General features: G+C 42.4%; 1 protein-coding gene across 1 annotated transcript; it reads left to right on the forward strand.

The window, feature by feature from the left end:
• The first annotated feature begins 84,475 nt into the window (after positions 1-84,475).
• Positions 84,476-84,956, forward strand: LOC123638884 (60S ribosomal protein L23a-like). Its single transcript, XM_045552686.1, has one exon. It carries the CDS (start codon positions 84,481-84,483, stop codon positions 84,949-84,951), a length of 471 nt encoding a protein of 156 aa, XP_045408642.1. The 5' UTR covers positions 84,476-84,480; the 3' UTR covers positions 84,952-84,956.
• Positions 84,957-144,179: the final 59,223 nt, after the last annotated feature.

The following is a 144,179-nucleotide window of genomic DNA, read 5'->3' on the forward strand; positions in this document are numbered from 1 at the left end:
TAGTATTATGCCTTGTATGCACCTAGAATCCTGTGGGGATTTAAATTTCAAATTGAGGCACATCATTTTTGAGGGCTGGCCTAGTCCTGCGAATAGGCAAAGTCAGTGGATCATTTTAAGAGGTTATATGAGAGCCCTGAAAAATATATCTCCTGTTCCCAAAATACTTTCTCCCACTCTATTGCCATAGTCTATGAAATTTCCACTTTTATGTAGTTCTTTGGTTTAGGTTATTAAACCTTCATTTATTCCGGAAATATCTACTGAGCTGTGATGTATTAGGTACTGTTCTAGGTGTTGAAAATGCAGCAATAAGCAAAACAGTCACAGACCCGCCCTCATGGAGTCAGCCTGCATTCCCTTGAGGAGCGGAAAGGCAGATGGCAGGGCTAGGGGACAAGGAGCAAACAAATAAATACAATATTGATGAAATGCCTTCATTCGACAAATATCAGTTAAGCATCTACTGTGTGCAAATTCAGCATAGGTCCTAAGATAGTTTACTCAGGGGGTCATTTAGAATAATTTCATTTATCAGATTAGTCTGTCCATCACTTCATAAACTCAAGAAAATTTGGATAGTGTCCAACCCTGCCTAATTTTCAGTCTTTCTGTGTCTCCCCTCCTGGTCCTGAACCCATTTGGTTTGGCTCCATCTGTATGATAACCTGTCCTCATCATATACAGACAGGAAAAACTTAAACAATGCCAGAACCCAACTCTTTGCAACCACCCCCCAAATTATCCTGAAAACTAGGCTTCCTTCACTTGCAAACATTCCTGAGTATCTCCTACATATTAAATGTTAGCTATACAAAGATGCATGAGGTCATCCCTGCTCAGAGAACATCACAGCCTCTAGCAAGATGAGAGACAAGTGAAGATAAATAAATTGTAGCCCAGATGTTGACTCCCTATGACTACTTAAAGACTTTCCTGCTACCCCTCCTAAACAAATTCAACCCCTAGATTCCAACTAGTCTAGAGCATCACTGTCCAATAGAACTTTCTGCAATGATAGAAATTTTCTACATTTGTGTGCTGTCAAATACAGTAGCCATATACTTGACACATATGGCTATTGAGCAGTTGAGCATGGCTACTGCAACTGAGGAACTGAATTTTTTATTATATTCATTTTGATTAATTTGTATTTAAATCTAAGTAACCACAGGTGGCTAACGGCTACCATCTGGGACAGCACGGGTCTAGAAGAAACAATGTTTCCAGGATGCACAAATCTTGATAAGAGATTGTAGGATCCGGGAGGCAATAAAGGGTTATGTTCCAGTGCTCAACCCCCCAAAATGTTTCCTATGTCCTGCCAGTTTGCATCATGACTAGTTTTACAGAAGAGGAATAAAAGCAGATCAGACAACAGGTTTTGAAAAGTGTTGCTAGTAATTTAAATAATTAATCAAAAAACAATGGCTAAAAAAAGAAAAAAGAAACTATATCATAGAGAGATAACAAAGGCAAGCCCTGTGGGATACCAGCAAAGCACAGTTCCTCGGACGTGTCTGGGAAGAACTAGTTGACCTATCAGGGGTGGGAAAGGCATGATAAAATGGGCCTATACTCATATCATTCTCCTAATATGTATGTTATGTTATAACAATGTTAGAATGTTTTTAGTATATAGTCTTTTTTTTAATATGGTGGCCTGGGGACTTCTTCTTCCCAGTGCTCACTTAGTATTTTCTCTGGCCTATGGGAGGTGATCAGTAAATGTCTACTGAAGAAAAAGATGGGAAAAAAACAGTAGCTGGCATATTATGTGTGGCTAAAAATTGTTGAGTGAATTAGAAGGGAATCAAAGATAGTGATTTGCACATAGTAGGTACTCCATAAATATTTAATAGATTGTTCTATTAATAGAGTGTCCCAAAAGTCTCCATACAAAGGAAAAATTTTATAATGAATATTTTGTAAATAAAGGTACATTTAGCTACAATTTCCCATTTTCCCTATGTATGGTGACACCTTGTATATTGAACAATCAAATTCAGCATAGCAAAATAATTACAATTGTTTTTGGAATTTACTGTTAACAGGATTTTAATTATCAAGTGTCAAGACTTATGGTTAATGTCCAGATATTTTATCAACCAACATAATTGTAAACAGAGCCTCCAGAATTGTGCTCTGGGCTATAGCTGTCTTCGTTAGTGGCTAGTGTCTGTCATATCAAAAGAATATTAAATTATGCTTAACGGTTTCTATTTATTCTGTAACAGTCTCAGGACTGTTTCTCTGTAGCACTGAACTTTGAAGAAATCACGATTGGACAGTATTAGTTAAATATCTTCTTTTGCTTATATAAAAAAGATAATCGTAAGGATTACCTACTAGTTTGTTGATTAGCTGGTGTATTCACTAGGGTAACTTAGCTGCTATAACCAACAAATCATAACACTTCAGTGGCTTTACAAAATACAAGTAACAATCCAAGATGGCTTTTCCTACTTGGAGGGCATTTTTTCATGTGGTGACTCAGGACTCAGGCAACTTCCATCTTATAACCCCACAGCATCCCCTAAGGCCTTGAAGACCTTTGGGGAGTAGATGAGAAGAGAAAAAGCAGAAAAGACACACTGACTTCTTGGAAAACTCAGCTGGAAAAGGATCCTCTCACATTACATTGGAGAACGAGTCACGTGGCCACACGTGGATGCAAGGGGTGCTGGGAAATGTAGTCCCTGGCGAAGCAACTGCCTCTCAGTTCTGGCTAGCTGCACAGGATGGAAAGAGGACAGCAAATACTGGTGGGCAGCTCTGCATCTGTGCCACAGCCAGCATGAGCCCTCTGCTGCAATTTTCAAGTCAAGGTGGGGAGAGCACATAATACATGGCCCCCATTAAAAGCTACTTCTCTTTCAGTGTAAATAGGAATAGCATTAATCAAAGTGTCACTAAACTCTTCTCCAAACAGGAAATCAGAGGGTAAATTTGTGGCAAACATCTAAGGACAGAGTGCCCTTCATCACCAAGGATAGAATGTCTCCTTGCCTACGGATGAGAGAAAGCTACCCTATTTGCACTGTTTCTTCTCGTGTATTTGTGAAGTCGCCTTCCAGCTGTTGCCATCTCTCAGCAAGTTTGCTGACTGGGCCCGCTGTGACCCCTTTCCACATCCCCTCTCTGCCCACCACAACCAGCTTCAAAGTGTGCCAGACCGTTTGGCAGCCTAAGTCCAATCAGAGGGGAGAATTTAGGAGGTGTTAAACAGAAGGTTCCTTTCACCTCCTCAACCCTGAAACGTTCAGGTTGTATGTGTCAGAACAGGAGAGGGAATTTGAATATTGGTGATTTATGGCTTTTATTTTCGTTTTGGAAACTCCGGCTTCAAATTCAGGTTTCCTCGATGGTGCGACAACACAGAATGCATTGCTCTGTTGTCAGGATCATGAATTACTGTTGTATTGATGACGCTAGAACCGTGTTATATGAATATCTTTCCACAAATAAATACGGTGTAAACCCCATATTTCTTGCCGTTCATTAGAATGGCCTGAATCACTAAAGCAAGAACATTCCTATGCCAGGCAATTCTTCCCCTTGGAATTCCATTATTCCTTCAAAGAAATTAGATTATCAATGGGTACAGCTGTGCCTGCAATCATATTTATACTAACACATATATATATTAATACACACCAAATTCACTTTATGGAAAGTGACCAATGATCCCATTGCTATCACCTCACAGATAACAGAATCTATTTCCTAGGGTTGTTGGGAGGCATAAACGACATTACTATGTCAAAAGTGATCACTTTCTCTAACACATAGTATGTACTTACTAAATGTTACTATCATGATGAATTTGAGGTATCAACATGACAGGATTAAGGGATACCAAGATATCAGGTGACAGATTATTTCCAGGTATGTCTGTGAGGGTGTTTCTGGAAGAGACTGGCATTTGAATCAGTGGACTAAGTAAAACCCACCCTCACTCAGTGGATGCAGGCACCGTCCAATCGGCTGAAGGCAAGAAAGAACAAAAAGGTAGAGTACAAGTGAATCTGCTCTGTCTTGTGGAGCTGGGACACCCTTCTTCTCCTGCCCTTCGACATCAGAACTCCAGGTTCTTCAGCCTTTGGACTCTGGGACTTACACCAGCAGCCACCCAGGTTCTCAGGCCTTTGGTCTCAGCCTGAGAGTTCTACCATTGGCTTCCCTGGTCCTGAGGCCTTCAGATTGAACTAAGCCACAGCACCAGCACCCATCGGTCTCCCATTGCACATAGCCTGTCATGGGACTTGGCTTCTCAGCCTCCATAATCACGTGAGCCAATTCCTGTACTGAATCCTTTCTCATCTATCTAGCCAGCCCATTGTTCCCGTCTCTCTGGAGAGCCCTGACTGATACAATTACCTTTCATTATTATGATTTGACTCCACTTCTCCTCAGAACTGTCCCCTCTGGCTCCACTTGAAAGGGCACGTGAGCCTTCACGATCTCCAAGTTCTGGGGGGTTGGGTACATTACTCCTGTGTCCTCATAGCCCTGATGATCCCCTCTCTTAGCATTTGTCACAGCGTGTTGGAATGACTCGCTCGCCTGTCTGTACGACTACGAATTCAATGAGGGCAGAGACTGTGTCTTTCTGAAACTCACTGATATGCCCGAGACCTAGCACAGGGCCTGGCACACAGTAGGGGCTCAATAAACATTTATTAAATGAATGAATGGATGGATGATCAAATAGCACTTCTCATGTTGTACTAGGAAGCCCAGCTGTACTGAAGTTATTCAATTCTCCCCCTAGATTTTTTTTTTCCCACGAGGGTAGGCACTTTATCTGCCAGAACCTCCGAGTATCAGCCTCACTGCCCAGTCTCTGGCACATGGTCGACGCACAACATATGTATTCATGGAAGACATAACTGAGAGAGAAATCAGTATAGCTGTACTATTATTGTACCAATTCTATTGCTAAATTCCATAGCTAGAGTAAGTCTTCGAAAGTCAGGCCTATTCATTTCACCTTACTTCTTTAAACTCTTTAATAACTCCTCCTTGGTTTTGGTGTTCAGACAAAGCCCCTTAAACTCGGCCGCAGAGCCCTGCCTCTAGCACTGACTAAAAAGGGGCAGAACAGGATAGACCAACCACTATCAGGGGTTTACAAACTCTTGAGGGTCTGATGAAAGCTATGGTCCCTCTCTTCAGAAAAAAAAAAAAATCCTACATTTATGAGCATATACTTTTGCATGTAGTTTTATGAGGTTGATGGATCCTCTTATGTCTAATCCTGGACCCTCCTGGGACCAGTAACCCCAGTTCGGAGGCATGGCAATGGCCCACCTCACCTGCCCTCTGAGTGGAGAGGGAAGTCAGCTCTCCTAAGGGTCCCTCTGAAGCCCCTTAATACAAGGAAGCCACCCCCTCCCAGCTCGGGCTCTTCGTTAGCAATTCAGAATGACTTCTCGGAGCAATCCCTCAGTCTCCCATGATACTTGTCTGACAACCCCTTAATCTTGGCAAGAGCTGCATTAAACCAACCTGTCATCATCGTCACCGCGCACAGTGGCAGCTCACAGAGAGACACACACACGGTCACTGAGAACCAGACTCTTAAACCTGCTAGAAGACATTACAATTTGGGGGGCCTGTTGCTCCACAGCCAGTGCTCAGGAGCAGACAGACACGGCACGCTAAGAGGTTCTCGGCCAAACTCAGGCTTGGGGTGAGGTGCTTCTGTCCTAGAGGCTGGCAGGAGTTGTCAAAGGGAATGCTTAAACAATCGCTATTCTCAAAACCCAGGGCCCTTTCCTGTTGGATTAAAACAAAGGAGCGGAGACATAATATGAAAAAGCGTCAGGGGAAATCTGCTGAAAATGGGATTCATTTTGACAAATTCAAAGAGCCCTGTTGCTACTTCAGTTCTGAAGAAGCTGTTTTATCAGTTACTTGTATGACCTATGAAATTCTGTACCTTTTTAAAAGCAAAAGCACACCTATATCCAGCTGATACCCCAAAACATTTTGTAAGCTTAAAGAAAAAATAACAACAGCAACAATAAAAATAGACACGATTGATCAAAAGGTTATGTGTGGTCAAATCCTTCTTTGGGGTTAACCCTTTTACAAGCTCTACAGTTTATCAGATTATTATTATTATTACTATGGTTGTAAACTGATTTTTTTTATTCTTTACCATGTGCTAAACACTTTCAAATCTTTTCTTCAAATATCTATTGAGAATCATCTGTGTTAGATAGATTCCAAAATTGGCCCTGATTCTTCACTCTTCCACTTTGGACAAGGTGACATGTTCTGCCCCTTGACTCTGGGTTTGGTCAGGTGATTTGCTTTGGCCAGTGGGATGTTAGCATATGCGAAACAAGCAGAGATTTGAAAAAGCATTTGTGCATTTCCATTTCCATTTGGGCTCCCCTGCCATTACCACAAGACTCTGCCCAGGCTAGCCCTCTGCAGGGTGACATCCCAGGCACCCCGGACAGTATCAGCAGACACTTAGACCCATGAGCAAGCCCAGACAAGAGCAGCAGACCTACCTGGCCAACATCCAAATGACTCTTCACATCCGAGCAACAAACTCACATGTTATTGCTAATTACTGTATACCATTAAAGTTTTGTGGGTGACTGTTATACACCATCATGGCAATCGATAACTGATACAGCAACTAGGTGCGAAGCACCGTCCCAAAACATAGTAGAGATATCAGTAAACAAAATGGACAAGGCTCTTCCTCTTACATCCCAGATTCCATTACCTAATTCAGAATTTATTACAACTTTAGAAAGTAAGCTGTATTCCCATGTACACACAAGGAAAGCGAGGCATAGAATAGTTGCATACTTGCCCAAGGCATTACACCAGCAGTTGGAGCTGGGATTCCACATCAGGCTATATGAGAAGGCGGGTAAGTCACCTGACTCCAGTCAGCCATGGCTTCTGCATCTGAAAGACAGGAACAGCAATAATGCAAACCACACAAATCGTTGTGAGGAATAAATGAGATCATGCATGTGAGCACTTGCAATACTGCTTTGCACATGGAGAAATCAAGGAAGGTTTGCTATGGACAGTATATTTCTGTTATCACTCTATCCTGGTTGTTGTGGTGCTGTTTGAACCCACAGCCTGACTACTGAACCAGTCTTGGTTATTTAGCTCTGGCCTAGTTTCCTGTCCTTTCTACCTGATCGATGTGTGGACAGAACTGATTGATATGTCTAGTAAATCACTGCTTCTTTTCATAGGGAAAACAAGAAGCTTAGGAAATGTTCAGATCAATTTTAAGAATCTTTCTACCTCCTAACCCAGTGGGGGGACAGGCCATGTCTGGTGGATTCACTACTGAGGGGTTATTATTATTATACATTCCTGGGCTAGAAGCAGACATGTCTAAAGGAAGAATAAACTATACACTTTTCAGGGCCCAATATAAAATGAAAATACTGGATCCTTATCAAGAATTTCAAAAGGTTTAACATCAGAGCCTTGAACAGAACATGGAACCCTTCTAATTCATTACTCTCTTCACGGGATTGTTTTGGAGACTAAATGGGAGGAGCATTTCCCGTCCTCAAAGTGGTGTCTGGCAAAGAGTAACTGCTCAACAATAGCGGTGTGAGCTGTCACTGTCATTATTACAGGTGTGTTGAAGAATGCTGGGAATCTCAGACGATGTGACTCTTTAATGTTTTTGAAATGCTTGGATGGCCATTTTCTCACATGGTTTTCATTAACAGCTCTGAGAAGCAGATAGCACAGAGGCTTCCGGGTCCCAGAGCTAAAGAAATGGTGGCTCAGAAAGTGTCGTGGCTTTCCAGAGGCTGCCCACCAGGAATTGTTGGAGTCAGACTGGAATCTGGGATGCCCCCGCCTTGTGGTCTTTCCACCAAGTCCTCCTGGTTCCAGCTACTTCTGGCCCTACTAGAACTGCCATGTGGACAAATTTACTTATTTGATATAGTCGGGACCCAACTATCAAGAAGATGTTAAGGGCTTACTTTGCATAAAGAGCCACATCAGAGACGCTGTAGTCACCCCATCATGTCACTTACTGCCCCATGACTCACATTATAACATAACTGTGTCTTCTGAGCAAATGAGAGGCCACTCAAGGAGGGAGGACTAGGAGGACAGTCCAGTGGGTGAATAGCACACAGGCCTTGGGGCTGCCCAAGGAAGTCTGAATCTGGCTCTGCCACCTTATAGCTTGGGCAAGCACTTACCCCAGATTATCTCAACTTGGGCAATATTAATATTTTGGGCTGGATCATTCTTTGTTGTGGGAAGGTATCCTGTGAATTACAGGACGTTTAGCAGTAACCCTAGACTGTACCCACTAGATGCCATGGCACCACCCCCTCCAGCTGTGACAACAAAAAATGTCTCCAGGCTTTGCCAATTGTCCCTTGGGAAAGGGGAGAGAGGGTGGTTTGGCAAAATTGCTCCCAGTTGAGAACCACTGACTTAACAACTGTGAGCATCAATGACCCCACCTACAATCTGGAGATAATGATAAAAACCCCTGCTTCATCACATCCTAAGGATTGAATCAGATTTATGCCACTGGTGTGGCATAAAAACCAGCACACAGGTAGATGGGCGATCAATATTACACGCTGTTATTGTTGCAGTGCCTGCCAAAGAATGAACATCTTTGCAAGAGCTCCAGAAGCTCCTTGAATTTGGAGTTGAAAATTCAATTCAGCAAATACTTACTGAAGACCCATTCCTACTGGAATTTGCCAGGTCCTGGGAATTAAAGGGTGAATAAGATTTAGACCCCCCCCCACCCTCAAGGGCCTCCCTACTCCCTACCCAGTGAGAAGCTCACATCCCAGACTCAGTTTACCCCCTAGCTCTGCCACTTACAAGCGTGACTTAGGGCAAGCTGGCTTCACTCTGCTGAGCCTCTGTTACCTCCTCTCGAAAACGAAGATCATCATAAAAATCCCTAAGAGATGTGGCTCTTAACCGTCAGCTACACTGTCTCCCGATCGTCCGTCCTCTTCTCCCCACGCTGCCTGCAGCACAGAGAATGAGTCTGTCTCACTCCTCCATGGGAGTGAACATTTACAGTCACCCAGGAGGTATCAGGGGTCTGAGCCCTGGGATCTTGCGGATTTGGGCTCGTGGCCTTGGCAAAGTCACTTCACTTCTCTGTTCCGTAAGTTGATTCGCCTATTCGATGGGGATAACAAAGTGCCTACTTGATAAGGCTCTTGTGAGGATAAAATGAGATCATTCATGTAAAACACCGCAGAAAGCCCAGCGCAGAGGAAGCACTCAAGGCCCTGTCGCCATGGCAATGAAGCTGTTGCACAGGGAGAGAAAGATGCTTACAGAGAAGGGAGGAGGAGGCTGTGGCTCTCTATGGCCTGGTCCAACAGCCTTTGGAGAGCTGGCGTGGGAGACGGTGGGGCACAACCTGCGAAGCTTCCAGCACCAAAACCTCCTCCCCGCTCCAGCCCCTCCCGGGCCAAAGGTAGCAGCTTTTTTCCCAGGCTCTCACCAAACGATTCAAGCGGATTAAAATATGTATGTGTGTATATACGTGGACAAGAAAGAGGAAAAGTGTAACTTCTAGTCAGAGTCTAAATTTCCTGCCTCCAAAGCCCAGCTGGATAGCAGGAGTTCTAACAGAAAACAGCCACGCAATTAGCTGGAGTTCTGTAGCTGTCTGCAGCAGGCTGCTTACGCTGATGTCTCGATAGGTGGTCTCCCAGTTCATCAGTTCATAAATAAGTAATTTGAAATGTGTTCCTGAGGGAAATTTTCCTCCTGCTCTCCCCAACAGACTGTACTCATCAGTTTTCCCATTCTCCAGGTAGCTGCCGTCCTCATTTATAATGGCCAGAGGAACTACGCTGTTCTAATTCCTGCTTCATTACATTGTCTAATGCGAGTTTTCACCAGCCTCACAACTCCACATTTCTTTACGTTGATAAGAAAAAAAAAAAAAAACTTTGCATATATTATTTATTAGCACTTTGGAGGTAGCTTTGCTACAGGTTTAAATGGAATATTTTTACATACAAAGCAAGAAGGGCAAGTGAGGCTCTGGCCAGAGATTTGGAAATGTTGATCCGCTCTCCAATGACACGCTTGTGTATGCTGGGTGGGTGCACACGTGCAGCACACACTCCACACACACACACACACAAACACACACACGGCCCAACCCTCACCACCTATTTTGCTTGTTTTACCTTGCTTCCTACCTTTGCCTTACATTTAGACTGGAATATATTTTCTAAACATTTTGATGCATTGTTCCAACCCTATATTTTTCCACTCGAGAAAATACACAACCAGATCAAAAGCACCTGGTGACTTAGGAATCCCAGGGTCCCCCACTGGCGAAGCTAATGGAGTCACTAATTTGCCTGGCCAATAAAACCAATGATTTCTATACTAAAAGCCTTTGAGTGAAGCCTCGGGGGCTTGCTCCGGGGTAATGGAGGGGGGCTAGTTTCCTCTTAGCCAATAACCTAATTATTTTTTTAAAGCACTAACTGTACCTTTCATTATAATAATGCATATAATTGATTTTGCTGATTATGTCTTTCATGGCATCTATTAGTCACTGAGAACTATATTTACTTCTTTTTGTTGTTTTTATGATTGTTTAGCTTTGGGATCTCATAATAGGTAATTAATAAAATATGTTAATCTGAGAGTAATTTACCTAATGAGATCTCTAGGAATGCTTTTCTCTCCTGATAAAGAAATTCCTCCGAAGGCTTTTGTGGAAGGAAAATCTTTCCTGTGAAATCTTGACACAATCTGAAACCTAAATTCAGGTTTATTTGTTTGTTTTCCTAGCCTCTGAACAGCCCGAGAATTTCAGCAAAAGAATTTAAAAGTGAATGTCAGGGATTGGCCAGTTTCAGAGGAAATTATCCTGTTCTCTTATCTGGTGGCAACCATCAGCCCAAGGACAGCCATCAGGTAGGCCGTGAATGAAGCTGACCTGCCGACCAGTAGAGGTCCTTTAAGGAAAAGGCTATAGTTAGGAGAGCCAGATTACAGTGGTGTAAGGAAAGCAAACCAAAAGGATGCGATGAAGGAAAGAAAGAAGAGAAAGGGCTAAACAAGCGTGAGTTTTACACTAGAGGCAACTTCCGGCACATAGCCCACTATCCCATGGGAGAGGATGAAAACTGTAGGCATGGTCCCTCCAATATGAGAACAGTTCACCTCTACCTGTGAGGGGTGCCAGTGCATGGAGTGGAAATCCCGGCTCCGTTGCTGGCTGCTGGCCAGACAGGCCTGATGTCTGCAGCACAGAGTGTGCTCGAGGCTGAGGATCCAGAAGCCGACAGACCTGGCTCACATGTAGGTCTGCACTGGGGACTCGGTGGCCTTGGTCTCGTCATTTCTTCTCTTCTCTCCACATCATGCTGCCTTTCACTTTAAGGTGGGGAGTGGACAATAGTACTACTCTGATCAGTGAGAGGATTGAGGGTGACATGCCTATAATGCAGGAACACAGAGCTTGGCACGTACCAAGTTTTCTCAACCTCAGCACTCATGACATTTGGGGACAGATAATTCTTTGTTGGGGGTCAGGGAGTTATGCTGTGCACTGTGCTCTGCTTAGCAGCATCCCTGCCTCCGGCCACCAGGTGCCAATAGCAATCTTCCCCTTCCAGTTTATAACAACCAACATTGTCTCCAGATATTACCAGGTGTCCTTTGGGGGATGGAGTAGACGCCGCAGGCATAATCGCCACCTCTGAGAATGTGGCCCACGATAAAGACTCGATAAATGCTATCTAAGTATTACAATAATCTTACCTGAGAAGCAACCAGCAGCATAGATGGGAAACCACTTGGGGGAAGAAGTGTAGGCTGCTCTATAGTGAATTCCTCCAACTCTTGTTATCATCACAGGGAATGATTCCAGACTTCAGTTTGAGTAAGTGTCTCCCACCGACATTTAGGAACTTCTCTGCAGACAAGGCCAAAGTCCCACTGGCAGGCAGGGAGCACTTGCCCGGGGCTAACCTGATTCCAGGTTGTGGATTATACACCGAGCTATGCAGGACCCATCTCACATCCAGCCCACGCTCAGAATTCTGGAGAGATGGGCCAAGCCAAAGCCAAAGGAACACCCACATGAAATAATATATGGATGTGTATAGGGATACATATATTTTATATATATTACATATATATAAAACACACACAAGCTTCAGATATATAAGCAAGGAAAAACTACAGTTAAGTCCTTGCTGATTGAGGAAAAGTAGAAACTTACTGAAACCTAACCCCTAAAAATCAAAGTACAAAAATCAGTAAGACTCAAGCAAACTTGCCCATTCTTTGACTTCTTTGACACACACTATTATCTGGAAATTCAAGTTCCAGATTCTTTTCTAACCCAGACTATTTTAAGGTTAGATTGAGATTCATTTGGAGTGGTTCTATCTTTTACTCCTTGAGAAACAGTAACCTTTATGCATTGAATACAGGCCATGTGGAATGCCCTTTTTACACACAGCATCTCATTTAGCAAACCAGAGCCTGGCAATTTTAGTAATCATTTGATTGCCTCACTCTTTTAAAAAAAGGAAACAGAAACCTGCATTTGTATGCATACACATTTGAAAAAAACCCAAATCACATGTACTTAATACCATAGAAAACCACACAAACACAAAAATAACCAAAGACAACTGCCCAAATATGCGTTCATACAACCCTCTCATGCACGCATTCAAAAAAAAGTACATGATGACACTTAAGGTCATGAAATGGATTTCCCAGTCGGCAGAAAAAGCATATGCCTGAGCCACCAGTAAAACAGGGGCACCCAAACTAAAAATTTTAAATAAAATTCCTCATTTGAAAATCATCATAGTAGTTGTCGTGGGAAAAATAATTCTTTATCGCAATTCCTCACACCTGTGTTACAATTTTGCATTGTCTTTATTTTCAATTATAGATGACCTTCGAACAATGAGGGGTTACAGGCACCAACCTCCCTCCTCTGCACAGTTGAAAATCCACATATAACTTCTGACTCCCCAAAAACTTAACTACCAATAGCCTACTGTTGATCAGAAGCCTTACTGATAAACAATCAATTAACACGTATTTTGTGTATGTATCATGTACTATTTTCTTAAAATAAAATAAGCTAGAGAAAAAAAATGCTATTAAGAAAATCATAAGGAAGAGACAATATAATTACTACTTATTAAGTGGAAGTGGGTCATCATAAAGGTCTTCATCCTCGTGGTCTTCATGTTGAGTAGGATGAGGAGGAGGAAGAGGAGGGGTTGGTCTTGCTGTCTCAGGGATAGCAGAGGCAGAAGAAAATCGACACATAAGTGGACCCGTGCAGGTTAAATCTGTGTTGTTCAAGGGTCAACTGTATCTACACCGGGGGCTGGGGAGGTCACCATAATTTTTTGAGACATTCAGGTCTTTAAAATCTTACTTGAGCCATGAGGCACAACCAGACATTTGTCTCCAAATTATGAAATATGGAAACCCATGCGTGCTGATACTAATCCCCCTCAGCATGACACATGGCATGGCAGGCGGGGCTCCATTTTGGAAACTGGGGGACTGGATTCTAATCCTAGCCTTTCACTTATTCCCCATTAATGTCTAGTTCAGATCTCAGTTTCCCAACTGTTAAAAGTTAAAAAAAAAAACAAAACAAAACATGCTAGACAGTGGAATTGACATGACTTCCACCATTATTCACTTTAGCTTTGAGTCCCTATAAACCCCACCCCCTGCCCAAGGTCACCCACAGCTGGTGGCCAACAGAGACAGAACTGGAGGTAATTCCACCTCCTAGTTCAAGGCCTTTTCCACAAAGTTGTGCCTGCACACAAAAGCCTGAGCCCCCTTCCTTCCCTCTCCTCCTCCAACTCCTCATTGCTATGCAACTCCTCTCTCCTCCCCCTGCAGCCCATCCACAACCCCCTCCCCACCCCCGACAGCTCACACTGCAGGTAGTGCAGGAAAAGATAGCAATGGGGAGAGACAGCCGGGCACATTGAAGGGGTTACTTTGCCCGGGGACCCCTTTATCTGAAGTTGTCCTCAAAAGCGGAAATGAGTTGATTTGCATTTTCCCACTGAAGCATGCAGAGTAGCCGAGGAATGTTTCTCGTTACCAAGTACCGTCTTCTCTGGTTTGCCCCGAGGCCTTCTCTGGGGCTGGAGCAGCTCTGAAAACACCTGTACGCTGCCCATTTAAATACATGCTTCAGACAAATCTTTTTGGGGTTTCAAAAGGGAAAGACTAATGCTCTCCCTCCCCGGCATACATTATCCTTCACGCGAATGCTGAAGGCAGAAATTAACTCTCTCCAGGCTGGTTCATGTCTAGTCTGTTTACCCACGAAATGCCTGCATTCCATGTTAATGGGCGAGCAGTTAACAGATTGATCATTCATTCATTCATTCTCTCACTCATTCATTCAGCAAGTATTTACTGAGCATCTGCTCTATGCGAAAGCTCTGTGTTGGCCCCATATACCCTACAGAGACAACTTTGACATGTACCCAAATGTACCCAGATGTAACCTGGGGACCTCACTGCACCTCAGGAATCGGCCTGGACAATTTCCAGGCTTGTTTGAATCCACAGTCCTCCCCATGACATCTGCACAGGCCTCCTGACCTTCTTTCTCTCTGCCACGCCAGGGGCTGCTGCCCCGAGTGGGCACCAGCACCTCAGGACTTTGTTGACTTTGCTAACCTTGATGAAGAACTGAGGACAGCAGAGGGGGTCACAGCCCACGCCACAGAGTCCTCTGCCATCTCCGTGGCTCTCCGCCTCACTCTCCACTGGCTCCCAGAGTCTGGGCTCTGCAAGAGGTCCCAGTCCTCACCATGCACATTCTTCTGCACAGTGTAAGCCTGCCCTCACCCTCCTTTCTCACAGCGAGCACTTCCAACAGACCAGTGTCCTTCCCTGGTATCCCAGAAACTGGGGGAATAAAATATGCTCCATCCATTTACTCAAATAACTATAATAAGAGTGGAAAAGTGATACAAGTCATAAGAGTTTGCATGGCCCCAGGCAGGCAATTAATAAAAATATTGAAGGAGCATATTTGTTGAAGAGGGTTGGAGAAGGACTATGACAGATCAGGGGAGGCAGAGTTGGTCCTCCAAAGGCACGTCCTGGCACACGAGTAGGTTGTACCTCCCGTCACCTAGACCCTGCTCACCCTCCTCTACATATGGTGCCGTATCCTCTTTTCTCCTTCTGGGCATGTGCCCAGCTCTTTGAGGAAAACCAAGAAATGAAGCGATTTTGAAAGTCTCAACACAGAACTCTGGAATCATAAAATTCTGAAGGGTCCAAACAGGAAGAAATTTTGGGACTCATCTACCTCAATTCTTTTGTTTCCTAAAGGAGCCAACAGACCTTTCCAAGGTTGTGCAGCACATGAGTGGACCATACGCACTCAACACTCTTTCCTCTATGGCAGGGGAATCCAGACCACTGATGTGTTTTATTTGGCCTGTACAGTGGGGTTTTTTTTTTCTTAATTTGAATGAGTGATCAACATTTTAAAATCAAGAAACTTCATATCATAATCCAGAAAAAGCAAAGATGTGCCAACACTGGGCTCACATCCCTGCCGGCAGCAGTGGGCTGGAGCTGGGTAGCTGTGGCCCCTGTTTGCACAGCCCCCTTCAGTCCCTGCCATCACGCCCAGCCCACTTCATCCCATCCATCACAGTCATGACCCCTACAGCCTTTACACTGTAATGCCTGCTCTACAGCCTGCTTCCTGCTTCCTGCTTCCTGCTCTCGGTCTAGAAAAAAAAACTATTTATTAATAGCAAGACTAGCCTCACCCAGCTCTGGATGGGGTAGGATTCTAGAAGGCCCAAGAACTTCAGATATTCCTCTTCCCTTCCCACCAAAAACTGAGAATAATAGTAATAAATAGCAGGCAAACAAACAAAAACAAAAGCCTTTCCTATTGTCTAGGACTGCGTGAAATTCCACCGTATCTTGGGGGAGTATTGTGGTCCTCTAACATCTTATATTTGGAAGGGAAATGATGAAGAAAGAAGAAATGGCCCCCGGCACATACCTTCATCTACTCTGACAGTTTAACCGAGGGTCATTCCTGATGGTGAGAATGCTCAGATCCTCTGCACACATGCACATGTGTGCACAAACACACACAACAAAACACAACACACATTCCCCTTTCTTGCTCCCTCTCTCTCTCACTCTCAAAATCAGCCACATACCCAACTTTGTCAAAATCTAATTTAATAAACAAAAAAAATTTCTCATTAAAAAAGAATTTTTATACAATGAAAATATAGAGCAAATATACCTCTTTGAAGACAAAAAGATGACTCCTCTAGCGAGTCAGAGAGAGCATGAACCAAAGGAATAGACTCCAAGGGTACAAGATACTGAATTCTGCTTATGTGACTGTGTAGACATCGAGAGGCAGAGGTGTATGAACGTAAGGCAGAGGAAAAGGGAGGAAAAACTGTCATGTTAGCAAGGATTGCTTTATTGTGCTCTCAAGGTCACAGTTGGGTAAATACCAAAATACTGCATCAAAATTTTAACAAATATTCTTCCTTTCTCTTGTTCCCATCATGAGTTCCAGGAAATGGAGAGAAAAATGGAATAAAGCATATTTCTTTTTAAATGGCATGTAGTTGGCTTCTGTGTGGATACTGTTTTCTGGCATCATTTTAATTAGGTAAGGCGAGAAAGTTTCCAATGCTCCCTCCCCTTCCCTGTGTCCTAAATGAGGGTTTCACAGAGAACTGGCAACCAACACAATTTTGACAGAGTGAACTTCTTTCTCTCATGAGCATTCCTCCAATCCCCAGATAATACCCCTCATTCCTCCCACATTAACTAACACATACAACTTTCTTCCTCCCACCCTCCCCAGCCCACACTTCTCTCCAAAACGTATAACATAATTGTGAAGGCTAATTATCAAATAATGCTTAAGCCTTTGGGAACAAGATAGGGGGTTCTAGAAATGTTTTAAAAAGTCCCCAGGCTGCAATAGAAACGTGATTAACTGAAACAAAAATGCTTGCTGAAAAGTTTCAAAACCAAAGTTAGTTTTGAAAATGTTTAAAAACCTATCTATGTATATTACATGCATACATATATAATAATTTTTATATATACACATATATCAAATGTATCCTTTTTTTAATAGGTCACAGAAATCCTCTGACATTATAGGGCAAGATCTGTAAAGAGAGAAACAATTTGAAGTTGATTCATCCTTTTGCTGATACTGGGAGAACCACCATGAATTTCTCCCCTGAGAGAGGACCCTTCAGCTGGCGCTAGAAAGAGGGAGGAGGAGACTGCCTCAAATAAGAGGAAAGGACAGAGCAAATCTGGGCGATATAATTCTCCTCCTGGCCTGAACATGAGCAGATAGGGCCTGACAGATGTAGTCTTTATCATGGAATAAAACAGGCTCACAGCGGTGTGCCGCACACATGAATGTCACATTTTATGAATTGCCATATTGCCGCGCTACACGCTGCAGTGAGCAGAGCTGGGCAGACCGAGGGGTTGAGAGACAACTCGGTCTCCCTCCCCCTACACCCCCTCCATTCCAGGCACCGGCATTGGTTTTCTGCCTGCATCCTCAGAGAGGAAGAAACAGAGGCCGTGGAATGCACCTGTGTGTATGGGCCAAGTGCTCAGCTGTGATGCGTGGAGAAGTTAAAAATAGCACTGTAGCTAGTCAGATTTCAACTGTCCTGGGACCCAGTGTGGTTACAGAGCAGAAGGGGCTGCAGGGGGAGGGAGGAGGAAGAGGGATTCAGAGAAAGCATGCATAATCGCAATGCTTGGCCTATCATGCAGACAGCCGCAGGCAGAAATAAGGGTTCCTCACTCCTTCTTCAGTAGAAACCAAGTCCAGGATGTGGATTCTGTGCCCAGCAAGCCCTGTAATGGGAACGTGAGCTCATCCAAGAACCCTGGGTGAGGAAAGCCAGGAAGGTCCATTCTGAGACTCAGTCCATAGATGAGTATTACATGAGGATTAGGTCTTGACTCAACACTGTGAAGGAAATGGTACCCACGATCTCCAAAGACTTACCTTCTAAATGAAGAGAAAATCTCACTGGTTGTCTTTACTTCATACCCCATTGAGACCTTTCGCCTCACTCATGGGATTCAAGCATGAACGGAGAATTCTGAGCAAGAGGCAATCAGAGTTAGGAAAAGATCAGCTGGGGCTCCTCCTCTTCCCTAAGTTAATGGGCTGGGCCTGAGTCAGCTATAGCTGGGACCAATGACACCTGTTAATTTGCACTCTTTTCTATGATGTGATGCCACATTATCCACGTTAGACACAGCTGTCTAAGGTGTGCCACTATCCTCATAGTTGTGGAAAAATCATGATACATCTTCCCAAACCAATTTTTCTTCTGGTGCCTGAAAGTGGGGTAGGGAGATTTATTCTTCCTCTCAGGAAGAAAGCACAATGCAGATTAGAAAATTCAAACAGATTCTTATGATAAAAAGTTAGTATTCAACCAAATCGCAGGCTTCCGTGGACTATTTTGAGCTTTGGCCCTATGGCCTCCCTGGAAATGAATTCACTCCCCTCTGTTATTAGGGATGCTTTGGTGAAAAGAGTTTATGCATGTGGTAGGCTAAACAGTGACCCCCAAAGGTATTCATGTCCTAATCCCCAGAACCTGTGAATCTTATGGTAAAAGGCACTTTGCAGGTGTGATTAAAAATTTTGAGATGGGGAGATTACCCTGGATTATCTAGGTAGGCTCCACGTGTAATCACAAGTATCCTTATAAGGGGAATACACATGGGATTGGACTACAGAGAGGAGAAGGTGACACAAAGATAGGGGTGGAGATGGAAGTGACACAATTTGAGGATGGAAGAATGAACCACAAGCAAAGAAATCCAGATGGCCACTAGAAGCTGAAAAGGGCAAGGAAACCAGTTTTATCCCTAGGACCTAAAAAGGAACCCTGCTAATGCCTAGATTTTAGCAAGCCCAGAGAAACCCACTTTGGATCTCTGACCTCCAGAACCATAAGAGAATAAATCTGCATTGTTTTAAGCCACTAAATTTGTGGAAATTCATTACAGCAGCAATAGGAAACTAATATACTCCAGAAATAAGAATCCAAGTCACTGGGACCAATAACTTCACACTATTATCATGAATGATTTTACTTTGAACCACAAAGAACATAGGATGTTTAAGGATAATTGTTTTACGTCCTTTCCATTAAACATTATTCCATTAAGCCACAAAACATGTTTTGCTTGGAGTGACTTCCATGGATTTGCTCATATCACTCCCCCTGCCTAGAAAGCTATCCTCGTCCTCACTATCTTAGGTTCCATGGCAAAACAAATAGACGAAATCCCCCTAAATTGAGATACTTGATGAAAGTTTTCTGTTTCTAATAAGTTTAAGTAATTAGAAAATGCAAAGAAAGGATGTCTAATCCCATAAAAGTAGGAAGGTCTTACTTCCAGTGCCCATCTTAGATTCTCAGACTGTTTGATCTGAAAGGCACCAAAATGTCTTTTTGACTGGCCTGCTATTGTACTGTAAATGCATACTTCTCATTGAGGATTTTAGTTAGCTTCTGCAAAGCCCATTAATAAAATAAAAATAATATTTTTAATAAAAACCATTGTCAGTCACTACCTCAAATTATAAATCAGTTTTAAAATAGCCACACGTTTGTCCAGACCTTTGATGAATTATCAAAGAAGCCAAACAATTGGGACTTACATTAAAAATAGTTAACTGGAAGGCAGGCAAAGAGGATCCAATACACCACTAATAGGAGACCCTGAAAAATAAAACAAGAGAGTAGAGAACCCTCAGGGTAATAGAGAAAATACCAAAAATTATCATGTAAAACAGTGTTTCTGATACCAAAAAATGATTTGAACTATATACTAAAAGGACATGCCATGTACCTGAGAATATTGACCCAGAATGACCAAAACCAAGACATAGTATAGAAAAATTATTGTATTTAAAAGAAAAAGAAAAAAATCTTTGAACATTTATACAAAAGGAGCATATATCTTATAAGGGAAATTAAATTAAATTATCCTCAGATTTTTTTTTTGACAGCAAGGCTTTATGCCAGAAGAAATTAGAGTAATATATTTAAGATAATCAAAGAGAGAAAATGCGAACTAAGGATTTTATATCCAGAAAATCACACACTATTAATAACACGCAAAGTCTCAAAGAATATTGTTCCCATGATCCCTTCCTAAGGAATCTATTAAAGAACAAATTTTAGATAGGTGTTGCTGGTGAATATTAAATATGTAGTTACTTTTAGATAGAAAACTGGGGGTTAAAAGGAAACGATTCTGGTATGTAATGGCTATATATAATTTAAAATGCAAATATAGTACAACTATGAAAAATGGAGAGATTTTTGGTATATGCAAAAAATGTTTTACCAGCTTTCAGTAATAATAATGCCTGTTATAGTACTAGTATATTATTCTCAGAATGTTGTATATATAAAGTAGGAAAAAAGCAAATGTTAATTATGGAATATTCTATTAATAATTCTATCATTCTCTATGTCTTTAAGAACTGTACTTTCAAGGATTTTGAGGTGAAATAAAAGAACTACTGAGGTAATATAAAGAAGATGTTGAGTAAACACCCCGCATATCTAAATCTAAATTGGAAATTTCAGTATGAACTCATGAGGTATTTGCGTATTTCAGCTCTTTCCATTAAAGGGACTTAGAAACAAAGACCAATCAATTGCAATGAGCTTCTCTATGTCAGATTTTGTCTTCAAATGACATTTCCCCTTGAACTAAACTGGTATTCCTTGGACAAATCACTGATTCCAGGTCTGAGACAGGAAGTGTCCATGAAGAACTTAGAACATGTTGACATGAATTTAGGAGGAAGCTGTCAAACACTACCAGGGTCAAGTCAGAAGGACTTGGGAAGTACTTTGAAGAGTTTTCCATTGCCCAAAGATTTGAGTTTTGAAAACCATATATATATTAAATAGATCCAAGAGTTCATAATGACATATTTAAAAAAAAAAAAAAGATTGGTCACCTTCAGAAGAAACAATGATCTAATTTGGTATCTTGAAACCAGGTAAATAAAAGAAAATAATCAAACATATATCCTTTCTGTCCTGTATGAACTGTAGTGCTGGGTAACAAAATAGTAGATGAAAGGAAGAGTCTCTTTATAAAAGTATCTGAGGTAATAAATAAAAATAAAATATAGTATTAAAATTTTACCATTTTTCAACCCTCCAATGAATTAATGAATGTAGATGTTGAGTATCTACCTCAGCTTAATAACAGAAAAGAACACAAACCAAACATTTTATGCTCCTGATGAAAGACACAGGGCCTAATACCACTTATAACCTCATTAAGGGATCGTGATTCAGCTCTCAATTTGCAGGAAATATAAAAGTCAGAGGAATGTGTTGAATTGCACCATGAATGAGCAGTTGAAAATCCAGACTAGGTGGAACCTGACAAGTCAAATGACCCAGGATTGTCAACAGATAGATTATAAGAAAAAAGAGGTGGAGGGGGAAACCATAGACTAAAAGAGACCTAAAAGTCATATCAAGTTAAATATATATAGGCAAGACTAAACTCTAGGGTTCAGGGATGCACACATGAGTGATAAAACCATAAATAAAGGCAAGCAAGTGATTACTATAAAAGTCAGGATAGTGATTACTTTTAGAGAGAGGGTTGGGCTGGGTCATGTGGAAGGGTTACACAGTTAGCCAGCAATTCTATTTCTTGATTTGGGTGGTAGTTATAATGATATTCACTGTATAACAATTCACTAAGCTAAATATTTGTTTTTGTTTGGTTTTCTATATCTGTGTTCAATTTTACAATAAAAAAAATTTCTTAATTAAATGCAATGGCTACTCACTTGTTCTTAATCTTCAGGTTAACTATTTGGTCTTGATGAATAAGAAGCTCTCCCCAAAATAAAAGCTAAGCCTCCTTTGATTTCTGAAAGAACTAGAACATAATAACTAGTGCTCCATCATGACCACGGAACTAAGCACATCTCATTAAACTCCTATTGAATGAATCTATGAATTAGTTGATAGCGAATTCAAATACTCTATATTCTAAGTGATTCTGCATACTTCTACTAGATGCCTTTTCCTGGCTAGAAAAATCTTCCTTAAACCAGCATCAACCAAGCTTTCCAATCTTACTAAGGCTACTTTCTCAAACACTGCACTCCAGCCAAACAGGTCTACTTTTAGATTTCTATTTCCTGTCATTTCTCCATTCCCTCATCCCCTGTGCCTTCTGTGTAGGCTTCCCCTTTCTTTCTACTCATCCTTTATGGCCTGGCTCTGTTCTCATTTCTGCTCCAAAGTCAGTCTCTATTATTCTGCCCCATTATGCTTTCTCTTTCCTTTGAACTTCAACAACATTATCACTATTGAAAATTTACTTCTTACATGCACTTGTATTGCAAGACAACTTTTTATCTTTATTTGTTTTGGATCTGCAAATATACTCTATATTTTTTAAGTCTAAAGCTGTGACTGAAAGTTTTTCTGAAATCATTATAGAAAACCTACCATGACATTTTGTGCATAGGAGGATGGATGGATGGATAGAAGAATGGGCCAAATTATCATATATTTGGGAGTATTCAGTGGGTGCTGATAGAGAAAAAACATACAAATTTATATTCAATAGGGGCAGAATTATTGGTTCCCACTTTGACCCTGGCAAAGTCTTTGCAAAGGGGTCTCTGGTCAACTATGGGCAGTTCCAGATGCTGAGCATCTGGAGGTTGAGATGTTAAAATGAAAAAAGATACTAAGAGCGAATGGAAGAATATTACTAATAAACTTCCTTTCACTCATGGCTTTGTCCATATCTGGACCTATCAGCAGATCACACATTTAAATTTTGAAACTTCAAGCAAAAATTTCAAGAGTTCTGCTCTATATACTTTCAAAAAAAAAAACCTCTTTGCACAAAATAACTTATGGCAAGTTTGAGGCTGGGAAGGACTAGCTGGGAAGGACTAGCTGGGTGAAAGTTCTTTCTGGCCTAATATCTAGGTACAAGTAATTACTATGAAAAATCTGAGGCACTATCTCTCAATTACAAAGGAGACATCTGCATAAAGCCAAAGAAATGTGTCAACCGTCCCAGAGGGCTCTGGGCTGAAAGAAACCCCAGTGCTGATCAGAGCACCGGGCTAGCCGATTGGCACGATGTTCTGGTTCCCTCCTCCAGCTAACTGCAGGCCTGCCCTTCTTTTGAAGGAATGGCTCCAGGGAGAAGTCTGCAAGGACCAGACAGATTGGAAAGAATAAATGAAAGGGAGTTGGTGAGCTGAACTGTCAACAAAATAAATAAGCAGTATTAGAGATGGAAAGAATGGGAACCTCCAGAGCCAGCAAACTTCTTGTCCCTCATGCTCAGGCCTCTCTCCTCCAGGAAGGCTGAGAAAGAAGAGAAAGGATATACCATGGACTGGATACCTCCTGTGTCATGGGAACTGCTCTAACTGCTTTCACACGTGTCACTTCATTTAATCCTCCCCCTCAACTTGAAGAAAGGGTATCATCCCTGTTTTACTGATAACACAAAGCAAGATTCAGAGAGATTAAGTGATGCAGTGAAGTCCACATACCTAGTCAATGTCAGAGCCAGGATTCAAACCCATGGTTATTTTCCACCAAAACTCTGCCCACTATACCACTAGTGGAAACAGAATAATCGCATGTATTAGCTGAAAGTTCCCCTTATCATCATCATCCCCATTTCACAGGTACAGAAACTGAGTCCAGAAAGGAGAAGCAACTTTCCCAAGGTCACACAGTCATTTTGGGACAAGCTATAGCAATAGCTGTGGGAGAGCTCTGAACTTGGATACAGAAAGCTGCTGCCAGCCTACATCCTGGCAGGGAGGAGGGAACTGAGTGAATAAATGCCCTGTCCTCTCTCTGTCCGTGTGCCCACTGGTCTCCTACTGATACCTCCCATCAGCTGAACCCTACAGAAAGCCAGAAGGCGAGGGATTCCCAAGACGCAGTTTCTAGAAGCCTAGAGGAAGATGGAGAAAGAAGGAGAGGATGGCTAGAGAGGTCAGGGAAGACGTTGGGCACGCTGCTACACGGGGATGCTCCTCTGAACCTCAGTCCTCAGACAGAGTTCTGCCTCAGCAGGTCCAAGACAACAAAAACAACAAAAGTCTCACATCCCAGTCAATGTGGGGCCAAGTAGGCTTTGCTTTAGGAAATAAAGTCTTCTTACAGGATAGAGGTAGATTTCTCACTGCCCACTGCTAGAGCATTATCCTAAACCGGTCAACCTATCTGTGATGAAAGCGGACAGAAGCCCAGCTCCAATCACCTCGGCTTCAAAGGCATCGCTTAGGGACTCTTCTGCTTTGGAGCCCAGGTCAATGCTGGTGCTGGAGGTGAGAGTCATGGATGTTTCAGGTGAATGTTTGTGTGTATTTGAGAATTATACATAGGAGTAGGGAGAGAGAGTGTGTGTGTACAACAGCGTATTTGCTATTTACCAGTTCTTAAAAATAAAGGCCACTTTTTAAAGACAATCCCTACACAAAGGCAGTTCAGGCATCCTGGTAAGCACATCCCTCTTATCTATGCCCTTGGCACAGGCATCCTGGCTTTGGTCCCACACCTCTCCCTACACAGGCGCGCACACACGTGCACACACATGCGCACGTGTACACATATGCACACACGCACACACGTCTGCGCAAGCACAGGAGCACACACGCATGCGCACAGCTGACCCCTCCGCTCTCAGGCCCACCCCGCCTTCCATGCCCGCCGGAAGTTTCCACCTCAACTTCCACTCTGCCCCACTCCCCTCGCTGATTTGGTCGTATTTCCTCTTTAGTTTAAATCAACAGTCTGATTTTATCAACAATAATGCTTTATGGAGGTTTATTTCTTCAAACAGACTGTGCTCCTCTTTGCTATAAAGTTAATTTTATGTGCTTTGTTCCCTTTCCTAATCTGCAAATTACATCCTTCTGTTCCCTGATTACTTACTATTGGAAAAACAGCCCTTTTTTGCTTCCAGTTTGAATATGCTCGGCCTTATCTTGATGACCCTAATCTCTCTGCCCCCACCGGCCTCCGCGGGGCCAGCACCAGCGCAGACAGGCCCGGCTGCAGCCCGCGCCTCCTGCGCCCGCCTTTCGTTTTTGCCCTTTTCCTTTTTTTTTTTTTTTAACAGTGTGGGAAGCGGTTCAGTTGCAGCTGGGAGGATTAGAAACTCTGGGACCCACTCCATGGTCTCGGAAAGTCCTGGTGGGAAGACGGAGAACTTCCGACACTCGGAGAAACAAGGACAAACGCTTGGGAAGGTGGCGCTGGCCTGACACTGCAGGAAGAATGACGCGACTCCTTTGTTGGGAAGCGCCGCGGGCGGGGACTCGCAGGGCACGGGGAGGGGGAATGGAATCAGTCCTCACAGGATGGGGTTTTAAACGGGCTGGGGGAGAGATGACCTGGCTGTCAGAAATGTCGAAGAGAATGTCAAATGTCAAAGCAGGGAGGTTGTAACCTCAGAGAGGGAAGGGAAGAAGGGACATGAGGAAGAAGAAGGAAATTGACAAAAAATTGTGAAAAGAATCTAAGCAAGCCTCAGCATGCTTTACAGATGAGGGCAGTGGGGTTCCAAGACCACACCCCAAAGTTCTAATAACAGCAACAGAGAATATTGGTGATGAAAATAATGGCAACTGGTATTTGCTTATGGTTATTTCCTGCACCCATCCACCCTTTATTGTTGTTTAGCATGTGCTATGTTTATTTCCAGCTCTGGGCTTCTAGGTCCTCAATAACAATAAAAGCTCATGTTTATTGTTTGTTGTGTGCCAGACACTGTTTAAATGTTTTATATGTGTCATCACATTTAGTCCTTAACAAAACAATTACAGGAGGTAAGTATGCATGTTATTTCTGAGACCTACAGAGGTTGATACCTTGACCGGTATCACAGGTGGCCAGGATTCAAACCAGGTCTGTCTCCTGACCCCACACTCAAAAAATATTTGTGGAATGGACACATGACTCTTAAGTAGGTAAATTATTCATGCAACCCTTGCAGCATTAGTTCCATCACTCTGATTTTCTGGGGGACACTGCACTCTGTCCAAAACCCCTCCAGGCTTCTCTGTTTCTGGGGCAGAGTCTTTTCCTGAGGCCCCAGGCTGGAGCAGGGGTGGGGTAACTCTCTGTAAAGGGCCAGATAATACATATTTTAGGCTTTGCAGACCACATACCATCTCTGTCACATATTCTTCTTTGTTCCTGTTTTTGGCTTATTTCAACTCTTTCAAAATATAAAAGTCATTCTTAGCTTGAGAGCTCCTTCTGACTCCTCCTGTTCTTGGCCCCAAAACCTTGAAGTCATGTTTGAAATTTCCCTCTCCCACAACATATCTACCCATCCAATCATAAAGCTCTTTGTGTTGTGGATGTCTCTCGAAATATCTTTTAAATTTCTTTTGGCACCGCACATGCTTATTCTGGGACCCCACTCTCTCATGCATGCTCTGGTCACCAAAATGGTCTCCCTTCTTCCCCAGAGCAGCCCACTTGTCACTGCTGGATTTATTCTCCCAAATGATATCTTGCACAGATGATTTCCTTGCTAAAATATCTTCAGGTCTAAGCTCCTTACTCTGCACTGAAGGATTGATTCCCCAGAACACACATATAAACACACACACACAGAGTTATCTGATTGTGAATAATCAGAGGTAGAAGGACAGCTAACATTTAGTGAGCATTAATATGAGCTGGCCACTCTGATAACACATGGGACATCTCATTTAAGCCTCACCTGGACCCTATGAGATAGGTAGGGATGATTATGACCCCAGCTTTACAGATGTGTGGCTGAGGCCCAGAGAGATGAAGTGACATAAGCTAGTTTACACAGTAAAGTGGTAAAACTCGGAACTGAAGGGTGCCTGTCAGAGTCCAGGCCACTTCTCTAAACCTCACCCTACATTGCCTTTAACCATGTCCCCCCACCCCCTCAGAACGTCCACCGCATTCCCACCAAGAAGCATCCTCAAAGGGACCGCATCTCAACCCTTGTCTTGGATGAAAAGTTGATGCCTCTGAACCATAAATGGAGCACCATAAATGGAGCAAGGATGACCCTCTATTCAGACATCAGGCCCCATCAGATTTCCCCAATACCAGGCTGCCAGCCAACAAGAGGGCAGCTCAGAGCAGCTGCATTGCAACGCAGAAGACCAAGGCAAGCTACTAACGTGTGGACCCAGTCACTCCACAACTTGCTTAAAAGCCACACTGTGTTTCCTGGACAATGGCTGCAGGCCAAAACACACACATTCCAGTTTTTACGACTCTAAGGTAAGCATTCTTTTAATGGCTCTTTCCCTGTTCTTTCACTCTCCTTGTGTTGTGTTTTGCTTGTTCCTTCTCCTCACTTTTTTTTTCCTTTCTTAGTTCAGCTCTGTTCTCTGCCTTTCTTGTTTCCAGGGCCTCCTGCATCAAAGCTTCCTTGCCCCTATCTCCTGCCCGGTTTTTCTGCAACTTCCTCATGATCAGACTTTCTCCAATTCCTGGACTTCCCTTCCTTCTGTCATCCCGTTTGCCTGGCAGAGCCTCCCTCCCCTGCCTCTTCCATTTCTGGGCTGTAGCACAAGGGCTTAAGCCCCTCCAGCGTGTCTTCTTCCCACTCCCAGCCTTCTAGCCTCCCTGCTCTGCTGGGGCTCCCCCGTAGCCCTTTCTTTTCTTTCTGGACACCTGGTCACCCTTGTCTTGCTCTCACTTCCCCAGCCCCTTCACCCCTCACCTCTGCTCTTTGTCCCCTTGCCTCCTCTCTTTCCTCATCCCTCCCCCACCTCCTCTTGGGTCCCCTCCTGGTTTCCATCTCCCCACCCTCCCCCTCTTATCTTTGTTTTCCTTCCTTCTGGCTGCTGATGGAGTGGGAGTGTTGCAGCGTCCCTGATTTCACATGCAGACCAGGAGCCAGCCTGTCAGTCTAACAATAAAATTGCACGGAAAAGGAGGGTCTGGGTGCCTACATGCAGTTTGCCCGTGAGTGGAGCTGAGCTGGAAGGATTCAGAGCAAAGCCACCAAGAGTCCCAGACATCCGGTTCTGCAGGCAGGAGGGAGAAAGAACTTACTGTTTCTTTTTCCCACTGGTCTCACGTAAGTGAAGGCCAAAGACCAGGACTGAGACATGTCATTTGTAAAGTTGCAGCCTTGGAGTGGGACCTCCATGGCCATGAGTGCCTCCTCCCCATGGTGAACACACACACACACACACACACACACACACACGTTTTTTGGACACTTTTTTCAGAGGATAAGGCCCTGTAACTTATCAGATGTGTACAAAACTCGCACACTGCAAAATAAAAATCATAAAGGGAACAGGAACCAACACCCACAGGAGGAGATGTCGCTGCTGGGGAGAGGGCTGCTTCCATCCCCTCTCCCGCCTGCCCATCAGTTCTTTTCAACTTCAGTCGTTCCTGTTTCCTTGACTGAGCCTCCGTTCAAGCAGAGCCGGTGCCTTTCCTTAGAGGACAGCGCCATCTAGCAGGTGAAGTGCCAAACCCTTAGCCAAAAGCCAGGAAGAAAACCTCCTCCAGCCCAGCTCCAGGCCCCCTGGCTCCCAGCTTCTCTGTTGAACTCTCAGCCAGTCAAACCCCAGCAGGTCTGAAAGAGCAGTGTGGCCCTGCTGGAGATTTCAGTTCATTCCCAGGCACTCCTATCTCTCCAGCGCCTGATTCAGTTTCCATTTGTGGCCTCAGTTCCTAGAAAAGGCCAGAAAGTTCTACGTGAGGCTGTGTCTGATGCTTGGAGGTACCAGGTGACTTTTCTGAAAGCAAAACAAGATAGAATTTCCCAAAGCCATCTGGAGGGTGGCCCCCGCTGGAGGTATGTGTCAGTCTCCACTCCTCTTTCCTTTTCCTATGATTTCTTCCTCCTCCCTTCTGTAAAGGCCGTATTTTCAGTCACCTCTGTCAAGACCCTATCACCAAATACGGTCACATTCTGAGGAACTGGGGGCTTACAGCTTCAACATGGATTGCTTGGAAGGACACAATTCAGCCCATAACGGTGGCAAATAGTTTTTATGTCCCTTGCAAACTCTGGTCAATTGGTACTGGCTGCCCAGGCCCCCTGCCAAAAAGGTGAGAAGGATTCTAGGATGGAGTCCACACAGGGCAGGGGAGAGTGCTAGGAATGATCATCTGCGTCTGCCACTGGCGGGGGGTGCAGAGTGGCAGCATGATGGTCATAGGGCTGCCCTCACTGAAGCGGGGCGTGTGCACAGCATAGACACTGCCTCTTGGAACAAGGAACACGCATCACCACTGCGTAGCTCAACATACCAAACACATGCCAAGGATACACTTCCGAAAGAAAGCCCAGGGCCGTGATGTAGTCCTCTGCAGCCCTTCCTTTTATAGCTGAGGCTAAGTGAAGTCCAGGGAGGCTGTGTCTTGCCTAAGATCACTCAGCTCCTTCATGGCAACATCAAGACTAGACCCTGACTTCGTATCTCCTGATCTCTTGTCCTCTCAAAGACCTCAAGTTGCCCCTGTTGACATCCAATATAGACAGAAACTTCTATATGACCCACGCACAATTCCCCAAGGCCCCCATCCCACAGACCTAAGAGGGAACTATGTGAAGAGAGCTAAGCTAAAAGCTAAAGGTCCCGATTGGAGTCTGTGGCCAACTCATGGTTGCTTAGATCACTACGCACTAAAGGATTCTGAGGCTGCGTGTAGGCCTCTCCAGAGAGAACACTGCCACCAATTAGTGATGGCTGCCATTGCTCTGGGCACAGGATTTGGGAGTGCAAAGATGAATATGATATGTTTGCTGGGTTAGGTCATCTCTGAAGTCCCTTCCAGTCCTAAGACTTTGGAATGAGAGCCTTGAGCGGGAGTCATGGGTTTCTTTCTTTTACTTAAACTAGAAAGCTAAGTTAAGGGACATGCTGTGACAATCCTGATGCCCAAACACAGTGATGTGACCTGCTCTAAGGGCTTTTTGTACAGGCCTCTTCTCTGCAGCCTCATGGCCCAGAAGCCCTGGCTCTCCATTGCATATGCATCCATAGCTCCAGGACCACTGACATTATTCCTGATATTTCTCCATGTGCATGTTCCCCCAGGAGTCAGCTAGTGAGACGCTGGTGCTGGGTCCTGGCTGAACCTTGGGAGCTTTCATTTACTTGATGCAAGCGACAGGCAAAGAGTGGTTACCAAAGAGTTATCCCTCAGCCATTGCAGGTGGGGCACCCAGGGAATCTCATGCATCAAAAAAGCTGGGAAGTAGAAGCATCCAATGAAAGGAATTGGCACCCATGCTGCTTGGACCTCAGGGAAAGCCTTGCTTACAATTTATTCTGCTTTTAAGAGAAGGAGGGGATGGGGTGTGGGTGTATAAAACAGGGGTACAGCAGGGTGATCTTGGGTGCTGGCTGTCCACCCGGGTCTGCCACAACTTCATCTATTCTAGCCACCTGTCCAGCTTTCTTTTTCCTCCTTCTGTTTTTCTTCTTCCTCCTCTTCTCCTGCTACTTCTAGGTAACATTGATAGACAACCACCTCCATGCCGGGCACAGGGCATCATCTTATATAAGCTGCAGAACAGTCCTATTAGGTGGATAATATACAAAGATATTAGCGAGGAAGAAGCTAAAGTTCAGAGAGGGTTAAATAAACTCCCCAAGGTCCCAGGTCTAATGCGGCATCCAAATCCAAGCTCTTGCTCTAAAGCTAGTGATCGTCCCATTGCATCACCTTGCACACAAGACCTTTCTGTAGAGAGGGAGCCCATCCAAGGACTACCCACCAGAGACTGAGCTTGGGCTACATTTCTTATTCTTCAGCGGGAGAAGTGACTAGCTGTGTCACAGTGTAAATCACTGAAGGGAACTTTCTTCAAAACGGAGATGTTGTGAGAGTACTAGATTATTCTCAGACAGGGATGGAATAAAGCCTTCTGCGTTTTAAGGGTTTGAGAGGGAAGCAGCCCCACCCCAGAGGAAGGAGTCAGAGGGAAGAAAGAAGGATCAATGTTCTAGGCTGGTGAAGGGGTGAACACTGCAGCTGGGCCTTAACCACTGATGCTGGTGACAATGTCATCCCTAAGAAACAGATGAGAAAGTAAGGGTGTGCCAAGAGGGAGTAAGATCCTGATGTGACCATGATGGGACTGAAGCCAAAGCCTCACATAAGACTGCGGCAAGATGACACTTTATCGTTGCACAATGAGCTGTAAGAAACCACATCTCTGGAATATTGACCACACTCCAAGTCTGTTCTCACGAGTGTTCATTAAAGACTGACCACCCTTTGGACTAAGTAAGCTCCTGGGGCTTTGGATAACTCAAGGGATAGTGGAATAGTCTGGGCTTCCTTTAATAAGGCATGTGAGGATTTCCAGCAATTAAATAGAAAAATAAGAAAATGGATCCTATGTGCATACGGAGTTTGCTCCATAAGCAGTGATGTTCCTGAGTTTTTCTTGGCTGTTCCTATTGGTCTTGTTATGCCATTGACATGATAATGACAAGAGAGCAGCTGGAATAACTTGCTCAAGAAATTCATAGCTTACTGACACAAGGAGGGTTTCTGTCCCCTTAACCATGTCAGGATCATCGTGTATGGCTGCATAAGCCTCACACTGCTCAACTCGAGTGGCACGACTCACACAGGCTTGGATGGGAATGGTTCTTCCAGAAGTTATGCAATAGAGAGGCACTGAGCTGCATTCTTTCATCTGTTAAGGATCGGGTCAAATACATCCTTATCCAGGCAGCCTTCTGCAAACAGCCCAGGTGACAAGAATCTCTCCCTCTTTGGTATCTCTGCAGTACACTTTCTACAAGACACCTCCTGCCTGCAGTCACTGTTTCACGGGAATGGCTTCTCCTCCCCACCAGACTCTGGTCCTTAACTGTAATGGAGGAGTGCCAGCTCTTTTGCAAATTCAATCAAAGGTACAAACACTTTCCCCAAGGAAAAAAACTACACAAACACATACAATTTTGTATCCAATTTTTAAAAATTCATGATTGCTGACCAGGCACGGTGGCTCATGCCTGTAATCTTAGCACTCTGGGAGGCCGAGGTGGGAGGATTGCTTGAGGTCAGGAGTTTAAGACCAGCCTTAGCAAGAGTGAGACCCCATCTCTACTAAAAATAGAAAAAAATTAACCGGGCATGGTGGCATATGCCTGTAGTCCCAGCTACTCGGGAGACTGAGGCAGGAAGATCGCTTGAGCCCAGGAGTTTGAGGTTGCTGTGAGCTGGGCTGACACCATGGCACTCTAGCCTGGGTGACAGAGTGAGACTGTATCTCAAAAAAAAAAAAAAAAAAAAAATCATGGTTGCCCTAAAGTCCATCCACGGCCATTTAGAGTGTAGCTTCCATGAGAGCAGAGACAATGTCTGTCTTGTTTACCACGGTGTCCAGATAATTAGCACAGTGCCTGGCACATAGCAACACAACAAATGCTTGTGGAATAAAGAAATGATTCAACCCTGGAAGGTTCTTGAATGCAGGGTAAGTGTCAGATCCACTTTTGTAGCCTCAGAGTTCCCACGACAATAGGCCCTCAACCAGCCTGGGCACCCACTCAAAATGCTAATTGATAAACTATTGCTCAGCCCCTTCTGGCATGGACACCTCAACCAGCCCCACCCTGCCACGCCCAGCCAGACAAGACAACTTCTCCACTCATGAGTCCCCACCTTGGAAGGGCAATGTCTTTGCTTGGTGGGGGTTTCAGGTACTGAATGGGATATCTGACATAATGGCTTTTTTGGCCAGTGAGAGTCCTGAGAATTCTTCCCTTCCTTGCTGCCCAAGTAGATGGAGTGGTTGGTTCAGTGAAGTAAATTATGGTGTTAATAAAGCAATAATAATCTCGCATATAGCTTGCAAATTAAACTGTCCTCTACATTTCATACACATGAGCTCTTCTAGTCCTCACAAGTCATTTGGTGAGATAGACATTATCCTCGCTTTAGATCAGAAAGTGGAGGCTTAGAGAGGCCAAGTAGCTAGTCCTAGTTGCACTGTCTGTCAAAGGCTGGAACTAGCACCTGGAATTCTGTTGTTTCTCTAGTGTTCTTTTTGCTGACCTCAGGCTGCCATCTAAGCAATTACTGAATCACGTATTAAATGTCTCCTGTAGGCAGACGTCAGCATACTCTGAGTTCAGCCTATCTGGGCCATGCCTCAGAGTCTGTCTGCATCAAGCTAGAAAAGTGAATCTGCTCAGCAAATATCACCTGCCATAGGCGTCCAGCTGCCAAGGGCCAGGCTAAATCTGGCTGAGGACTGCCACTGGGACTTTCTTAGGTCAACAGTGAGCAACACAGTGGCCCAAAATGGCCCGCCCCTCCTCCCTCATTGGGTGCCGACCACAGGAGCTTCTCAACCACACCTTTTCCCTCCCAAGAGGGGGCTAGGTGTGTTCTCATCCTTGGGCTGGAGGGCGTGACAGAGGTGAGGGTTTGGCCCACAGTGAACAGTTTAAATGACTAAAGGAAAGAAAATAAGACCAGGAAGTGAGGTGAAAGAACCTCTTGGAACAGGAGCCTCTCCTCTAAGGAAAAGAAGTCAGTGGGAGGGACTCTGAGGGTCTTTAAGCACACAGAAAGACACGCTGCTATGGACATTTTTTTCCACGCGGTATCAGAAGAAAGATAAGAGCTCCCACTGCAACAGGCAACTGCCTGGTTCAGTGTGAATAAGGACACCCCAACTGCAAGAGTGAATGAAGCTATGGAATGTCCACCCCTGGAGAGCTTCGGAGTAGGATTTGCAACCCATAGACTCAAACTACTTAGGGGCAGATGATCTTGCATCATGATAGAGAGGTAGACCAGATGACCCTTCCCATTTGAAATTGTGTTGCCATCTTGAATCATAACAATGTGTTATGGCTGTATAGACTTCACAGTTTTCAAAGCGCTTTTACGGAGATTTGGATCACTTCTGACAATTCTGGAAAGTAGTTTGGGAAGAAATTACCATCTCTAGTTTAGAATTCACAGCCAGGAAGAGACCAAGGCGGGACTCTCACAGGGCAATGTTTTTCCCACCAGCTGTGGGGAATCACGCATCTTACCAGTCAGGATCTCAACCCTCAGCAGCTCCATTTCCAAGGTCTGAATCTTTATGCCAGCCATTGGGACTTCTGAGAAAGACCAGGGAAGCCCATACACAGTCACTCAGGCCACAGTGGCCAAGGGTGAGAAATCACAGTGACACCCTTATCTAGCCGGAGCTGCCTGCAGATAAGGGGAGGATAGTGCACGTCACAGCACTTCCTGGGTTTGTGTCCAGACAGCCGTCCCCCTTAGTCCTGTTAAAAAAGACTCCAGTCATGAAACGCTCCTCTCTTCCTGCCTCTTGTCTTCTCTCTGTTCTTTGGCCTGTCCCCGAGCCCCTTCCTTATCTCGCTGCTCCCTCTCCGGGCATGCCAGGCCTCGCCACTCACGTCTCACTGACAGGACAAAGAAGCTGCTCGCTGTCATGGCAGATGCTGAGAAAAGACCCCTGCCCCAGAAGATCACCCACCCCAGGGGCTAAAGTGCCCCAAATGAAGGGCAGCCTCACATCCTGTATTGTCTCATTCCATCTCTGGAGACTTGGTGGGAATTATGTTATCAGAGCGCCTTCCCCTGCACCAGGAGTGGATTAGTGATTTATCCAGTCAGCAACTGTGCTAGGCACAGGGACACACAGCTCCCGGCCTCACACCACTCATGGTCTGTCTGCTGCAGAGCTGCTTTGACCCTGTGACAGGAGTGCTGTGACCCTGAGCCCCTCAGCCCTCTGGGAAGCTAGGTGGCAGGCACTAGCGCACCCTACCTTCCAGCCATGAGGTCCTCAATTGTCATTTTTCTGTGAGTGCGGCACCATGAGAAAGGTTGGGCACTGGTCTAGCCGACCTAATCAAGCAAATCCAAGCCTCCTGGAGAGAGAGGAGGGGAAGGCACTAGAAGGAGAAGAAACCCCCAAAACAGAGAATTGGAGTCCTGAAGACAAATGCTACTTCACAAAACATCTGGGATTTATCCGACTGCCCCATCCCCACTGCCAACCCCTGTGCACACACATGCCACACACCACAACACAACACAACACAGGAATCCCCATGGACTGCCTTTTAACAGCAACTGAAGTGGGGGCCCGAGACCCTCTGAGCACCTACTGTTTTAATTTCTAAGCCAGCTGTTTCAATCTTGTCCTGGTGTTTCTGAGACCTGAGAGATAAAGTGGCCCAAGACCACGCGGTAAGCAAAAACAGAGTGGGTGAGAAGTCGGACCAGGCCCCAGTGCATCTGGGTTTGGAGTCTGGCCCATTGCCTGCTAAACCCGTGGCCGTAGCTCATTACTTAACGTGCCTACTTTCTCTTATCCACTGTTACAATACAATGGATATTTTAATAGCACCTACACTGCTGCAGTCTACTAAAGACTGAATGAGACAATGCAAGGAGATGTTTATTGCTTGGCACATTGTAAGTACTCAGTACATTTTAATAATATTAGTAGCCAAGTCTGAAGCCCTTGACTTTGTATTTGCAGTACAGTTCTGTTTTTGTTTTTCCTACCAAACTATACCCTCTGTGTCATGGAGAGGAGGTTGAGATATTTGACTCCGTTCCTGATGCAGGGAAAAGAACAACCCTTTGAAATGTCACTAGAAATGCAATTGCTTCTTGCTGCAGATTCAGATCATCAGAGTTGTGACATCTCCCCACTTCGAGGTCCGTGCCCTGTTGACCCACAGCAGACCCAAAACCTGACGTCTCCCCACCCTCCTCAATGCCAGCCTCTTGAATCAAATGACGAAAGGATCCTCTTTTCAAATGCAACTTTGATATCAGACTAGCCAAAAAGATATAGTACTGTGGTCCTAGTGACACAATTCTTACCTTGCTAGTGATTCTTGCAAAGAAAGATATGAAAGTCCCATTTTTCCACAGAAGGGCTTGAGTTGAATTGAAGATAGTGCAGTTCAGGGAAGACTTGCTATATTATATCTGAAATCACTAGACATTTGAAAGCAGAAATGTCTTTCTCCTTTGAGTATTGCATCCTAACTGCCATCCAGAGATGATTTATATGTGCTCATCCTTATTACAGACTACACATAATAAAGGCATGATAGAAATCATATCTGCATAGATTCAGGCAGCTCTGGGAGAGAGGCTGCCAGTTTTGTTTGACAAGACACTCAATCAAGCAAAAAGGTTTAAAATATTCCGGGAGGATCTCACTGCTAGCTCAAGACTGTATATTTTTATCCAGATAACAGAAATCCTAATTGAGCACAACATTAGTACTCATTTTTCCTAACTCCTTCTTGCAATAAGAAGCATCGGAGGAAAATTACGGAAACACTTTGCTTTTGTGGTTCCGAGTTACGAAGGAGAGTTTGCCATTTGGTTGTTCCCATAAACTCAGGCATTTGCCACTGGTGTGGGTGCTTCTTAGCAGGGAGCAGGACTTCTGTGTACACTGTGCTCAGAAAGAAACACACGTAGGGCTGAGATTTTCCCTGCAATTATATTCATGGGGTGAAAAATTTCCTTAAGGACTTCTTCATGTGTTTAAATTTCTTTCAAAGTCTTCCTTGTACTTAGAAAGATAGCAGGGCCTAGACCAAGGGAATGCAAGTGAAGTACTCACCTGGGTGCAAAATTTAAAGAATTAAGATCTATGATATCTTAACGCAGTATTTGTAAAAATAGAAATGAATGTCAAAAAATCCATGACAAATAAAATAACAGAATTTTCAATAAAAACAGGAAACGACTCTGCACTTGTTTGTACAAGCTGCCTCACTCCGCTCACCCTAGCCCTGGTCCTGGCTCCAAAAAGATTTTATTTACAAAATCAGGCATCTGGCCTGCGGACTGTAGTTTCCTGATTTTATTTATTTTTTAAAATATGGCTTTAAAATATTATCTTGATCCCTGCATTTTTTGATGGGCCCTTAGATTTTGCACAGGAAGGAAATGCCTGCTGTCAGCTCTGAAATGTAGACAAAGATGCCCTAAAACCCAGGAGGAAAGTAAAACACCCCAAATTCACGCATTCAAAAACCCCCTTATCACCACAGCATCTGATGGCACCAAACACCTTTACTTAGACAAAAGGTGAGCAGAGGAGGGGGAAAAACATTAAAAACCATCATCCCAGCCCCCAAAGAGAACCTCTTTTCCAGCCGTTACAAGAGCTGACAGGTTGATAAAACGTTTAAGGGCATAATGTTCAAACAGAGAAAAAAATTAAAAATGTAATAATAAAGTTAAATGTAACTGTTTTAAAGCATAATTCTTCCGAGAGACAGGTTTTATGTTGGACCAGCATTTGAAGTAGCAGTAGTCATTATTAACGGGAACCTCCGAGAGAGAAGATTTAAATCACCAAAGTAATAAAAGCTGAACAAGGACTAGCACCTTGAAAGGCACTTGGAGAGAAGATTGCATACAAATGCAATTAAAACGATGCTTATAAAATACTAAGATGTTAATTGGGTTCAGTCCCAGAAGCCCCAGCAGTACAGTATGTCAGAAGTTAGCTGGTTTGAAGTTTAAAAAGAGTAGTTTAATTTGTACACCTTGTCCTAATTACAGAGCTTTCTGCAGCCCGCGTATCTGTATGGTTTATTGTAGCTTGGAGCTTTGTAAAACAAACACACACACCAGTTAATTGGGTTATTGCGATGGAAAATTGGGCTACAGAACAGCAACCTCTCTTGCTGGTGTGCCTTTACAGCTGGTAATGAATGCTCCAGCCACGTCAGGGGACGCTGATTTGTAAGGTGTGCCGTTTACAGCTTGGTGATTCTGTTGGTCTGAGAAATAGGAGGTGATGCCGTGAAAACAAAGAATCACACCAGATAATGTTCCCTCCCGACCACGCTCCCGCCCCAGCTGGCTTGTTTAGAACTTGCAGCGCTGCCGCCCCCACTCCCCGGTCCCTGCCCTTTGCAATATTCCGGCGCGTCTGAGGGCCACATTTTCACATTAAACACCTAAGCCCCAGAATGAAGCGGAGGAAGAGTGACTCCTCCGGTAGCCCTGTTTTTGGAGCACCTGCAGGGACACCTTGGGAAGTGGGGGTTTTTCTCCTAACCAGAAAATAAATACGTAATGCTATCAAAATAGGATGATTAAACGGATTAGGAGTGAATCATTTTCCAGGAGTCCCGTTGGAACGTGCTTCCCACGGCTGAGGTTGTGGCACTTTCATGTCTGGCACTGGCACACTTCCTTCATGAGGGAGCCCATAAAGCTCATGGTTTCTCTCCGTCACTCTCCCTGGCCCCTTCTACCTCTAGCTGCCAAATATGAACCCTAAATGACATGAGATGAGAGTGCTGGGACTTTGATTCCTACCGCAGCTAACGCATTCATCTCTAGGAGGTGCAGAAATGAGCAACAGGGTGGCAGGCAGTCTGCAGAAACAGAAAATGTAGGGTCCCCAGGTTGAAGCCTGGCTTGTGGAAAATACAGGGGGACCCCCCTTGGTCATTGGCCACGAGTAAAAAAGAAATATTATCTCCCGACCACAGCCCAGAACAGTTCTCCACATGGAATCCGTGGTCCAGGCCAGCCCAGGACTGCTGGCCCAATTCAAAGTGGGACAGTCAAGCCCTAAGTCCAGCTTCTCCTCGAGTGGACGGGGACCCTGGCTACTCACAACGGAGAGGAAAGCAATCCAATAAACAGAGGCACCCTCAGGAGTCAATGCCTCAAAGTTTTCCCCAATCGAGAGCATTTGCAGTTGAAAAGAGAATTGCAACAAGTAGACCGCACTGTACCCTAATGGGAGAAGGAAGGGCTGGGGAGCCAGGGCCCTCACACAGCAGCCCATTCACCACGCAGAGTGGACTTTCAAACCCTCTGGACATCGAGGAGAAGCTGTTCAACGAGCTGGGTGCTGCGAAGATGCTCAGAATACAAGGTCTGTCTTGTCAATGAGCTGACATTTGGGAAGGGAAGGTGCCACACCTGGCTCTCAAGGACAGGGCTCACTCGTCTAGAGGTGACCGGAGTAGGCAACAGTGGCCACAGCAGCTTTGGGCAGTGCTAGGATCATTATCCATATCAACCATTTCCTGGACCTCAACATTCGGAATTAAGAATATTTGCCTTGGGCTAATCAGAATCCTATAGGGCAATTTCCCCCGTCCCTCAGCCTGTGGGTAATGATGCCCATGCTTATTGCCACTCCGTATGGGGAGGTCTGGAGCAGAGGTGTGCACTAAGCTCACGACAGCTCCGTACCCAGTCCTGGCTCTACACACATGGGCAGCTGTGTGGCCTGGGGCACATCCCTTCACTGGTCTCCACCTCAGTGTCCCCATCTGTAAGACAAAGACAATTATATTACATGCCCCACAGGGTGGTTGGGACGTTTCAAGGGGACAGGCAGGTAAAGCGCTCAGAACACTGCCTGGAACATAGGCAGCACTAAATAAATGTTGCCTCTTGTAATTACCACCATTAATATTATCCTTGCCTTCTGGATGAGGAATTGAGCCGCAGAGAAGTTGAGAAATACGCTCAAGGTCACACACACATATGCGCAGAAATGGAGGAGCAGACATTCAAATTCAAGCTCAGGGGTTCTGACCTCAAAGCTCAAGGTCTTCATCGCGCAGGGCGCGGTCTTCTGAGGGGATACCCCCTGACAGCCAGGGACTCATTTACTCAACCTGGGTCTTTTCAAACCATAACCCCGGGGACATTTGAGAGCACGAAGGTGCCTGAGGCGCAGTGCATCTGAGGATTGAAGACCTCAGGCATCCAGGCCTGGGAATCCAGGGTCACCACGGACATACCACGCGTGCCACAATTTCACCCCAGTGCGTCCCAACTCTTGGCATCAGACTTAAGGACGGCGGCAAGGAGAAATTCATGCAGTGCAAAGCTGCGATGCTTTCTGCTCAAAATTAACTTTGAGGTTGTATTAAGAAGCAAGAAAGCGTCAGCAAAGCCAGCCTCCCTGGCTGCAACAACCCTGTGGCAGGCAGATTATTATTATTATTATTATCATTTATTTGTTGATGGATATTCAAAGCCATCAGTCAGGTCTCCCCTCAGGCCAGGAAGCTGAGGGGGAACAGGACTAGAAATCTTGAGTGTGGTTTCGCAGAGCTGTGCGAGAGCTGAGAGTTATTAAAGTGCACTTTGCTATTGCTATCTGCTCTGTGGGGTGCCTGACCCTACATCTGACTCCAGGCTCCCGCCGTCCCTGCGGCACAGGCAACAGAAAGTCATACAAATTGCAAAGAGGGACTCCAGGGATGAGTGCAGAGGGGATGGGGGGAAGGCGGAGGATGCTGGGGGGTGTGGAAGTGGGGGTTTCATATCCTTGTTTGTACTTCGCTGCCTCATCCTTTCGTTACTCCACAGTCGCTGGACTCAGGGAGACCAGGAGATGAAGAAACTGCCCAGGGAGTGGAGGGAAGGACGGTGCTGTCGATGGCAATAAAAGTTCATGTAATAAGAGAGGAAAGAGTGACTTGTCACCTCATGTCACCAGCGTCAACACTGACCACATCCCTCACGGGGGACTTTCAAACTTTTTTGACCTTGACTCTGACCCACGGTTAGAAACACATTTGACAACACGTCCCATAACAGAAACAAAAATTTCACTCAAACAATATTCGCTTTTACCACATGGGATGCCCTCTGATACTTTCTGTAATCTTTTGTTGTTGTTGTTTTAAATCTTGGTGGAGACCCACAAAATTAATTTTGTTACCCGCTTTATGCTTTGGGAATCAGGATGCCCTGAGAATGCAGTCAGAGAATCAACATTTTTAACAAGTACCCAGATGATTCTCTTGCACACTAAACTGTGCCTGGGACCCTCAGCTGCCTCAGCCTGCCTTCTGAAGGAGTTATTGAAATCATCTGGGAATTCTCAATGTCTGGAGGTGGCCAGCTGTCTAATGCCTGGTGTAGGTCCATGAGGGTTAATTTTGTGCATCAACTTGGCTTGGCCTGTTGTTTGGTCAAACAGTATTCTGGATATCGCTGTTGTAGGCATTTTGTAGATGTGATTCACATTTACAATCAGTTTACTTTAAGTAAAGGAGATTACCATTACCCTCCATGATATGAGTGGGCCCCAAGCAATCAGTTGAAGGCCTTAAGAACAAAGACTGTTTCCCGAAGAAAAAAAAATTCTGCCTCAAGAGTATAACAGAAATCCTGCCTGCAATTCCAGCCTGCTGGCCACATATCAAAAATTTGTCAGCCCCCACAATCATATGAGTTGATTCCTTAAAATAAATCTCTTTTCCTATATACATATGTACAAGTATATGCATATACATGCATATATATCCTATTGGTTCTGTTTCTTTGGAGAATCCTGTCTGATGCAAGGTCTCAAGTCAAATTTACTATTAAATAAACTTCTTAATATATAAGAAAAAGAATCTTTCTTCTGGCCACACTGTGGAAACCACAATGAAAGGGGAAGAAAACTGGATTCAGACACAATAAAGGACTATCATAATCTCATCTACACTTGGGTAGTGGGAATGGTAAGAAGAGGTTGTGTTCCCAAGATATTTATGAGCATATTCCATGGGAATTAATAGTTAATTTGTTAAGGAGTTTGAAAGGGGGAGAAGTAATATAGAATGACATGAGGGTGTTGTCTTGGCTTGGTAAGTAGACATAGAAAATAGAGTGAGCAGTTTTGGGAGGAAAGATAATGAATTAAAATTTATGCATATTATATCTGTGATGTTTGCAAAAAGCCTGCAGGTGAAGATACCTAGTAAGTAGCTGCATAGGTGAGTCTGGAGTTTAGAATCAGATCCAATCTAGAAAGAGAGATTTTAGAATCATTCACCTATAAATTGTATTTGAAAATATGAGGATAGATATGTATATTGTTAAAAACATTAGCTCAAATATAAACTATCTTAACTAAGAAAAGGCAGGGAGGTGGTATTTATTGGCTCACGTATCTAAAAATTGCAGGGACGTCCTGGCTTTAGACCCAGCTGCATAAGGATGTCCAAATGTTCAAATGTTACCACCAGGAATCAGTCTCTCTCCCTCTCTTATCTCAGTATTTCTCTCCTTTCAAGGTGGAGAAATGGCCACCAGCACCTCCAGGCTGACATCCTACAAGTATAGTAACCTCCATGAAAAAGTACTACTGCCATTCAAACAAATCCATCAGAAGTTCTAGGACTGCAAGTTTGGGCTGTTCCCCAGCTCTTACGTGGTTCACCTCTCATTCAGGTCTTGACTTGAATGTCAGTTTCTCAGTGAAGATTTCCCTGACCACACTCTTTCAGATAGCTCCCTACCTCAATCACTCATCTCACCTTTATTCTACTTTGCTTTTATAGCACTTATATCTGATGTTATCTTATTAATTAATTTATGCATTTAATAGTTTGTTGATTGTCTATCTCTATATCTAGAATATAAAATTTATGAGCATATAAAATTCATGAGAATATAAAATCCATGAGCATATAAAATCCATGGTTCACTTTGTGGATTCCTGGTCTCTAGAACAGAACCTCCTGGCATATATTAAGTGCTTAATAAATACATGTTGAATTAATAAGCTTTGACTATGATGGAAGTATTTATACCAATGAAATTCTTCAAATTATGGCTCCCTCTCCCCACCAAATGCTGGTTTTTAAACATTTACCACTGCACCAGAATCTTTGAATACTAAGAATCACAGAGACATTCTTGGTTCCACCAAAAAAAAACAATTTTCTTTTACTAAAAGAAGGGTGGAATGGGTGCTTACAGGGCAAAACAGCAAATGGCCACCATAAGAAAGTTGACTAGGAAGAGCTCATGAACCAGGAAGAGAGACATATGGAAGATAAAACCTTATGGGACACCACATTTATAGGAACCATGCATGAAGAAGCCACAGAGCGTATATGGAGAAAGAACAACCAGAAATAAGAAAATCAAGTCACTGTGGTGTCACAGAAGCCAAGGAGAAATTGAATTGCAAGGAAGAATACATGGTCCATTACATCTTATGCTGCAGAGATCAAGGAAACCTAAGGCAGTAATTAACAGCTAGGGTCTCTATTTGACTGACAAGATGGCAAGAGTCTGACATCCACATTTCTCTATTGGGCAGAATTAATGTATGAAAGGTCACTTATACATGGTGGCTGTCTCTTTTTCTCATCTCTTGGGGTTCTCTGTGCCTGCAGGTATAGGTGGGGCTGTGTACTTTATGCCGCTCATTGGAGGACCATTGACACAACACATCCTTCCCTCTCCTTGGGTGATTATTGCCTCCAAAATATCCCAGCTTTGGAATGAAAGAGAGAGGTAACTAATGACACTATGGAAGGACTTTGAGAAGCATCAGCTTTCTAGAGTAGGCTGGAGACCATTCATTTTGTGTTTGAGTCATTTGGTTTCTGCAGAACTACACAGTTGAGGAAGAGGATGGTAACCTGATGCAAGGCTGGGTTTGTCAGTTGCTTCCTGTTTGCATGTCCCATCTCCACAGCTACATTCTAAGCATCTGATCAGAAACCACAAACATCGCTCACCTAGGAATTCAAGACCTGGGTAGTCACAGAGTCACCACTATGGCTCTGTGATCCTTCTTAAATCACTGAACTGCTCTGAGCCTCTGTTTTCTCTTCTGTAAGAATAAGAAGGGTTGGACTACACTATTTTAAATGTATCTTCCAGATCTAAATCTCTCTCTCTGTATTTTGAGCTACTTCTGTATCCCCGGAATATCAGGCATTATATGGATTGCTCCAGTAAACACTTTTCTGAAGTACTGAAGGGAGAAGGAGCAATACGTTTCCTAGTATTAGTATTCCTAATCACCATCCTATTATAATACACCCTATTAGCACCAGAAAGGAAGGGGGACTGGAAAAACATAAGGCAAGCCACAACCAAGCAAATTAACATCAGACCAGAGTTCATAATTCATGGATTAAGAATAAGGGCAACCTGTCCTGAGCCCCTCTCTAAATGGTTTATTACTATAAATTCTAGAAGGCCCTCATATATCCGTCTCATTTGAATCATGACCTTACCCCACGGACAGTGTTGTAACAAAGCAACAAAATGTTCCTTCCTTGCCTTCAGCGTTTCACCGGCCACAATTCTCACTGGAATGGACCCCATCACAGTAGTAACTTGCATTGGCTGAACTGGAGACATGATTTATATCAATTAGAGCTCTTTGGTTAGTTAAGAAATTAACTTAAGGGGGTAAAAAAAGCAATTATTGGAAGTCTATCATTCAGCTGGAAGAATAAAAGGAAGAGTTGGTTAACCAAGCACAAGAAGGACAGGAGCCGGGCAGCTCAGGGGTAACAGTCACTATGTTTTCTCAAGAGCACTACTGTCAGAAGACTCTGCTTCCTTCCATCTCTGTGTGTTTCTGCTCAAGATCCAAAGGCTGAGAGAAAACCCTGATTGGCCTGTTCTGTGTCAGATACTTACCCTCAGGATCAAAGAGTAGTGACTCTTCCCAGAAGGATAGTGTGTGTGTATATAGTGCATGTGTACGTCTATTATATGTAAAAATAAATAAATAAATAAACATTGTATGCATGTATAAGTATGTGTGAATATGTAAGTATGTATGTTGTATGTATATGTGTATATATGTGTTTTCATGGATGCATCTATATGTGGTACATGCATGTGTGAGTCTACATGTGTGAGATTGTATGTGAGTATGTATGTACACTGTGAGTTTATAAGTGCACGTGTTTGTTCACATGTGCAGGGGAGGAACATGCTGGAAAGGTAAAGTCAATAATATCAGATAGTTTTTGGTAACCTCTCTAAGACAATTTTGAATTTCACAAACATTCCCTACCAGTTGTATGGCTAGCTACATATCCTGTTCTCTCCAAGCACTAGTTACTCTCCTCTATAAAACGGGAATACTAATATCTACTTTTCAGGGTTGTTCTGAGGACAAGACACTGCATGTATTCAGTAAGCAGTATGACTGGCACAGTGACCTCAATAAATAGGAGTTAATATTCTTACCATCTTATTATCTCTGAGAAGGCCTATGATGCTCATAAATAGGTCAAAAGCAAGTCAAAAAAGTCCTATTCAATCTCATTCTTCCTGCCCCAAGAGCCTCCACATTAGGAAAGTTACTCCCTTCCCTGTCCCCAGGAGGCTATTCCGTCACTCTCAACTCAGGGACTTCACTAATGCACTTCTTTCTGCCTGGCATAGCCTCCCTTCTTGTAAACCCATACCTAATTTTTCTCCTTCCTCGAAGCTAGCCTTGAACCCATCACCCCTGTAAAGCCTTCAGAAACCCCTCCAGTCTCCCCAGTCTCCTGCCCCTTTGAGTGAGGACAACCCATAGAAAGATGGTGACTAGATCCGATTGTTGTGACTCTCTGGGGTGCTGTGTTGGGAAGGATTCTGAGACCATATACAGAGCCATCAGGAAAGGGAACCCTAAAGAATTCGAGATGTCTGGCACAGGGTGCAAGAAGGAGGTGCCATGAGCTACCTGGTACGTGGTCCTGATGCTCCCACACTAGCCTTCGGTTGTACGCTGTGCTGTGCTGTTCACTAAATGCTTCGAGTGAGCTCTTTCCTTGAAACCAGGGACCATGTCTCATACTTGTCATTTATGCCCCACTCTAATTAGCGTGGTGCTGGGCACAAGGCAGGCGATCAATTGACGCTGGTGGGAGGATTGATTCATTCCTTGACAGGCAGCCAAAAAGCATGAGGTCATGTACTACAAACTGGGGAACATCTGGGGATGATGAGCAAATGCAATCCCACAAACTTCCCAGCAGGGAACATGGGGACAGTGGCAAGATCGTGGCTTTTGAAGTCAGACACAACTGGATTGAACTCAAGTCCACCTACTAACTGGTGATCTGACAGCCAGGTCATGTGACCACACCAAATCTGTTTTCTTGTCAAAAAACTGGGGCTAATAATATCTACATTACAGGATCATGGAAAAGATTAGAAAAGATCACACATAGAAAAGATTTGGCCCAGATCTTGGCAGAGAAGAAGCATTAATATATCTGAGTTTCTTGTTAAAAGATGAATAATGAATTTGAGAATTCAGCAAGTACTAATAGCATCATCATTGTCATTGTCATCATGATCTAGCAAGCTGGTTTCCCAGGAAGATGGTCCACACTTACTCTTCCTTGGATTGTGTCTTTGAGTGGCATTTGTAAGGAATGCCCTCTCCATCATGCCCCACCAGGAAATGTCTGCACGCGAAACACCCCGTTTGCAGGTAAGTTTGGAGATCTTCCCCCGAGCACACAGACTCTCTTCATGAAGCAGGGGTGGAGGCTGGAGAGTTCAGACACGCTTTCTGCTGAATCAAGCCTGTATTTCTCAGGCGAGAGCTAAGCATATTTACACGTGTGGAACATCAGCCAGGATCAACAGAGAGCCTGGATTACCTTTGCTTATGTAATTTTCTGGGGAAATCCAGGGCATTAAAACCGCTAACCACCCACCATCCATTGAAATAGGGCCTCCTTTTAGAGCCAAAGTCTATGTAGTACCAACTATATATTAACCCATGGGTGGAGCATTTATTTTTAATAAGTGCTACCATTTATTGAGCACTTACTATGTGCTAGGCACTATGGTAAGAACTTAATAGACACAGTCAAACTTGATCCTCACGACAACCCAAAAAGATAGCACAAACTATCACTTCTCCCCAGATCTATGTAAAACTCAGCCAATATCTGAAACACTGTGTTCCAATGGTAATTAAAATTCACAACGACGTTACTGACCCCTGGGCTGTATCTCTGTCCTGCCAAACAATCAGAACAATCACTAGGAAGCCAGTGAAGAGATATTCTCAGGAGTAAAACTCCCATTCTTGTTTCACAGCCCCCAGAGACTTTCTCATAGAACGTCCATTAGCCCTGGCAGGCTTTGCTGGTGTAAATCACCGCCCGGCACTAGATGAGAATATAGTTATTATAACAATTGCTGCATTGCATGATGCTTGTGCCATTCAGAAATGTAGGTCTAATTAGCTCTAAGCTGTAGAAGATTTGAGTATGGTAGTTTCATTTTGGCTTAATGCTTGGTGCCTGGTGTAAAATCTGAATTTATTACTCTTTTTTTAATCATTTCTGCATGGCTCAACCAGTCGTATCAAAACTACTGCATGTTATAGACTTTAGAAAGTGATTCCCTGTAGGCATTTTAAGGTATAGGATCTATTATGGGAAGATATATATTTGACAGCATTCTGTTTATTACTCAGTTCTGCTATCTTGTTCACGAACCCAGCGAAAGATGTTCACAGTGGTAAGTCACACGTTACTCCAGGAAGAAGAGAGGCAGGGCGACTGCCTTGAGTCCGCAGCAGAATCAGAGCGTGGTCAGTTACAGGACTAACAGGCAAGTGCTTCTCAAACTCCATCAAGACCCCCAGAAACAAAGCAGACTGTTAAGTGCTACATATACCCCTAGATTCTATTAATATCCAAAAATATTTTTCCATTAATAATAGTATGTCTCAGCACTGGATAATCTATGTTACAATTATGACTGTTTTTAAGAACAAAACTCAGGTAACATCATTCTTCCTACCCCAGCCCCCAAGGACAGTTATTTGGAGATGGGAAAGGAAAGCATGTCTGTGATTCTTTCCTACGTGTATTTCTTTATTCTATTTGTGCCTGCACTAGTTCTGTTTATCTCCCCTAGTTGTACAAGGGAACCTGGTCAAAGTGATCCCATAAAAAGTCCTGTGAGGGTTAAGTCGAGCACTTCCGGGAATGGCCGTAGGCACTACTTCCTACCTCCGCTTCGCACTTGGTTGCTTGGCCTGTTAGAGCCAGTTCCCCTCGGCCCCGGGAACAGAAAGACAGAGTCACTGAGGCTGCAAAGGCAAAGGAGTTTTATTTTGTCTTTCTGTTCCCCTGGCCGAGGGGAACCGGCTCTAACAGGCCTCCCCAGTTTCTCTCGTTATTTCTGTGTTGCTCTCCAAGACCTTGGGCTGTGGCTCTGGTCAGCCTCTCTGCTTGGCCCTCAGTCTGGCTTTACCCCAGGTGACTGCTCTGTAGCCCTGGGGCCACCAGCAGCCCATCCACATGGGACCTGTGGTTAGGCCCAGTGCCCCCGGACTCCAACTCCCTGGGCTGGGGTCAGTCGATATTTTGGGGGAAAGGAGCTTTCAGATAAAAAGCAAAGTGAACTGAGGCAGCTGATCCCACTCAATTCCAGTGTGTCTCTTTACCCTGTCCTATATAGGGTCTGAATGAAACAAAAGCCCAAATGGAACAGTTCTTGAGAGAGTGGCAGGAGAGGAAATCCAATCAAGTGACAGGACTGCCTGGAGTTCTATGCAGAGAAAGATTCAGAAGTTAAGCCCAAGTTCAAAGAGTGCTGTGCTTGATTAGTGATGTCTACCATAAGTACAGCTAGGGAAAGAGTGGCATATATAACGCATGTTACCATTCTCGTTCTAGAATATATCATGGCTCATTCCATGTTCTCTATACACTATTTTATGCTATTGACCCATTTGGGATACTCATTAACAGTGAAGTTAATATCGTTCCAATAAACTCCAGATATTCAACATCAGATGTTTTTCAACATCCAGACATTCTTGAATGGAAAATGATGTCTTATTAAATTCTGTACCCTAGCTGGATAGTTTTAAACCAATTTCTAGTACATGATGTAAAGCAATTTATGAGAAACTTCAGTATCTTCAAAGAACTCTAGATGTCTTTAAAAGATATTGCATCTCTCTGTGTAACTTAACTTATTAACCAAGGAGGCTTTAAGGAGTAGAAAAGTCAACATTTGGCTATGCAATGCATACTTGCATTTTCTATCTCCCTTTTCCCTGGGAAACAAGACCAGATAATTCAGATTTCTGCATCTGTAGCTGTTTTGTACAGTTATTTTGTTTTAATTAAAGGTAAAATTAGGCTTTTTTTATCAAATGGGCACAAAATACAGTGAGAGAAACTAGTGGGAACAGGAAATGCACAGAAATATTAAAATATAGATAATTCAGCAGCCAACTGATTCCCAAAATAAAACACACTTTCTTCTAGTACTTGTGTTTTATCTTAGTCTCCAAAAGCAGTTCTTTTGTACTCAGTCACCTGGGGAAATATTTCCTAGAAGGATGCTTACTATAGCTTTAAAAACTGAATTTCCCTTTAAATTTGCATGTCTGCATTCTAACACAAAACTTCTCAGAGTTGGAAAATGTCTTCAGAGTTATCTTGTGCAAACATTTACCCTGTGTGTGAATGAATCCTTGGTGCACTATCCCAGACAGATGGCCCTTCATTCTCTCGTTAAACACCTCCAGTGATGTACAACTCACTTCGAGAGAAACCAGGTCCCTCCAGCTGTCCACCTCTGTAATGAGGGTTGTAAGAGGACCTGGACATTGAGGTCATTAGGGTGATGTGCACATAGGTAAGTGTGTTTCCTCATATAACTTACAGGTTTGCATAACAAGATGCTCAGATTCTTTGGTTGGTTTATTCTGATGCTTCTCTGACCTCCAAGGCCCCCCAACAAAGCAAACATTCTTCATTTGTCAATTAAATGCCCTCCAACTATGCCCAGTCTTAAGAGGGCTCCCATTAAAATAAACTGAGGTCTGTCTGATTTTTAAATCTCTTTTGTTTCTGGGCTAGCAGAGATCCATGTGGTTGGGAGGGTGGAGGGACAACTGAAATAATGACCTCCTAGTTCTTTAATTGTGGTGCCAATAATCCCCTTTATATGCTGGTGTTTTTGTAGCATGTTTACAGTTTTGTCTTAGTTCATCTTAAGGGTCAAACAAAAGCTGACTCCAATGGGTACATACACACGAGGCCCCAGCCACAGACCTCAAGCAAGGAAACAAACAAATAGAATGCATGAGAACCCAGTTTCTCAGATTAAGTATGACAATGGTGTAGAGTCTATATGTCTCTGGAAAGGGGGGGCATTTTTGAAAGTCTCCAGGGTACTCTGTGAAATCAGGATCACCCAGGACCCACACCATTGTTCATTTTCCATCCTCAGTGGAACGTCACATGGACTCTGTCCTTCACTTGTACTTAAAGATGGATGGCCAATTGTTTAACACTGGTGTTTTTAATTAATTAGGTCTCTACCACCATAGCTTTAAATGAAGTCATTTAATTTGGATTTTGTTTAGCGGGCTATAGAAAATCTATATTTATTACAATTTTTCATTAATTTTTATTTTCCATGTGACTCAGCCAGTCGAGGAGAATAGGGCTTTGAAATTTTACAAACTGATTCCCATAGATAAAATGAAACATTAGATGTATTGTGAGGACTGAGCAAGTTTGTAACTTGGGCCTACATATGTCCAGGGCAAGCAAAGAAAGAGCAAGAAAGTGAATGTGTTTTAGATCATCTGCAAGTTCTAAATGCTTATTTACAGACGTGAAAATCAAAACGGCATTCTCTTTCATTCCGGAAAAAAAAAAGTTTGGTAAGGAGTGACTTTTTTAAAGGCCAGCAAGGCAATCTGGCTATATCCATCATTACCCTTACTTAATGACCTACTTGTTAGTAGCAGCTGCTGTTGCCGAGGAGAGGTACCTGGTTTCTAACAGCAGGACCTCATTGCTAGTTGGGTGAGAGAACAAGAGGAACCGACAGCCCACTTCAGGGCCATGTGGGTGAGCAGACTCGGTTTGAAAAGAATGTGCTTTTCCTTGGTTACCTAAAATGGCTGTAAGTCTCCCCTTGAAAGAAATGTAAAACAAAAAAAGAGCAGTTGAGTACAGAGTCATCCTAAAACTGCACAGAGCCCATTTGAAAGAAGCAGGTTTATAAGGAAAAGCATGTCCACAGCTCACATTTCCTTGGAAAAGAACATCAAATATCATTTAAACAACAAAATGCCGATTTACTCATTTCTAGTGAAAAATCTAACCATTGAGCAAAAAGAGAATATTTGTGCAAGTATGATCAGGGCATTCTCTTCGGGCTGCCAAACTACGTGGAAAGCTATGGGGATCAGAAGGGTGCTTGGTGCTCAAGGAATCAGGAGGCGTGGCTGGATGAATGGGATATTTAATGGCATCCAAATCACAATAACAAAGATCTTGCCCATTGGACCATAAACTGTCAAAGTCCTTCAGCTGGAACTCCTTATATTCATGACCACTTTAGCCCTAACCTGCCACTAGAAACAAAAATAGATGCAACATTAACATCAAGCTTGTCCCACTAGCCTTCGAGCAGACTGTAAAGAGTTTGGCTGCTCCCTTCCTGGGTGATTTGGAAGCAGCGGAATAGCCAAGTTCATAAGCATAAGCCCTGACCCATGTATTCAGAACCCTAAAGACACCTGAGATACAGATTAAAAGCGCAACCTAGGAAACCATTAATTTATGCTCCACTCCTTAAATTTTTAATGATTTTTATATTTAAAAAACTAATTGGTTGCTTTCAGAGGGTGATAGAAACTAATTAATTATCCCTCAAACTAGTAAATAAAAGAAGAAAATCTAGTTTTTACCCCATATCTCCTATATGAACCACACCACTGGGTAATTGAAGGGTAGATGAGGGGAAGCGTCCATTTCTATGTTTTACAGCTGATAAATGAAAGGGAAACGATAGCATTAGATATCACCATTTAGCAATTCCCAGTGATAATTCTAAACATTGAGCATTAACTGATGTTTACATTAAAAAAAAGAGGAAAAATCAGACATCGTGTGCCTTCCTAGCAAAAGAACTCAGTTCAGGTTCAAGCCATCTACCAAATAGAGTGAACCTGAATCTAACCAAGTCTCTGAATGTAGCTTGCAATTTGCAGAAAATAAGGAGGACAGAGGAACCTGTTGAACTGTACAAGGAGTACGCAGTCAGTACTGTCCATATTGTAGGACAACTCTACAGGTCAAAAGGTAAATTGTAAGTGAAAAGAATGGGATGGATGAGGAATCTGTACATTAAAAGAGTCTTGAGGCTGGGCGAGGTGGTTCATTCCTGTAATCCCAGAACTTTGGGAGGCCAAGGTGGGAGAACCACTTTAGGCCTGGAATTTAAGACCAGCCTGGGAAACACAATGAGATCCCATCTCTACAAAAAAAATTTTTTTAATTAGCAGGGTGCAGTGGCTCATGCCTGTAGTCCTAGCTACTTGGGAGGCTGAGACAGGAGGATCCCTTGCGCCCAGGGTTTGAGGTTGCAGTGAGCTCTGATGGCACCACTACACTCCAGCCTGGGTGACAGAGCGAGAACTTGTCTCTTAAAAAAAGAGACTTGAAAGATATGTCCATTTTTTTTTAACAGGTGAGACTAAACTAAAGTGTCTAGAGATGCACACTTAGATGACAAAAACATAACAGATGCAAGAAAGTGAGTGCTAGGAAAGCCAGGATACTGGTTACCTTCCGGCAAGAGGAGGGAGTGGGCCCACAGGGAGCCTGCTAGGGTCACTGGCAGAGATTTATCTCTTGACTTTGATGGTGGTTATAAGAGTGTTGCCTTATAACTCAGTAAACTAAATAGGTATTTTGTGTGACTTTTTGTGTCTGTGTTGGATTTAACAATAAAAGGTTTGCAGAATAAGTAATCTACAGTTCTTCTTCTGTTTTGTTTTTATGGGTACCTGAGGCATAGAAGGACTTCTTGCACTCCATAAGAGATTCTACCCATCATTTTAACACTGGCAAATGTCAAGATATTTTATAACAGCTTCATGAGGGGCTATATCCATTTTAATCTAGTGATTTGGCCCTGTCCTTGACACCTCTCCAGGCTACTTTGGCCCAATATCGGTGTTTCTAAGAGGCCCTGCATGAATACAAACCCAAGCCAGGAGCCCTAGTAGGCCTTGTTTCCTAGTGGTGACAAATAGGTCTGGTAGTTCAAGGGCTGAAGTCCTTCTCTTTACTAATCATCCCTTCTGTGTGTAGATCGGAGTGTGGCTATTGGGAATGGGAGGGTGACTTCAGCATCCCGGCATATTGTTAAAATGAAAACATGATCTCATCAAAGCCAGTCAAGAAATCACACACCATTCAGGACTTCTTCTCCCCGTTATAACCAAGTGGCAAAGCTACAAACAGTTCATAAACCCCTTCCAGGGCATGTAGTAGAGTGGAGGAGATTGTTGCTAAAAGTATCCCAAAAGACAGGGGAGGCAAGATGACTTCAACTGTATCAGTTTTTACAGATCCCTATCCATTCCCCTCCCGCTGCCTGAGCAGGCCTTGGCAACATATGTGTCTCCCTGGCCCCGTGAAATAAAAGCCACAGCACTTTCCTCGGACAAGCCTGCCTCATTCCCAGGCAGTTTGCGGCTAATGCCTGGGTATAGGAGAACCCGGGCCTTGAAAGGAGAAGTGAAGACCCCAGCCTCAGTCCCACAAGGTCTATCTACCCACTTGGCTTTGTAGGTCCCCACCCCCTCCCTAATCATTTCTATTATTTTTAATAATGATGATGATAAATTATTTTTTAAGTTCATGGCTCAAGAGCCCTTGGGACCGGCTTATTTTAAATTGGCCCATAAAGTGCCTTGAGTCAAGGCAAATTGTGAGGGGATGCAGAGATTTGGGAGTGTGGAGCACGGGAGAAGAGGGAGCTATTGCAAAAATCTTCAAGCACAGAACACTTTATAAGTCTTCAAAGCACTTTTAAAGTCAATCTGATATGTAACTAAAAGCTAACAAAACTACACGTCCATATCCCTCACCTAGACCACATTCACTCTAGGCATATAAAATCCAAGACGCAAAGTTTTATGAGAGCTGGAACCCATAATGGGTCTCCCTGTCAGGAAGCTGATGAAATAAGGTTTTTGATAATCTAAGCCAGTGGTACCCTGGAGCACAGACAATGGCTTTGCTCCACACCAAGGCCACATAAGGAAATTTAGACTTCCGGGAACAAGGTCTGTGAACCCTGTGATAATAATCCCTGCAATAGAATACATCTTGTCCAATATCCTTAGTTCCCCATGGATAGATGGGGAAAACTAGAGTCTAAAAAGGGGCCTTACTGGCTTAATGTCACTGAAGTAGATACTAATTCCATCCTCTTCCTCTATCTTTATGACAAAGCCTCAATTTTGTTAGGGTAATCACTTTCCACATGGCCACGTGTGCAGAAAAGAGGCTCACGGCCAACCCCAGAGAGAATGAATCATGACAGGTCAAAGTCGAACGTAGTGGTCTCACTGCCTAGTAATGATTGGTTTTAGTCATGGTTATGTGACCATGACTCCAGTAGTCTGCCGGAGAATTTTCAGGAAATATTTTTCTCAATTAAAAGCAAGAAAGGGACAAGCACAGTGGCTCACACCTGTAATCCCAGCACTTTTGGAGGATGAGACGCGAGGATCATTTAAAGCCAGGAGTTCAAGAACAGCCTGCGAAATATGGTGAGACTCTGTCTCTACAAAAAATAGAAAAATTAGCTGGATGCAATGGCTTGCACCTGTAGCCCTAGCTACTCAGGAGGCTGAGGCAAGAGGATCACTTGAGCCCAGGGGTTTGAGGCTACAGTGACCTATGATGGTGCCACTGCACTCCAGTGTCAGAGCAAGACTTTGCCTCAAAAAAGAAAAAAAAAGAAGAAGAAAAAAACACATGGGAAGAAATACCCCAAATATCCCTCTTCTTCGTGGGATATTGTAATGTCCACATATGGCACCTAAAACTTCTGTAGCCACAATACATGACAGGAAGGCTAAGCAGAAAGATGGCAGGTTCTGAGTCCTCGATGAGGTCATCAAGCTGCAATGCTGGACTTCTTATTGGATGAGCTAATGTATCCCTATTGTTTAAGCCACTTTTTTGTCATACTTTCATATTCTTGCAGTCTAAAGCATTTTAGCTGATACAACCACACAGAAGAAAGTTTGTTGCAGAGCTAGGACTAGAATCCAAACATCAGTGAAAGCCTCTATTTAAGGGACTGGTGAAGCCTATGGGCAGCTCTATCCGTCAGGATGGTCTAGGTTAGGCTGCAGTAAGAAGTGACCCCCAAATTTCAGTGGCTTACAAGAGCAAGATTCTATTTCTTGCTTGTGTAACTTGTCCATCAGGGTTGGCAGAAGTTCTGCTTCAGGGACCTAGGCTGATGGAGAAACTCTTTTCTGAAACACTGCTGGTCTTGTGACAAAGAGAAAAAAGCATGGCAAACCATGAACTGGCTCCTAAAACTTCTATTCAGAAATGATCCGCGTCACTTTCATTCACATTTCATTAACCAGAGCAAGGCACATAGTCCAACAATATAAATTAGAAAAGGAAGAACAATTTCCTTATAAAAACACCATGTTTCATCTGTATTTAACGCTTCTAAGAAAAAGCTAAGCACCCTAGAGGGAACTAGAATGGCTACTAAAATGGTTTGGAAACATCACTAAATTTTTGGATATTTTATGAAAACAGAAAAACTGCCATGCTCTTTTACATTAAACTCTTCTTTAAAATATTTTTTCATCATAGAATGATAACATGTCCATTAAAATTTCTTTCAAAACAGTAAAGGTTAAAAAAAACAAAATGCCTTGCTTTCACAACTCCACCCACTGTAAACAAGTCACTGATAATTTGGTATATGTCCTCTTGTCCTTTTCTATGTATATTCATATGTCTGTACATATGTGTATATTTATATACATATTTTTTACTTTTTACAAAAAATATCATTTTATAAAATTATACACATTTTATTACACCTTGCTTTGATCCCTTGTATGAACATTTTTGCTTGTCAATATGACTTCTTTCTGTTTAATGATTACATAATATTTTACTTTGTATAGATACCATAATTTATAATGTATTATAAATGCATTATCTATATCATAATTTCTCTAGGAGTGGACATTTAGGTCATTCTAATTTTCACCATCACAAAAAATTCTGTGCTGATCTTCCTTTCATGTACAGGTACAGATCTTTTCACACTCTTTGAATACTTCTGTCAGATAAATCCCAAGAAGTAGAATTGCAATGAGAAAAGGTGCACATTGAAAATTTTGATGGATATTGCCACATGGTCCTCCAAAAAGCTTATACCATTTGTACCATTGCTCTGGTGGACCCATTGAATTTGGCTACCTGTGCGCTAGAGAGTGATCATTTTAGACAAAAATACATGCTGAGATCCTTATGTGTAGTGAGTAAAAACACACAAAAGATATATTTATAATGGTCCCTCTCCTCAATGAGCTTAAAATGAGTGAGAGAGAGAGAAGAGACATATGAAAATACTAAAAATACATAAATCACTTAGATAATGTAGGAAACTGGATCAGGCACAGGCTGAGACAGCTGCAAGGAAGCAGATATGCTAAGGGAGTGTTAGGTGAAGCAAAGGGTGTCCCGGGTGGGGACAGGGGAGGCTTCCTGAAACGAAGCAATGTTGTTCGTTACCATTGGTGGAGGGGGAGCTGAACCTTGGGAAAGGGCTATTGCAATAACATTGATGGCAGTGCTGGGTGGGGGGAGGGGGGAGGAGGCAGCTTTTCATGGGCTGATGAGCTCACAGGATTGGCACGTTGAGCTCATGACATTAGGGTCAGAGTCTCTACTTCAGGCCAAGCTTTAACCAACTGTCTTGGGTCATTTTCCCACAAACTATCTTAGTAACAGAAGATTGGTCTGGATGGCCCATATAAAGAAGTGAGACTAGAAGAGTTCTGCTGTCCGTATTTGAATCCCTAAGCTACAACCCACCAACATAGCTCAGCCATTTCACCCCCTGGAGAAAAAATGAAATCAATCAACCCAAAGGATACGTCCAAATCTCTAAAGGGTCTAGATTCTTAGGCCCTTCATGAATCCCTTAACCTTTTAACTTTCACTAGAATCTTAAACAAACAGAGTATAAGAGTATCATTAATTCCCTTGTAAGCCTGTATGTATTTCCAGGAAAAAGATCGAAACCAGTTTGAAGCTTAGAGGTCAGGGTACAAATGCTGCCACATCCTCCTTCCAAGCCCACGACATCACCAATGGATCACAAAACTCTTTTCCACTGGGCCTAGAAACAGCCTCAGAATCCTTCTCAACACACCCTTCCCGGCAACCACTGCTGATCAATTGGAATTGGCAATGGCATTGACACCTATTTGTAACCTGGTTATGCCAACAGATAGTCATTTTCACACCAAGCGTTCTCTCCCGTAGGATCACCTGTCACCTCACCAGGCAAGAGCCTTTCTCAGAAGAAGCCACAGGCATTGAGATCGTACCTAGGCCCACACTGGGAAGTGTGGGAAGGCCAGGTCCCCTCTTCCAGGGCTCGCTACCGGCACAGCAACCTCTCCTCCAGGCCCCAACGTTCTCATAAAAAGGTTTCCATGAAAGTATTAGCTCTTCATCCATTTTCCCACTACCTAGAGGTAGTTACTTCCATCATGCTTTCTGAGTGCCTACTGAGTTTCTACTATGCGTCCATATTCTACACGCTGGTGATGCAGGAGCAAACTACATAGACAAAAATCCCTGCCCTCGTGGAGCTTACATTCGAGGAGAAAGACACAATGAACCAGGTAAACAAGTAAAATGTACAGTGGTTACCTGATGTTCAATGCCAAGGAGAATCCAGAAAAATAGGAAAGGGGAATAGGGAGTGTTGGCAGGTGGGGAGTGGATTGCAACTTTTAAAAGGGAAGACTTTAGTGGAAATAAAATCTGAGTAAAGACCTGAAGAAGGTGAAGGTGACAGTGAAGGATGTGCCAGGCAGATATCTGGGGAAAGAACATTCCAGAGAGAGGCACTGAGGCAGGAGCAGATCAGGAACAGTGAAGAGGTGAATCTAAGTAGACAAATTGGGGCGGGGGGGGGAGGTGGTCAGAGAATGAAGGAAGGAGGTGGACATGGGGGTGGGGATTACAGATCGCAAATGGTCTCACTGTGGGGGCAGAAGAAGGATCACTGACATGTGTGGTCTCTGCCTTCGCCGAGGTTCTATTCATCATGGGAGACAAATAATAAGTATGTTATTATAGGTGTTTATTCTGAATATGACAAATTTGGCAAGTTTATAAAGGGGAGGTACAAGGTGCCATGGGAGATATAACAGGACAACTTGATGGCATCTGGTGATCAGGAAAGTGTCCCTGGAGGAGGAGACTTCTAAGCTGAGCCCTGAAGGGGTAAGAATAAGGAGGTGATTGCCCAGCAAAGGACAAAAGAACGTGCCCAGCAGAGGAAACAGCATATGATCAAGGAGGCTGGGGAGGCTCAGAGAAGAGCTGTGCCCTCCGTTTACCCTGTTTGTACAAAGATCTCTCTGACGGCCATGTCGCTGTCATGCTACCCTCTCAGATTCCTGGCTGGGACCTGGGCTTGCTGTCTGATTGACTGTCCTGAAAGCACACTCTTCATTTCTGGTCAATGGAGCTGCTTCCCCCCATTCATTCTTGTGAAATAAAGCCTTTCCTTCTCCTCACCTGTCCTGGGACAGGTAAGTCCCCAGAGACGGTTTTCTACAGCAGGCATGACACATACATATGAGAATTCTTCTCATACGGTCAGGAAAAGACAAATCTGTTTTCCTCTATCTGTTTCAGGCATTTTCCATACAGAAACTCAACAGATCAAAAAAACCATTTCAAACTGGGACGAAACCATATGGCTTCCGGAATCACGCATTGCTTTACGAAGCCTGATGGCTGAAACTGCCTTTTTCTCTCTTGATGGAAATGAACCAGACTTTTCCCATTTGCTATTCATGGTCATTCCACGAAGGTTAATTAATTCATTTGTTACCCGTGTAGACAGCGTGTAAGGTGTCACAGGTGATCTGGAACATCAAAGATGACATCCCTTCCTCCTGCCTGAAATCATCTGGAGCCCTCAGTTTTTCTGGAAACGCAGTGTTTACAAATCTCCAGGCAGTGAGAATTTGTTCTTGTTGTTTTGGTTGTGCTCTTTATATTCTAAAGTTCGTGGTAGATTCCATACTCTGAATTAGGCCTCAAAAATATTTCTGATTAAAAATTTATACAGCTCACGACAGCCTCTTTCTAGAACATAACCCCTGACTAATTCATGTTCACTTAGCCTGCAGTTTTCTATTTATAATATTTTACAATTTCTGTGTATTTGTATTATAAATTATTAAATGACATCAAGGTTTTATTTTGATGAGAGAATTTTTGATGAATTTGACAGTGTAATTACTTCAGATCCTGCTCTGGATTGCTGGGAAAATATTTAATTTTATTTACCTCGATGAATAATTAAAGCGTGCAAGTGGTGAGCTCCCTTGCTGTGCCTTCTAGCTTCTTCTGTTTGCCTCTTGCTAATTAAAATAGTGATGCTTATATGTGTAGCAACTTAGAGAAATAAATTACCAATGAGCAGGACTGTGGGATGAGACTTTAGAAACCTAAAAGGAAGAAGAGAGGAAGGAGGGAAATGATGAGAACTTGGCTGTGTTTTAGTTCACGTTTTTCCTGCAAGCGCAAGAAGAGGGAAGAGTAGTCTCCCTATTTATTTAGAGAACTACCCTCTCCAATTGCAGGAACTTCTTATCCTCTGGCCTCCTTGACTGAAGCAGCAGAAATCATAAATGGTAACAGCAACCGACTTTGGGAAGAGCACACCACCACCACAAAGCCCAGAGGATAACTGATTGTTGTAGATGCTTATCCTACTGGGCCCATGGATTCCAACCTTATATGATTCCCATTTGGTTATCGTATAATTCTGTAAGTAGGCACAAGGCCAACTTTCATATTCTTACCTGAGGATGAGAAAGTTCAGGTTCAGTTTGACGAATGGCCTAGTCCTGCCTCACTCACAAGTATGCAGACCCAGGTTTCCTGATGCTTCATCCACTGGGATCGAGGAGGCAATGAACAATATTTTTTCTCGCCACCTGATTTTAAGCAATCCAAAATAATAAACATGTGCTTAGTCATTCAGTATATTTTACCAATAAAATATGTATATACATATGTGCTTCTATATACATGCATATACATAAATGCTAAAATACTCTGACACCAGTGGAAATAGCACTGAAATATGGATGAGTAGGAGCCCTAGATACAAATGCTATTCCGGGTGATAATGGAAAAGTCACTGTTTCACCCCAGACCTCAGTTTCCTTATCCAAAAATGGAGATAATATTGTTATCTCATAAAGTTATAAACATCTAATAAGATGGTGCAGAGGAAGAACTCAGTCAGTCCTGGCTAATCCTACAGTTAGGTGGCATATAGAGTTAAATATGGCACTGGGCGCACCGACCACCTCTTGGTCATCTTTGTATCCCCACCCCCTAACAATGCCTGGCATGTCGTGATGCTCATTTCAGGTGTACTCAATAAATGAGTTGCATGGGTGGCTGAGTGACTTTCCACTATTCCATGACTCAACTGAAAGCCCCTAATTGCATCCTAAAGTCCTTAAGAGCAGGTCATTACCTTGTTCTTTTCCACCACTCAGGATATTGCCTGAACACAGATGATGCTAAAAAAATGCCTGCTGATTTTTACTGGAATAGAACACTCAGTATCATCCGCACCATCCAAGTAGGGTTTGGCAGTTGCTTTTCCCGGGAGTGTTGCCTGAGGCAGGGGCTGTAAAAATCCCGCAAGCGCTGAGGCCATCTTAGCAAAGAACAGGGCATTGTTTGGAGCTGGAACCCCTGGTGAGTGAGGTCTTTTCCAATCAAAGGCCCAGTCACCGGCGTGTGTTCCACAAGCCCCTGGGGCCCGGCTCTCATTGTGTGGTGGGGCCACTGGGGGCAGGGGGACGCCTGCCTCCCAGACTGTATCGATTAGCTGCTCCATCTGCCACACTGCAAACAAGCAGCACGGTCCCCCATTGGATGAGAATGTCACCCATGGTAACAGATCCTCACAGCTGGCGTCTGACCACAGGACCCTCTGGGAGGGAATAATCAGATCCTGAAAAGCAGTCAGCCCAGACCAAGCTAAATGCAAAATGAAAAATAAATAAATGTCTATTCTAATCTCCTCCCTCCCTTCTCAACCCTGACTCCGAAGAGATGGTCCCAGAGGCCCAGACATTATTTGCAAGTTGCACTGTCACAGAAGGGGACTGGCGACCCCCAAGGCAGATTGTTCTAGGGTCCTGGGTATAGTCTGTGAGAACTGTAACTCAGAGACCGCGCTGAGATGGTTCTGAAGCTATAAGATTACAGTGAAACCCTGCTGCAGCCACTCCAAGTGCAGTTCTTTCCAGAGAGGGAGTACTTGTGCGCAGGCTCTCTCTCTTTCTCTCCCCCTCCCCTTTCCTATCCCCTCTCTCCTCCAGATTTTGTCCTCTCCACCCAGGACACTCTTCCTCATTCTCTTTCAGACCTCAGTTTAAACATCTTTTCCTCTGGGGATTCTGACCTGAACACTCCCCCGCAGACTACATGCGGTGGCCTTGACGCAACTGGCCCTTGCACTCTGTGCTTTCCCTGTCATACCTGGCTGTCTGTCCTGCCAGGCTGAAAGCACCTGAAGAGCAGGACCTCTGTTTGTCAAGCCGTCTATTACATCCTCAGCACCTAGCATGGTGCCCGGCACACAGCAGATGCTCAATAACTATTTATTACATTATTAAACAAACATGGCCAGGTGCAAGCAATCCTTATAGGGCTTCTGGACATTATCAGACTCCAAAGATGTCCATGCCAGGAGTTTCTCTGTCAGTCTCCAGTTATTGAACTGGTCTAGGTCAGAAATAAAGGAATTTGTCAGAAAGGCCCTGGACTAGCTTATAAAACTGAAGGAAAAGCTCTGGGGACAAGGGCAATTCCAGAGAACTCTGGGATGGGGAATTCTATAGGTCTTTCTCCTCTCTCCTCCTCTCTTCTCCCCTACTTCCTCTCTCCATCCTCCCCTCCACTTCTCATCCCTGCTTGTCACTGATATCAGCTTCCTTCTCTCAGACTTCAAAAGAGCTTTGGGGTCATAGTCTTATCACTTTATGATCAGAGAAAGGTTAGGCTTTCCCTCTCCCATTTTCAGGCATGACATCTCAAGGAAGAATTCTACTGGCCTGGCTTAGGTCGCATGCCTACCCCTGGACCAATCACTGTGTCCAAAGGACAGAATACTGTGATAGGCCCAGTTTACATCATGTGTCCATCTCAAGGTTGGGGTAGGGAGAGTAGCAGAGAGGACAGGATCTATTACCCCTGGGTGCAGGAGAGAGGGGCTGGACCAACACAAACAACAGCCACTTACACATGGAATTGATGGACCCCTTTTCTAAGGGTCCCGGAGAAAGCAGAGTGGACCCAAGGGAAATCGAACAACACATCTAAGAGAAATTCAATGACAAGATCTTCGGGTTCCTTATATTGAGCTTCCATGGAAAGCTCCTATTGTTCACACATTTGTTTCAGGAACGCCATCTACCAGTTACACTACAGTTCTGCAAGGTCAGAGACCAGAAACCCGATCCAGTGCTCATCTCTTTGTGCCTTATGTGTTGCATCCGCTTCCTGAGTGATTTACTTGATTCTAGTCTCCTCTCAGTTGAGTCCAGCCTATAAGGTATTGCCCACCCCATCTTCCTAGAATCATATTTTCCTATTTTCACATTCCTCCTCAAAACGCACTAACTCTCTTCTTTCCCAGCCACTTAAACTTCTCAATCTGGACTTCAAGCCCACTCCTACCTAAAAGCTAATAACAGCGTTTACTGTGCCCCAGTCTTTGTTTCGGAGCATTACATGCATTATCATTAAAGCCTGTAACATAGCTAGTGTGCTTTTTCTTACCTGAGCACCTACTGTGTGCCCAATACTATACTAGACATTTTCCATGTATACCAAATTTAATCTCATTTATCCACTTACTAACATTTTGACAGACTCCTGCTCTACAGATGATGAAACTGAAACTCAGAGAGACTATGTATTTCACCCACGGTCACACAGCAAATAAGGAGCCAAGCTAGAAATCAAGCCACTGTCTGTCTGAATCTAAAACCTGGTCTCTTTCTTTTAGGCTATGCTGTCTCCTCACTCCACCTGTCTCCTGCTGTTCCCTGCAAACTCCTCTGTGGTCCAGCTGCTCCCTCTGCCCTCTGACATTGACCCATCTTCTCATTTCCCCCTTCACGCCAGCCAATGCTCTTCTCCAGAAAGGTGTTTTTGGAGCCCCCGTCACTTGCATCCAGAAGGAAGAAGTATCTTCCAGCTTGCAGTCTCACTGACCCTGAGATGTCCCTGCCAGCATCACTGATACTCCAAGTATCGTTTCTTTCTTTCGGCATAAACTTCTCTCTCCAGGTCCCATTCCCTCACTGTCCTTGCTCTGTTCTTTATACATAATCCATGCACATAACAGGGGATACTAAGAGGGGTACCACAAAACAAGATACATTCTCTACATAAGGGCTCTCAACCAGGGGCCATTTTGTCCCTTCAGGGAACTTCCAGCAATGCCTGGAGACGTTTCTGGTTGTCACAAATGGAGGCAGGGGGTGCTACAGGCGTCCAGTGTGGAGAATGCAGGGATGGTTCTGTGTATCCCACAAGGCACAGGACAGCCCCCCACAACAAAGCATGCTCTCGTCCAAAGTGGCAGTCGTGTCACAGTTGAGAAGCCCTGATCTACATGGATAAGGGAAACTTAAAGTCACAACCAGACATTTTAACTTATTTTAGAGCCTGACCTATCTACCTTAATCTTGGATTCCAGAGATACGTGAGGCCCCTCGCCTTCTTTAAGCCAGCAGACACTCCTTTATTCTGCAGACAGTTGCTGGTGTGAACCCAGCGGGTTGCCAGGACACACAACAAGGCATCTCCTGCACACAGCATGGTGTGGTATAGTTAAGAGTATTATCATTATCGTATTTCCTGTTTTCAAATCCCAAGTCTGCCATTTTCCAGTCATCTCCTTGGACAATTTACTTAATCTTTCTGAGTCCTCCGTTTCCTTATCTATAATATGGGAATCATATAATAACATTCCTAAAATGATAATCTAAGGAAACCACACGACACTCTACTTAGCACAGGGGAAAAGTTAGTTACTCTTTTCTTTACATAACAATAACCAACAGAGAGACTTTATAATACAATTAGAGGTGTGAGTTATTATTTCATTTTTGACAAATTCACTGGCCATTATTATCTGAACTATGATTAATCCACAGCTATACTCATCTGTTTTTGTACAGATGAGCAAAGCTGTAGAGGTACAATGGGGAGGGCATGTTCTGGTCAAGGTGAGATGCTTGACACATCTCAGGAGCTAAAGTACATGGATGTTGGAGGATGAGGGTCAGTGGAACTTAGCTATGGGTTGAGGACAGATTACAAAAGGCCTGGCTGAGGAGTTAGAAATTGGTTTCCTCAGGCATCAGAGGCCAATGGGGACTTGTAGCAGGCAAGTGGCCTATGAGGTCTATCTGTTAGGGATAGCACTGTGATAGCATATTGGAGGTTGCTCACTTCCTTCATTGTAAACCCTATAATGCTCTCCCAACCTTGCTTCTTCAAGTTCAAGTAAAATAACTTTGGAATAACAAGGACTCAGCCACCAGAATACTATAAACAAATGTCATCTTCCTGAGAGGCTGTTTGGCAGTAGGCCTTAGATGCCTTAAAATATGCATGTCCTTTTGCCCTGGAAATTCCACTTTTAGGAATCTATCCTGAGAAAATTATGAAAATGTACAAAATATTTACCTACAAGAAAGCTCATTTTTAGCATTGTTTGTAGACATGGAAAGTTGAAAACCCTAAATGTTCAATAATAATTAACAGATTAAGTAAATTAAGATATGATGACTTACTATGCAGCCAATAAAGCCACATTATTGACATGTGGAAAAACAGGTTGCAAAACTGCACAGTGTATGATGCTTTTTTAAAGTATTTACACAGACACACAGTCACACGGACACACACACACACACACACACACACACACACACACACGTCTCCATATGTTACAAATGCCCTTATATCCCAGCTTTTTCTTTCTGGTAATTTATCATAAGGAATTAATGAAAGTAGAAATAGCAATATATGTAAAAATGTGTGTATACATAAACCCACACACAGGCATAGAAAATAGTATGAAAGGGTATACCCCAAGGTATTAACGGTGCTTGCTAAGGATGAAGGGATTATGGGAGATTATTTTATTTTTTTCTTTTTGATTTTCCAAATTTTCCGATCTAACAGGAACATTTGTAATATTTATAATGAGATTTTTTTAATTTAAAAAAATAATACAGTTTAAAAAAATTCACCCCCATCAATTAAGCCTAACAGAATTTTATAAAATTTCTGATCATATTTCAATTTTTTAGTCATTAGAGGGAGATAGGCTAAGCCACAAATTGTTGTCAATTTTCGTTAGATTTCATTATATTTTAAATTTGGTACATACTGAACTTAGTATATACTGAGCTGCCAACACTTGTTCACTTGCATCCTAAGTGATGTGGAGCGACAAGGAAAAGGTAACCTGTGTAATTCCTTTCCTCACATTACCCATAGTCCACCTAGAATAAACAATATATATGGGCCGGGCATGGTGGCTCATGCCTGCCTGTAATCCTAGCACCCTGGAAGGCCAAGGTGGGAGGATTGCTTGAGGTCAGGACTTCAAGACCAGCCTCAGCAAGAGCAAGACCCCATCTCTACTAAAAATAGAAAAAATTAGCCGGTTGTGGTGGTGTGCATCTGTAGTCCCAGCTACTCGGGAGGCTGAGGCAGGAGGATCGCTTGAGCCCAGGAGTTTGAGGTTGCTGTGAGCTAGGCTGACGCCACGGCACTTTAGCCTGGGCAACAAAGCAAGACTCTGTCTCAAAAAAAAAAAAAAAAAAAAGGAAAAAAGAAAGTAAAAATTAAACATATATATATATGAAGGAGAAACCAGGCCAAATTCAAGACCACTCTTGATAAAGTGCCAAATCATGAGAGACAGCTGCTGTGTTGTATCAAGTTCAGAGAAGGAGAAAATAATTGTATATTGGAAGGGTCCGAAAAATCTTCAGACACACAAAATAGACGGGATCAAAGGCAGAAAGGCAGCAACGACCGGGGTGAGCTTCAGAGACAGCAAGAGGCCAGCTTGGCTTACACGCTGAGTTCTGGTTGAAGGCTGCAGACAGCAAGGACGATTTAGAGAGGACCCTGGCTGCTGGGGTCAGGAATTTGAACAATGATACCTTTGTAATAAAGCTCTGGGTCTAAGCCTAACAAAGAGACAGGTGATTTGAAAATATTAAATATGAAGAAGTCATTGATAACTCAAGGATTAATTGCCTAGAAATCAACCGAAAGAAGCAAATAAAGACAAGAAGAGGGAACATAATAAGCTCTTCAAACAAGCCCCCAAACCCACCCTAAAAATATGGCTTTGGAAAAGGGGTAATGGTGACCCTTTCAGCAGGAAGCAGCCTTCATGGACCCCAAGGAAGTGGCAGGAGATGAATGGGCTCAAAGAAAGGGGACGCTCATATTGACAAATGGTGCCTGAGAAATTTGGATGAAACACCAGGTAGGGAAAACTTGTTTCAGTCCCCAAAATGAGAGCTCTATAATGAGTGAAATTCATGATCTTAAACTTTTGGCTATGATGTGTAATTGTTAACCTCTGCTGCTTTGGTTCATGGTTCCCTTCAGTGAAATATATTGTTCGCCATCAAAGGTGATGTGGATTAGAAGCTGGGCACCTGCCCTCCCTTTTAGGTTATATTAATATACCAAAATCGATAAGATGCCATAGCTTTCAAAAGTAGTAATAAAACACCCTAAAATATTCCCAGAATATGTCTATAAATTATTTGTTCAATGTACTTACGTTAAGAAGGTTGTCAGTTAGAATGCTCTGGAAGACTCTAAAATTACAAGTCATGTATTTGTATTTGATAAAGCTCTTGCTGTTTTGGGTCAGAGGGGGTTATGCTGTGGGGGGAAAAAATCATTATTTTCCCTAATAAATAAATTACTTGCCTATATTTCATGTATCACTCAGGCCAGCCAGTATTGAAGGCTTAAATAATAAATAACAAATAGCTCCATTCATTTATTAATCATGACGCATCACTTGTGTGTGAGTATGTATGTGTGTATGTGTACGTGCGTGTGTGTGTGTGTGTGTGTGTGTGTGTGTGTGTGAGTTTTCTTTTAGACTGGTGGGTGACAGATTAAACAATAGTCATTTGAAAGGATGAAAAGTCATGCCTCTGGGATCACTAACATTTTTTCCAGCTTACGAAAATCATCTAGTGCTGTGAGACCTTTTCACTTGGCCAGTGCCCGATGCTGAGGACTGTGCTGGGGTAACATTCTTGAAAGGCACAGAGCCATCTAATGCATCTAAACCGGGATTCACTAACGGGCCCCCTCCCTTACTATTAGCTCTTCTCAATGGAGCACTGAGACAGATATAGTTCTAGGGAGAAAAGAGAAAGAAAAGAGGGCGATCAGACTCTCTTCAAAACTCTCTTCTTTTATTTAGCAAAAGAAGAAAAGAGGTTAGCCATGTCTATTTCAGGCAGTTTATATCACCATGAGCCCTGGTTAATTAACTGATCCCACAGATGTATCAAGCTCCACCAGATTTCCACAAAGCAGCCCTCGCCATTACTCACAGGGCCTCTCCTATTTGAAGCAGACAGAGGCAGGTCGACCCAGGGTACCCATTTCCACAAAAAGCCAGCTAAGAAATATATTGCACTACATTCCATCCCCCAAGGAATACCTGGACCAAGGAAACAGCTGGACCTTGCAATGAGTTACTGTTGGCACGAGGCCAGAGCAAAAGCAATCAGCCTTGCAGTGAATCCCGAAACAGATGTGTCCCCTCTGTTTGTCCTTCCCTTCCCCGCACACCTAGGGCAAGCAAAGGGCTTGGCAAGAGCTCTGGGGACATGTGCATATATTTAAAAGGACATAAGTCTCAAGCCTACTCTTTTATTATAAATTGCATACTTTTTTTCTCCACATTATTTAACTCCAGGACAAAAGATCTTTCACCTTTGAAAATACAGATGAAAAATCTTCCTGCTCCAGTGACCTAGCTAATTGGGCCCTAGGATGTTGAGTGGAAGAAGAGTCAAGTTCTACCCATTGTTTGGGGTCAGTTGCTGACTCCTTTGCACCCTGGGCAAATCGCTTCTCCCTCTTTGGTCTCTTCTTTATGTGACCCTCGCCACCAAACAGCGACACAGAGCAGGGCACAGCAGGCTGCCACACCACGAGCCTTGTTTAAAAAACAGGGTCAGCTCCTCGCTGTGAACAGATTTTCCTCTGTGGAAACAGGTTCATGTTTATCTTTCAAGTTCCAGCAACAAACTCGGGGTTGCCAACATGTGCTGCACAGCTGCTGCAGGCCTGATTTATGAACAAATCTGCATATAATTGTGTGGGTTCTTTTTTCCCTCCCACCCCTGCTTGATTTTTTTTCTTTAAATAAAATGGCTTAGTCCAGGCTGCATAAAGCCCCAATTCTAAAGCCATATAATTTTATGGTCAAAGGGTGGGGTAGGAGTAGGGGGGAGTTCTTTTGTATGGCACCTGAACTCATTAAAATCCTAAATTCCATAATTTTACACTACCATGTGCCACAACTGAACAGCCTAATTGCTTACCGGCTTTATGAGAACCGCAAATAGAGCAGGAAAACCAGGGAACAGGTGGGAAGGCCACACTGGGGTTTGGGGCTAAGCCCTGCCAAGTGATAGTGACTAGAATAGAACTCGATGACTTGGTATCTTAAGAGACTTTAGTCTCCGGGAAGGCCCAAAGGTTGCCAAGAGTGCATGGTGGTGCGAGGTACATGTCAAAATCAACCGATTCCTAAAACAAGACATTTCCTTGTGGCAACCATACAGCTGGGATGGTTTTTTTTTTTGTCCGAGATAGGGCAGGCACTAAAGGATGAGGTAAGAATCTGTGGCTGACACCCTTATCTCTGGGTATTACAATTTACAATGGAAAAAAAAGTGGTTTAGATGCCAAGAGAGCCAGTTTCTTCCCTAGCCCCTTATGACAGGATCTGGTTGTTTGGGAGCCCTGGATATGAAAAGTCTTCAGCAATTCTACAGACAGTGAAAATAATGGAGTAGCCAGAATGACCGGTGTTTTCGGTATCGTGGTTGATTGCCTTGCTTTCTTCACAAAGGAAACCAGCCCCTTTGAAGAGGGTGTTATAGTTTGCTGATTGTGGAGCCCAGAAATGTGCAATAAGAAAGAGGTTTTCAGCATATTTTCTTTCCTTACGTGGTAATTGATAGCAAAGACTAGGCCAGTCAAGCCCCGGTTATCAGACCTCATTCTCAATACTGGACAACCAAGCCCTCTGCTTCCTTCGCGTAAAATGATCATATTTCCAAAACTCAATAATTCGTTCATGCCTCAAGAAGCCTCACTCCTGAAAATTAAGGATGCCAGACCATAAACCTAGATAACCATGAGATATGAGAAGACCAAGTTGATGAGCCGCAGAAATCTACTAAACTGAAAGGGGTTGGAAGATACTAAAGGATCAGGGAAGTTGGAAAGTCCATATAGGTTAGCAATGGAAGCCTTGAGGGGGAGTTGTTCAGAACCAGATGCAAAGTCTTATAATATAGACTAAGCGTTAATATTGAATGAAGCCGGTGGATGGATGGAGGGAGGGAGGGATGGAGGATGCAAAGGCAGACAGTTAGGAAAATAACAGTTGGTGAGATTTGATCTCAGGGAAGAGAGCCCTAGAGGTAGCAATGGTAAAAAGGTACCCTTGGGTGATGATCACCATCAAAAGTTGCTGAAAACACTGCTATGTGTGCTGTCCCCTAACTAAGGAACAGAGCTAACTCACCAGAAATCTGGTAAAGGCCTAGAATTGTGAAAAAAGCTCTTATTCTCCAAGAGAACTTTCCAGAGAGAGCTCCTAGATCCACCCAAAGCTTTGGCCACTCGGCAGTATTTCCAATAAGTACTGCCAACTTCTTGAGACATGTGCAGAAAGATCTCATCTCCTCTCAACACAAGGAACAGGATGTTTCAGCCTAATCCTCTGCAGGGGGCTGGGATCTCACACCAAGAACGTGGTGCCTTGCCTGAGGAATTCACCAACACAAAGGAGAGGCCAGATAGACGTCTGCTGTGCCAGGCACAGTCTCTGGGGAAAAGAGATCTCTTATTTAGGCTCAGTAATTAGAGAGTGGGTCTGATACAGAGGAAAGAACACTGGACAAGGAGTCCTGCTTCTAGCTTTGCTAATTCCAAAATTAAGCCAAAAATGCCAAGAAAGACAATTCTTTTTTTTGTTCACCTCCCTTCCCCACTTTCTCTTCTCTTCATTGTTCTCAGAATCTGTTTCCAGGTGCCTGTCCTCGCTGAGTGCCCCAGACACTCCTCACCACTGACCAGGGCACACGGATGTAAGTACCTACTTAGCGCTGAACACGTGGCACTCATAGTGTCTTCCAATCCTAATGACAGCCTGCTGAGGCGGACACCATCATTCTTCCCATTTAGCAGATGAGGAAACTGAGCCTCAGCAAAATTAATAATTTGATTAAAATTGCCCTTGTTGATGCTGGCTTTTCACAGCAGGTCCATCCCCTGCCTTCCTTACTCGCCCCTTGTCCTTAGGAATCTCCTAGTTCCTGAAAGCCACGGCTGCCGTCAGCCTTCTATCCACCCAGCTGATTACTCAAAGCCTGTTCTGCTCTGCAGAATCGTAATGAATATGAAAGTACTTCATAAACCGTAACAAACCACACAAATGTGAAGTCTTACTTTAGTATGTGCGTGTGTGTGAGTGTGTGTGTTGCATTCATTTCTGCTCTGTCTGGCTTCTGACTTTGACTTTACATTTTTCCTGGATGCATTCACCTGAAGTTCAGACTCTCCAACTAGAGCAATGCCCTCCTCCCGTGGGAGCCCCCGTCCATCTGCAATATGTCTTGAAGCTCCCAGCCCTAGTTCCTTTCTCATTTGTAAATGACCTGAGGCCACTTCTGTGCTAGGCCCCGGGGTGATGGTGCTGCCTTGCTGGTAGAGATTCTTTAGGAAGCTTCCTCTCCCCCAGCATTCTACAGCTCTCATTTGCCCCTATGTCTCTCCCAGTGATTTCCATTTGCCTTCAAACTGGTCCCATATGTGCTCCTTTAAAGCTTGAATAGCCTTTCCTATCATATCCCTACATCAGCAACAAAAACTTTCTCTTGGGTCCAAGTTGAAAGCTGCCACCTATTTGAACATTTACTATATTCCCACAACTAGACTAAGCATCTTACTCATTAAATTATATCCTTTAATCCTCACAATATCTCTGCGAGATATATAGAAATGCTATCCCCATATAATGGATGATAAAACTGAGGTTAAGAATATGCCCAAGATCACATGTGCTAAGAGGCCAAGCCAAGATTTAAATCAGATCTTATGTGTGTCTTTGAAGCCTTATGCTCTTAACAGGTATGCTATACTCTACAATAGGAGAGATTATTTTTTCTTTATTCTCTGAAAAGAATAAAAGCTTTCCAGCTCTTCCAGATTCACCAGGAGTCTCCTGTAATCTCCAGCGGATTCCTGACACCCAGTCAAGCATATTCCCACTGGAGACTACACACAGAGAAGCCTGTGCCCACCCTTTGTGCCACCTGGCCACTTGGTTTGATGTCCTGCAACAGAACCGTTCCCCACTCAGCAATCCCACCATGCACATTCACACACAGCCACTGTCAGAGACTGCAGAATGGGAAGACACCTTAGTACACCCAAATGATGAGGACTGAATGCAAGCTGATCTTCTGCATAAACGAGAAGTCACACTGTAGATTTTTTTTTAATTCAATAGGACCCATCTGCTTCCTGGGTATAGAAACCCAATATTCAGAGCCCAATCTCTCCCATTCTAGACTCATGTGCCTGTTTCAGTCCCCCTGCCTATCAGTACATTCCCTTAGAGGTGGAAAGTATTTCAGTAAATCCATTCATATTAGAGAAATGATGTATGGTGTTTGCATTTAAGAGAGTTTGCTTCCATTCAATGAACCCATAAGCAGGTGTTCTGAAGTCGTACTTCCTGGATTAGAACCTCTGCTTCACCAATTTTTTTAGCCTCTCTAAGCCTCAGTTTCCTTAGCTGTCACAAGTATCAAATGAAATAATGCAAGAAAACTATTTAGCCAAGTGCCCTGGCTAGGTCAGTGGTTTTCAGACTAAAGTGTACATGAGAATCACCTGGAGAGCTTGTTAAAACACAAAGGTTGGGCCCCACCCCGAGAGTTTCTGATTCAGGAGGTCTGGGATGAAGCCGGAGGCTAGCAAATCCCCAGGTGATGCCGGTGCTCCTGGTTCGGAGGCCACACATCAAGACCACTGGACTAGGAAGCTCATATAATTTATCATCGAAACTGGAGCACATGTGAGAGTGAAATGCCACGCTAGTCATAATTACAGCACCTGTAAATCAGGAGCCCCCACCCCCCACCCCAGGGCAAACCGGAACAGGTGACCACCTCCCTAGGATCTGCCAATCCCCATGCAGCTGTGGCCATACGCCTGCCCGCCCTGGAAGTGAGAATATTGAAGTTGCTGGGAGAATACAGACTGGCCTCCACAAGTAGCAAGGAGGAACATCCAGATGCTAAACCAAAACAAAACAAAAATCATAAATATATAAGGTAGACCAAAGAGTAGGGGAAAGTGATCGTGGCTGGCAGACCTGCACCTCCCCAACATTCTATCACAGCCAAAGGAAAAAAATATGGGCAATTAAAGGGCAGAGAAGAGAGAAGGAAATGAACCCCATCTTGTCCTGACCCTTCTAAAGAGCGGCAGGGCTCAGGATGGGCTATCTGTGATGGGGCCATGTCACTGAGCCGGCATGTTTGTCGTCCTGTCCCTGCAGGCCATAGGGAAACCAGCCCCACACGCAGGGAAGGGAGGATCTCAGCCAGGATCAAGAGGCCAGTCTTACTAAACAAACGTTCTCTCTCTTTGGAAGCTCAGGAAAGAAATGAATAGGTAGAGAAAGGGGCGGGATGGAGTGGTGTGAGTTAGTGAAGAGTACACACTACGTCTGACATGCTTTCTACTGGGAAAAAAATCTTTTGACCCAACATATCAGCTAGTATTGCCTTGAACATAGGTTAGGCCAATCACATTTTATAAAACAAGAGGAAGAAACAAACCTAGAGCTGTGAAGCACGTTCTCTCACAGAGCCCAAGCCCGTCTCCCGTTGCCAGTTCGTGTGGGTGGCTGAAATCTTAGCATTTCACCATTTAAGGGACCATGAAACCTCTGAGTGAGGAACAGCTCGTTTCCTGGCTCTCTTTATTACAATTCCTTCTAATTTAAAATTTATAATGAATGCGAACAATAATCAGTTTGTAAATACTGTTTTTAAGTTCACTAGAGCTTTGCTGAGATATCCTTCTAGGTAACAAGTATGTGGCTCATTACTCTCTCATTAGCAAGATAGGAATAAAGATGCAAAAAAAAAAAAGGAAGAAAAGAAAAAAAAAGCACCCTCTCCAAAGATATTGTTGGAGTCTAATTGCCTGCAAGGAATTCTTAATAATGTTTACTAATGCCTTTTCAGCCTTGCCAATTTTATAATGCTCATTCCAGATTCCAGGTGTGACGTCTGTGGTCCCTGCTGTGATCTTAGTTAGTGAGTTTAGACACCTAGAATAGTGGCTTTCCAGAGTTTTTAGCCCCATCTCATGTCCCCAGAATGCAATCACATCCACTGGGGCTTTAGAAAGCGAATTTGAAGCTCATGAATTTTTATTTAAAATTAAATCTCTAATTAGACGAGGTCTGCCATTTGCCTAACGAGACATGACACCGTCTCAACCTGGCTTGTTGAGGGCAAGGCTACAAGAGTGAACATTTTGCCAGACATTGCAAGAGACAGAAAGGCATTTTTCCCTTTCTCCCTCAGAAACTCTGGTTAGGGCAGATTAGTCTCCTGAAACACAGATCCTTTGTTTGTAATCTTCTTTGGTATTCTGAAAATCTACAGACAAATGGAAATATTCTACAGAATTGAAGAGTCTATACCAAATATTAGCTTCTTAAATCTCACCACTGTTAAAGCAGAAAGTGGCAAGAGGGCTCAGTAAGAACTAGTTTGGTGGGGGTGGGGATATTGAGGAAATAAGTGTGGTTTGTTTTTCTTATAAGCAATCAATGAGCTATTCAGGAATAATATTTAGGAAATAACTCATTGGCCCTTGCAAGAAGCCCTTTGCATGTTAAGGAACAAAGGCAGGGAAATTGTAAATTCACTACAGGTGAGAGACCATACCCATTGGAGCTTTGACTTCCCTCTTCCCCTGCAGCCAGGCCCTATGCTTTCTAAGTCACCTTTTCTCTGTCCTCCAAGCAGCTGAAATTGGCTTTCCTAAGCCTATGTGGTCATGGCAGAGTTGTGAATCTTTCATTTGGGTAGTGAATTTTGAGGAGGAGCAAATTAGAAATGGATTTCCTCTATTTCCTTTACACTGGTAATCCCTTTCCCTTAGCAGTGGTCCCCAATCTTTTTGGCACCAGGGACTGGTTTCATGGAACACAATTTTTCCATGAACAGGGGGACAAGGGGTTGGTTTCGGGATGATTCAAGCGCATTACATTTATTGGGCAGTAAAACCTCTCTGCTAATGATGATCTGTATTTGCAGCCACTCCCCAGTGCTAGCGCCACTGTCTCCGCTCCACCTCAGATCATCAGGCGTTAGATTCTCATAAGGAGTACACAACCTAGATCCCTCGCATGCGCAGTTTACGGTAGGGTTCGCACTCCTATGAGAATCTAAAGCCACTGCTGATCTAACAGAAGGCGGAGCTTATGCAGTGATGCGGGCAATGGGGAGCAGCTGTAAATACAGATGAAGCTTCACTAGTTCCACGGTACTGGTCCACGGCCTGGGGGTTGGGGACCACAGCCTTATGGTTTTATAGTGAGAAGGAAGAAAGGAGAAGGGGAGTCCTAACTCAATCAAAATTCCTGGCAATTCTAACATTTAAAAGCGAACTTTTGGAACTGACTCATTTGCAGGAGTCCGCTGTTGATTACACGGGGAAACCAAGCAGAGAACTGTGAACAAATTCCCCCAACCAAGTTCATAAAACAAGATTGAAAAAGATAAAAGAAACTGTAATTTCCAAACCACCAAGCCAAAATCAGCCACTGTGCCCAGATCTGGAGTCCATTTCCTAAACAGGCCAACGCCACCAGCAGGCAAACAAAAGATCATTTTAGCCTGGGACAGTGGGAGAGACTTGGGCTGAGATTCAAGGGTTCTAGGTTCTGCCATCAACTAGCTGTGTGATCTTAGGCAAGGTGCTTGACCCCTCTGAGCTTTAGTTTTATTATCTGTAAAATGAAATGGATTAATTTGAAGGTGGACAAGTTCTGACGATGGGTTTGAACCCTGGCCCCACTACTTACAGGCTGCATAACCTTAGGCAAGTTACTTAATCAGAGTATGCCTCTATTTTCTGACTTATGAACTAGGGATAACTGTACTACTTACCTCACAGGGCTGTTGTGAGGATTAAAGGAAAAATGATACAGGGAGATGAGATAGAATGATGCCTGGAATATGATACTCAATAGACACTGGGTGCTGCTGCCATTAAATACTCTGACTGTAACTCATTGAAATTAATAGGCACAGGAAGGACAAAACAGTTATCTGAGCTGACTCTGAGAACAAGACTCCCAATTTCCTAATGACTTAGCCTCACCCCTGGTTCAGTCCTAGGAATTCAGAATCCTGACCTGCCTCCACAAAGAGGCATTTTTACCTGTTCCTATTATAAAAACACACCAAGATACCGAAGTTTAAATTCCAGGTTCCCAAACCACACTTGGCAAATACCAACTCCTGCCCTGGTGTAGCTGCCCTCAGAGGCTCTCTCTGCATGCTCTTCTCAGAGGGAAATCCTAGTGCTAAGCTGCCTTTGACAATTCACTGGCTGTGTGACCTCAAAAAAGTCATTCAAGTTCTTTGCCAGTGTCCTTTTCTGGGGAAAAAAAATTACAATATCAGCATCTTGCATGGCTCTAGAGATGAACAAAAGAGAAAACAATAAAATATTCACAGCTACCATTTATTGAGCAACTACTATGTACCAGACACTATATTAGACATTTTACATATTTCATTTCAGTTCAATTATCCTCACAACAATCATAAGAGGTAAAAAGTAAATAGCCCCATCCCTTGCCAGTTCCTCAGACTTTGGAATCATTCTTGAATCTTCTCTCTCACATTCCACACCAATCCATAAGCAAATCTTTTTGGCCTTACCTTCAAAAAAATTGATCCAGATCACTTCTTACCAATTTTACCTCCACCATTCTAGCCCCACAAACTGCCAGACCACTGCAGTAGCCTGCTAACTGGGGTCCCTGCCCCCCAGTCTCACCTAATCTCTACCAGCAAACGGAGCAATCATTCTAAGGACATAAGGAGGGTCACATTTCTGCCCTGTCAACACTCTCCAATGACTGTTCATCACACACAGAATAAAACCAAATTTCAACCATAGGCTATAGGTTGGCCTCTGCCAATCAGGGGCCAGGGCAAAAGTTCAAATTCAGGTCTACATATTACATTCTAAATTTTTCTTTTTAATTTTAAATCAAGAAAACAAACTTTTTGGAACATTTTCTGTTTATCTATTGATCAATATATGAAATGGTGAAATGTAAAAATATGTATAAATCCATGGCTTTTATATGACAAAAAATATAAATTTCTGGCTTAAAATGCCTAAAAGTTGGCAAAATATCAGACTGTTCAATTTCATAATTATTATAATGCACGTTTGTGCATTTTATTGATGGGTCAGAAAAGTTTAGATATATGACAAAATAAATATGTAGATAAATTATCATGCATTCATCTAATAAAACTTTTCTTGCCTTAATTTCAGCAAAATTATAACTATGTTATTATAGGTAAGATTTTCACATAACTTATGTTCTTTTGACAGTAATGATCCAAAAGATTAAAGGGTAATTTTATTCAAAGTACATAATACTTGAATAAACTTTTATCAAAAATTCTAATTAATTGTACAAAATCAAAACACAAAATTATTTTTCCTATTTATAAAAATGCTATTTTTATTCTAAAATATGAACTTACCTGTTAAAATTAAAAGACAAAATGTTAATAATATAAATGAATGCCAATATTTTAAATCAAATTATTTAAAGCTTAAATCTTTCTACTTTTTAAAAATTTAATTAAATCATAGTAACATTTTTATAAAAATAAAACTATTCATAATTCTAGCTTGAAAGATCATCCAGTTGCCAATATAAAAACTCAGGACCACACTTCATACTTTTTACCACTGGCTACATATTAAAATACATAGACAAACATGAGTAATATTAATTTTTTATTATTGCAAAATGTTTCTCAGCCACCATATGCGACTGAATTCATGAGTCCTTTCAGACTCACATTTTGGAATATGAAGAGAAGCAAGAAAATGGATGGTTGACACTAGGAGAAGATAACATTTCATTATGCAAAAGGTTTTTGATATCTGGGAGAAAGAATTTATTAAATTAATTTGTCTTTCCTTTTGCCTAAATACTTCATCCACTCAAATCCTTTCCATGCTCTGAAGCAGTGCCTGTTTCCCAGGTCAGCAGCAGCACAGTCCTCAAAACCTAACAGCCTTCAGATGCAGTGGCCTTTTGTTTTGAGGACACAGGGCAAGAGACGTGGAGAAATGCTCCTCAGGGGACTGAGCAGTGTTAGTGGCAAGAGCTGATGTTTAGGGTTATGGGTTGCTCTGTGTTAACACTGAACTCTGAATCACAAGGAACAGAGGCTCATGTGTTTGTTAATAAATTTATGCTTTTTCGGTTTGGGACCTTCTCACACTCTTGCCTGGATCTAAGGACAGTACTGCCTCCAATGTCCTATATGACCCAGCTCCTGGGTATCTCTCTATCCTGTCTCCTGGTCTCCTGTCGCTCTCTTTCTTTATCCTGCAGATTCAGTGAGTTTTGCCTCCTTGCAGTTCCTCGATTACAACCGCCCTGTTGAGCAACTCAGGGGATTTGCTGGCTCCTCTGGCTGCAATGTCTTTCCTCTAGAAATCGGTGTGACTCACAGCCTCAGGACTTCATGTCTCTGCTCAAATGTCACCTTGTCAAAGAGAGCACCCCTGACCACATTATCTATAACAGGATTTTTATCATTTGCTGTTCCTTTTCCCTACTTTATTTTCTTCTTCATAGCTCTTCTGCACCGGACATTAAATATTGTCTGCTTTTCCCACTAGAATGTCCCATTTTTGATCACAAAATGCAGTACGGTATAATCTCAAGAACTGCTTTGTGTATGGGAGGCACTCAGTGAGTGTTGTTCCCCCCTCCCTTTTTTCCCCCTGATCTGTGTGTGCTCTTCTTGTCTTTTTGTGGGGTGGGGTGGGGTGGGAAGGTGTTCTTACATAGGATTCCTTTATCACTGTGGGGAAGAATTAGTTGCAGTTTCTCAGAGGCTTGAGATCAGCAGAGATGCACCAGGTGTAGGTGTGACCTGTTGTCCCCAAATGAGGGACAGAAGACAGAGGTGACTAATAGCATCTCAAAGTCATAGGAAGAGAGTAAATAACAATGGCTGTGCCTTCTAAGAGCAGTTGGCTCTTGCAAGTGATCCACACTTCCGGGGGTTATCACTGTCGGATCTAGCTAAGTGATTCCCTGCATCCTCTCCTCCCTATCCCCACCCCTTTCTGTTGTCAGAAAATTGAGGTCAGCTCCCTTGCTGTCTACATTCCTTCTCCTTCTTCCTACCACTTACTGCAGCACCGACCATATGCCAAGCACTAGTCTTCGTAAAGACCATGCTCTGCCTCAGGTAACCTTTACACCGAGCTACAATGCGAGCTACCGCTGTTGTCCACATTTTACAGATAAGGATAATGAGATTCAGAAAGGTAACTTTTTTCAAGGATAGCAATTGGCAGAGCCAGTTTCTTATACAGTTTTGTTTCTTTATGAAGCCTGTACTCTTAACCTCTATGCCTTCTGCTTCCTCAGATTCATTTAGGCTCTTCAGTTCAACCCACATTCTCTGGGCACCTTCCAATGGGATGCTAGGTCAAGTGCCCCAGGGGACACAGGAGTATGAAGGAAGACATAGTCCATGTCCTCAAGATGCTTTACTCTGAAAGGAGAGGCAAGATTGTCACATACCAAACCAAGAACAGAAACTATGATATATGAGTCCTTGACAACATAAATGGCATGAACAATAAGTACTTTAGGAATACAGAGAAAAGGAGAAATTGGCCAGGCACGGTGGCTCGCACCTGTAATCCTAGTCCTCTGGGAGGCCAAGGTGGGAGGATCACTTCAGGTCAGGAGTTAGAGACCAGCCTGAGCAAGAGCAAGACCCCTTCTCTACCAAAAATAGAAAAAATTAGCCAGGTGTCGTGGCAATGTGCCTGTAGTTCCAGCTGCTCGGGAGGCTGAGGCAGAAGGATCCCTTGAGCCCAGGAGTCTGAGGTTGCTGTGAGCTATGATGATGCCACTGCACTCCACCCAGGGCAATAGAGTGAGAGGAAGGAAGGAAGGAAGGGAGGGAGGGAGGGAGGGAGGAAGGAAGGAAGGTTAAAAGAAGAAAAGAAAAGAAAAAGGAAAAATAACTGTGAATTTGACCTAAAGGATGTGGCAATATAATGGAATACTTCTATGTGTGGACATACACATGTAGGCAGTGTTCCCTTCTGTTCATGTGTCTATTTACTGTACAATGTATTGATGTTTTATCATGTGCCTGGCAATACGCTGAGTGCTTGTCAGACTAAAATGAGTGCTTTGTAGGAGAAAATTAAATGCTCAGGGAATAAGAAAGATCTGGGTGCTATGAGGAAGGGGAGGCTGCCTTCCTGGCTCTAAAGACCCCACTAGAAAAAAATGTGTTCTGCAGTCTTTCTTTACTGCCCAGAGTACACGAATATTGTGTAATCAGTAACCGCTAAGTGGGCCCTGGAGAGCCTCCATTCAGTACCAGGTCAGATTTCAGTGGAGGCTCCTCCTTGGGAGGCAAACCAGAGTGGTCAGAGGAGCAGGTCTGAATCTTGGCTTCAGCACATGGGCCCTGTGTTCCTAGGCAAATGACTAAACCTCTCTGAGCATCATTTTTCTCAATTATAGGATATAGGACAATCCTGACTTCATAGGGTTATGGCAAGGATTAAGTAATATAAGATGCATTAAAAAAATGCTGGCACATACTTAGATCCCCCAAATTAATAGTTCCTTTCTTTTCCCCATTTCCCCAGTTTCTTGCTTTCCAAGCAAGGATGTAGAGGGAACTGTGATCTCATTTTTTTCTTAAATGATAACTTGACTGAATTCACCCGCTCCCATAGGGTGATTCCCTCCACGTAGCTTCCTTTGCAAGGTCTCACCCTCCCTGAGCTCTCGCCAAACACGTCACCCCGACCCCAGCCCACCTCTTCACCTTCCAGATTCAAAGGTCCAGCTTCCCTACTCAGGGCAAGAATCCACATCACGTGTCTTAAACGCATTTCAGCTCACATAGCAGAATTATTATAACAGGGCGATCCCCTGCTTTCCCCTGCAATAACCAGACACCTCATTGGGATAAATGACTTGGCCGTCAGGTTTATAGTTTACCCATTTGGGAACTGGATTATTGCTTCATAAAACTGTGCTACATGGTACTATTATCATTTAATTATGTTCCATAAAGAAAAAAAATAAAGATCTCGCCTTTTTGAGCACTACTCTCCAGTGTCACCCGCAGCTCTTTGGGCACCTGGGTGTTTCGGAAGGCTGACTCCTCTGGCACACTTACTGTCTTTGAGGGTGGAAGGTGACTCTGTTTGGCATGCTCTTCTTTGCTGGGCACCTCTCCTCCAAAGGATAGCTTGATCTCCATTTAACATGCTATTTCAAATCCCCCAGAAAATTGTGCTAGACTTTACGGCAATGTTTTTCTCCCCCAAAGCATTATTATGTGTCTCATGTTCCTTTCTATAATATATACCCCAGACACTCAATGCAGGAACTGAATTTCCTTATAGGATACATGATTATTTAAAAGATCACCTATGGAAATTGTTCTTCCCTATATATCTGTTAAAAAATGCCAATAGTTTTGAACATGATGATGTATTATAAAAATATATATATATGAGCAGTTCCCCCTGTGAAAAATGCTTTTGGGGGGTTAATATTAATATATTTTGTCTATTATAAGGCAATTGCCCATGTAAGCTGTCTATAGGGTAGGATGGAGTGAGTGCAAAAGAAACAGGATTTGCCTTGAGTTGATTACTGTGGAGGTTGGCTGGTGGGATACAGGGGTTCAGCAGAGGTTCTTTTCATTTTTATATATGTTTGAAGTTTTAAAAAGCTATGACCCTGGGAAGAGTAATAGGGTTAGTTTCATTAACATATTGTCATTAATTAATTTATCAGGTTTAATGGGGTCCTTCAAGGAGCAATGCAAGTGACACTGATGGGAAAGCAAAGGTGAAGAGATGTGTGCTCAGCTCCACAAGATCACCCTGATTCAGCGCGACTGTGGGTTACACCCCATGAAGCAGCTGGTAAGATACAGCCCCACGAACTGAGTAAAGCTGTAGGGAAGAGGGATGTCAGGAAGGGTTTGAGCAGCTGGACATTTCAAGCTGTTTGAAAGAAGGGTAGGATTTGGGTGGACCTAGTTTCAGTTCATGCATTGAGTGCCTGGGGTATATATAAAGGCATATGAAATACAATGTTTTGGGGAAGAAAAATGTTGTCCTAAAGTCTAGAATATTCCAGAAGCAGGAAAAGATAGAAGGTAAGGCATGGAGAATCAGCACCATTTCTTACCATGGCTTTAGTAATCTTTCTAAAACACAAATAGGACCTTCCCTTGACCCTACTAAAATCCTTCTTCATTTTCTCATCGCACTCAGGATAAAGTCCCAAATCCCTCGCACCGTCTGCACAGCCCTGTGTGTCTGATATCCCCCTCTCTCTGGCCTCATCTTGCTCTGTTTTCTCCTCAATCTATTCTCTCCACCCAGAAAGGCCAGCAAATGCACTACCCTTTTAATAATGGCTCTTTCTGTATTTTTTTTTTTTTTTGCTTGTCTCTCAGTTTTTAAATTTTCTATAATAAACCAAGATTATGTTTTTTGTAATAATTTTTTAAAAAGAAGCCTTAGAAGTTGTGTGAAGGGACAGGATTTAGCGAGGCAATTTCGTCAATAATGCCAGAGGCTTTAGGGAGGGCGCTGGGATGCAGGCTGAGAACAAGCAGCCCCGAGCTGCAGCAAGGAATGGTCCAGCAGTGGCAGGAGCCAGGCAAGTCCTGGGGCAGATGTAAAATCATGGGCAAAGTGAAGCAAGACCAAAAAGAAAGGTAACACTTAATGTCTATTCTTCCAAAGAGCATCTGGGAACAAAGGAAGAAACAGTGGTTTGCCAGGGAGGCAGACTTTAAGTTCTTTTTTTTATTGTTGTTGTTTTTGTTTGGTTTTGTTTGGTTTTCTAGCTTGAAGACAAATATGTTTGCAAGTTAAGCACAGAGCTGGCCAAAATCACTCCCCTCTCGGTTTATATTACATGTGGCTTTGTCATTGTTGTTTTGGGAAAAATCTTTCAGGGTTACAAAATGTTTTAAACAAACTTTGGCCAATTTCCCTTTATAAAAAAATAATAACTGCCCATGGATGAAAATATCATAAGGAGGAAGATGGTTGGAAAAGATCCATCTATTGGCAACAAATGATCACAGTCTCACCTACTTCCAACCTGCTTTATTATTTGTTTTTATTTTCACCTTAATTCCTTTCAGCCCCCCCATCTCTGTGTTGACGCTAATCTACAAAAGTGGTTTCCAGTGACCCCTGGAGTCCTTTCAGTTCAGTTCACAATGATCCGATGAGTTAGGGGCTTGATAAGGTCATATTTTTAAAGAGCATTTCCCAGCAGTCTTAAGAGTTGGAAAGGGTTATTTAATTACATCATAAAAAGACTACAGAAATCGATGTTAGTATCTTAAAGCTACATGGGACTCAAAGAGTTAGCTAGCCCAAATCCTACATTTAGAGGGACAACATGGAACCACAGGAGGTGAAAGATCTACCCAATGTCTCCCCCAAATTGATGGCTGAGCCAGGGTTCAGAGCTCAGGTACTCACACTCCCAACCCCGTGATCTTTCTGCAGACGGTAATTTTTCTGATAGTGCTCTTGCCCAAGAGAAATATCTCTTTCCTAACCCTGTAGAATTCCAAAGTCCATGGGGGAAATGGGCCTGATAAAGGGTTCTGTTTTGTTTGTTTGGGCACTTTTGTATTAGTATTATTTTTAAAGAAATCTTAAAAAAAAAAAAAAGCTGTCTCAATAATGACAAATACAGCCCTAAGCAGAATAAATTATTGAAACCAGAGATACTCCTTAGTATTCTCTGCCCCAGGCCTAAATATTATATATACTATTAATAGGGAGACTTATATGCTTCAGGGAGCAGAAATGGCAGTAGACATTGTCTGAGTATTGTTCTTAACAGTCTATTGGTCAATAAAGCTGCTACTGGGTGTGTTTGAGAATTTTTTCCCAGAAATTTGGATCGCCTTGCAGCCAGATCACATGCCCAGGTACAAGCAACGGGTGTGGGAACAGCTGCCACATCCACCTCCATCTACCCAAGTGGCATGAGAAGGGCCTCCTCGCTGCGGCAGTGGGAAGCCGGCCTGAGAAGATCTCCCTGGTCCCTTTCCCCAGCTTCCTGCAGCTATTTCTGGGATGCACCCTCGGGCTCCCCTGTGCCTTGGGGCTGTTTCCTAGGAAGCAGCCTCCCTTAACCCCGTAACACCTTCTCTGATGACTGAGTGACATCATGAGGTCACTGCAGGCCATAAAACTGCACAGCTGGCTCCTGAGGAGTAAGTAGCCGAGCTCCAGGAGAACAGGGGATTTGCAGATCCTGAGAGGGATATGAACCTGATTCAGAGAGTAGGGGATGTGCCTTGGCTTTATGCTGGTTTTTTGTTTTTTTTTTTTTTTTTCTTTTTAACTGGCCTTGTTATGACCCAACCCAGACATGGAGTCACCAAGTAGAGACAGCCTAAAGATAATGTGCTGGAACTGCTGTCTTTTAAGGGATGAGCAAATGCGTTTTAATAATTAAGTTCCCTGGGCTCCTGATGAAACAGAGTCAGCACCTCAAGAGGAACATGGTCCTGAACTTGTAAGCAGGACTTCAAAATGGGTCATCCCTATCCCCTGCCACCTTCGCCCCTCTCCTTTGTGACGTCAACCCACTGCAAAGCCCACTGCCCACTGAATGGAGGCTGTGGTTTGGACAAGGGAGTCCAGAGACTGAAGAGCTCAAGTGTTGACCTGGGTTAGTCCACCACAATATATGTAAGTGCCATCAAGACTCCTAGGCACAGGACCCTTTTCACAAGATGGCACTGAAAGTGAAGAAGGAAGCTCCTGCCCCTCCCAAAGCCGAAGCCAAAGCAAAGGCTTTGAAGGCCAAGAAGGCAGTGCTAAAAGGTGTCCATAGCCACAAAAAAAAGAAGATCCGTACATCACCCACCTTCCAGCGGCCAAAGACACTGAGGCTCCGGAGGCGGCCCAAATATCCTTGGAAGAGCACCCCCAGGAGAAACAAGCTTGATCACTATGCCATCATCAAGTTCCCCTTGACAACTGAGTCTGCCATGAAGAAGATAGAAGACAAGAACACACTTGTGTTCATTGTGGATGTCAAAGCCAATAAGCACCAGATCAAACAGGCTGTGAAGAAGCTCTATGACATTGATGTGGCCAAAGTCAACACCCTGATCAGGCCTGATGGAGAGAAGAAGGCATATGTTCGACTGGCTCCCGATTACGATGCTTTGGACGTTGCCAATAAAATTGGGATCATCTAAACCGAGTCCAACAGTCCAACTGGCCAATTCGCCAATTCTAAATATATTATCTTTTCACCTTAAAAAAAAAAAAAAAAAAAGACTCCTAGGCACAGTTAGATCTGACTTTGGGGGACCTGAAACCAGGTGCCAGCTTATAGTGAATCAGGACAAATAATCAGAATATCTTCAGTCATGTAGATTATGACCTTACATCCCAAATATATCTTATTTAATATGCAACCATCCATGGGTATACGTGGGAGATTTGTTCCAGGACCTCTGTGTATATCAGAATCGGTGCCACACTCAAGTCCACGGTCAGCCCTGCAAAACTCACGTATACACAACCCTCCATATATGCAGACTTTGCATCCCGTGAATACTGTATTTTCAACACGCTTTGGTTGAAAAAAATCCGTGTATAAGTGGGCCCGTGCATTTCAAACCCATATTGTTTAAGGATCAACTGTAGCTCTATTATTTTCAGTAAATCAACTGACTCCCAAATTATATCTAATGTACATATAAACCAACATGAACTGGGAAGCAACATATTATAGTGAATAAGAGAATAGATTGCTGAGTCAGAAAGACAATTGTTGATAAGCATTGACCTTCATTAAATCCATTAACTTCTCTTAGCCTTCGTTTCCTCATCTGTAGAATAAAAATATTTCTGATACTTACCTACCAGGATAGTACAAAAATTAAAGAAAAAAAGCTGTGTAAAACCTTAAAACAATATTTACTCAATAAATGTTAGCTCTCATTATATAACGAAACATGATTTTATTTTAAAACTTTATAAGACCTTGACTAAAAATAAATTCGTAAACCAAATAACTCTTTGATCACATGATCCAAGTTTTGGTTGGAAACTGGTCACAGTGGACATCGATAACTAGAAGAATCAAAGTGTAAAATGTAAATTACTCAACAATGCTTTCCTCTGTAAATATATCATTTCGGTAACATTCTAAATCTATTCTCAATGTCTTTTTCTCCTCATTAAAAAAAAAAACATGTAATGCCACAGGGTTTCAAAACAAATCAATAAGGAAAGAGAAGAACTGAGCACAGGCTAGTGTTCAATAGCACAGTACAGTGACTAGAGTTAACAGCAATGTATATTTCAAAAGAGCTAGAAGATTTGAAACATTCCCAACACAAAGAAATAATAAATGTTCAAGGTGATGGATGATATCCTGATTTGATCATGACACATTATATGTGTGTATCAAAATATCACATGTACCCCATAAATAGATGTAATTATTCTGCTTCAATAAAAATAGTTTAAATAATAAATAAATATAATTTTTAAAAAGAAACTGGGGATAACAATTTGGGACTGCTGTGAAGATGAAATGATGTTGTCTATACAGGCCTTTAGCCTCACTCTGAAAGTGCTGAGGAAGCATTAGCTGGTGTCATCATTATTGCCTTTTTTGTCCCAAAGCAGAGGGAAGCCAGCATGTTCTTGTGGGGGGAACCACATCTCTGCCCTCCAGTGCTTTGCCAGAGGCCAAGCCAGTCTTCCCCACAGAACTCGGACTCTACAATGTCCAGGTTCTGCCTTCCCCTCTCATTCATTTAGTTCCCATCCTCCCTCCCAAACAGCCTTGAAGACCTCCAAGATCACCCTGGGGGCCAGGAAAGGGTAAAGAAAAGCATGTGGTGCCTGCTGACATGCACAGAACATCAAGATGACCTCTCCTACCTTTCAAAGAAACAGTTTTGTGTGTGTGGCCCAAGACAAAGGGAGCACTGTTGACTTTTCCTTGTGAGAGACTATCTCGGAGCCCCGAGTTTGTTTGATGAATTGTTTGGGGTAGATAAAATAGCCCTGTCCCACTCTTTCAATGCTGCCACCAAGAGCAGATTAACAAAAAATGTGCTGGACACATCGGAAAATGCAGCCCTACAAAAACAGTTCTTGAGGGAGAAAGAATTTTTTTGTCTCTTGCTGAAAATTTTCCCATGCTTTGTGGCCAGCCCATGCTGGCCTGAACTCGGGGTCACCTTCTCTCCATTGGAAGCGTCAGGAAGACTCAGGGTTGAAGACACCGCATAAGGTTTGCAGCTAAAGCTGGAACAGATGGGAGACGGGCCCAGGAAACCCGTTGGGAACACAGAAGACTGACTCCCAGCCCCTGTAAGCCCATGGCATGCAACAAGAGAAGAAACAAGAGTGACCTTTGGCACCAGGAATATACAGCTCAGAGAAAGCCCAGTTAACAGTTGCAGAACGCTGGATAGCCTGGTGGTTAAGCGAATGGGCTTTGGAGTCAGGTAGACTTCAGTTCCCAACCTGGAACTGCCACTCGCTCAGGTGACCTACCTTGCTGAACCCCAATGACACAGACAGAGAAGAAAACTAACCCCATAAAGGTTGTGGTGGGGCCTAAAGGAGGCAATGGAGGTAAAGCCCTTGGAAGGTGAAAATGGTGGCTTTGATAATAATATGTACATCCTTGAATTGTAATCCTTTATTTAGTTCCAGGTTTTAAAGGAGATTCAGAGGCAAGGGGCCCTTCTCTAGAGCGGGAAGCTCTTTAGCATGATGGCAATCGCTTAAAGAACTCTCAACTACTTGCAGAGAAAGCTCTGTTTTAAGGGCCATGGAGAAACAGTACAGCCCTCGCACGTGGTCTGCACTCTGTAACTGTAGCTGATACTGTTGTCAAAACCACAAGGGGGGGTTTGGTCCAGGTCCAGTTCCTCATCGCACAAAGATCCAGTTATTGAGACAACAGGGATTGTCAAGAAAGGAAGGAATTTTTAATACAATATCTTGCCAGGAAAGTGAGAGAAGCTGCCTCAAATCTGACTAAGGGAGATCATGGGCTTTTAAAGGAGGGGCCACGAACCTTCCTTCTGCAGGTCATGATATAACTGACAAGGGGCTGCATGCATTGGGGCAGGTCTTGTGCATTGGGGCAGGTTGTGGCGGACGGTTAGTCATCAGGAAGTCTGCCCAGGGGGCTTTAGAATCTCGGCTTGTTTGTCTTGCAGAAAATCCACCATTTCTGGGAAACAATTCAAAAGATCAGGTAGTTAGATAAGGCAGAGGATTATATAGGGGTCACTGAAATTTGTTCAGTGGGGGGCTGGTTACAATACTACATTAATAAAGGCTGATGACTACTGAGCAGTTACTATGGACCAAGCAGCATTCTAAGTGCTTTTCATGCATCTTCTTATTTGATCCTTACAGAAATCCTTATAATAGTAATATTATCCTCATTGTAGAGAAAAGAAAGCTGAGACTTAGAAACTTGCCCAAGATCACCCAGGTAGTAGATGGCAGAGTTAGAATTTACCTACACATATGCATGATCCATTTCATGCCTCTCATTGGTTGGGGTCACGGAAGAATTTGACACTCTTCTATGGAAAGCTGTTGGGACCTCCTTTTATCCACACCACATCAGCCCTTCATCTGTGCCCAGACTCACATCCTGCGTTTATGCCTTGAGTTGGGACCCTGTTGACGGTGGCTGGAAATCACACTGAAGGATTTCTCCAGCCAAGCCCTGTACACCCCCTATTTTCTATAATCATTCAATGGTACACACCAAGGACCCTCAGACATTATCCATTCAATGTCCTCCATTTTCAAATAACAAAACAAAGACTCAGAGAGGTGAAGTGACTACAGCAAAGACACACAGCCAGTTCCCAGCCCAGCCAGGTCTAGAAAAACCCAGCTCTCCAAATTCCTTGGTACCACTTTACGCTTTGTTCCTTTAACGTCTTAGTCTTCCTTGCAAAGGAAACATGAGCCTTTGCCCAGGTGAATAATAATGGTTGTAGTCCACTTCCAACTCTGGTTCCCAGTGCCTGTGCCCATGTGACAGACAATAGAGGAAACTTCACCATAAATCTGACAAGCTGACACCTGACACCATACCAACGAGAATGCCCACTTACCAGTGTCACATAGCTATCCTGCATATGAGGCAGCCTCCCTTCCACTAATTCATGAGGCCCACCCTTGCCTCTTGCTACCCTGGCTGCCCTGTTGGGGCTACACCAACATGCTAGTGCATCAGGCCATTGTAGATGTTTCTCCTCTTATCTGCAATGGGTTTTGTCATTGGGTTCTGAGATGTAAGAGTTATGAAGAGAATGAGTGTCCATTTATTCATTTAGTAACTCAACAAATACTTATTGAGGACCAGCTATGCAACAGGCCCTGAGCTATCTGCTGGAGCACAGTGAATAACCAGACATGATCCAAGATCAGAACCTACAGCCCAGAAAGAGACACAGATATTAAAGAGTCAGACACACCCATAAATAAAATGATGGTGAAAATGCAATGAAGGAAACCAAACAGGGTACTATGGAAAGAATAATAGGACAAGCCCACATAGGACCATGTGCTCAGAACAAGGCCACTCTGCAGAGGAAGCTTAAGGCCTCGATGAGCACAGGACAGAGAAAGTCTTTGTCTCTGGTCCCCATTCCAAGTTTTCAGCTTGCTCCATATCCTGTTTAAGATTTCCTAATTATGAGGCTGGGTGCGGTGGCTCACGCCTGTAATCCTAACATTCTGGGAGGCTGAGGCAGGCGGATCTTTTGAGCTTAGGAGTTCGAGAACAGCCTGAACAAGAGTGAGACCACGTCTCTACTAAAAAAAATAGAAAGAAATTAGCTGGACAACTAAAAATATATAGAAAAAATTAGCCGGGCATGGTGGCACATACCTGTAGTCCCAGCTACTTGGGAGGCTGAGGTAGTAGGATTGCTTGAGCCCAGGAGTTTGAGGTTGCTGTGAGCTAGGCTGATGCCATGGTACTCTAGCCTGGGCAACAGAGTGAGACTCTGTCTCAAAAAAAAAAAAAATATTTCTTAATTATAAAAATGAGATACTCATTGTAGAACATTTAGAAACTCAAAAAAAGATAAAAAGAAGAAGAAAGAAATTGCTCACAAACTCACTCATACTCCCATTATTGCTAACTGGCACATTTATTTCAAGATATTATATATATATATATGTATGTATAAAATAGTATAAAAATGAACCTTTTATGTTTGAAAGGAAAATGTATGGACATGGTAAAAAAAAAATCCAAAGTATAAAAAGCATATAATAAAAATTAAGTTATTCTTCTATCCTAGCCACTACCACCCCCAGTTTTATTCCCCAGAGTAAAAGTTTTTTGTGTAGTCTTCCAGAGGGGAAAAAAAAAAAAATATATATATATATATATATATATATATTGCATAAAATGTATCATTCTATGGGCCCTATTCTGCTCTTTGCATTATCACTTTAAAATATATCCTAGAGAAGCACATATAGATAATCTTTATTCTTTTTTAATAACTATTAATGCCTATTTTTACATAACAGAGGCCACATTACATAATAATCTTGTACCCTGCTTTTTCACTTAATATTACATCATTAACTATTCTTACTTCATTAAAAATTATTTGTAAAAAACAATTTTAATGATGGTAAAATATTCCACTGTATGAGTAAACTATAATTTATGTAAACATTACCTAATTATGAATATTTGGAATACTTCAGAAAATCTTGATAATGGCTTCAATGAATATTATGCATAAACCTTTTCTGTGTTTCTCTACTTACAGAAGCCTAAATGCATTTCTGTAAGAATTTTTCAAGACCTCTTAGGAACCCAGCATCATTCTCTAGTCTATTGCAATGCCAAAGACACTTAGGATGTGATTATCAATATTTTTAAAAATAAGAAGAACATATACTGTGTGATAAACAAACTATCTCTGGATGATCCCATCTCCAGGTGGCCTAAATCAGCTCTGCTCCAGGCAGAAAAACAAACACTTGTTCTTATTCTTTTGTTGTCTGACTTATTCCTTCCCCAAGTGACCTTCCCTCACCAATAGAGTGATAAGTTTTACAGTGACCTTCCCTCACCAATAGAGGGATAAGTTTTACAGGGCCAAAGGTTCAGAAAAAGGGACAAAGGAGGTCACTTAGCCAGCTTCCATTCTAGGCCTGGGTCTCCTTCTGTTTAAGGGAAAAGATGTCCTCCATTTGGCCCAGAGGGTTCTACACTAAGGTAGGAGGCTAGAGCCCAAGCCAGTAATAAAATGCCCCTTTGCCTGGCCTTATTGTGGGCGTACATCTTTTGGGAACCTTGCTGGGACTGGGGAGGAGTGGTTGAGACCAGACAGAATTTGGATGCCTACCTAACACGCCCACTAGAGAGCTCTCTGTCCACTTGTACATAATTACGGCTCAGTAAACGTGAGTGCAGGTTCTAGAGCCAGAGGGCCACTACTTCCTAGACAAGTTATTTAGACTGCCCGGCTCCAATTTCCTCATCTTTAAAATGGTGATGATATTAATAATAGAACCTACCTCAAAGAATTAATATGAGAATTTCATGTAATTTAGAATGATGCCTGGGGCACTATAAGCACTCAATAAATGTTTATTATTATAATTTATAATAGGTGAAGAATGGAGTTGAGCACTTAAGTTTTTTAGAACTCATTCAATTCCAACAGCATGATAGAAGAAGCCCAAAAGGGCTCAAACACTTTACAAAAGCAACTATAAATATTCAACAAACCCAACACTTTGTTTGATCATAGGGCTGAGGGTGAGGAGTACATGTGGTTAGAATAAAAGAGTGAAACATTGGCGTGTTGAATTGTTAAGACCAAGCACTGGACCAAGCCAGATGGACTTCCCTTCATCTGTCACATGGACTCATGATGGAGGACATACTGCTTGATTCCAATATTAATATTATTAATATTTCCAATTCTGCTAGGATGGAGTGGGTGTATGAATTTTTCTGAAAGAAATTCCAGGCAGAAGGACTCATATTAGGCAAGCATGAAAGCATGGAAGTACACTGTATGCTCAGAAGATGATGAATGGTTCACTATAGATAATACTGGAGCTTTTCTCATGATTGAAGCCAGAACCTAGCAGAAGAAGATAATCCTAGAAAGACGGGATTTGGGTCAGAATATGCATGGCCTTTAAGGCCACATAGAAGTGGTTGTACTTATCCAACAAATACACGAAACGGAATAACTCTTCATATTTCTATTTTAAATAACATTACATGTGGCCAAGTAGAGAATGTATCAACCGGTAATAAAATTATAGGCAAAAAAGTTATCTTAAGGTCATTATTAAGAATCTAGGAGAGAGAAGATGAGACTCTGATGTAGAGTGATGGAAAAGTCAAGAGGAAGAGAGAAAAAGCATCGAGACATTTCAGAGTTAGAAGCAGTGGGTCTTAATGATTGTTTAATGTCATAGGTGAGCACACGTGCACATGTGCAAGAAGGAGAGAGAAGAGTTAAACTTACTCCAAAGCATTATGTCAGAAAGACAAAAGAGTAGGGCACAACACAGTTAACTGTTGGCAATGTTAACCAATGCTAACCGGAAATGTTCTTTGAGGATGGGAGTGTTAAGAAGATCATGTTCTGGTGGTGTTGAGCAGCAGAGGAATCCCTAGGTATCTAAGTCACTGGGTTCCATAGGGTCAGGAGCACCTGAAGTGATAACAAAGTTGTCAAAACTAGAGATGCAGAACATGCCATAGTCTTTACTCATTTGACTATTTTGCCAAGTATTGGTCCTGCCAGTAAGAAACTCCCTTCATTGCCTTCCAATGCCATGACAGTCTCCCAATTCCCCCACACTGCCTCTCTCTGCTCCTCACCCAGAGCGAAGTGTCCTTTCTCTGTACTCCCATGGTACCCAGCATGTACGACCACATGATGCTATAATTATATGGTCCTCTACCTAGTCCCCTCTAGACCACGAGCTTCTTAGTAGCAAGGAATGTGTCTTATTTATCCGCATGATATCAACACTTAGCACGATGTCCGGCACAGAGTCCAGCCTCAATCAGAATCCTATGGTGCAGGATCTTTTACTGCCTAATATACAAAGATAATCACGTGCAGTTGCATTAGTCCCTCACAGATAGTTGCAGTGTTAATGTTCCTCGACCTGTTGAAATTGATAGGAGGAGATGTATAGTCTGACAAATTTTAATCAAGACACTCAGATGTCTGCTGCACTCTAAATGCACTATAGACCCATCTGCCTTTTCTCATATTTCTGCCACAATCATTTTGTTATTTCTATTTCCAGAGTCCCACGGTAAAAAATTTTTAAATCTCTACCTTACCAAGACCAAGAAAAACAGTAACAACGAAACTGAAGACCAAACTCAAAATGAAAAGTTGATGACATGCAATATATTATTCCGTTTTAATTATTTTTATTTATAAGCCTGTTAGAGATCTGAATGGACTGTAAAGAGCATGCCAGGATTTCCGAGGTTTAATTTGGGTTTTACAAGCAGTGAAAACAAATGGGGCATTCATCTCAAAGTAATCTCTCAACTGGTGTTACCGTCCTCAGCGCACTGACGAGGAAAGCAAGACACAGACCCGGAATGGAGAAGCACACAGTCCAACGTGGCATGCAGAGTCTGGGGAGGATGTGAAATGGAATGGAATTCCTATTTCTGAGCACAGGGCCAGTGGCTCTTTATCTTTAGTGGGCAGCAGAAATCACCTGGCCTGTTTGTTTTAAATGCAGATTCTCAGCCACCAGCCCAGACCTGGTGAATCAGATTCTCTGTGAGTGGTCCCCGGAGGCTGCACTTTTTCAGGCTTCCCAGGTGATTCTACTGAACACCTCCGTTTGAGTGCCACCATGCAATGGTTCAGGGACCGGAAGCCACACCGTGAGAAACACTATGCTGGACTCTTCAATGGTTTTGCTTTACTTGGCTTAACCAGATGCTGCCTTTGAAAGTCCAAAGGGAGGCAACAGCAGGCATTATGGGACACTCCTCCCAGCAAGCTCTTCCACATCCCAGCACATGCCACCTTCCCGAGTGGGCCTGGCACCCAGGGGCCCGCTTCAGGCACACCCATCCTCACTTCACTCGAACCATCAAGCAGGCTCGGGAACTTTCCCTTCAGTCCTGCTTCTGAAGGACTGCCATGGGACAGATCCCACTCCCAATCCTTCCTGTAAGATTTTTTTTTTTTCTCTGTACAATTAATTAGCTAATAATTTTTGCTTCTGATCCATTCCTCATTAAAAAGTTGAATCCCCGAGTTGGAGCTGTCGGAACAAAGGTGGGAGAATTTATGTCTTAATTTTGGTTCATTACGGCAGGAAGCCTCTTACTCCCATCTCTCTCTCTCCCCAGCCCCCTCCCGTCCTGCTCTGATGGCTGCGTGACCCTAAATGCCTCTCACTCGGCAGCCACCATGGAGACACTGTCTCTGCCCTTTGTCTTCCGCCGCCTCATTAAGAGAAATGAACCTGAGTCTGAGAAAGACGACACAGGGGAAATAAAAATGTAATCCCTCGGTGCCACCTATAATGAATTGTTATGAAAACCATGAAAATATCTGTCTGCGGATATTGTTCTTTGATTTGAAGTCAGTGTTGTAAGCGGTAATTTTTGTCATTAAAGCTGTTAATCTGCTCAGCGCTCCTCATAAGTTTTTATGAAGAAAAACAGCCCTGCTGCCTCCCCGCTCATTGCAGGGTACTTGGGAGGCCAACACACATGCAGAGCACCGTGGAATAATTAGCTTTAATTATGGCTGATACTGCTGTCTGTTGAAAGTGGAGGGACTTCACGCTGCTAGGGCTGGGGATGGGGCCTGCGCTGCCTTCAAGATGCCAAGGGAGCAGAGCCCTCAGCTTTGAGTCTGGGCTCCGAGCCACTGCCAAGCACCCCAGTCAGGGCAGATGCACTCGGGCCACCTCACTCACATGGAGCATGGCATGCACACTCATGCACACACACATTCACACACCTCACAACATGCACACATGTTCCAACAACCTCATCTTCCCTCACCACCCAATCACCAAGCCAAGCTCAACCACCACAAATGCTTGTATCATCTGTGACCCAGATGTACATCTAATCACAACATACCAAGACACACACCACCAGCTGTGTCACCTGTATACCCTCAACATAAACATGTGGTCACAGCACCTGCACACTTCCACTTCCTTAGCCACAACCCACACCAGCGCCAGCACACATACACCCATCATGACATACGTGCCTTGGCATACACAGCCAACCTCAAACAGACACGTACCCAACTATGAAACACACACCTGTGCATTAGCTCTAACAGGCAGTGAAATCAATCGCCCCTATATGTGAAAGGCCTACTAGTAAGTTCTGTAGGGGCAAATGGTCAGAAATAAGCATCTAGACAGAAAATAACTAGCAATGCATTCAGCCTCTGTTGATGCACTGAGCACTGATTATGTGTTGAGCACAGCATTAGGTACTATGGGGCCTTCACAGATAGATGACACATGGTCTGTGCCTCAAGAAGCTCATGGTAGACACAGGTTGCCCTTCAAAGAAGAATTTGTGGCTGGGCATGGTGGTTCATGCCTGTAATCCTAGCACCCTGGGAGGCCAAGGTGGGAGGATTGCTTGAGCTCAGGAGTTCGAGACCAGCAGTAGAGACCTTGTCTCTACTAAAAATAGAAAAATTAGCCGGGTGTGGTGGTACGTACCTGTAGTCCCAGTTACTCAGGAGGCTGAGGCAGGAGGATCCCTTGAGCCCAGGAGTTTGAGGTTGCAGTGAGCTATGATGGTGATGCCACTGCATTCCAGCCGGGGCAACAGAGAGAGACTCTGTCTCAAAAAAAAAAGAAAAAACAATTTGTCTGACCCTGCTGTGAGTGCTGTCTGCAGGGGGCTTTTAGCTGTTAGCACTCCAGGGCATCAGCCGCATACAGCTGCCTGGCCCAGGGTCACTTCCTGCCCACAGTGGCCGTGTCCAGTGGCTGATCTCTGCATGGGTTTGAAAGCCTGGACATTTCAGTCAATGCAGGACAACTCCAATCAGCCAGAGCTCCCCTCATCAGCAGAGTCCCTCAAAAGGTCTATATCTCAGGTCAGTTTCTCCCACTGCCCACTCCTTTGTTTTTCTACCTGCCTCAGACGTTGTTCCAATGAACATCCTATCCCACTAAAGTCCATCCCAGAGTCTGCCTCCCAGAGAATACAACCTGCAACAGAGCTAAATTCAATACCATGAATGTTATCTACCAAGTAAGGGCATCAGAGAGTAAGTGCTAAGGGGTCTCTTTGAACAAAGAGAGTAATTAAGTAGCAAGAGAAGGTTTTCTGGAGGAGGTAAGATTTACACTGGGTCTGGAATGATGGTTAGCATTAGATAGCTGAGGAACGACGGCATTTTAGTGAGGAACAATTTAGGCAAAGGCAAAGGAGCAGGAAGTACAATGTATGTTCAGGGGAAATTTAACAGAGTCAACACAGGGAAATAAGTGAGATGTCAGAATGAAACTGGACTGAGGATGAAGCTTGAATTTTTGAAATGAGTTGCACTTCATCTATTAGACCAACTGACAACCAATCATTTGGCACTGCTGATTAATTACAAGGAGTATATAACCCCAAAGTGCCTCTAGCATGGTTAAAATTATAGTCATGGGGGGACATCATAAACTGATGGATATTAAAAAAGAGAGAGAGAAGTTTATGGCCATATTCAAAAAGGCTGACAACCACCACCACAGCAAAAGCAATAGTGGGGTTCTCCCACTGTGGTCCTCCAGGCCGTCCATCCATCCATTCCGTATTTATTGGGTACATACTATGGGCAAATCACATTCCAAATCAGTGCCTTCATGGAGCTTACCTCTAGTTGTGAAGACAGATATTAAATCAAGAAATTAACAAAAATGTAGAAATGACTTATTTTCCATTTCAGCAGTGCTGCGATTGCAATGTGTAACACAAGTGTGTGACCAGATCAGAAGATTCAAACTGACCTACATTGAGGTGGAGCAAAAGTCAAATAAAAAAACCTCCCCTGAAAAAGTAAAATTTTAAGTGGTGATACCTCTGAAGAGGTATGTAAAGCAATAGTGAGGACATCTTAGTACTCTGAGTCCTCCGAATGCAGAGGTGAATAAGATCCTCACTCTCTTGAAAACATGGAAGGGGACAGAGAAGCCAAACTATGGGACTGAAGACAAATGTTGCCCACTTCACAAATGTCCCATAGGAAAACACCTGCATGGAAAAGGAAAAGTAGCTCATGCCATTTCTTTTGCCATGATGACAGGAGGGTTTAAGGACGAACTGCACATGTGTGCCTGCGCAGTTTGCGTCCCCTTCGTCACAGAATACATCCTGAGAAGTGATGGCCTGAGCTGGATTCCTAGGATCAGGTCAACCAAGTTTCATACTCTGCTTAAGTCCTGGGGTGATGCTGCTGTGCAGGGTCACCAGGGCACTGCAACACCACAAGCACGAGCTCTGCTGTCTCTTCAGATGCCCCCAAGAATTATGCCCCCTGTTACCAAGGACTTTGCACAGATGCAGCATTTGTCTCCAAGACATTGAATTTAGAGACATTCAAAGTTCTTACTTTGTTCCATTTCAACAGAATTGAAAAATATATAGCTTTGGCACTGCTTTGAGTGAATTTCCTAGGGCATTTTAAAAAGAAAAGAGCTTTTCTTTGGTTCATCACTCAGTTAAAAAATAACATTGGGGTTTTGTTTGAGAGCTCAAAAAATTGGTATTCATCTTTTTCAGTGGTTCATTTAATCAGTTCAGTTCAAGTTCTTGTAGTTGGCCTAACCCAGGAGAATCTACACAAAGCATTCTGGTTGTTTAGGATTTACCCAAGCTTCCCAACTCCCTTCTAGGCCGGGTTTTACCAGCCAGGGAGAAAGAGAAAATGGCTCTAGTCTGAATATATGAGAACAGTTATTTGTACTAATGGAAATAAAGAAATCAAACTATGAACACTTATTAAGCTAGGAATAGAAGGAATTTCTCTTTTTTTCTTTTTTCTTTTTTTTTTTTTTTTTGAGAAAGAGTCTCAGTCTGTTGCCCTGGCTAGAGTGCAGTGGCATCATCATAGCTCACAGCAACCTCAAACTCCTGGGCTCAAGGGATCCTCCTGCCTCAGCCTCCTGAGTAGCTGGGACTACAGGCATGCACCATGATGCCTGGCTAATTTTTCTATTTTTAGTAAAGATGGGTTCTTGCTCTTGCACAGGCTGGTCTCGAACTCCTGAGCTCAAGCAATCCTCCCACCTTGGCCTCCCAGAGTGCTAAGATTATAGGCGTGAGCCACCACACCAGGCCAGGAAACCTTCTTAATATGATATTTAAAGTGTACACCAGACATGAACAGTAAACATACATAATGATAAAACATTAAAGATACCCCTATTAAAATCAGTGACCAGCAGAGATGCCACTAGCACTGCTATCACTGAGATTTGTTCTGAAGGTCCCAGCCAATGCAGTAGGACAAGAAAAAGAAATCTTGAATGAATATTGGAAAGGAAAAGACAAAATTATTATTAATCATAGTCAATATTATTAATATCATCCTGGAAAATCTAAGAAAATCAACTGGAAAACTATTTTAACTAATAGGAAATTCAATTTGGATCAAGATATAAGACAAATATACCAAAATTAGTAGCTTTCCTATATGCCAGCAAAAATCAGTTAGAAAATGTCATATTGAAGAAAGATCTCATTTGTAATGGGAAGAAAATGTAAAATTTTTAAGAATAACAACAAAAACAATCAAGACCTATTTTTTTTAATTTTTTAAAATAAACTTAGGCATGATGGAAAAGTATCAAACAATCAGAACCTTAAACCCATGCTATAAAAGTGCTTGTGGATCCAAACTCCCTTTTGTCATTAATTTTTATTCCTGGTAAATTCTAGACGTATAAATATAATTTTGATTCATTTACAACCAGCCCTTTCCAGCCCTGGGTCATGGAGGGCAATAGAATGCAGTTTTAACTCTTTGCCTGCTGAAAGGAGGTGGTTCGGAGACTGCCGTAGCTCTGACCAACATCACGGCTACCTAGCTATTCGACAGCACTTGTACTCATTTATGAAGACTAAAGATAGATACCATAAGTTTACTAATGTGTCTAATCTAAGCACACTGATGATTTGTTAAATGAATAATGCTTACAACACATCCAAAGTTGTCAAATCTGGATCATAACAATAAAGCTACTTAAATTTACTCAGCATCTTCACATCCAATGTCTCACTTGGTCCTCACAAGAACTAGTAGTACAAGAGTGATTTTTAAATACTAATATGTATGAACCATATACTCTGCTCCATGGCATATGCAGGCAGTGTGCTAAACTGTTTACCCACAATAATTCATTCAGTCATATCTCATGAATGTTATTATTATGAGGTTTATTTTATGGATAAGGAAATTGAGGTTTGACTAGGTTAAAAGTCTAAGTATATAGAGTCTAAGTGTCAGAGCTATGATGAATCCAGCTAAGTCTGACTCCAGAAGCTTCCCTCTTAACTCCTACATTATGCTTCCACTCTGGTGGTGGTGGCATTATTATCACGTTACTACAATCATCAGCTTCATGATTATACCTAGACTTGCAGATAAGGAAACTAAGGTGCAGAAAAGTTAATGGACTTGCTTAAGGGAATACAGCTATAAAGTGGAGGAATTTGGGCTCAAACCTAGATGTAACCAATTCTAAATCCCATGTTCTTTCTACTCCCCCACAGTAATTATTTGTGTTGTGGAAAGGGAAGTGGTATGTAAACAATGCAAATGAACAGATAATGCAAAACTCATTTTTATTCTGCTTTGGAAAACTCAGTATACATTTTCAAACCCCCAGTTTATCTTCATCGTTATTTTTAAGCTGCTACTAAAATGAGTTTGCATTGCCATAGTGTGCGTTTACCCTTACCCCAACCTGAGAACAAAGAGAGGTAGTCCTAAACCAAATTAACATGCATTACAAAGACAGCAAGACATTAAAACTCTGCCCTAGCTAACCACACACACATAAGCCAGAAATTGACTGTATTTGCTTTGATATACTTAGAGAAAAAGGGCTATATAAATTCAAATTGCTTTCCTACCTGGACATTAATTCAACTTCACAGGGTCCTAGGATGCAGAGACAGCATTATTTTTCAGATACATTCATTCATTTACTCATTCAACTAGCATTTACTGAGCAGGTCTACCAATTAGTTAGTCCCAGCCTAACTCATTTAGTCAACAAATGGCAGATGCTCTCCTTACTCTCCCATAGACACACATTCTTCTAGACAGGAAAGGGACCTTTTTTGGAGATGTTCCCTCAATGTCTCCACACATATCCTTCCACTCCCAGCCTCTACACACCAAAACAAGGCAACTTATCTACTGGCAATAGGTATTGTTATTGTGCTTATTCTACAGACTAAAAAACTGAGGCAGAAGGAATGAAGTTCAATGTCATACAACTTATAAGTGGTAGTGCCAAGATTTAGTATCCAAGCAGCCTGACACCAGAGCCTACACTTGCATTGGTTATGCTATATTTCTTGATATGCTATATTTCTTGAATTAGTTTATCAACACAAAAGCAGAAGGGAAGTTTACATTTCCAAGATTTATAGAGATTTACATAAAGAAGAGAATCTTAGGCTGGAAAAATAAGTCCTGAGAAGTCAAAGGAGTTGTCCAAGACCACCCAATGATGCAGGAGATGAATGGTGCTCAGAATGTGGATTTCCTGCCTTACAATCCTGACCCATTCTTGGTGATACAAGGGATCCGGAGCCTCCCAAATCCTGGGACCATGGTCTAGATCTAGAAGATAGGAAAAACACAAGCTCAAGCCCAATATCTATTGTTCATTGAGTGTGGCATCCTCTCCATGGGTCAGGGTGATAAGAGGGAGGGCATACACACCCCACACAGGGTCAACACAATAGGTGAGTTAATATATAATATGTAGGAAGTTTCCAAGTGCTAAGGAAAAGAAAGTAGAGTAAAGTAAAGGGGATCGGGTGCGCCACAGCTGGATAGAGGAAGGAAAGAAGTTGTAGTTTTAACTAGGGTGGACAGGATGGGCCTCATTGAGAAGCTGACATTTAGCAAAGACCTGAAGCAAATAGAGGAAATCACCATGCAGATATCTGAGCTACAGGCATTCCAGGCAGAGGGAAAAGCATGCTGCAAAGGCCATAAGGTGGGGGGACACAGGGAGACCTGTCAGGAGGTCACTGCAGCACTCCAAGCTAGAGATGATAGCCTCTAGACTGGTAGTGAGGGAGGTAGGCAGGAATGGTTGAATACCAGCTATATTGTGAAGGTCACGTCCACAGTATTTCCTGACAGATTGATTGTGGGATGTCAGGGAAAAAGAATTCAAGCATGTCTGCAAGATCTGTGCTTAATCACATGGAAGGATGGAGACGCTCTCAGTTAAGAAGGCAAAGGCTGTGGGTGAGGCAGGTAGAAAGAAAGATCTGGAAGTCAGTTTTGGACAAGTTGAGTCTGAGATGCCCTATGTAGTACCCAAATGAAGAAGCTGAGTAGGCTGTAGAATGCATGAGTGTGAGGTTCAGGAGGTAAGTCAGGCTGAAGATACAAATTTGAAAGTCATCAGCGTGTAGATGGCATTTAAAGCGAAGCAACCAGCTGAACTCTCCAAAGGAGTGAATGCAGATTTAAAAAATAATAAAAAGAAGAAGACTAAGGACAAAGCCCTGGGCAGTCCAACATTCAGGGGTCAGGAAGAAGAGAAAGCAGGAATGCAGGTTTGGAAGGAACAACCAGTAAGGTAGAAGGAAACCAAGCAAGTATGTGGGGTTTGTGCAAGCCAAGGGAAGAATAAAGATCAAGAAGGAGAAAGTATTCAGCTATATCAAAAGCTATTGATAGATCACATGAGTCCTGAAAGATTACCATTAAATTAAGTAATATAGGCCAGGCACAGTGGCTCACGCCTGTAATCCTAGTACTTTGGGAGGCCAAGGCAGGTGGATTGCTTGAATCCAGGAGTTCAAGACCAGCCTGAGCAAGAGGGAGACCTCATCTCTATGAAAATCAGAAAAATTAGCTGGGCGTGGTGGTCTCACCTGAAGTCCCAGCTACTCGGGAGACAGAGGCAGAAGAATCACTTGAGCCCAGGAGTTTGAGGTAGCAGTGAGCTATGATGACGCCACTGCACTCTAGCCTGGGGAAAAAAGAAAGATCCTGTCTCAAAAAATAAAATAAAATAAAATAAGTAATATAAAGGTTGCTTGGTAAATTTTAATGAACTTAACAGAAATGATTTCAATAGAGTGATATAGAGTTAAAAGCTTGATTGGGGTGGGTTTAAGAGAAAAAGGGAGAAAATGAAGAGAACAAAGAGAAGCAATGAAATGGGGTTGCAAAGGGCATGAAATGTGCAGCCAAGAGAAGATTTTTTTAAAATATGGACAATAACAGCATGTTTGAACACTAATGAAAGTGATCCAGTAAAGAGGAAGAGTTTGCTGCTGTAGGAGAGAGAGGATTGCTGAAATAGGCAAGAAGGCTTGGGGTCTAGGGCATAAGTGAAGGAATTAGCCTTAGGGAGAAGCATGAGTAATCTATTTATTCCAACAGGCACGAGACAGAGTATATGGGTGCAGATGCTGATGGATGGAGTAAAGTGTGGGTGCTTGGGAGAAGGGTTGTCAACAAAATAAATAAACAAGACTAATGAAAGAAGCAGGGTCAGGCCAGGAAGGACCTTATAAACTTACAAACTTCCGTAAGGGAGCCAGACTTCATTTGGAGCAAAATGTGGAGCTTCCTTAAACTTTTAGGCAGATTTTCATTTCATGAAATTTATTCATGGGAATAATTTATGGAATCAATGTAGAATGGATTTGAGCTGGAGAAGGAAACTAAAGTCATAGAGACTTAAAGTTGCTGAAGATGTCTAGATGAGAGAATATGATAACATAAATAATGGCAATACTGAAAAGTTAACACATTTAAAATTTTTAGAGCAATGGACTTCAAAGGACCCAATAATCAACTGAATATAATGGAAGGGGCATGAGATTCAGTTCCTGACTTGGATAACTAGGAGGATAGACAGGCCACTCGCTGAGCTAAGGAGCTCAAGAGGAAGAATATAGACCTCTTGTGGACATCTGTGGGGTACCCACAGGAAGATGTCTCCTGGGTTATGGATTATAGAGAGCAGGAGCTAGAGAAAGAGCCCAAACTGAAGCTAAAGATCTGGGAGTCATTCTAGATAGTTACTGCTGAAACCATGGTGGAGCCCAAAGGGTTCTTTGCTGTGTGTAGTGCTGTCTGCTCCTATACTCAATGATTCAGACCACTCTATTTTTACAGAATTCTTTCCTTTGACTTTATTTGTCACCTTGATGTCAATGGAATCTGCTTTTTATCTCCCTTTATTTTACATTTACCGTATCTGTGTAAAGGCATGAAAGCAGCTAGTACTAAAGAAAAAATGCCAGACCTTTGCCATAGCAACTTAGAGAGCTTTTCCATTTTCAATTTTATGGATATGTTCTTGCTAGTTAAGGTTTTACATAAAAGGATGCTACTATAAAATGCATTCTAGATCTTAACTATAAACAACTTCTTCATCATGTGCTATGCAAGATGATGCAAGTCATGATTTGTCTCTACCTACACGATTAGCAAAAAGCTAATTATCTAAAGCAGTGCTTCCTAAAATGTGTGTAGATATCCCTTTGTGTGCACTCAAGACTCTTTTAGGTGACATAAGAGATGATGTTTGATGGCACATGGATATGGCACTCCATAACATTGAGTCTCATTGTAAAAAAGATTATTTCATTTTTCATTTTCTTTCAATCCTCTGACTAGACCCCCACAAGCAGAAAGACTCACTTCAATGCTAGTGTGTCCTTTCATGACCTCCAATTTCTATTAATATCGTTTTATAACAGAGATAAAGCAGTCCTTGCATTCAGAGCCTTCCACAACCACAGTTTCTAATTGGAATTCAATAACATTGTTTTATTTTCATTGTATTTATTTTTATACATAACTTCTATTTATGGGAAATGGTTTCCATTTACAGCACGGATAGCATATGTCCTAAAATAAGTATTTTTAAATTAATCAGATTCAAAGATATTAAATAAAAGATGCTTCTTTTTCATGTCCAAAAACATGAAGATGATCCACCAAAAAAAGGAAAATTGTGACTTATATACATATAAAATAACACACTAAAGAGTTTGTTTATTACTTAAATGGGGAAACCAGGCTGATGATATAACCAGTTCAAAGCAGAAGTCAAAGATACACAAATGTATACGGAATAAAAGAATGTTCAAATAAATGTGGAAATGGATGCAAAACTGACTTTTCCACAGGAGAGAAGGGTTGTCTCTCCACTGGAGAGAATTCACTTGCATGTCTAGAGGCAAGAACTATTTTCCTTTGCTATCTATTATCTATAATTTAGAGAGAGTAATAAAATAATTCAAATGAAGGTAAAAACCTAAAATCACCCTGGAAGGGTATGCACTAAACAATGCATAGTTTTCCATTGAAGCACTAATCCAAGGCAATTTATATTCCAAATTCTAGGGAGGAAGTATTGAATAGACAAAGAGGTATATAGTCAGTGGAGGTCTGGAAATTTGGAGTCTTGACCCTTCACCTCTAGGAGCTTAGAGATACAATTACTCCCTTTTGGCCTCAGATTACTTATCTGTAAATGAAGGACCTGGACAAGATCCTTTCCAAGGGTCCTGTAAGTTCTGAAATTCTGAGATTTACAATACTTAACCCCACAGGACCTTAGCTGCATTTTAAAGACCACCTCTTATTTGTAGGGTTCTCAGCCTGGAATTGGCCCGTTCACCTGTCTTCCCAAAGAAGACAGGAAGCTTCCTCCATTTACTCAGACCAGAAAAGTAGTTAACAGGCAAGTAATCAGTGCTCACCATTCATCCACCAGTGGCTTTGTTAGAATGAAGGTATCTTCCTTTGTGTTCATATTGTAATTAGGACCTTGCTGGAACTCAACAAATACACTTCATTTATCATCATCATTATTGTTATCATTAATAACCTGAGTAGAAGTCCCAGTTTCCACTGGCTACCATATCACATCATTAACTTCCTTCTCCCTGAACTAGCTGCAGGTCCCACTCCTGCTAAGACAGTTCCTGTGCCAGGGGAGGTATTAACATAGTTATTTTAAAAGTAATTTGATATGAGAGTTTCAGAGATGCACAGTTCAATTTTTGTACCCCCTTCTGAGTGTTTTTGGACCACCATTTTGAGGAAGCCAGATTAATATAATTTACATTGAGTCCAATCCATTCCCTCCTCAAGTGACAGGGCCTGGGGGAAAGGAACAAGGGCAAAGGTTGCCAAGACTACACTTCATGACCTTACACCCCAGGGAGGAGAAAATACTGCCTTTTCCTCCTCCAACACTACTTCTATTAATATATTGTCTTGGTTCCTTCCTGCCAGAGCTGGAGTCAGAAACTAAAAGGGTGGGGTTTGCTGCAGAAAGTCTTGGATCTTCCACTTACTACAAGCAAGTTAATTCATTTCTCAGCACCTCAGTTTCCTGATATGTTAAAAGTAATAATAATAATAAGAGAATCACAAAATTCTAGTGAGGCTTAAAATTAGGCAAATAAAACACTTAGCATGATGCCAGTGGGCACTTCATACATGTTAACTGTCGCTGCAGCTGCCGTAGTTGCCGTGTCCCTGACTGCCTGCACTTGGTACTGAAAAACAGAAGTGACCACAAAAATAAGCACTCTTCCATTCATTCAACAGGCATTTCTCTCTTGCCCTTTTTTATCATTTACCATTATAAAAATTATGAGTAACACAAATTTATTAATATTTGCCATCAGTGTTGGACAGTATATACACCAAAGTATTAGGAGTAATTTCTGCAGCATGGGATGAGAAGGAGAGTTTTACTCTACACTTGCAATGCTACAAAATGGTTTGTTGTTGGTTTTTAAAAACAAATATATAGATATATCTATCTCATTATTATAAATTTTTTAAGGAGTTTCCATTTTGAAAAAACTGAAATGCAAATACCATGAGGGCATAATAAATAACTTGCAGGGACAGAAAAAGTGGGGAAAGAAGACTCACCCTCCTACACACCAGCTATCATTATGCTAGCTCTTTTGAAAACCCAGGGAGGTGAAACTCCTGAGGAAAAATAATAAAGATCCCGAACATAAGTGTAACAGCTCTGGGGGGCTGGCATTCTTAAAATTTGGGAGGTGATGGATACAGGTATCCGATAAAAGCCATGGACCTTCTCCCAAGGAATGTGAATACATAAAATAGCTGCATTCAATTTCAAGGCACCTTAAACCTCTTGAGTTTTGTGGAGATACAACAAACATCAATATCAATCCATAGTATACTGCTAACAAGATTCTTCATCTACCTGTCTATTTGCTTAAATGACCAAAATATCTTCCCCATGGGCCTGATACTGGTGCCTAATACCTCATGTTAGGAATTCCTTTGGATCAAGGCATTGTCATCTATAAATCTGCAAGAAGTCCTGAGAGATTTAACACATTAAGCTTTTCCCATTCATTCATTCATTTCACCAATAAATATGTACTGAGCACCTACTATATTCCAGGTGACAGGGTAAAGAAGACAGTTCTCTTTTAACCCAGAAAATGGACAGAGAAATGGACAATAAATGCGTTAACAAATGAATTAGCACTGTTGATGATGAGTGCTATGAAGCAAAGAAGACAAGTAATGGAGTAGAATGGCTTGAGGGAGAACAAGGTCACATTGGGTCACAGAGTCTTCCTGTAGACTTGACAAGCAAGGATAAGCTAGCACATTGAAGGATGTGAGGAAGAAACATGTCCATCATGGACATGTTCATTGAATCTGCATACCACATTCTCTCTCAGATGAAGGCAGCTTCTAAAAACAGGAGGAAGGCAAAGTCCAGAAAATAAAACACTGCAGAGAAAGAAGAAAGGGCACAACCACAGGGAAGTCATGCATAGGGAAACATTCAGAAAAAGATAGGTAGGGAACAGAGGTGAATGGCCGACTTGACTTGGATGATACCTTGGAATAGTTAGAATCCTTTCAGCTGCAAGTGATACACATCTGACCCAAACTGGCTTAAGCAATAAGGGATTTTACTGGCTTATGCAAGTGGAAATTCAGAAGGAATGCAGGCTTTGGGGATGGTTCCATCAGAATTCCAGCTCTGCTTTCCTTTGAGTCTCAGCTGGGACCTCAGTAGAGATAGACAGAGATAAAGATCAAAGAGATACAGGTAATAACAAGGTATAAACACGGATACAGGTATAGCTATAACTATATGTCTGGTATTTCCAGGCTGTCCTATCCCCCTTCCCTCGCCAAAAAAAAAAAAAAAGTTTCTGGCTTTATTCACTTGGTTTCTCCCTCTTCCCAGCTCTTTGAGAACAGGTTCTGCTATCATCAGACTAGTTCTCTAGATTTCATGACTTAATGGGGGAAGGGTAGATGGACAAAGGCTAGAACTAGAGATGGAGATTTGGGGGAATTTTATAAAATTGTAGAAAAGGAGAAGCCAAAATGAATGAAGGAATTAGATGATTAGATAAGAGGGATATTTTTAAAAGAAACTCTGTGGTATATGTATCCCCCTTCTTCATGTTTGGGGAACAGATGATCTCTTCAATAAATGGTGCTGGGAAAACTGGATGTCCACATTCAAAAGAAGGAAAATGAACCTTTATATTACACTATACACAAAAATCAACTCTAAACAAATTAAAATTTTAAATGTTAAGACCTGAAACCATAAAACTTCTAGAAGAAAACATAGTGGAAAATCTCTTTGGCACTGGTCTTGGCAATGCTCTTTTGCATCTGGTACCAAAAGCACAGGCAACAAAAACAAAAATGAACAAATAGGACTACATCAAACTCAAAAGCTTCCACACATGAAAGGAAACAATCAACAAAGTGAAATGGCAACCTACAGAAAGGGAGAAAATATTTGTAAACCACATATTTGATAAGAGGTTAATAACCAAAATATGTACAGAACTCACATGACTGAGTAGCAAAAAACAAATAACCCAATTTAAAAATGGGCAAAGGGCCTGAATAGACATTTCTCCAAAGAAGACCTATAAATGTCCAGTAGATATATGAAAAGACACCCAACATCCATAATCATCAAGGAAATGCAAATCAAAACCACAATGAGATATCTCCTCAAACTTGTTAGAATGGCTATTATTTAAAAAAAAAAGATAACAAATATTAGCAAGAATGTGGAGAAAAGGGAACCCTGAAACCCTGATACACTGTTAGTGGGAATGTAAACTGGTACAATCATTGTGGAAAACAGTATGGAGATTCCTCAAAAAATTAAAAATGGAACTAGCATATGACCAGCAATCCCACTTATGGTTTATTTATCCAAAGGAAATGAAATCAGGCCTCAAAAAGATATGTCTGCTCCCATGTTCATTGCAGCACTATGCACAATAGCCAAGATATGGAAACAACCTAAATGTCCATCAACATATGAATGGATAAAGAAAATGTGGCACATACATACAATGGAATGCTATTCAGCCATAAAAAGAAGGAAATTCTGCCATTTATATCAACATGGATAAACCCGGAGGACATTATGCTACTTGAAACAAGCCAGACACAGAAACACAAACACTGCATGATCTCACTTACATGTAGAATCTAAAACGGTCAAATTCACAGAAGCAGAGAGTAGAATGGTGGATACCAGGGGCTTAGAGGAAGCAGAAATGGGAAGGTGATGGTATAAGGGTACAAAGTTTCAGTTATGTAAGGTAAGATCTGGAGATTTACTATCCATCATAGTACCTATAGCTAACAACACTCTATGGCATACTTAAAATTTGCTAAGAGGGTAGATCTTAAATTAACTGATATTACTAGAAAAATAAAAAGAAGAAGAAGAAAAGGAGGATGAGGAGAAGATAGAGAAGACAAAGAGAAAAGTGAAGGAGAAAAAGGTCAGGAGGAAATGCTGGAAGGTGATGGGTATGTTTTGGGCCTTGATGGTGGTGATTTGATGAGTGTATACTTACCCCCAAACTCATCAAGTTGTATACATTAAATAGGTACAGCTTTAAAAAATAAAATTGGGTTTAATGTTTTTAAAAATGTTTGAGAAATTTAAATAAAGAACTTGAATTGTTTTGAATTGACATTTTTATTTTTTTAACTAAATTCTTTGATTGCAACACAGCTCTGAGACTGGACTACATGGGTTCTGGCTCCAGTAGGGTTATACACGCACACACACATGCACACACACACATATGCACACACACGGCATAAGCTCAACAACCCTGTTTCTCACACCCCTTGGGTACAAGTTTGTCAGGATCTGCTCCAATTCTGACTTTGTCTAAGCTTGTCAGAAGGAAAAGGACTGGAATTTTGGCAAGCTACTTTTTAAAGGTCAATGATCTCTGGTTTATGCTACAGTTCAAACCATGACCCCTGTACTATAAATAATTATTATTAAAAGCAGCTTGGGTGCAGTGGAAAGTCTTGGATTTATAAGTAGGAGACATGGGCTGAAATTGCTGTTCCATAGTTCACTAGCTGAGTGATCTTTAGCACGTACTTCTTAACATTCATTTAATGTCTGTAAAAGGGACATAATAATGCCTACTTTACTAGGTCACTGCAAAACTGTGAGCTTCTTGTATATGAGCTTATACATGTAGAATACTCCTTGCTCATTTGTATGTCCATAAGACATAGCTCACAGCAAATCATAGTCCTAATGCTGCAACTCCCTACCCATGAAAAACAAAGCAAATAAATAATAGTAACTTGCTCCACTAAACCTGGAACATGGGGGCACTAAAGAAGGAAATATTTGTTGAGTGAATGAATGAATGAAAATGGAGCTCTAGGCAACCACTACCAACTGATTAGAGCTGGATCTTGAGGTAAAACACAATTGCTATCCCCGTCCCAGCCTTTATTCCCGCCTTATCACAATATATGCAATTGATTCCTTGCCCATGCCCTCTAGGCCAGGATCCACCACCTACTTTTGCAAATAAAACTTTATTAGAACACGATCACATTCATTTGTCTACATATTGCCTATGGTTGCTGTCACACCCATATGGCAGAGTTTAGTAGTGTAACAGAGACCATTATAGCTCACAAAGTCTAAAATACTTATTATTTGAGCCTGTATTTTAAAAGTTTGCTAACCTCTGCTCCAGACCATGACTTCCTTGAAAGTAGAAGCTGTGGGCTTCATCTTCTTACCGCTAGCATCTAGCAAACAGACATCTGATAAATGTAAATTAGCATGTGGAAGATCCAAGAATATTGATTGAATCTGAAATGATGAGTTCACTAGAGTTAACCATGGATTTTCTTATCAGAACCCTCGGGTGATAAAAAAACAAGACAGTCTACTTTCACCAGAAGGGCCATGGCAATCGTCAAAGGCCCAGAGACAAACTGCCCAGCAGTGGCCTAAAGCACTTGGGGTGAGGGTGTGCAATTGAAGGTGACACAAGAACACAGACCAAGAGCAGAGAGAGAACATGAAAGAGCAAGCCCAAAGCCAAACCTGGTCTCCACTCTACTTTTATTGAAAACCAGCACTGCCAAATAAATATTTTGGTTGAGAACTTCAAAGTATTGTCTGTGGACAGCTTACATCAAAATCATCTGAGGAGTTTGTTAACATAAAAATTCCCAGTAAACATCCCAGACTTAAGATGGCATAAACCATAGGGGTGGAGTCAGGACTCTGCATGGTTACTCAGGTGTTTTTTATACCCATCCATTTTTAGAACCACTGACTAGAGAATATGCACTTTTCCCAAGTGAGAGTTCCTAATAAATATTTATCTCAGATGGCTCCCTTGTCACACATATTTTCCATTTAAAGACTTAAGAGCAATGCATTCTTCCTGAAAATCTGATTATTATCTGTTGAGAGATGCTTTTACTGTGTGCACACAAAGCCCAATGCCTAATCAATCCAACCAAAAATACCAGAGGAAGCTTCGCTTCAATGAACGGGCCAGTTAGAAATTGATGGATGATCCAAGAGTCTCATGTAGACGTAGGCCCAGAGAGAGACAAGGACAGTGGGGGGAGTATGCGAAGGAGTGAGTACATCTTATTGGAAAGTATTTTTTCCCCAAAATAACCAAGATAAATGATTTGTGACTGTGACATAGGACAAAGAATTTCAGTATAACAGAGTTGACTATGGAAAAAATGCAGCCAGTATAGTAAATCACTCTATGGGGAAAAACAAAAAGGAAACAGTTCAGAATAAGTGCCTCTAGAGATAAAAATCACCTCTCTGAGATATTTTTGTGAAAAAAAAAATTCCTTAGAAATATTGGGGAATAATTTATAGTAGAAAAAAAAAGCCATTATAAACCAAATTGCCTTCCCACATGATAACAAAGTATATATTTAACATGGGCTCATTATACCATATTTACTATCAATTTTAACTAGGTTTTCATTTGCTGCCAAGGTTTGCCCCCAAGAGTGTTAACTCTAAAGCCAACCCATTCTTCTCGAGGCTATAAATGTCCATGAAAGGGGTTAAGAAATGAAAATAGACTCCTCCCCCACCCCTGCCCTTGGGACTCATTTCCTGATTTATCAATGGCAGTCATTCATTACTTGTGTATCTGGGATACTCACCCTACCTACCAGTTACGCTCACTCAGATTCTGGAAGCAGAATTCAGAAGCAGCATACATTCCAATGGATTTTTAAAGAACTACAAAATGAGTAAAATAGTATTGGGGAAACTGAATAACCATCTGGGCAACTTAATGATGTTTGATTTCAAATCACTTCATATACCTAAAGGCGTTTCAGATGAATCAAAGATTTAAGTGGAAAATATGAAACTATAAAAGTTCTAGAAGAAAAATTGGGGAAAAATGTCATAATCTTATAGTAGAGAAAGCATTTCTGTGTGTAACACAAGATTCAGATGCCACAATGAAGTACGGATGAATTTTAGCCCACAAAATTCTGTATGAAAGAAAATACTGAAAAAAGAATCAAATGTAAATAACAAACTGGAGGAAAACTAGGTTGTGGTGCATATATAAACCAAAGTCTATTTTCACTATTATACGAGGAGTTTTTAAAAATCAGGAAGAAAAATCCACCCACCAAAGGAAAAATAGGCATGGACACAGACACTTCACAGTAAATTAGCTAAAATGGCTATAAACATTAAATTTACCAGTTTCCTTACAATAAGAGAAATAAACATTAAAAACTACATTGAAATACCATCTTTCACTGGTCAGTTGACAAAGATAAAAAAAAAAAAAAAAAACACCTTACAGCAACTTGTATTGAAGGTGGTAAAACAGGTACTTTCATACCTTATTGATGGGCATGTGGATTGATTTAACCTCTAAGAAAGACAATTTGGCAATATTTATCAAAATTAAAAATGCACAAAACCTTTAACCCAATAATTAAACTTCTGGTGATTCATCCTGAAATTTACCTACACATATATACAATAACCAGGAATGCTCTTGTACCATGTTTATAATAGCAAAAGACTGAAACAACCTGAATGTCCATCGGCTGGTAAAAGAAATTATGGTAAATACATATAGTAGAATATAGAATATAGTATAGAAGTTAGTAAAATTAAAGAGCTAGCTCAGTGTAATTATGCAGACAAAAATTCAAATATATACTAAGCCAAAAAAAGGTGCAGAATGATACGCTATATTCATATATGATTATATATACACAGAACATTTCTGGCAGGAAGATTGAGAAACAGATAAATAGTGGTTGCCTCTGGAGAAAACTGGGTCGTTGGGGAATAAAGGTGGGAGAAAGAGACACTTTTCACTATCTATCTTTTTGTTTCTTTTGAATTCTGAACCATAAGCAAGCACTACCCATTCAAAAGATATTTTTTTAACAGCTGCAAGAAAATGAGACAAATATTCAAACCCTCTTGTCATATTCTAATAGGGTCCTGAGGGCAGGTTTATACCTGCATGATTTGAGTAGTATCACCAGGCAGGAAACTTCGTTAAGATATTAATTAGTGTTCTGCTTTATTTTTCCTCCTCCTTTTTCCCAAGCACATATTTAGATCCTTAATATTAATAATTCCTTGCCTTAGGGAGTTTTGCAGGACAGAAAGCAGAAGCTGCTTGAGTCAATGGTTCCCAGCATCTTTTGCAAAGCCCCAGCACCTTGCAGAGACTGTGGCAGGAGACCCCAAGGGAAAGGGAGATGTGTGCTTTTGAAAATTATAACAGAGTGGCCAAGGAAGAAGAAAGTTTGTGTAATCAGAAAGAGGTGACATTCGGGCAGCACCAACAGCAAAGCTCCAAGGGATCCCTATTGGGCAAGCTGAGAGACACAGGGGCTCCTGAAGAGTCCTAAATCCTAGAGCCAACAACTGAAGGGCCTATGGAAGCCATGAGAGCTAATCAATATGAACCGATGGGGACACCTCTATCTGACCCTAAGAAAAAGCCTAGAATCTTGGCAAATCCCTGGGGTCGGGGGTGGGAGGCACAGCAGGAAAAGTTAAGGGAAACTCCCATAATGACTACAATCAGACTTTCCTCCAGCCATCAGAATGCAGGGCTTATAGCTGGATTACACAGCTAATTTTGTGGATGAAGATTTCTACCCACGATGCAGCAAGGTGCACTGTAAAGCAGCTGGTATACAGTAGGCGCTCAATATATTAGTCCCACTGCCCAAAATCTTTTTTTTTTTTTTTTTTCTGAAACAGAGTCTCACTGTGTTGCCCGGGCTAGAGTGAGTGTCGTGGCGTCAGCCTAGCTCACAGCAACCTCAAACTCCTGGGCTTAAGCGATGCTACTGCCTCAGCCTCCCCAGTAGCTGGGACTACAGGCATGCGCCACCATGCCTGGCTAATTTTTTCTATATATATATTTTTAGTTGGCCAGATAATTTCTTTCTATTTTTCATAGAGACGGGGTCTCGCTCTTGCTGAGGCTGGTCTCGAACTCCTGACCTCGAGCAATCCACCCGCCTCGGCCTCCCAGAGTGCTAGGATTACAGGCGTGAGCCACCGCGCCCAGCCCCCAAAATCTTTTTGATGGCACCATGTGGAAATGTCTTCTCTTCTTTCCTCTACCATATTTTGTCCTCTTCCTTGTCTTTGTCTCTCATACTCTACCTTTGCCTTTTTTTCTCTCTTCTTCCCCTCCTGCTGCCCAAGATGAACACATCGAAGGCACAAGCAAGAATGATTTGGCATAGCCAGAATCAAAGATGAAGATGCTGTCTTGAGCTTACAGAATCCATGCTCAGAATCTAAATAGTTTTCTCAAAATGGCTGCCTCTTCTTGATGGATTTCTCCATGAGGCTTGGAAAGATGTTAACCCTGATGCAGACAAGGAAAGTGCCAGGTCTGTGGAACTGGCACCACGGTGCCTTTGAACAGGAATTGAAGTCCATTTTCAGAAAGAGTCATCACAAGGAGATGTTATGAGGGTTACTGAGTGGACCAGCATCAATCATTGAAGAAATGCCACTTGGCTGTCTAAAGAAGCACAATGGAGAAACAGGGGAAGTGAGTGGTCCCCTGAGACCCTCGGGATGTGGCGATTCTCTGCAGTGCTTAATTTAAAGGTCAATGGACCTGGTATGGTGGCCCTCACCTGTAATTCTAGCACTCTGAGAGGCCGAGGCAGGAGGATCACTTGAGCTTAGGAGTTTGAGAAATGATGATGTTATTGAATTAGACTACACTATTCTACTTCAGAGAAATGCAAGTTCTCTGGCACCCACAATATGGTACTAGAGTAAAACATAATAGCTACCTGCCCAAGTAGGTACAACTGGCATAAACAAAAACTCTCATGCTGGGATGAAGTGTAGGCATGCCTATTAATGATGCATATGCCAGTCTTCATCAGTATATAGCTTACAGGATGAAACAAATCCCAAACTGTCACTTTTTATAAATGTCCTGATTACAGTATAGAACTACACAGATTCCATAATACAAAATGTAACTACATAAAAATGTCTTCATAAATGTATATCCTATTTTTAAAAGCTTCAATTTCAGCCTCAAATAAAAAAAGAAAAAATGTGGTATATATACACAATGGAATACAATGCAGCCATGAAAAAGAATGAAATGCTGTCACTCACTGACAAGATGGATGAGCCTGGAGGAGATCATGTTAAGCAAATAAGTCACACACAGAAAGGTAAATATTGCATGTTCTCAATTCACATGTGAGAGCTAAAAAAAAATTGAGTTCATAGAAGCAGAGAATAGAATTGTGGTCATGAGAAGCTGGGAAGGGTGGTGGGGGGAGGATAAGGAGAGGTTGGTTAATGGATACAAAGTTACAGCTCAATGGAAGGAATAAGTTCTAGTGGCAGGTCCCCAACCTTTTTGGCACCAGGGACCGTTTTCATGGAAGACAATTTTTCCGTGGACTGGGGAGGGGGTAGATGGTTTCAGGATGAGTCAAGCATATTACATTTACTGTGCACTTTATTTCTATTATTATTACATTGTAATATATAATGAAATAATTATACAACTCACCATAGGTTGGGGACCCCTGTACAGCACAGTGGGGTGAATATGGTTAACAATAATTTAGTGTATATTTTCAAAAAGCTAGAAGAGAAGATTTTGAATGTTCACAACACAAAGAAATGACAAATGTTTGATGTGATGGATATGCTAATTACCCTGATTTGATCATTACACATTGTATACATGTATCCAAATATCACTCTCTAGCCCATAAGTATGTACAATTATCACATGTCAACTAAAAATAAAAGGAAAAAAAGGTCCATACATTACACAAGTGTAAGAAGTCCTGGTTTTATGCATTGCCTTTTCAGGAAAGTGGGGTAAAATGGCAATGTTCACATGATCTCCTGTCAATGTCTTAGCACTGATTACTTAACATCCAGCCACAGCTTTGGAGAGCAGATTGTCAGATGTCAACCTAACAGATCTGTCCATGAAGGGCCCTGTGACACCACCCTGAACCTGAGCTATACCTACTGGAACACCAGCCACCTCAACTCTAGTGTGTTCCAACTGCCGACATGTAGAGTAGCCTTGGATCCCCACTCTTCTCCTTTGAAACCCCATCTGTTCTTCCAGGCCTACCTTCTCCCTGACCTCATCCAACTTATCATCTGTGCCCTATAGTTTATCACTTCTCCCTAAACTGTTCATCAACAGTGATGATGAACTCACTGTTGACCAACCTATTGCCTACCCAAGAAGATTGTAAGATCATTGTGGGTATGCCCTAGGAAAGCACCAGCCCATAATAATAATTTCTATTACTTCCATTGACTACAAATCACTTTTATGCGTATCCTCTCATTGTACTCAAACATCAATCCTGTTAGGCAAATTGGACAAGAATTACTATAGACTTCTATCAATAAAAGAAAAAGTTTGGTGGCTGGATGTGAACCCAATAAATGAACTCACCAGCACACTAATAAACTGTATTATCTGCCAACCTGCACACTGACCAGGGGAGCCACTTGATATTACATGATTTTCTTAAAAACTGTTCTCCAAGGGGATGGCATACATCCGGATCCAGCAACCTCAGTGCCTTGCCTTCCTACTACTCACCCAGGTTGTAATTTTATAGTTATTTTGTGATTATGAGCCTGATCCAAATTGGGTGCTTAATAAATATTTGCTAATGAATGAATTCTACCTCCTCCACTAGACTGGAAGTTTCATGAGAGTGATGACAAACACGTTTGGCTCATTATCATCTCCCCAACTCCTAACTAGCACCTGGGCCTTCACAAAATATTTACTGATAAACACATGAATCGATCAATAAATCCATGCTGAAATGTCCTCCTGTGCAAAGCACCCGTGATGCCCACACACATTTAAAAATCTCCTTTCTGTGAACCCCCCCAAACCAAGGCAGTGAACCCAAAACAGAATAAAATTACTTCAAGAAAATAAACTGTTCCCCAATTGCAAACTGGCTCCGAGGCTGCTGCCTCTCTCCCATTGACACTCTTTCCAGGCAGCTATTTCAGGGGACGGCATTATCATCGACGGAATTCAATACAGCGACCGCCTTTTCCCCCCTCCACGTTTATTTTCTATAATCCGTCTTCCTGCGGGAGACCGTTACCCAGTCAAACAACGTTCAATTTCGTCGGCATTGCCGCTTCGAGGGACCCTGCGGAGGGCTCGCACCAACGTGTGTGTAGTAAATTTCGTCTTCTAATAGGTTCATTCTTTATTAGGTATTTATTTCGGGAGGCGAAGTCCTAATTAGATTAAGCGAAGACGCTAAAAAGCTATGGAAACCCACAGAGGGATTCCAGAATTAGGCGGATTTGGTTTAGGTTTCCAGTTTTCCTTTTCTTTTCTTTTCTTTCCTTCAGCTGGCAGGAGAAACCCGCACGGCGACCTCCAGCCCCTCAGATCAGAGTTCGTGAAATGGAAACCCTGCCAGTGTTTTGTGTGAGCAAGTCGCGTCTGTCTTTCCCTACGCAAAGTCATTGTGGGGCTAGAATCTAGGCAAAAGCGGCTCCCAGAGCCAGTGGTGAACCCAATTTACTGTGGCAGATGAATATAACAAAGGTGGTGGTCTAGATGTTTGGCCTCCAGGCACAATTCAATTTTCAGCTGTTTCAAAGCTATTATGTCAAAGGCTGTTTGCATAAACATAAAGTTGCCGGGGTAATCCGGGGCAGGCGGGAGCGGAGACGTCCGCCCTCTACTGCCCGAAATGGAAATAGCGGCTGGGCGTCCCCTCAACCCGGAATTGGAGCCACAACAAAGTCCAATGTCTCCCAAATAATGGGGCATCTCTAGAACTTTCCAAAACTTTTTTCTCAAGCTTTAAAACCAAAGTAATTGCTCAGTTTTGTGTCGAGGCGGGAAATGCAGTAGACTGAGGATGTGATGAGTTGATGGATGATATGGGAACCTTTGAGAAAGCTATTTCCCTTCTTAAAATTTGAAAGAACATTCCCTTCACCCGCTCAACCACCCACACATATATATTTATATCATCACATTGATATTTAATGTTTTTTTAACATAGAAAGAAGAAACAGACAATGACTCACAGGAAACAAATCAATACATTTCAGAATGGGCTAAAAATGTCACTATGAAAAAAATGTTTAATGTTTATGAGGGCAAGAGTAGGGGGGATGTCTGCTCAGTTTCATGTAGGAGTTTAGCTAGTTCTTTTCTCTTCCTTTGTTCTTTCCGTTAATAAAAGCCATGCCAAGCTCTATGGGAAGCACTTTACACCCTCAGAGAAACACCAATAACATTTCAATGTTCCTTCCAAATACAGATAATTTCTGTTGAAATAGAGCAGGGGCCACTTCCGGGGAGGATTTTCCAGGTGGGATGCTGCAGTGGAGGGAGCCCAGACAAAGAGGAAGGTCAAGTGCAAAGAGGCAGAAGATATGTTCCGGGGGACACTGACATAAACCCAAACCTGCATAGAGTCAGTCTGGAACCGAACCTGAAACAGAAAATGGCCCATCAGATGACGCTGATCCCAAATGGCACAGAATCAATCCCCAACTGGGTGTTGTAAACTAATGTTCTTATATCCAAAGTTGTCCTTTAAATGTTTTATGTTCTAAAACGTCCAAACGTTGTTCATCACTAGACACAAGATATTCCCTCTGGATACCCAGATACCGAATAAAGCCATTGCATAAAGACTGGACAATAAAAATGCACACATGGAATTCACAGTCCAGTGGAGTTTATAGTTAAGCATCAGAGACTAGTGATCATCAGATAACACAATCCAGTCATTATTTACAAAATGAAAGAGATAAAAAAAATGGTGTTCATAGGGCATGATAAATAGGATACATATTAATACACTATGACAACCCCTATTATGGCAAAATAATTGTCTATAATCATAAAATGGCATCTTTCCTCATTCTAGGAACTATCTGAGGTCTTCACATGGTTTTCTCATTGAATCCTCACTATGCCCCATCCGGTAAGCATATTATTATCCCATTTTACTGATGAATAAACTGAGGTTCGAAGAAGTAAAGTAACTTATCCAAGGGCATAAGTCCAAAGTCAACACCCTTCAGTGCTTCCTACTTTTCTGGTTATCTAAGCTAACTATTGTAGAAAATTCAGTCAATGAGTTTACATTAAGGATCAATAACATTCATATTAGGCGAAGCCACTGTTATTTATTTTCCTAAAGTTTCACAAGCAAAAAAAAAGAGTTGACTATTTTTAACCAATGGGGGTAGAGTGCTAACAGCCAAGGTAGTTAATAGATAAGTGTGCTTTCTGAGGCCAGACTGCTTGGGTTCAAATCCCAGAGCTATCAGTTAATAGCTAGGTGACAATTGAGGCAAATTTCTTCATCTTACCACACTTAAGTATCCTTACCTGTGAAATAGGGATGATAATAATAGCATCTACCTTGTGAGGTTGTTTGTAAAGATTAAACAAAGTAACCCAGTATATTTGAAGTACTTAGAACAGTGCCTGGAGCAGAGTAAGCACTCTATAAGTACCTCTGTATTTTAGATCCATGATGAAAGCACAGATGATGGTCTACCTCAAGGGGTTCTTGAGAAGATTAAATGAGATAATATTTGTAAAGTTCTTAGAACAGGGCCAGGAACCACGTAGGTGATTTGTAACTATTGAATGAAATCCCCCTCTGGCCACTCATGACTGAGAAGAAGAGAGCTTATGACCCAGGCATCCGCAATCACAGCTTTCAGAGGAACCATGCCCCAATCTAGATATTTGGGGCCAAAGGCTTTGGTCGGTCTTATGTTGCATACGCATTTGCATTTGTTAGCTAAGCCTCAGTGTTGGGATTCTGTAGGACCACTCTGAGTAGAAAAAAATAAATTACATTACAGAAGGCAAGAGGTCTTTTGTTTTCTTCCCAAATTCCCAGTGGTTTGCCTCACCCTCCCACACAGAAATAGTAATTCAGGGCTTAAATGAACTTAGTTCTTCTCAGTTCATACATTAAAGGATAGGAAGGACGAATAGAATAGTAATTAGGAACATGGAATTTGGAATCAGGAAAAATTGGGTTCAAATTTCAGCTCCACCCTTTACTTACATATGGCCTTGATTGAGCGCCTTAAACTTTTTGATCCTGTTTTCTCATTGGTAGTGTGGAGACACAGATAGTATTTTCCTCATAGTTTTGTTGGAAGAATGAAATATGATAACATAAAAAACTATTTATCATTTGAAAAAAACATAAAAATAATAATAGCCAATATCTATTGATTGCTGACCATGTCCAGAGCCTTTGATATCATATTTATGCCTCACAACAACCTAGCACAATATTGCCATTAGTCCCATTTTACAGATGATGATTGGGAAAATTGAGTCATTTGCCACCATAGTCAGGATTTAAAGTCCAGTCTGCTTGGGGCTGGGACATAATGTTCTATAAGTGGTAGCTGTTATTTCCATTTCTGTCATCAATTCCTCAATGATTCAAACCATTAAATATTTCTTAGGTGCTTAATTTACAAAGCTAGTGGCTATTTGAAAAACCAAGCAGGATAAGACATGGTTCTTACCTCCATGGACCTTTTAGTTTTATTGTTTAAACAAGACAAAGGCACCTGATGAGTTACTGCTCCCATCTCCATATCCTCGCAGATACAACCAGAGTCCTCCACACATGATATTCAACTATCCCCTTCACATTGGACTTCCATATCTCCATTACATGAAGTTAACATTATTCACCAACAGAACATTAGTTAGGAATTCTGAAAACAATTCAATATATTTGGAATATGATGATGAAACCATATATTCAGCACTCTATGTCTTTGGCATAGATATCTATTATTTTTCCACCTAATATCTATACATCCTTCTGCAAGTAATAGCATCCCGACTTTGTTCTGCAGCTTCCAATTCTCAGCCCATGTGCTTTGGGGGAAGTTGATGCCACTCCAGACTGCAACAGGAGGGGACAGGGAGTGCATGCACTTAAACTCAGGCTTGGCCAATCAAAAACTGCATTCCCCAAGCTAAACAATTGGTTCCAGCCTAGGCTTATAACCTAGTCAAAGCCAATAAGGCTTCTCCTGGGACTGATGGGAGAAAGGCATCATGTTTTTCCCTGTGTCTGCTAGCAGCAAGAAGAGCTTCCAGGGCCATCACAAGGAGCTTGGAATGAAGCCAGCATGCAAGAGACAGAGCTGAGAAATGGAAAGAAATCAAGTCCTTATGCCATCAGTTGAGTCCTTGGACCGGGTCGCTCCTGAAGCATACCCCTGGAGAGAGATAATTTTTCACTCTTCCATAGAAATCCCTTCTCTGTTTAAACTAGCTTAAATTAGGTATGTATTACTCTCAGCCAAATCCATCTGGACTAATAGAATGCTCAATAAATATAAACACACATTATTAATTGTAGTAGAAGTGGAAATAGGCCATATATACTCTTCTATATTTATCGTCACCTATATCATTGGCACACCCCTGTGAAACGTCTCTCCAAAGTTGGGAGTGCTTTCTGAAAAACAGAATGAGCAAAATTTGCATCAAAAACTGTGTGTGAACCAAATAAACTCCACTAAACCTTGACTCCAGCAATTTATGCAAAACATAAGGTTGACCTCAGCATCCAACGGGTATAAAGTCTTTCTACGTTCATAACACAAGATCAGTCAAGACCAAGACTTGTGTATGCAGATTAGGTTGAACCAAAAGTAAGTTAACTTGTTAGTCCCCAAGCAAGATTATTCATAAAAATCTGGATTTCTCGCTTTTCTTGAAAAATCAGAAGATCCCGCAGCACAGGGCGACATGAGTGACAACAATACACCAGAACTGAGTAGCAGCCCCCTTTAGACACACCAAGTGCTCTCTGGTGTGCCAAGCTCCTGCAGGGCAGCTTTACTCACTTCCACTCCTCCCTGGCCTCTATAGGCATTTGGGTTTGCAACTCTTGGCCTAAAGGAAAGCACGCCAGGAGCCCTGCAGATATAGGAGGATAGGGCTGGAGACTAGAGGAAATTCCTCTAATAAAAGCAAAAAGAGAAATAAATTCTCTCAAGATTAAGGAGATTCCCAAAGGCTGAGATAGAAGGAAGAGGACTTTGGGGCCCCTGAGCAGCAGAGCCCCAAGGGGGCTGACTGGTAGTGTCCCAGAGAGATAGCAGGACTTCAACAAGGAACGCCTGTGTAGCTATCTGCTTTGACAATGATGTTCTTGTTCCAGTTATGGCACAAAAGCAGCAGGACAGGAATCACACCATGGGGACTGGGTTAATGGGTATCTCAGCACCCAAGGCGCCTTAATGGCCTATGACCCAAATCTCTTGACCCCCTTAGCACTTCTGGAGATCAGGGAAGACATGGTCCCCAGGACTGAGCAAGGTTGAATTTCTATCCCACTAGGAAAATGGAGGCTTGGGTTGTTTAAAAGGAAAAAAGAATACAGTATTTCTTGAGCACTGAAATTGAGAACTGATACAATTTTAAAGGGCTGCAGTAAGTCACAAACATCCCTCTCCAAAAAAAAAAAATTCTTTCTCCCTCAATTTTGCTCTTTTTTTTTTTCATGCTTCTGGGTGGGTTTTCTCAGATGGCCATTCCTGTTTGCGCTGTCCCTGTGGCTGCTGCAGCCTTGGCCTACAGAAGCCTGGGTTTTGCAGTGTCATCAGTCTGAGGATGTGTGGAAGTTTCTCTCTGTTGTGCTGACCTGGACACTGTGATCCAGAGATGGGGCAACACTCCTCACATTCCTCACATGCTGGATGAAGCCCAGCTGACAGCTTCTTAGCTGACAATTGAGCACATCTCAGGCAAGTCTGCAGAACAGGGTGACAAGATATGCCCTGTGATTTCTCTAGAACTGAGAGGGAAAGTATAGCCTTCTCTGGCTGCTTTGGAGGCCGTGTTTTCACATGGTCTTCAAGAGCACCAGCTTCAAAGTCAGACAAACCCAAGTTCAAATCCTGGATCTGCCATTTATTGGCTTTTTTCTTTAACCTTAGGCAGCTTCAGTTTCCTCAAAGTCATAGTACTCACCTCACAGATTTGTTGGGAGGATTCGGTGAGATAGGGCACACAGAAAGTGTCTAGTTCAATACTTGTTCATAGTCAGAACTCAACTACAGGTTAGCTGTGAAAATAATAATTGTTAATGGAAAACAGCCTAGGCCCCCTGGGAATTCAGAACTTGGATAATGAAACCAGCTAAACCAACATCTGCCCAGTGACTTCATCTAGAGAATGTACATTAAAGAAAACATAGGAAACAGCACCAGCACGTGGCCATTCCAGACTCTGCTAAATCCAATATAAACATTGATTTGGCCCTCACTGCCCATAGGGGAAACACAGAGCCACCCCCCACACACACACAATGCTCAAGGGAAATGGAAGCCAACACACGTAAGGTATTTGAGAAAGGAATTCCACAAGGCCAGTGGTCGACTTTTCCAGAGAATAGAAAAGAGATAAGCAGAAAGAAAAGATCACCCACGTGAGGTCAGACCAGAGCCATCAAACAAAATTGTGAAGCCCAAGGTTTTGTTCAGCATTTTGTTATTCTCTTTTTTGATATTTTAGAATGTACCCTCCCAACTAGGCGCTCAACGCTTCGTGATGTCCTTTTGACGTCCAGGTCTCAAAGTCGATTCCACGCTCTCTCAAGGGACCTCATGCCTGAACCTTCAAGGAACACCCAGCCCCAGTCAAAACCTGCCAAGTGTTTCCCTTTGCTTGAGACTCTTGCTTTCTTCTCACTAATCTGATAAATTAATTTATTCTAAAGCATTATGGGTGGGTGGATTTCTTCTATTACCACTTATATCAAGTCAGCATTTTTTTTAGGTAAAAGAAAAAGCTTACAAATTATTTTAACATGCACAGCACAGGGGAGTCATAGTATTAGGTAGATAGTGAGGGATTCTGGGTCTTCTAGGGACAAAAGTGGGTGCTGCTGCCATTCACCCCCTACCCCAAATGTGCTTTCAGAGAGGCTCATGGGAGATCAGCATGCGCAGTAAGACTCAGGTCATGCAACTCCCAACTGTCCAAAGTGGTTCCATGGTGACCTCTGAACCACGAGGAATGTCCCAATCTAGCCACTATAAAACAAGACACGGATCATAACCAAGTTTCCCTTTTTTGTGCCATTTCTTTGGCTCTCCCTTTGCTGGGATAATGGGTCTGACTGTCATCTGTGGCGTATGTATCACGCTCTGTAAACCTATATCTTGCTCTTGCCCTATAATCCTATCTTTCTCTCCTCAATAAACCTCATTTTCATGCTTGCCTAACTTTGGCATGTCTGGTCATTCTTCAGCCACGAGCACGCCAAGAACTGATGTTTCACACTGAAACCTGGCAACAGGAGAATGATTACCCAATAACTCAATGGGGTATAGAAGTTTATACACCGTTTTTCACAGGGGTGGGGGAAGATAAGGAAGTAGAAAATTCTTTTGAGGCACAACAAATGATTAATAGAGAAAACAAATGAACAGAAACGAACTTATAAATGATTCTCTTTGGAATTTGAATGAGCCCAAGTTGCAGGCATCATCTTGTGACAAAGTGCATGCAGGTGTGGTTGCATTCCTCAGTCTTCTTTTCTGAGATAGATGCTGAGAATTCCAGAGCAGGAAGATTTCTTGCTCAGATAAGGAAATTCCAGAGAGAATTTCTTGGGGGAGGGGAGGAGATAAGGTTAGAGGGATCTTGATTCTGAGGCAGCCTCTAAGGCCTCTCAGCATGTCCAGACTTGGTGGTATCACTTTCTGAACTCCGGCATTACCCCACCTGAAACTTCCCTAAAAGTTTCATACATTAAAAGCTGAGTTAGTAGCTATAGAGAGAAAAATCAAATTAATATCTAAGTGGCAAAGGATCCCATTAAACTAGTCTCCCATTTCTAAGAATTAGTCAGTCCAATTAAACAATTATATCTCATTTCAGGAGATGGCACTGCAGATGGGCTCTCAAAGCTAGGCCTCTATATATGATGCAGGCAAACAGATCTTTAATAATAGGCATTTCCATGGAAACAGAAGAAAAAGGTTACTATCTGGAGCAGTCCACAAACTTGTTTTCCTAGAGTTTCTGAAGCATCTTCAGCTTGAGTGGGTAGGCAGGGGCAATCTGACAGATTTTCCTGGACTGTAGTTTGAATCAGGTGTTCTAGTTAAGAAAAGTGGCTCAGAGCAGGCTGAGGCATGTGAGGTATGCAAAATTTATCAGGCCCAGAGTGACATGAGCATGAGACTTCAGTCTCGTCCCCCAGAGCCATGCCTGGGGGTAATTGTTTAAAGGCATTTGTTTTTTTCTGTCTTTCCTTCCCTGTGGTTTTCAGACTAGTTGATAAATTATCTAAAATCTTACCACAAGTTGCACAATGTGACTCTTAGCCACTCTCTTCATGTTCCTGGAATCTGAGATACAAAGAATCATGTGTAGCAAATCAATAGTTTATGTTATTTTAATGAACCAATATAAACTCTTGATAACTGCCCCTTCTTTTTTAAGAACTGCCCCTTCTTTTTTTCCTTTAAAAATCCCCTTTTAACTGCTGCTAATCAGAGCATATGTTCAGGGAAACTTGAATCTATGTTTCCCAGGGTGCAATCCTCAAACTTGGCCCAAATAAACTCTCTACTTGTATTAATTTTGCCTCAGTTTCTTCCTTTAGGTCAACACAGTGGAGTTTCCGAGTAGTCCATACATCAACAGGCATGATGACTATTTATTAATATATATTGCTGTAGTGATTTCTCCTAAAGTTTATATCAAGTTGTCTAGCTTCAGTTTTTAGGGCTTTAATAAAAGCAGTTTTAGGCAGAGCGTGGTAGCTCATGCCTATAATCCTAGCACTCTGGGAGGCCGAGGCAGGAGGATCACTTGAGGTCAGGAGTTTGAGACTAGCATGAGCAAGATTGAGACCCGTCTCTACTAAAAATAGAAAGATACTAGCCAGGCAACGAAAAACAGAAAATTAGCTGTGCATGGTGGCACATGCCTGTAGTCCCAGTTACTCAGGAGGCTGAGGCAGAAGGATTGCCTGAGCCCAGGAGTTTGAGGTTGCTGTGAGGTAGTCTGATGCCACGGCACTCTAGTCCGGGTAACAGAGCAAGATTCTGTCTCAAAAAAAAAAAAAAAAAAAGGCAGTTTTAATTTCCAGAGTCAAATCTGCATTTTCACCGGGCTCTTAATACCCCCAAAAGCTAGTATTAGACCTACCTGAAAAGGGACTAAGACTTGGTGTAGAGTGGGCGGCCCTGGAATTATGGTTTGGTTATAAGCTATGAGGGGCTCCGGAAACATGACAAAGCCTGTAGAGAGGCACTGTTTCATACCCCAAAGTGGGAGGCCCCTCAGCTTTGTGTAGGCAAAGCCTCCCACTTGCTTCTCCCACCCCAAACCCCTCAGCTAGACTCAGCCCTCAGCATACAGAGGCTACAAAGAAAGCACCTGTGGCCCAGCCACTGATCTCCTGTGGAAAGAATACACAACAACAGAAAATGCCACTTGTAAAGCCACCTCTCTCTGGTCTTCTCATAACATGCAAACATCTAAGAAAAGATAAAGGAGAATTCCTTCTAAATTAACATCTAAGCATTTATTTATTTATCATAACATCTGGGACTTCTCAGGCCCTTGAAATCCAAAGAGGATTGCCTCAAAATCTCAATTCTTCTGGGAAGGCCTACATCTCCCCTAGATTTCTGTAATTTTCTGGAACTTAGTCTCTATCACCCCCTCTTCCCTGGCTCCCAAGCCCAGGGGATTATCTCTGCTCTCTACTGAAGGGACCCAGATGTGAAATTCAACACCTCCTCAGGTTGCCCCCAAAGGATCCACTCAGAGGGCTCATAGTGAACAACGTGAATTTCGCAGAAGATTTTAGAGAAAAGACAACACATGCCCTCTGGCAAGCTACATCAGAAGCCCCATTAAATATCTCTATTAACTGGATAAATCCATGCTACCCATGACCTCGTACAACTTATAGCCAATGCCCAAACATTGGTTATCCCCAACTTGTTTGTGGTAGTTGTGCTGTTTGTGAACTTAAATAAAATTCTAAGCCTCCTGCTGACTGAACAGAAGCCCTCTTGGCCAAGGGGACACCAGTGAAACCTTAAAACTGAGTTCCAAGCCATGCTGGGATGGCAGATCAGACACACCTCATTATACCCCCTCCCTTGCTAACAGCATCAGACTTTCTTCTTTAAGGGCTACACAAACCAATCTCTTGATCTACTCCCTTTTTGTGGTTTGAGCACAATAACTGACCAGCATTCCTTCCTGATAAGAAGCTACTGACCATGGAGTGGTTCTGACCAATCTACAGGGGATGTGCAGAGAGGGTTTTCATGTCCTCTGCTTCGCCTTTTGATGTCAGAGGACTGAAAACTCCACCCTTAGAGCATGCTAACTAAGGCCACTACTTTTTTAACATGTGACCTATGAAGGGGCATGAATCTCAATTGTGCATGTTCACATTTCTCCTTTCATAAATATTCATTACTCTTTCTAATAATGGTGATATAGCACCTCTTGTATTTTCCTGGATAGAGCTGGAACCCATTCTACTAAGTGAAGTATCCCAAGAATGGAAAAATAAACACCACATGTACTCACCATCAAATTGGTTTCACTGATCATCACCTAAGAGCACATTTAGGAATAACATTAATTGGGTGTCAGGCAGATGTGGGGTGGGGCAGGGGATGGGTGTACACATACATAATGAGTGTGATGCGCACCGTCTAGGGGATGGACACGCTTGAAGCTCTGATCTGCAGGGGTGGGCAAGGGCAATATATGTAACCTAAACTTTTGTACCCCCATAATATGCTGAAATTAAAAAAAAAAAAAAGAAGAAGAAGAGAAAGAAAAGAGGAATTATCATCAGTCTGTAAGCCAAACAGCTACTGTTTGAGAATAGCTGGCCAGCAAACATAAATACATGCTGCACATTTTCCAGATATTTTACATCCATTTGAGCTTGATAATTAATATATGCTATGAAAAAACAGTTATATCTCTATTTTTCATAAATTTCAAATAAAATATTTTTAAGTCAAAATTATTTTGTCCTTAATAAAATCTATTACTTTAAAATAAATAAATAATAAATAAATATTCATTACTCTTTCTATAGCTCATTAAATATGTATATTGGCACCCCACCTCAGCATAAATTCCTGTTCCCATTGTCCCTCCCTGGAACCACATATCTCTGGCTTCTGGCCAGGGCTCTGCCTCCCAGCCTGTTGGAATGGCCACCCACAGGCTACAACCCTTTATGAGAAATAAGGTTCTCCTTTCTAAATTCATGAACCTCATGTCATTTTCTTCAGTTGACATGCTATTGTGATTATGTAACTTAATTCAGTATAAGTAAACAAACAAAATATCAGTATAAAAGTACAGCTCTTATTTCTATCAAAACTAAGTTGAATGCTCTGTACAGACTTGAGAAAGGTGCACTTAGAGAGAAATTACTGTCAGGTTCAATCTTTGGGGAAAAAAAGATGATTGCTATAAAAGATAAGGGGATAGGAATAAATCTCTGGAAGGATTCTGTCCTGAGATTACTTCACAAGTTTCTTTTAAATCGGTGCTCCAATTTAAAAAAAATAAAAACTAGAATTCACAGATAATGCATTATAAAGTGCCTGGTACAAGAAAGGCAAGGAACTCCAATAGCAGACACTAGCCAGAAAACAAAGACCTTGGCCAGACATCAGATAATGAGTAAATGAACACATAATTTATGAGTAAAATACATAAATGTGTTTTTTATGATACCCTGATTTAACCTTTTTTTTTTTTCATTAAATGTGCAAATGTTCCTATCACATCAATAAGAGGGCTTCTGCTAATCTTTAAAATTCATAGTTAACACTGCTATTTTCAAAGACTCTTCTCAAGCACTCCATCCCCAGGGTATACCCTCCCCAAACTTTTCTCCACTCAACTCCCAGCTGCCCCTGTAATTTCAGATCTTCACCCCTCTGTCATGCAGAATAAACCGGCACTCTCTGACTCCAACTCCCAAGCTTGCAATCAGAAAACTTCACCAGAGTTTTCACTCAGCAGAAAGATAATAGCTGCCAACACTAATGCCAGTATACCTATAAACCCAACAATCTTATGACATAGGTGGCATTTTACAGAAGAAAGATCTGATGCACAGAAAATGCATTAATTTGCTCATAGTCACAGAGGTAGTAAGTGGCAGTTGCACCTCAGAGCCCATGTCTTTAACCATGGTTAGACAGTAAAGATATTCCACCTAACCTATTTTGCTCTCCTCTGTAAAGACAGTTTTAAAAATTGCAACAAAAACAACAACAACAACCCCTCCATATTACACAATACATTGATGTGTAGGTTTATTTGTACATTAATACAGATTGAACACCTACTATGTAGGTCAGGCACAGTGTCAGTGCTGGGGACAGAGACAAAGTCAGTGCCTGCACTCATGGAGCTTACAGGCAGAGCAGAGTGGCAGGCACTGAACCAGTAATTATAAATATGACTAGTACATGTAGATAACAAACTCCTCTTTATAGAGAATGGCAAGAAAAGCCACAAACTGGAAAAAGATATTTGCAAGATATATAAGAAAAAATCTTAGCAGAAGACAAAAAAATAAAATTAGCAATGACATGAACAGGCATTTTGCACAAAGGAAACAATAAACATATGAAAAGATGTTCAACCTCATAAGTAAAAAAAAAAGCATTTTCAAGAGAGTCTGGTTCAAAGCGGCTGACTAGATGCAACTAAGTGTGCGCCTCTCCCATGGAGAGAAACTAAAATTACAGACTAGATTTACCTGCTGCAAATAGACAGTTGAAGACAATACAGAATTCCAACAATTCCAAAAGAGAAGCCGCAGAAATTATAAAAGTGGAGAATAGCAAAGACCAACAACACCCTGCTCAGCTGAGATAGGCAGGAAGACAGAGAAGCTCCCTGACATGGGGAAAGGGTGAGTGAGAGATTCCTGAGTTTCCACCCTTCTGCCAGAGACTTTTAAAATCCTAGCTATAGGAGAACCCCTAAGCTGTTGTGGATCCCCACACTGAAGCAAGGAGCTGCCCAGAGGGTATGCAGAGGTATTGGTAAAGCCCTGCAAGCTTTTGAACCCTGAGCCATTCAGAGAGCACAGTCCCCAGAGGTTTCTGTCCTGCTCTGGGGCCACCACCTACATCACTGCAGCCACAGACACAGGTCCACTGAGGAAGGGGAAGGAGCAGGCACTCTTGTGCATCCCAAAGACAGTGCAGCTGCTGCTGAGGGAGGGCGAGGTGAGCAATCCACACCCCCAGAAGCCTGCCTCACCTGAGAGGAGCCACCTGTCCCTGGAGGCAAGTCTATGACACAACTGTCCCTCTCCGACAAGAGCACTTGAGCAGCAGTCTACAGCCAATCTGGGAGCCCAGCACACAGCAGTCTGAGCTTCCTCCACTACCTCTGCTGCAGCCGGGCCAGGGAGGCACCTGGGAATCCAGGTGCTTTCATGCACCCAAAGGACAAAAACTACCACATGTGCTGAAGGAGGGAGGGGTGAGCATCCCATGCCCCCAGCTGCCTGCCTCTACTGGGAGGAGCCTACCCTCCCAAGTGGCAAGTCTGTGGCACAATTGCCTCTCCCCAACCTGGGCAGAGACTGTAGTCACCACTGAGGAAGGGAGGTGACAGTGGCTTATGTGCCTCACAACAGCCTGCCTCTACTAATCACACTGAGGGGCTCACCCTCAGGGGAGGGGTGAATGCTCGCAATGCACCCACCTCGCACCCCTGCCTGAGCATTCTTCTAGACCAGAAGATCACCCCACTCCTCCGTATTGCCCCTCTGTCATGTGTCTGAGCCCAGGGAGGCTGGAGGACACGTTCACCAGCCCGGTCTCAGTCTGGTCCCCCCAGGACTCAAGCACACCAACCAGGGGCCTCGGGGCCTGTTGATTACCTAAACTAGTCCACCACCACTAGCACCTGAACATTCCTCCAGGGTTCTGAGGTCTGGTCAACCCAAATTGAAGCGACACCACAGTGGGTACCCACCTGCACTAGCCAAAAGTCACTGCACTTCTCCCTGCCTACACAGAACAGCAGCTTTCCCCTCAGAGGAGAAAAGGCAAGCCACAAAGCCATCTGTTTTGAGCTGAGCAAAGAGGTTCTGCTCTGAAACCATTTAGGCAGAAAGCCATCAGAAAGGCATTTTCTGCAGATCTCAGTGACAGTGTGGTGTGGAGATGGATGACAGGGTTTGACCGAACTGAGAATCACAAACCTCAGGACAGGGATGTGATAGGGAAGCAAATCGCTTTTCTACCACAAACTATTCCATCACTTGAGACAATAGAGAACCTCACACAGTAAACAAGATTCAAACACCTACCCACCTGCTTCTGCTAGAGCCAGCTCTTACTCATAATGCCATGTATTGGCACTGGAGGTTGAAATGCACAACCCAATTTAATATCTGCTTTCAGAAGGGCACAGTGTTGGAGAATCAGATAAGCTTCCCAAAGGAAAAAAGAGATAAGCCTCCCAAGACTTTTGTAGTTTCAGTACTGCAGAAGGTAGCAAGCTCACTCATATACCAAGTACATCTTTACCACAATCAGTATCTGAGAAAGTCACTACACAAAGACTATGTATAACCACAGAACTCACACAGAGCCTTGGCCCCTGAAGTCACCCAAAATCAAAGCCAGACATCTGAACACAACATACACCATACACTCTCAAGGGGAAAAATTAAGTAAAATAAAATAAGAAAAAAATTTAAAAGTCTCATCCAAAGGAAAGTAAATTCAAAAATAAGAAGTGACAGTTTTTTCAGATGAGAAGAAACAAGCACAAGAACTCTGGCAATATGGAAAAACAGGCTGTTTTGACACCCTCAAAGGATCATACTAGCTCTCCAGCGATGGATTCCAACCAAAAGGAAATTTTTGAAATGATAGATATAGAATTCAAAATGTGCATCACAAGTAAGTTCAATGAAATCCAAAAGAAAGTTGAAAACCAACATAAAGAAACAAACAAACAAAAGAAATTCAGAACATGAATGAAAACTTCACTAAAGAGATAGATGTTTTTAAAAAAAGAGAAAACAGAACTTCTGGAAACGATTCATTTAAGGAATTGCAAAATACCGTGGAAAGTTTTAACAATAGTCTAGATCAAGCAGAAGAAAAATTTCAGAGCTTGAAGACAAGACTTTTAATTAACCCAGTCAGACAACAATAAAGGAAAAAGAACTAAAAGAAATGAGCAAAATCTCCATGAAATATGGGACTGTGTAAAATACCCAAACCTAGGAATCACAGGTATCCTTGAGGGAGAAGAAAAACCAAAAAGTTTGGAAAACCTATTTGAGGAGTAATTGAGGAAAACTTCCCTGGTCTCTTTAGAGATTTATACATCAAGATACAAAAAAATTAAAAAAAACTCTAGGGAGATTCATTGCATAAAGGTCATCACCAAGGCAGATAGTCATCAGATTTGCTAAAGTCAATGTAAATGAGGAAATCCTGAGTACCCAGACAAAAATGTCAAATAACTTACAAAAGAAAACCCATCAGACTAACAGCAGACTTCTCAGCAGAAATCTTACAAGCCAGAAAGGATTGGGGACCTATATTTACTTTTCTTAAAGACAATAACTGTCAGCCAAGAATTTTGTATCCCATAAAACTAAGTTACATAAATGAAGGAGAAATAAAGTTTTCAAAAGAAGATAGACAAATGGCCAACAAACATATGAAAAACTACTCAACATCACTAATCATAAGGGCAATTCAAATAAAACCACAATGAGATACCATCTTACTCCTATCAGAGTGCCTATTATCAAAAAATTAAAAAACGATAGATACTGGCTTGAATGCAGTGAAAAAGGAATGCTTATACATTGTTGGTGGGACTATAAATTAGTGCAAGCTCTATGGAAAACAGTATGTAGATTCCTCAAAGACCTAAAAGTAGACCTACCATTCAATCCAACAATCCCACTACTGGATATATACCCAAAGGAAAAAAAGTCATTATATCAAAAAGACACCTGCAATTGTATGTTTATCATAGCACAATTCACAATTGCAAGGATATGGAATCAACCTAAGTGCCCATCAACCGAGGAGTATGTAAAGAAAAGTAGTATATATACTCCATGGAATATTACCCAGCCACAAAAAGGATGAAATAATGTCTTTTGCAGCAACTTGAATGGAACTGGAGGCCATTATCCTATGTGAAGTAATACAGGAATGGAAAACCAAATATCACGTGGAGCTAAGTCATGGGTACACAGGGGCATAGAAAGTGCTACAATGGACATTGGAGACTCAGAAGGGGAGAGGGGAGAAAAACTACCTGTCGGGTACAATGTACATGATTTGGATGACAGGTACACTAAAGACCCAGATATCATCATTATATAATTCATCCATGTAACCAAAAACCACTTGTACCCCTATATATTAAAATATGTATTTTTTAAAAGAATTTTCAAGCTCAAGGAGATACTATTTCACACCTACAAGATAAGCAAAAACTAACAAGACTGACCATACCAAGCATTGGTGAGGATGCAGTGGAAACTCCCATACACTGCTAGAGGGATTGTAACTTCTATAAACACCTTAGAAAGCAATCAACATAAAGCAAAATATACATCTATTCTCCAACCCAGTAATTCTACTCCTAAATGAGCACGTTAGAGAAACACTTGTCCATGCATGTATACCAGAAATATATGTGTAAGAATGTTGATAGCATTGTTTGTAATTGAAAAATAGAAACAAAACATGAGACAACCCAAATATCCATTAATGATATCACAGACAAATAGGTTGGAATATATTTATTCAAAGGAACATTGTACTACAGTGATGTAAAGAGCACACAGGTGTCTTCAAACTGATTGATGATATTCTGGTTCTTAAGCTAGTAGTGAGTATATAGTTGTTTATTAGCACTCTTCATACTGTCATTTGTTACATCCAGTCATGTGCATGTATATTTCACTATATTTTTAATACCAGAAAAGTACAAAGGAAAGGAGCAAGAGCTAGGTGAGCACACACCTTTTTCATATTTTTTGTATTATATTTCCCAGATTCTAATAAGTCTGTGATCTACTTCAATTCTTCATGCAGTGAAATAAATAGTAAATAGGAAAAAGTTCAATCAACTCAATCAATAAGGACCATCAAAAAAACCACATCACTGTGGCCTCAAAGCGGATTTAGAAGAAAGGCCTGAATTAACTAAGTGGATGAATTTTAACACAGTCTACCTCATTTTACGCTATGTAGACATATGCCTTAGTCTTCACTCTATCAATCAGTGGACTAATCTACTGCAGACTCCATTTGGGAGAGATTAGAGAACCGCAGATCACTTACCACCTATTTCCTGGGTCTCCTCAAAAGATTTTCACAAGTTTTGCCAAAAGAAGAATAAGGAAAGTACCTTGGAATCCGGATGATTTTTCAAAGCCTGTTTTCTTTTTTTTCTTTTTTTTTTTTTTTTTTGCGACAGAGTGTCACTTTGTTGCCCGGGCTAGAGTGAGTGCCATGGCATCAGCCTAGCTCACAGCAACCTCAAACTCCTGGGCTTAAGCGATCCTACTGCCTCAGCCTCCCAAGTAGCTGGGACTACAGGCATGTGCCACCATGCCCGGCTAATTTTTTTTTCTATGTATATTTTAGTTGGCCAGATAATTTCTTTCTATTTTTTTTAGTAGAGACGGGGTCTTGCTCTTGCTGAGGCTGGTCTCAAACTCCTGACCTCGAGCGATCCACCCGCCTCGGCCTCCCAGAGTGCTAGGATTACAGGCGTGAGCCACCGCGCCCGGCCCAAAAGCCTGTTTTCTTAATCAAGAATTTGTGGACAGGCTTCAAAGAATCCAAGAAATTCCTGAAAAATGTATGCAAAACATTGCATTCATGTGTTTGTGGGTATGTTTAGTTGAGAAAAATACCTGTTACTATCATTTGAGTTTCAAATGTGACCCTCTAAAAAGCTATCAAACTGCTACCTGCTCATTGGCCTGTGACTCTTCCAGTTTTAGACTGAAAGTCCTGTGTCCTGGGAGGCTTCTCAGATCTGGAACAATCAGAATAGTTGGCGATGCTAACATAGGGTTTCCAGGGAAAATGCAGAACATACAGTTGAACTGGAATTACAGATAATGAATACGTTTTCAGTAAAAGTACATCCTGAGCAATATTTACCATTTATCTAAAATTCAAATTTAACTGGGCATCCTGTGTTTTTCTTGCAAAATCTGTCAACCCTACACTAATAGAATAATTAATAATCATAGTAGGAATAGCAATAGTGGTAGCAATAGCAGTAACTAGCAATCATTGAGTGTTTCCTTTATGCCAAGCACAATTTCTTATTCAATCCTAGCCACATCACAAGAGGTTAGATTATCATCATTCTGTTTTTATGGATGTAATAACTAAGGATGAAAGAGCTAAAAAAGCTTGCTTAATATCATGTAGCTAATCAATGGAGAAGTCAGATTCAAATTCACCAAAATCTGTTCTATAAAAGGGGAAACAGGGAAAGCTGTATCTCAAGATGTCAACAGTGGCTCCATTTGCCACCTGGACTCCCCTCCAAGCCCCCTTTAAATCAGTAACTCAACCCCAGGCTCTGAGCTCCGAGAGGCTGTGCATGGGAGGCTTCCAGACGGGAAGCATTAGCCCTGAGGCTTGGGAAGCATCCTGTTTCCCAAACTCTGCTCTGAACTCCCCCAGTTTTCTCACAGGCTTTATCAGGGAGAACTTCCCTGATGCCTTTCAGCCCACGAGAGTTGACAGCCACTTCTTACACCAGCTGAAATTAATTTGCCTCCTTGAGCTGCTTCCTGTTCTCAAAATCTATTAGCACTTCGCCCAAATATTCTGCAGGTTGGAATGGGACATGCGTGTAATTGACCAGCTGTCCCGATTTGCCTGGAACTGAAGGGTTTCCAAGGCTGCAAGACTTAAAGTAGTAAAAATGGGAAAGTCCCTGGAAAACTGGGATGGTTGATCACCTTACTTGCCTAGTGGATTAACTACACACTTTGATTAATATTATCGCATTTGATCTTCAGCACAACCCCTGAGATAGATCCCATTTTACAGGCAAGGAAACTGAATCATGGAGATATTCAGCAATTGCCCAAGTGTGCATGGTTGTGAACCACAAAGCTAAGCCTACCAGGTGTGTCTCACTCCAAAGCTGGGCTACAAAGTGATTGCCCTGGAGTTTGGAGTCAGACTGCCTGAATCCGAACCCTGAGGGTCACTTTAACAATCTCTCCTAGCATCCAATTCCCTTACCTGGAAAAATAAGCATGATATTAAAACCTACCATCCCATTTTGTGAAGATTGAGATAATGCATTTGAAGCATTCAGCATGACACCTGAGCTTAACAAGTGTTTGCTAGTGGAAACTATTATTACTCCCTCCTACTGCTAAAAGAAGGAAGTATGGAAACAGGTCTGCCTTCTTTGACACCAACCTCAAAGATTAGGAATATCCTCAAAATGTCCTTCTTTCCTCTAATAACTGGCTATGTTTCTCTATCATCAAAGTTTTTTCCTAAATATTTTTAAACGCTACATTTTTGGCTTTTACTATCTCTTCTGAGTACCATATTCTGATAACAAGTTGTATCTACTAGGGCTTCCTTTTATTTAACCAAGATTTAGCTGTATCTTTCACAGGCCCACAGAGAGTTAAGGTGAGTCAGGATTTACTTAAAGAATAAATTCTCCTTGACCCCACCCCTTAGTAACTGGGTGAGCACGGGGACCATGTCTGCTTTAATCACCTCTGAGTCACCTTTGGTGCCCAATTAATGCAGGTGCTCAATAAATACTTGTTGAACTCATTAAAATAGTCAATATCAATTCTACCATAATCAATCATTTTTGTTATTCTATCTGAAATAAACCACCCCACTTCTTCATTTTCTCTTTGAAAATATGAATATATTCTAATGAGTCTTGTTTTACAGTAATTTTTAATCCTCATCTTACACTTCCTAAGTTTCAAAAGTTTACAGTCAGGCAATGCTATTCATCAACCCAATCACAGGAAGAAATAATTCAGAATAAGCAGGAATCAAGGAATGAATGACGACGGTGAGGTACAAACAATACCAAACCAGAAGTCAGAAGAACTGGAGGCTGGATTTGCTATATTAACCATATTTGCTGCTAATTAGCTATGTGTCTTTGGGGAAAAGAAAGGGAATGAGAATATTTGCATAGCCCTTGCTATGGGCCAACTCTGTATTAAGCACTTTCTACAGATTTTGAACAACTGAATTCTCCTGCCAAGAAGCTATTTCTATCCCAGTTTTTTAAAGTGAAGAAACTTACGCCCAGGGAGTTTGAGCATTTGACCCAAATTACACCTAGTAGGAAACTTAAAATTTGAACCCAGGTCTGTTGACTAGAAAACGCAGACTCTTCTCATTATTCTCATCACCACCAAGTTGCCTCCCTAAAATATGAGATTGTAATAAAAAATAATTTTGTTCAATCAGTCTCTAGTTTATGGCCCCAACAAGCTTCCCTTCAATCGTTCATGTCACCAATTTAAGCCCTAGTTGTCCCCCAGGTGAAATGAGGAGGTTGACCTAGATGATGCCATGTACATTTTAAATCCTCTTACTTGGTGCCCACATGCTGAGGTTCACTCTAAAAAAGAGGCTGCTAGTTGGAGTCCTTGGAAGAACGCAGCCTGTGTGTTCAAGCATCCATCCTTCTAGCATTATCAATCTGCCACATTAATATGCTAATTGCAAGGGAAGAACTGTGGAACTAATTCCATGTATCATTCAAGTAAAGGCATCCAGGTAGCACCAAGATACTAGAGAATCAAAATCAACATGACTGCATGAGTGTGTCATGGCAGGAGAACAGGAAACGTGTTCTTCCATGATGACTCTTGAATGGGTTGTTCGTTCCAAACAGTCCAACAGAAAGAAAGCTCTTCTCCCCATTTTCTCCTGGTGTTGGCATTGTCCAATGTATAAAGCACATTGGCAGCTTCCTCCATCCCTCCAGGTGCCCATTAAAGAGTAATAACCCTGACACCTTGGGGCTGGGTAAATCTATTGCTGTCAGAATCCCCATCCAGCTTTGAAGGGTTGGCTCACTTAAGTAGATGGACTAAAATAAGGTTCCAGTTGGCTTTTTCAGAATCTTGACTAATTGAACCATCTGGTGGAGGACAAAAACCATGTCATTTTGGGTGTGATGATCTTAAATAAGCCGCCAGCTTTTGCAGGATAAAAAAGACTGTTGGCATGTTAGTGGTGGCTACAGGGGAACTTAGCACATCTGACAGAGTGGACCTTGACGTAGAAGATCCTAAACAGAAAATCAGCCTTTTGTCCTCCACCACCTCTGCTCTAACAGCCCATAAAACCAAACATATGCTTACCTTTTTTTCACATCCATTGACCAAAGAAGGACATTCCTAGATTCCTCTTTTTACAGGTTTCTTTTACTAAGGACAAGCCTAACATATTATCAAAATAGTAAGTCACCTACATGGTTCAATTTTCAGGGACCTTCAAAGTCCTCCTGTCGTAGGCCTCATGCCTCCCACCCACCAAAAAATATATTAGACACTGGCCCATCACAGTGGCCGACATTCCCACGTATATGTCCTTTGGATTAAATGTGTACGTACCTGTCTACAATGTGGGAACATAGCGTGTTAGGTGGGATTCCTCAGAAGCAGACTCAGAAAGGAAGATTTGTGGGCAAGAGATTTGTTAAGGAAATGCCCCCAGGAGAAATTGGCAAGGGAGCAGCAGGAGAAGGGAGAGGCTAAGCAAAGGCTTGCTTTCTGGCCAGTTCTCCTAGAGAGTAGCTTCAGCCTCATTCCACAGAGAACCCTGGAGTGTGTGTACCTCAGAGTTTGTCTCAATTTGAGGCAAGGAAGCTGGGCTTTCATACCTCTGCACAAGTCAGGCAGTTATTAACTAAGAGCAGCTCCTAGTGGGTAAACCCCAGGCATTTCTACCTATCTGAGATTTTGAGCAAAGCCGCTCCAGGAGCCAAAGGGTGTCCTTCAAAGAGAACAATAGGGGAAGGTCATAAAAACAGGAGCAATGAGGGGAAGGAGGGTGACAGGGATCCAGAGAAACCTGAGTGGAGCCTGACAGTGTTGGCCACACACAGGAAGCTTGTCTCAACCTTCAGTGGGTTAGTACAAAACAACCAGGTTAACCTTAAAAGAAAACAGGATCCAGCAGGAAGGCTGCAGATGGCAGAAAAGTTAAGTGCCAAGAAGTAAAATGCCTGTGTCTCCTACTAGCCACTGGTCTCCTTGAAAGCAAGAACGTGGAAACTGAGAAAGCCACCACACCTCTGCAGAAGCAGACAGGTAGAATGTGATGCCAACACTGCATGGACCTCTGCCAGGAAAACTGATCCATTTATTCATTCACTCAACAAACTTTTCTTGAGTGCTCATGTAAGCTGCTGGAAATACCCTAAAGAATAAGACAGTCAAGGTACCCACTCTCATAGAGCTTCCATTCTGGTGGGGGAAACCAAGTGTAATCCAGTAAATCAACTCAGATGGTGTAAGACTGTGACAAACGCTGACACAGCAATAAATAGTAACAAAGTCAATCGTGATGGGGTGAGGAGGTGGGAGCTACTCTAGAAAGACTGGGCAAGGAAAGCCTTGTCTAGGGGGTGTCATGTGAGCAGAGACTCGAGTAAAATCGGGAGAACATCCATCTGAGGGAAGTAGTATGGTCCACTTTGTTTCTAAAAACGTCACTGCAGCTGCTATGTGGAGGATGCACTTTTTATTGAACTCAGATGAAAATAGGCCAGTTAGGATATTTTTCCCAAAGACAAGAGGAGCAGTGGAGATGATGAGGGCTAGAAGACAGAAGAAGGTACAGGAGAGAGAGGGAAAGGACGTCACCCGGTATACAAACCTGGGGGCTGCATTTGGGGAGAGGGTTATGGGATCCAAAACCTACTTTAGGGTATGCCTGTCCTTTTCCCTTAACCTGCCTATCTCTCCATTTCAGAAAATAATCAAGTTCATCAACAGCAAGAGCCAATATCCAAATGCATCAACAGCATAAAGGACCTTGAACTCTTCTAGCCCCAGTGCTGTCCTTTTCAGAGCCCAAGTCCAAATTCCTCTAGCACAGGGGTCGGCAGGCTTTTCCTGTAAAGGGCCAGACAGTAAATATTTTTGGCTTTGCAGCCACGTGATCAAATGCAGTTGTAGGTAATATGTAAATGAATGGGTGTGGCTGTGTCCCAACTTTTTCATGGACAATGAAATTTTAATTTCATGTCACTATCTCGGGCCACAAAATATTATTCTTCTTTTGATTTTTTTTCAACCATTTAAAATGCAAAAACCATACTCAACCCATAAAATGTACACAAACAGGCAATGGGCCGGATTTGGCTCACAAGACATAGTTTTCAGACCCTTGCTCTAGGAGATTGCTGTCCAAAAGAGAAGGGCTTCTAGCAGCCCCCTCCCCATGTGGTTTCTTATGGAGCATCCTGTGGGCCCAATATGTCATACTGCATATCTTACATATAAACATAAGCCAGATTTTTTTATTTCCCTCCATGGAGTTCCCCTGGGGACTTAAGGGTCTAATAGCAAGAGTGAGTGCATTTTGCCAACAATTCCCGCTTTCCATAATGGAATTTAATTATTTGGCCTGAAAAACATTTAAACCTCGCTATACAGAAAAAGTCAAATAAATAAATAATAAAGGGGCACATTTTGATAGCACCTGCCTCAAAGATCTTAAAGTCACTGTCATGGCTGCTTTAATATTTTATGGTGTAGAAATGTGACTGTTACCAGGTCATAAAAATATACTGCTTTTTATATCAGGTCAAAATCGAGGGCCAGTCATCCTATTTTGTGGCAGGATGCAGAAAGCCAGCCAGGAAAGAGGATAGAGTTACCCTTTTTGAAATCTGAAGGGAGCTATTTAAAGATGATGTACCAGATAAATGCATATTGGATATTTTTATTGTGGTTTTTTTTTTCTTTCCTTCTGCATCTCAAAACAGAAGTTTTCAGAGTCTGCCAGCAGCTGGTGTGACATTCATTATTTACCACTGAAAAGCCAAGAATCTCAGCCTCTGACCCTCTATGATTGCTTACGCATATTCTGGGAAGAGCTGAGAGGTAGGCAGGTGTTTCCTGGAGCCAGTAACACACGGTTTCTACTGCAAACACTCAAAATTTTTGAGTTGGAAGTGACACTAGCGATGATCTACCCCGACACCCTACGTCCTGAAAGAAAGACTCTTGCAGTGTCACTGCCTCCGGACCATCCCATCAAATTCATCCCCTCCCTGGGCAGCCTTTGTCTTCACTGGAGAGGAAACTAACTGGCTGCTGTATAATCTTCACAAACATCTCAGGCAGTAGGAACCGTTATAATGTCTGCTCTACTTCGCAGATAAGGAAAGCGAGGTTAGATAACTTGTCCAAAAGTCACACAGCTAGGAAGTAGCAGAGCTGGAGTGTGGACCCCAGTCTTTCTGGCCCTCTCGTCACGCTTGCCTCCCACCTCTCACATTCCCACCTAAGGAAAATGGCAATTTTCAAGACCGAGATGAAAAAGAGAATGAGAGAGAGGGGAGTGACAGTTCCCCAGCTAGAGTTAGGCTCTAACAAAGCTAATAATGGATGTACAAGCAAACAAATGCAGAGAAAGGTTTTTGGCACCACTCTGTATAACACAGAGATTAATTAATACTAGATTACAATGGAATTCCTATAGAATTACACTTGATCCGGACCCCAGAACAACAAAGGAATTCAACATGATTAATGCTATGAATAGCAAGGAACGTCAGAATGATTTACCTCTTATTACTAAAAAGGGCTGCCAGATTGCTTCAAAAAGCTCTGCCTGACCCAGGGTATTGCTATCTCCAGCGCAATCAGCTCTCTGAGTTTACTCATTTGACAGGAGCGTGATTCTTTGCCAACTCCACTTCGTTTCACATCTCCCGTTTCCCTTCTTTTTCCCCCTGTCCCACCCTCTCTCCCAGTTTCATTCCAGGCCAATAAAGTGATGTTGGACAAGTGGCATTCTCAAATCCCCAGCAAGCCCAGCTGGGTAGACAGGGCTGTCCAGAACCGGCAACAGCCACAGGGCAGCCCGAGCAAAACCAGCCCACACACCAGTGCCAGCCCTTGCGCTAGCTCTAAAGGGGAGCCTTTATTTTATCTTCTCATCTTTCCTGTACTGAAAAATCTCTGCCAGTGAGTCATTTGTGGCTATAGGTGTTTAAAGCATTTATACGAGGAGAAAGACAGATTGATGCCTTTAGCACAGCCTGCCTGCTCTGGTCTAAGGAGAGGTCAGGAGGATGACAAGAATACTAAAGCTTAAGACGACAGAGTTGGCGCCAACACGCATTTAAGCAGAGACTAGGAGTCCAGAATTCCTGGACATCATAAAGAATCTATTATCATTGTGGTCACTCTCAGCAAGACTGATTTCATTACCATCTGTCTTCATCCACCGCTGCTTGGTGAATAAATATTAAATATGGAACTTTTCCTGGACTCAAGTCACTGAGGCCGAGAGGGAAGCAGTTATGTAACCATGTGATCGCCACACACCTCATAGCCAGGAGGGAAGCAGATGAGGGGGCCGGGTGCGGGGTGCTGGGGGAGGCAGACACAGCGGAGTGAGATAAGATCATTAGCTCTACTGAGTCGAAAATAAGGGTTCAGTTCTCGGTTGAGTAATAATTCTCTTTTCAAGGTGGGCGATATTTAAGCAATCATCTCTTGAAAATTAGTCATTACCACCAGCTAATAACTGATTTGTTAGTTAATAGTCCAAGGTGAAGCCAAGGGCAGCAAACGCTCTGGCATACCATTCTTCGATGGCAGGATTAACGGATTTCAAGGGCATTATTACTATTATGAACCATGTTCATTGATTTATAACAACACTAATATGTTTTATTTTAAAAAGCGGGTGCAATGTCCTGGAAAAATTCATCATTGTCTGGTACGTTGAAGTTGAATAGCCACTATACCATGTCCAAGAGAGACACCCTCTGGTCTGGTTCTGGGCATCATTGCCAAGGTCTAGGCTGGCCCCAGGCGGCTTGCCCAGTGCAAGATTAGAGAACCCAGGGAACCATCACTCAGAAGGGCCCAGGCTACAGCTTTAGTTACAAAAATGTCACCTCTTCCCCTAATCATGTCCTGATTATGTATTTTTTTAAAGCTGCCATTACAAAGGCTGGAAGGATAAACAGTAAGATTTTATCAGTGGCATCTCTGAAGAGTGGAATTTGCATAAAGGAAGAGCAAGACTTTTATTTCCTACTTTAGAGCTTCTGTTTCTTTTTTTAAGTTTTAGTACAGTTTTGAGCAAAACAAAAAAAAAAATCCTGTAACTGCCCACTAGGGAGTCCCAAGGCTCAGGGAGGGTGATAATGTCCACTGGTGAGGAACATCCTCGTCTAAACAATAGGTTTTGGGGGTCAGAGGGAGAGAAGTTGCAATGGTGTGAGAAGGCATGGGGTCCCCCTGGGAGCTGCCCTGGCCTCTAGCTGAATGATCACCACTTCTATTCCTGAAGTCAAAATTTCCCTAGGGAGCCTGAAATCATATCCCCTTTACTTCTTGTGACAGCCCTATTTCCCCCTTTCTCCTTGATAATACAACTCTATGCTTCAAAAGAGGCGGGGTTCCTCCCCATTCCCAAGGATAAATCTTAATGAATCTAAGCTAATCATGACAATTCCAATTCTCTTCCAGTGACTGGTTTACAGGTGGGCGTGTGGCCCAGTTTGAGCCAATAAGATTAAAGGGAGATCTGTAGATGGATTTCTGGGAAAAGTTCTCTTACCCTTAAAATCAGAGAAGAAAGAAGCCCCATTTTTCTGCTCTCAGAATGGCCAGTGAGGAGATGAAGCGTGGGCGGTTACAGCTTTACTGCAATCATGAAAAGATGTCAGTCCAAGGCCAAAGGCAAGCGCACTGAGGACGGCAGAGCAGAAAGATGGAAACAACCTAGGTACTTCACTTGGATGAGCCTCCAACTGAACCAACCCTGCACCTGCCGTATCTCCAAACTTCTTATTTGACATAATACAAATGTCCAGATTGTTCACACCACTTTTCATTGGGTTTCTTTTTACTTACAGCAGACAACATCCTGTCTGCTACACTCCCCTAGCCTGCCTTGAGAGGCACAGAACAAGGAAAGGCCGGCAGAAAAGAAGTCAGGACGAGGT

The sequence above is a fragment of the Lemur catta genome, chromosome 5 (genome assembly GCF_020740605.2).
Source record: "Lemur catta isolate mLemCat1 chromosome 5, mLemCat1.pri, whole genome shotgun sequence".
NCBI lineage: Eukaryota > Metazoa > Chordata > Mammalia > Primates > Lemuridae > Lemur > Lemur catta.

Excerpts from the sequence above, each read along its gene's own strand:
- LOC123638884 (XM_045552686.1), top strand. The coding sequence starts at position 84,481 with ATGGCACTGAAAGTGAAGAAGGAAGCTCCTGCCCCTCCCAAAGCCGAA.